The 144,179-nt window shown below is 42.4% G+C and overlaps 4 protein-coding genes across 8 annotated transcripts; 3 read left to right on the top strand and 1 right to left on the bottom strand.

Moving 5' to 3' along the window:
* Nucleotides 1–41,546: 41,546 nt before the first annotated feature.
* On the top strand, nt 41,547–64,059 carry golga4 (golgin A4). Of its 3 annotated transcripts, none has more exons than XM_076162798.1 (24): nt 41,547–41,766; nt 42,923–43,000; nt 46,945–47,016; nt 47,132–47,461; nt 47,636–47,683; nt 47,808–47,864; nt 48,037–48,135; nt 49,941–50,091; nt 50,228–50,415; nt 51,784–51,867; nt 52,164–52,311; nt 52,392–52,570; nt 53,250–53,348; nt 53,691–53,846; nt 54,048–57,793; nt 57,890–58,011; nt 58,406–58,536; nt 58,840–58,926; nt 59,990–60,010; nt 60,247–60,315; nt 60,689–60,764; nt 62,297–62,394; nt 63,128–63,214; nt 63,427–64,059. In XM_076162798.1, exons 1-24 carry the CDS (start codon nt 41,689–41,691, stop codon nt 63,439–63,441), a joined length of 6,219 nt encoding a protein of 2,072 aa, XP_076018913.1. In that variant the 5' UTR covers nt 41,547–41,688; the 3' UTR covers nt 63,442–64,059. The 3 variants fall into 3 exon arrangements, with proteins under 3 accessions (XP_076018913.1, XP_076018905.1, XP_076018921.1); XM_076162790.1 differs by having other exon boundaries at nt 50,225–50,415; XM_076162806.1 differs by lacking the exons at nt 41,547–41,766; nt 42,923–43,000 and adding an exon at nt 44,016–44,316 and having other exon boundaries at nt 50,225–50,415.
* Nucleotides 64,060–64,935: 876 nt separating this feature from the next.
* On the top strand, nt 64,936–113,605 carry itga9 (integrin, alpha 9). The gene is made up of 28 exons (XM_076162855.1): nt 64,936–65,357; nt 65,694–65,821; nt 68,679–68,785; nt 70,923–71,046; nt 71,952–72,019; nt 74,385–74,514; nt 75,072–75,157; nt 75,249–75,311; nt 75,791–75,928; nt 76,205–76,310; nt 77,541–77,635; nt 78,664–78,754; nt 79,075–79,120; nt 79,251–79,405; nt 81,255–81,415; nt 96,320–96,472; nt 98,467–98,543; nt 98,973–99,120; nt 102,535–102,621; nt 102,983–103,062; nt 103,256–103,339; nt 103,992–104,100; nt 104,225–104,332; nt 105,623–105,748; nt 105,898–106,017; nt 106,121–106,216; nt 109,676–109,795; nt 111,162–113,605. The coding sequence occupies exons 1-28, from the start codon at nt 65,167–65,169 to the stop codon at nt 111,258–111,260; spliced, it is 3,096 nt and encodes a 1,031-aa protein (XP_076018970.1). The 5' UTR covers nt 64,936–65,166; the 3' UTR covers nt 111,261–113,605.
* A 7,829-nt stretch (nt 113,606–121,434) lies between these two features.
* On the bottom strand, nt 121,435–130,675 carry zc3h6 (zinc finger CCCH-type containing 6). Of its 3 annotated transcripts, XM_076166217.1 has the most exons (13): nt 130,018–130,675; nt 127,653–127,887; nt 127,457–127,561; nt 127,128–127,365; nt 126,602–126,744; nt 126,358–126,483; nt 126,138–126,252; nt 125,753–125,862; nt 125,441–125,664; nt 124,953–125,353; nt 124,661–124,855; nt 122,995–124,577; nt 121,435–122,710 (listed from the first exon to the last, which is right to left on the bottom strand). In XM_076166217.1, the coding sequence occupies exons 1-12, from the start codon at nt 130,101–130,103 to the stop codon at nt 123,031–123,033; spliced, it is 3,525 nt and encodes a 1,174-aa protein (XP_076022332.1). In that variant the 5' UTR covers nt 130,104–130,675; the 3' UTR covers nt 121,435–122,710; nt 122,995–123,030. The 3 variants fall into 3 exon arrangements, with proteins under 3 accessions (XP_076022332.1, XP_076022325.1, XP_076022339.1); XM_076166210.1 differs by having other exon boundaries at nt 121,435–124,577; XM_076166224.1 differs by having other exon boundaries at nt 121,435–124,577; nt 130,217–130,675.
* Nucleotides 130,676–131,181: 506 nt separating this feature from the next.
* fbln7 (fibulin 7) lies at nt 131,182–140,825 on the top strand. Its single transcript, XM_076165134.1, has 8 exons — nt 131,182–131,700; nt 132,747–132,909; nt 134,874–135,050; nt 136,875–137,000; nt 137,139–137,276; nt 137,940–138,077; nt 138,574–138,712; nt 139,634–140,825. Exons 1-8 carry the CDS (start codon nt 131,617–131,619, stop codon nt 140,004–140,006), a joined length of 1,338 nt encoding a protein of 445 aa, XP_076021249.1. The 5' UTR covers nt 131,182–131,616; the 3' UTR covers nt 140,007–140,825.
* Nucleotides 140,826–144,179: the final 3,354 nt, after the last annotated feature.

Raw genomic sequence — 144,179 nt, 5'->3', positions numbered from 1 at the left:
AGATGAAAGTTCAATCAGGGACACCCATTATAATTACTGTTGGAAGATGAGAACTTGAGTGAGTGATAACACAGCCAGGGGGGATAAGAATAACTGGTGATCTAGGGACACTTTTTTTTATCTCATCCTCGTTTTCCTACAAAACCACTAGACACTAAAATAGCTTTGAGCCAAGCAGCCCCCGAAGTATTTGCTGAAAGCCTGAAGAGCCTCTCATCAGTGCCAAGGGTTTGAATGTCATCTGCTACCAAGGTCTTTGTGTTTTTGGAGGCTCTCTACCCACACACATTTGCCGGGCTGTTGTATAAAGGCTTGTTCCAAATATAAATAAGAAATGCAAAGTGCAGAAAACCAATACAATGTCTATTTTTGATAACAGGGGCTGGATACACACCAACCCTGCTAGGAATGCCAGTATTTGATTCAAGGACATTTCATCAGTGTCAATGCTTGGTCAGGCTAAACTCTGGCTTCATATCTGTGTACACTCACTCAATGCTTCCTTTACAGAATTTAGGATGAATCATTTTGTTTCTTAAAAAGCTTATCCTTCATTACAGCACTTAGAACGAATCATTACATGTTTGGAGTTTTTTTTAACCCAAAGTGGATGAGATTGATCCATCCAAACATTGGAAGGAAAGGAAATAGGGATGTATTAACTCGCCCAGAACTGCAAAGTCAATCTTTACCTATTGATCGACTGCCGAGAGCTCAGACGTAAGAGGTAGCCAAAGAAAGTCAATCAGGCTATATAGATTTATAGTAGTAATACTACAGAGAATAATTTGTAAAAGGAAACTTAGTATCATTATTTCTCTGATGAAATTAACATGAATGTGGTCGTGAAAGTGAATTCCAAACCAAACAGGAGCTGCAAGCTGAACATTGGAAAGCTTTTAAATATGAGACTCTCCCTTTAGTCTCCTGTAGGAACATACTGTATGTTGAGCCAATCAATTTGGGGCTTTAACATTATCTGTACACTTACCTACTCCTGTGAGGCTGTAGTGGTAATACACATGATTACAGTGTAGCATACTTTGGCACCACTAAAGTGTGCTGGTGGAAAAGGGAGAAGTCAGGGAGAAGTCATTGAAATTCAACGATTCCACCTCTACATACAGTTCCAACATTCAGGTATTTCGTACAGTAAACTGCACTGTGATCCTGCCTGACTTATTTTAAAAACCATGTTCTCGACAGGTGACACAAGTTAAGCTCCTGTCAGAATTAAGGAATTATGGAACAACCTGCTGCCTCACTCCTTTGCTGCTGATGAACAATGATATGAAAGCATACTGAAACCCCTGTAGTCTGGATTTGGATCCAAATATTCTAAATGTAATCTCTATTCTTATTTTTTATGTTTCTATTATTGGATTGTACCTTCGGAGGTGAGCATTAATCAAATTGTTAAATTTGTGAGAAATCTTTCATGTGTACTTTGGGTGCGCTTTGGGCGAAAGAATTTAAAATAGATAAGAGAAGAAAAGTTTTTCGTCCACAATTCACAGTTTAATCAGAATCGCAAAGATGACATACATTTCCACTCACAGTATCTTCTCTCCACTTGTAATTGTGCTCCTATACAACAAACAGATTGGTAGGATGAGACTCAGCATGAAAAACAAATCCCTGATGTATGAACATTGAGAGTCCCTGATGTGAGCTCCCAATAAGTGCGAACATTCCCACTTTCGAGGAATTGGACTCAGGCTGGTGAACTGAAAATCTAATGATTCACCCCCATGGATGCTGGAATCTAAGTAATTCTGTAGTGAGAAAATACTAACAGCTGTACTTGAAATGTCTAATTTTAGATGAATGTTTATATGCTCTTCATATAATTACCACATTTGATAAGCTTTAAATGTCATCGAAGAAATATTGATCTCTATAACAAACTGCATGGATCAGTGGCGAAATGTTGTGCTGGGTGAAAATATGATTTTCTTTAATATGCTGATAATGGGGCAGCAGTGGCGCAGTCCATAGGGAACTCGGGATTGTCTGGATTGGCAGCTGGCAGCCAAAGAGTTACCAGTTTGCCACCAGGCCACTGCCAAGGTGCCCTTGAGCAAGGCACCGAAACCCTAACCTGCTCCAATGGCGCCGGCTGCTGGCTGCCTGCGGGGCCCCCTCCGGTGCATGTGTGTGTAGGAGGGGGGCGTAAAACCTTCAGGTGTGTGTGATTGCATTTGCGTGAAAACATGTATGTGTCTGAGACAATAAAGGCGTTCCTTCTTCCTTTCTTTTCTTTAAACCAAAAAGAATCGTGTTTGGGGTTCATTCACACACCATGGATCTATGTCCACATATCATACAGAAACTTTGAATTGAGGCATGATCTTATTTATGTATTTTACTAGTTTATGTAACATGGACAGTGCACATTGCTAATATTTCTGTAAATGTGCCAGAGTTAAAAAAGAGACGTGCATACAAGCCTTTGAATTCAAATCAGAGAGATTAAAATATAGTATGCAGGCATAGACAGTGGTTGGACTATACGAACATAAAGATGACAAACACAAACACAAGGATGACAACACATGACAGCAATTATCATTTCACATAGATAGACAATCTCCATTTCATTATGCTTTATAATCACTATAAACAATCCAATCAAAAAGTATGACTGATCACGTTGCTGCTGAGATGACTGAAAGGAAATTTGTCTCGCAGGCTTAGCAAAAGCACTCATCTAGTAAATAATTTCACTATATGATTGTTTTTTATGCAGAGCAAAGTGAAGTATGTCTGGATTCACTTCATGCACGTCAACACATTGCCTGCATCCACAAAGAGAAAGATGAATTACACCCTATATAAATATGTGGCTAGATTTCATTACAGCTGAGAAAACTGCAAAATAAACTTCACTGCCTCACCTTGGTTTTAATCCAACAGGTATAACATCAAAAGCCAACATTCTCAGCAATAACAAAAGCGTTAGTGTGCTTGCAAGTGGAGATCTATGAGTGGCATAAAAGGACAACCAGAAGCAAAACATCTCCAAAGACATAAAGGGCATCTAGAAGGAAACGTGTCTTGTCTGCATAATTCTGTCAAGATTTGTATATGTTATTCACTGAAATTTAGAATGAAATAAATCAAAAAGTTTGCAGACTGAAGTGGAATAGCAGAAAGGTGAATCTATGTTTCACAGAACCCAGCATGCAGCACAGTACAGCTGCTATCATGATCAAAATTACCAGTATAATCATTTTGGCTTAAAGCAGTAAAAGGATGTTGCTTAAGAAACCATAGAAAGCGACACATGGACACGAGGATAGATAGATAGATAGATAGATAGATAGATAGATAGATAGATAGATAGATAGATAGATAGATAGATAGATAGATAGATAGATAGATAGATAGATATACTTTATTGATCCCAAACGCAGGGACACTTACATCATCATACATCAAGCCTCTATAAGGGAAACATAGTGCTCATCAAACACCCTTTTTTTGTTAAAGGCTTTCATGAGAATCAGTGAGTCAGTGCACATCAGATGTGATTAGAAATGCTTATTTTGAATGCATGGTAAATAATGATATTATACTCTGTGGTGGCATCAGCCATCTTTTATGGAACAGTCTGCTGGAGCAGGGGCATCTCAGCCACTGACAGGAAGAGACTGAACAAGCTGGTGAAGAAGGCCAGCTGTGTCCTGGGCTGCCCTCTGGACTCTATGGAGGTGGTGGGGGACAAGGGGATGTTGGCCAAGCTGTCATCTTTGAAGGACAACTTGTCCCATCCCTTACAGGAGTTTCTAACACCCCATGCGCAGCTTGTTCAGTGACAGGCGGCTTCACCTGAGGTGCCTTCCGGAGAGATACGTCAGGTCTTTCCTTCCTGCAACTGTCAGACTATTCAATCAGCACCTCTCCCAGTGAACCCGGTCTAAAGATCACAATGTGCAATATACCTGATGTGCAATATGTAATGTATTCAGTCATTCATTCACTCATTGAATTTGAAACTTTTTTTGTATTTAGTTGTGTTGTTGTACTTTTGATAGGCTCTTTACTTTGTTAAGCTCTTATTTTATCTTAATGCCGTATTGCTTTGCACTATCCACTTTGCTGCTGTAACATGGGAATTTCCCCGTGATGGGACGAATAAAGGATGGACACTGCCGAGGTGCAGTGAGCAAGGCACCGAACCCACAACTGCTCCATGGGTGCTGTAGAATGGCTGCCCTTCACCCCCTCTGTAATGCATGTGTTTGTGTGTGTGTGATATGAGGGGGTGCAAGTCAAATTTCAATTGCATGCGATGTGCTGAGAATTGCATGCAACATGATCATTAATAAAGTATCTTATCTTATCTTATCTTATATTATCACAGCCCTGGTGTAGTTTATTCTCATCTATTTCCTCTATTTATCATCACTGTGTAGCTTGATACTTGATGTAGATAGATGGCACGAATATAGCAATACACTCTCGGGGGGGCCACACATGATTGTTGTTAAGAATATGCCAATGAACATATTTATATCCAATTTGTAAAAATGTGTATTTTACAGGATAAACTGCACAATTTCAGCTTTCTTTGTTTTTGTACAAGCAGATAATTTGTTTCATTTTACAGCAAGGTGTGCACTTATTAGTGTTGTTCTTAAAATAGTCTGAAGAGCTTGAAGAGTCATGAATCCCTAAAGATCAATAACTGATCTATAAAATCAATAGAAAGCACTAGGAGGAGCAAATACCTCCCCCAAAGCCAAGCAGTCCTCCAATTATAACATACTAAATAGATCATGTGTGGCTTCAAAGTTATTGACAAAATGTAACTGTTGTTGTCAGAGCCCCATCATCAGATCAAATGATTTTTAGAAGTGAGTGCACATGTCCATCAAGTTATAGTTAACAAATTTATTCATGAGATTCAACACTTTTGGAAGAATGAGCCAAGCCCTGTCCACTTCAGCAGCCAATTATAGCAAAGTGGTAAGGAATGATTTGTGGCAATTGACCCTGAATTGTTGGAGGAGATGCAGCAAAACTGTTTGGGAAACAATCAAGAGCAGAACCATAACATTCTTTGTGGAGGTAATCAACTCTGATTTGATCTGTCTGAAAATGTATATAACGGCCAACATCATGTATATATGGAAGATAAATATTCATCATTCCACACAACATTGAAGTTTGTCCCTATTTATGCCTTTGTACAATGTGTCTACACATGACCTCAGACAAATGATAACATTAGACATTCAGTAAGCTGTCGTATACAAGGCTGATCATTTGCATGCCGTGCCGAAGCTAGATGGTTGATTTTTTGTCAGATTCCTGAACCTTTTGCTGGTGTCAAGGATGACAATACATAGCAAGGACTCTGACGTACTAGACTGCAGAATATAGTGAGGATGGATGAATAATAATGAGCAGACTGCATCACTGTTCTATCACAGTTTGACCTTAAATTGTGGTGGCCGTTTCATCATTCTCAGTGTGCTGTTCCAAAGATAGGAAACATTTCCATGTCCCTACAATTTACATGCCAAAAACATAGTATTTAGATTGGAACAGTTTTCCTTTTTTGATTTTCTTCCACACAACACAGTCTTCATCACCAATCATTGAGGTGTAGCATCAGATGGAGACCAGTGGAATTCAGCAGATCATTGCACCATTAAGAAGCACCTCTTCCATGTAATATTTCTTCAGTAATGTACCAGAATATTGTGTAGTATAAGCTATTGTATATTCTACTGCGGATGAGTCCTCCAACAATAAGATTATTCCATGAAATAAGTGGAAATAGGATTCACCTCTCTGGAGCTTATTTCCATTTTTCCTGCAAGATCAGCAGCAGATTTCTATTACGTCAAATTTCTTTCTATTCTGGGAACTCTTTTTATAGTATCCAGCTTGGCCAAAAAACAGTTGCATTTGTAGTGTATAAATGAAATCATATATTACGTAATTGCTTATCTAAAAAGTGACAGAAAAGGAGTGGAGATTGTTTTTTGTAATGTATAGAAGGAGAGGAGCTGACAAACCCATCACATTAGCAGTCCTCTATTGTCCTATACATCACCAAGATGGAGCTGCAGTCACCCAGAAGTTGGTAAAACACATTTGTCCTTGATGCCTCCAGGAAATGTTGGCCACTGAGTGTTTATTATTTGAAGTATTGTGTATATCTACAAATATATATATTCATCTGAAATAATGTGTTTTCTGCATGCAAAGAACTGAACTAATATGGGTAGATTAAAAGTAAACTTTAATAAAATTTCCAGCTTGCATATCTCATGTAAATTAGACAGGTTGGAGCTTAGAATGCGCATAATGTTGTGTTTTCTGTTTTCGTATATTTAATGGCATTGTTTGCCAAAGGGAACTCATGCTCTTATATAACCAGGTGAAATCGTTCAGCTACGGGGTCCGTTGTTTACCTGTCGCGAGAGTGTGGTGTTCGAGAGTTTGTGGCGTAAGACGGGTGACGCGGGAAGTGCGTGGAGGGGTAGCCATTGGAGAAATGTTGAGCGTGTGTTGACATCCCGACCTGCGTGGATTTCTGACTTTGGACGGACATTTGACGCTGTTGCTCCAGTTTATAACCGTGAGTTTGGTCAAACATTCAGAAATGGAGGCAATTCAGTATTACATACAGTTAGCCTTGTACTATTTATCTTCTTGCAATGCGAATTTTCCTGTGTGTGAATAGAGGGGAGATGAGCCGTTAATATGAGACTACTTCAGCGTGGTGTAGAGCATTCCACTAATTGTTTAAGTGAGTTTTGTTTCTGTAAACCTCTAAAATTGACATTGTAAAGTGTATATTTAATGTGGTGAACTTCTGTTTGTGAGTTTATATTTTTCATCGCATGATTTGTTACTCTTTATAGTCAAGACTAACGATTTGCCACTACCGTTGGTGTCATGTAAGAAAAAGCTAGAAAAACAAGTAAAATTTGTTTTAGTTTCACTCATACAGGTATACCTTACAGCTAACAGTTTTGGTAGCGGTGCCGAAAAAAGCCAAGAGACCCTACAACACCAGCTTGTCGCGAGAGTGCGGAGTTTGTGGCGTAGGACGGGTGACGCGGGAATCGCGTGAAGGTGTAGCAATTGGATAATTGGTTGTGAGCGCGTGTTGACGGACAGACTAGTGATGGGAAGTTCGGCTCTTTTCAGAGAGCCGGCTCTTTTGACTCGGCTCCCAAAGAAGAGCCGGCTCTTTCGACTCCCGATCGGCTCTTTATTTAGGATCTTTTGTAGCCTATAGCTTACCTTAACTTTGCAAAAAGATCAATGTTTATGTGTTGAAAAGCCTTTTGCTTTCAGTGTTTTTATGAGAGACCTTATAATTGGCTAATTCTGTGCATTTATTCTGTGACAAAATCACTCTTACATTCGTTTATTTCAATTAAACTTTTTTATTGCACAAATTAACAATAAACTTCAAACAAATCCACAGAACAGAACCAAACTCAAGCTAACATTAATAATGTCCTCAATTAAACTTTTGTATTGGACAAATGAACAAAAGATTTCTAACAAATCCACAGAACCAAAACCAGAACCAAACTCTAGCAAACAGCATTAGTCCTCAGGGCAGGTTGGCATTCAGGAAGATCAGATGCCTCAGCTTGGATGGACTGATACGATTTCGCCTCTCCGTGAGTATCTGCCCTGTTTTGGAAAAGATCCTCTCAGAAGGAACTGATGTGCCAACAATACATAGTCTCCCCTCCATCACCTTCACCAGGCGTGGAAAGACTAAGGCCTTGGCCTGCCACCAGCTCAGTGGGTCTTCTGCTCTCTGGATGAGGGGCTCCTCCAGGTAGCTCCTCACCTCCATTATAGCATCAGCTGTCGGATTTCTCCTTGAAGCATCTCCTGTAGCTCTGTCATCAAAAAGCCTCCAAACAGCAGAGGTTTGCTGCTCCTCCTCCACTTGGCCCTCTAATGGGGGAGCTGGCTGGCTGCTGGGGGTGCATTTTGCTGCTGCTGCTGCACTAATCCTCTGAAGAGCTTCATCAATAGCTCTACCATCACTGAAGGCAAGTTTTTTAAACCTTGGATCCAATAAGGTAGTTTCTGAAAGGACAGTGTTGTACTCCATCCGCAGAAATTTGCTGTCCATGGCTGAAGAAAGAGCTGCAACTAATTCCTTCACTTTCGGCACAGTTACTGTCCGTTGGTTCTCGGCTGTCACCCGCTGCAGACAGCAGGAGCATTTTCGAGGCTGTGACATAGCTGAAGGAGAGAAAACAGCAACTTTTAGAATTTAGTTTTTTAAAAGTATGTGGCATATTATACGTGATGCATTATACTGTATGTGTTGTGTTTGCAATGTATAATAGTAACTGAATAGTAGTAGAGAAAACAATGCTTCAATGGTTCTAGGTACCTGTCTGCACTTATCTCCACAGTCACCTCCTCGAGTGGTTGCAGGACGGCGCAGACCTCTTTCAGCAGCTCCCATTCCTCTTGGCTTAATGGCTCAATAGATGCGTTGATGAGGGCCAGGGTGGAGATGATGGCATCTTTTATTTCAAGCATCCGTTTCAACATATAAAATGTTGAGTTCCACCTGGTGGCACACTCTTGTTTGGGCCTCAGTTCAGGAATCCCCATTTGGCGCTGTGTGGACTTTAGCTTCTGTGCTGCTACTGTGCTTTTGTGGAAAAACTCCACAACAGCCTTCACCTTATCCACGGTTGTTTTGATCACCTTCAGAGCATCTCTAACCACCAGGTTTAGTGTATGCGCCAGACATGGGTGATGGGTCCACTTCAAAATTTTTATGGCTTTGGTGATGTTTGCAGCATTATCACTCACACAACACACCACTTTGTCCTCCACTTGCCACTCTTTTGCCACTCTTAGTAGCTCCTCTGCCAAGTTGTCGGCAGTGTGTCTGTCCGTGAACTCAAAGCAGTCCAGAAGGCAAGATGTCATCTTGTAATCCTCAATAAAGTGGCAAGTGACAGACATGAAGGAGCAGGTTGTTCTGGAGGTCCAGCAGTCGGTTGTCAGGCATACTGATGGAGCTTTTTTCACCCTTTCATGCCATAATGCTCGTTCTGTGTGATATAGATTTGGAATCATCGTTTGGGACAATGTTTTCCTACTGGGTAGACTGTATGTTGGATTCAGGGCTTTGACAAAGTTTTTCATTCCTTTGTCCTCCACGATGGAAAAAGGTTGAAAATCGGAGGCTACCATCTTAGCCAACTCAACATCAATATTGTGTTGTTTGGCTGGGGTCATCAGTTTAGGCATAAACTGATTGATTTTGATCTGAGTTGCAGTACGAGGGATACGAGGTAGATGACGTTGAAGCAGCTGTTGTTCTGGTATGAGATACACCTGGATCAGAAGTTGGTGAGCTGGCTTGTCCTCTCTCCTCCAACTGCACTGCAGGATGGACAGTCCTGGCATGTCTATGCAGGTTTGTGGTGGAACCTGCTCTTACACTGACCTTGGTTTTGCAGTGAAGGCACTCTGCTGTGTTGTTTCCAAGATCTTTAAACTGCAGCCAGATGCTGCTTCGCTTTCTAGTCTCACTCATATTAATAACAATGTAAAACTCACACACGCTCCTCAGCCTTCCTCACCGCTCTGTCTCTCTCTTCACCTGCAGTGGAGTCAAGTAGAGGTGGGCTGGGCGGATCGATCCTAATATGGATAATATATTCAAGCTTTTTTTTTTTCTCCCGCACGCACTGAATGCTGCGGGTTCATCAAAGTGTGTCTGTCTGTGAGAATAGTGCTGTGTCACAGCAGGGAGCGGAGCATCACACTTTGCGGAGCATCACGCCTTGCTCCCCCTTCCTCCTCATCTTTTGATGTTGCCCTGTCACTTGGCTCAAGCATGCAGGTACGCTCAGCCTGGCCCGCCCACTCAGCGCGCTCCCCTCGACACACACACACACACACACACTTTGCGGAGCATCACACTTTGCGGAGCATCACACCTTGCTCCCCCTTCCGCCTCATCTTTTGATGTTGCCCTGTCACTTGGCTCAAGCATGCAGGTACGCTCAGCCTGGCCCGCCCACTCAGCGCGCTCCCCTCGACACACACACACACACACTTTGCGGAGCATCACACTTTGCGGAGCATCACACCTTGCTCCCCCTTCCTCCTCATCTTTTGATGTTGCCCTGTCACTTGCAGGTACGCTCAGCCTGGCCCGCACACACACACACACACACACACACACACACACACACACACACACACACACACACACACACACACACACACACACACACACACACACACACACACACACACACACACACACACACACACACACACACACACACACACACACACACACACACACACACACACACACACACACACACACACACACACACACTTCACACTTCTACTTGCCCTGTAGTTACTTGGTATCGGATCGATACCAAAGTTATTATCATTATTATTATTATTATTTTTATCAATTCTCACGTGAATGCCGCATGCTGGTCGCCATGCTGGCCAATAATAACATGACCCACCACTAGGACAGACAGAAAGGAGTTGGTTTTGACTCTGGACAGGCATTTGACGGTGTTGCTTCAGTTTGTAAGGGTGAGTTTGGTCACACATTCAGAAATTGGAGGCAATTCAGTATTACATACAGTTATCCTTGTGTTATAACTATTTATCTTCTTACAATGTAAATATTCCTGTGTGTGAATAGAGGGCAGACGAGCCGTTTCTTTGAGACTACTTCAGCGTGGTGTGGAGCATTCCAGTAGTTGTTGAAGTGAGTTTTGTTTCTGTTAACCTCTAAAATAGACATTGTAAAGTGTGAGTTTAATGTGGTGAACTTCTGTGTGTATTAATGTGTGTTCCTTTTTTTAGTGAGACTAAAGATTTGCCACTACCGTTGTTGTTATATACAGAAAAGCTGGAAAAACATGTTCAATTTGCTTTATTTTCACTCATACAGATATCCCTTACAGCTAACAGTTATGTACGTGGTAGCAGAGCGGGTAAAAGCCAGGAGACCCTACAACACCAGCTTGTAGAGGCTGTGAGGCCAGCATTCCAGGACCAGAGGGGAACTGAATCTTGCCAAGGAGGATTGCTGTCAGTGAGGACCGTCGAGCAATATATGACTCTTCACGCGCTTTGTGAGCTCACCGGTCTCTCGATACGAAGTCCAGACCAAACTAAACACAAAATGTCACCCAACTGACTGACTTTTGTGAGAACAACGCGACAGGTTGTGAGTGTTGACCCTTAGGAGAAACTTTACGCAATGTCCGACTCAGAAGAGGAACCGGCTTCTGCTGCAGTTGCTGGGCCTAGCACCAGCAGGACTGGTGAAGATGCTGATGGAAAGGAAGGTAAACTCCTCTTACAGCTGCAGATCCTGGAATTTCTTTAATTATTTTTTTTTTTTTTGAGAAGTCAGCTGTAGAGCATTCAAGCCCCCGGCTAAGTTATACCCTCGTAATGTCCTCCCGTTTGAAATACACCCAAGGCCCTCTTGACTTATTGAAAGCATATAGTATAAAATTTCAATCAATTATGTGTTACACCTTTAGTCTGACTTCAGTCCAACCGATTACCACAAATGTTTCCCTTCATTTTAGAATTTAGGGCCAATAGACCTTGTTTACATAAAAATATACCCTGTTTTTGAGTGAAAACTGAAAACAATGAGTCATCTGATATTATTTTAACTATTTGTCTTACCACAGACTGGTATATGTCAAAGTTTAGTGAGGATGCTGTTTTTGAATTTTTGGAATGGCAGCACATAACTCCCAAGGCCACTTTTGTGGTTAAAATGACCCCACCTGGTTTGACACTTTATAAAGTATAAATTAGCACACACCCCTGTGTTTCAACTTTTTAGTCAACTTTACTTCAACTCATTACCTGACATATAAGCAGGTAGTGATGGCATGCTCTTTGCAGATGTGTGCATTGCATTTTTGGCACATTGTTGATGTTTTAAGATCACCCCCTTTGTTGTGATTGTAATCTTTGATGATTTTTGGCCTTTGTCATCCCTGTTGCTTACAGCAGCATCACTATTAGGGCTGCATCGATTATCCCATCGATTAATTGAGTAATCTAATTAAACATCATTTCGCATTATTAAACAACAATACCAAATAATGCATAACGGAAATGACAGGCCTGTTAAATAGACCAAGCAATTGGCTTTTATTCCTGAAAATTTTATAGGTATTTATTCCAACTCTTTGACACTTTTCATTTTCTCTATTATTTCTTGGTGCTTCTCCATCATATTTGTGAAATAAGTTCTTGATGGCATGCTGTACTTTGGGTTGAAAGTTGATATAATCTTTCTAAATTCCTTGTCCTCCACCATAGACAGTGGGCACGTATCAGTGACCAACATATTCAAAATGTTTCATGGTGTTGTCGTTGTTGTCGTTTTTAATATAAGTGATTTGGCCCCACTTAAAATGAAAAAGGAAATGCGCTTACGATTTCTAAGGAAATGCGCTTACGATTTCTTGTGACCTGAAGTTCTTTTATCTACCTTTGTTGAACACACTTATTGTAAGTCGCTTTGGATAAAAGCGTCTGTTAAATGACCGTAATGTAATGTAATGTAGAAGTCGATAACCCTTTTCAGCAGCCTGAACCTCTTTGACGACATCAGGTTGGCAACTTGAGGCACCCTGGTCTTTATGGGCGCCATCCGTAATAATCCCAGTCAATGTTCCCTCTAATTTTTCATGTGTCTCGGCATACATATAAGCTCCCTGAGCACACTGAGGACCACTGTGAGCAACATCATATGTGCACGCTGTGGCCACACACCAGTATCACACCTGTTCAAAACCTACGATCATAGCAAGTTACATGGCTTATTAAAAGAATCAAATTACAGAAGCAATTTCCATTAGTTTACTTTTCATATAAGTGATTTGGCCCCACTTAAAATGAAAAAGACAAAAGTCTTGTTCATGAGATGTGTAGTATGTTATATGTGAGAGTCCTGCTTTGGCCATGGGAAGAGTCCTGCTTTGGCCTGGGTGAGGTCCAGTTGTGGTCTGGGTGAGGGGTGAGACGCTGCATGTTTTGCAAAGCAGAGCAGACCTTTCTCACTCGAAAAAGAAAAAATCTCACCCAGTTTCACCGCTTGTTCTTCTGTTTGCACATACTCCGACAGCCATTCCATCTTAAAAGAACCACATTTCTTTTTTACTTTGGCTTGGTGAGTGGATGTGTCACTGCCCGTTCATTTCGCCATGATAAGGGTTTAGCATTTGCGTCTCTTAACTCCGCCGCACTGTTGTTACCTAGCTAAACTGCACGGCGCGTATGAGCAGGGCACATACGCAAGCACTGTCAATGCTATGATTGGCTGCGTAGCGTAAGTGAACCATATCGTATCATTAGCTGGACACCTGTCACTCACTGAGTTACATTGCAAAATGGTACAGAAAAAAATGTTATGGGTCTAATTAATTTACAGTTTATGTTGAATTTTATTTTATGCGCTGCATAGATTTTCTTGTGCGCTGAGAATGTGCAAGCAGTGCGCGATTGCGCAAGCGCGCAGCTTAGAGGGAACATTGATCCCAGTAACTTTATTCCAGGGCAGTTTCATGTCAGCTGCGGCGGAACAAACAGAAACAAATAAATCTGTTCCTCTTGTTTGGTCCTTAAGGCTCTGGAGGTCAAGTAGCTCTTCACTAATGTTCATTTCATTGTCCACTCCTCTCAAATTTTTTTGTAACTGAGCGGTGTCAGATGCATCCGTGCTTTCGTCGCAGGCTAACGAAAAAAAGTCAAACTCTACTCCTTTTGCCTCTTAACTGTCTCTTAATATCAGATGAAACGTCTTCAGTTCTCGGTACCACAGTGTTAAGAGCCAGGCAAACATCAGCAAACTCTTGCTTCTTCTCAGGACAGATTTTCTCCACGAGGATGTTATATGGCGTTGAGCAGTCTGACAGCCAGGGGGAAGAAACTGTTCCTTAGTCTGTTTGTTCTGCAGAAGATGCTGCGGAACCTTCTAGTAGACATTGTACATGACATTGTGCATACAGGCATCATGCAATCTTTACTAAATTCACCCTCAGTAAAAGGTTTGCAGTGCTTGGCAATCAGAGTTGCCACCATTCTCATTTGAACCACGGGCTCTTGTAAAAAAGCACTGCTGTACCGTTAAAACAGCTTTCAGTTGCTTAAATTTTTCGCCGCGTTCGTTCCCAGTTAGGTTGTTGTAACCATCAAGTTTCGTCTAGTAGTGCCTCTTGATGTTAAATTCCTTGAAAACAGCTACAGTCTCTTGGCATATTTCAGTGATAAACACTCTGTCGCGGGGTTCTACCTCTAACCTCCACAAAACACCAGGCGTAGTCGGAAGATAGCGTTGTGTTTCTTTTATTTCCGGCCTCCAAGGTGCAAAAGATACAAAAGAAAAATGCACAGGACTGCCAAACAAAAATTACCTTACAAAACAGGTTTCACACTCTAAGGAAAAGAAAAAAGGAGTTCCTCAATAACTCTAACAGGTTTCCAATGTTTCCCAAAACTAAACTTGACTCATTATAAAGCAGGTCACTGTTACCTTCGGTGTAACCCAACCACGACTGCCCGCTCCCAGGCAGTCTCCTTTTATTTCCATAGCCCCTCCCACTAGGCTTTAAACAATTTCTTAAATCAATTAACCCAATTTCTACTCACAAAAACAGCAGTCACAGTTACCTTCACCTCAAATATAAATTACACAAATTATCCCTACTATATCTCATTCTACAGAAATGAAAAGCAGGTCATTTGTAACTCAAAGAATGGATTCTGCAAACAAAAACAAATAATTCCCTTTCACGTCACCGTGCAAGGGCGTGAAACCATTCCATTTAAACCAAGCAAATGTGACGCCTCTGGTTGGCCAACCCACTCCGGCTGGGACATCGCGGAGCGAGCGCCGAGCGAGCGAGCGCGGAGCGAGCGCGCAGCGCATCTCAAGCCGCATGGTGCGTAAATGTAGGTTGCGATCACCAGTGTGCCGCTTTGGTTGCTGTGAAATTGTAACGGGGTTATTCAAACTGAGGGAGAACGGATAGGAGGGAGGGCGAAAGTGCGTGTGTGCATGTGTGCGTGTGCGCTGACCAGAGTCATTGTCGGGGCCGCGCTGGCACAGTGCCGCTCCGTCACACACTCCAATTTCCACTTGAAGTTCATGTCAGAAAACGCTGATTCACAGAGATAGGTTGAACCAAACAGGCTGGCAACCTTCATAGCTGCTGTGCATACCCCACTGTATCACTGTATCACACTGTGTCAACAAGGCACCAAAAGTTTGCTGCAGCCTGGTAGGCTTCGAGGTGGAGGTCATTTTGCAATGTTACAATTTCAATCTCCACCTGTCCAGCATCCAAGTTGAACGTTGCACTTGGTTGCTCAGCAATGCATGTTATGTCCACGTTCGGATTGGAAATGAATGACACACATGACTCAAGGTGATCAAGGTCACAAAACCTATTCTCAAACTCTTGCCCAAGTGTGTTTATGACTTGACAGTCCTTTTCTGCAACTTTGTCAAATGTCTCAGAGCACTTATCATGTCAACAACAGTCTTACCTTTGCCGTGTAGCTCGCAGTTCAAGTGGTTTAGTTTCCCAGTAATGTCTGTTAAAAATACAAGGTCAAGTGTCCACTCTGTTTCCTCGAGCAGCGAGACATCTTCACCTTTGGACTGCATGAAGTCTTTGATTTCACCCAAAAGTGACAAAAAACAAAGTAAAACTCGTCCTCTGCTGAGCCATCAGATTTGTGTGTGCAGCAGCAGGTGACCCTATTTAGCCGACATCTCCTCCAATAGCACCTTGAATATCCTGTGTTGTTTCGCTTTGGAGCCGATGCTGTTTATGATTTTCACAACGGGAGTCATCACGTGCCCAAAGCCGATCACTTCTGCACATAGCGCCTACTACAAATGCTTTGGCTCAACAAAACAAATGAACGCAACATTTTGCATCAATCCTTTTTGAGTTACTACAATTTGTAATGAAATCATGTTTAACCAACAAACTACATTGAGTTAGGGGAATTAGCATTTCCGCTACAATCAAAGGTATTTCTAATTTCAGCTTACTTAATAATTGGTAGCATTAGCATAAGTTTTTAGGTTGATTACTCAGAAAAATTAAGTTGCTCCAACTAGTTTTTCTGCATTATTTAAAACAATTTTTGTGTATTATGTACTTCATTCCCGTAATTATGAACACAAGTTTTTAAGTTGACAAACGTTGAAAAAATTAAGTTGCCCCAATTAGATTCCCTTTTATAGTTTTTTTAGCTTTTTCAATTAGCTTTTAAGAAATGAATTAATTCAACAACAAAATTGTTAGGCAATTAACTTTTTTAATTTTGAACTGCAGTTGTGTATTTTAACACACAATATTTAAATCTCGAGAAAAAAAAAACTGAATGCATCACAGCAAAGTTATGCTTGTGCGAATTTAAACCACAGTGCCGAACATGTAAAATGTTGTGAACTCGAGTTTTAAAATCACTTTGTAAAACATTTGTAAACATTTTGTAAAACTACAGAAACAAAGTTTCAAGCAAGTGCTTGTTAAATATTAACTTTAAATGGCCACCAATCTCCTCAAGGTCCTGCAGTTTTTTTTTACACAGTATAGTAAAGACCTTTTAAGATCAATCTTACAAAAAATGTAACAAACGTTTCGCAGCAGACAGTCAGTATTTTAAACAGTATGAAAAATGTTAACACAGAATACTTACACATTCATCAGTACACCTCTTTGAGGATTAAATGCTGTCACGGTATAAAAGACTGAGTTCCCTATTCTGTTACACTATCAGTTTTGTAGCCTCTTCAGTGGCCTTCAGAATACAAAACAACGCAATCTGAATAAAATCTGACAGTGCTGTGAAACAAGTGGAATCTTCAGAAAATCCCGTTCTTGAGACTCATTACTTTTGCACTGGCTTTCAGTCCATCAAGATCAAGGAACAGTTTCTGAAACACTCAAGTGTATCTAAGTTCCTTGCGATAGCTCAGATTCAGAGCATATATTATGCCCATCAGCAAAGCACAGCACCTTGGGATTTCCTTTCCCTCCACGATTTTTGTTCCCTCGACCACGATGGTTGCCGTCTTGTAGTCAGATCCTGGGGCGGACTGGTCACCGATGATGGCAATTTTCATCACTTGCCTATGATGCAGTGGAAATGCAGAAATTTGGGGAAGTCTGGGTCACCTTTACAGTGAGAGATGAAATCTGTATGTCGGCCGATCATAGCAGGAGCCTTGTAATTTCGAAAACAACTGTTTATTATATTTTGGTCTCGGAGTACAGTCACACAAGGTGAATTTGGGTTTGACAAAACATGTAGATCCCCTAATGAAATGGAGTTGGCGGTGGATGAGCTTTCATCATAATCGAGGCGTGAACCGTCATATGCACAACACTTGCTGAGATGCTTTCGTAATCCAGAAAAACTATGGTAAACATGTGAACAACCTCTTGAAGCACATTTTAACTTGAGACCTTTTCCTGTACAAAGGCCACAAACTTAACTTAAAGTGGTTTATAAGGGCATTGACATGCCACCTTTCACAAACTGTCACTGGCAGTATACTGTAACAGTAACTTTATTTTTTAAGCTAATGCTATACCAATTGAGTTATATGAAAGCGAGTTAACTATGTTCAGATAACCTGATTTCAAATGTAACTAACTTGATTTGTTCATGCTAATATCATATAAATGTATTATGTAACTTCAAAGCAATTGTATCATGTTGTTACAACCCAAGTTAGGACTCTGAATTTAACTTGATTTTTTTAATGCCAGCCAACGCATTGTAGACAATTGTGTGTGCAAATACAGAAGTCAAAACTGCACTAAGAAAAAGGCTGCTTAAAACTTTGCAGATCACAAACTTTACATGTACAAAGTGCAGTTGCCATACAGTAACTTCAGTATAAAATACAAAAACTGGACACTAACCATTGCATTAGCAGCAGAAAATTGAAAACACAAAATACAAACCATCAAAACTGTTTTCACGGTATTGCCAAAAAACAACAAGCATTGGCCATACATAACACTACTATTACTATTACTGGGGAAATCTGTGTTTTAGTTTACTGATTCTTTGCAATCATCTAACTTATTCCCTGACTTGACATCTCAAAATCACTCTGCTCTACTCTACACAAGATACATAAGGTACACTTTATAAACTGAAATATGACGTGGCCAAAATCATCCACCTGTGATTGTAACTGTCTAAGAATTTTTTAGTGGTTATTAGTTGCAAATATTTCGGGTCAGGGGATCCGTTACAGCACAGCCATCTACTGCAAAAGCGCAATTTTCAAGCTCTGAAGTTTTGGCCTCAGGTTACCTACACCTAGGTTGAGCATCACCCTCTGAATGAAGTCAAAGGTGTTCTTAAGACTTTTGGGATAATCTAGATGAAGAGCATAGATTAGTCCAAATATGACTAATCTATTAAGGCAAGGGTGCCTACAAATCAGTGCCTCAGCAACTATGGTGAAGTGTTCATCTTGTGGGTAAGCCAAGAACTTGTACATCTCCTCTGCTAGCTTCTGCAGAATTTCATGCTTCATGTCTCTTGAAACCAACATGCGTGTGCCATCTCTCATATAAATTAGGTTTCCCTGTCTCAGCCTATATTCAATATCCACAGAGAAATATGGCACCTCGAATGTAGAAGGCCATGGGTCACGTGAGGTCAGTGATGAGGTCTTCTCAGCGTGTGGCAGTATTTCAGTGTCAGACAAATTAGCTGTAGACAGTTCACCTGAAGTTAATGTACTGGCAGAAGATGACATTACATTATCGAGAGAGACAATCTTCAGTGTTGGTCTATCAGGCAAGTCACTCATATCCGTGAGGTTGCAAACAGCATAGTTGAACTCTGGGTCTTCATAGTGAAGCATGAAGTCATACTGCAGACTCAATCGTTTCTTAAATTCGCTTATGAGTTCTTCCAGATTATTAGGTCTGTCATGGGAAGTTACTTTTCGGATATAATTTTCGCCAACCACTACCCTCACTGGCCAGGACTGTACTATACTAACCCTATATATAGCATTACTATGGTAGTTAACAATAAGGTGCCCAAATATGCATTTGTAGTGTTGAGTGTGGGAGACACCACTGTCCTGTATTCGGAACGGGTGACTGGTAAGAGGTTAAAATTCAAAGCGCGTGTGTGCGTGTGCACGTCGCGCCTCCGCGTGGAAACCGTGTGTGCACTTTCTCTGCTTGCCACTCTTTTTAATTTTGTAGCAACATCAAATTAGCATTTCAAATTAAACAAAGTGAATGAATTTGGGCAGAGCTCGTGCATGTAGCTAACGTTACAGGCTCTCAGCATGGCCGTTTTAGCTAGCTAACCTGGCTAACGTTAGCTAACATCCGCATTAGCCCGCCAGGAGATTTAGGTATCACAATGTACAGAAAAATGCCCAGTGGAAGCTGTACCTCATACTCCTTCTCCAGGTAGGAAGAAAAAGCTGTTCTGTGAGGCAGTTCGGCATTGATGGTAGTTGGGGGATTTTATTGACTATGGCACAAAACGAGGGCGAGTCAACCGTTTTTAAGGGCAGCATTTCCTCCACAACATACTGCCCGACCAACTTCTTTAACTCTCCCCAACTAACTGCTTTTGGACCGAAGTCCAGCTTTTGTTGTTTGGGTGGTGGGGGGCCTTCATTAGTCGCAGCACTGGTAGTGGATGCAAATTCAGTATACTGGTCTGGTAAGGTTTTTGTCAAAATATCTGACCCAACTCTAACACATACCTTGTCCAGTGTTTTTTGAGCTTCAATCACTGCCATTTTCAGCAAGTTATTCTTTGATACATATACATATACAACTATAACAACAAAAATATAAACCAAAAATCAATAATGCATTACCTCTCTCGCAGAAAAAAGGGCTGGCCATCAGAAGTGTGCTACGAAGGGCATGTCCTTAACGACTTCCTGTCTTCTATAGGCAAAGGTTCTTTCCATTTTATTTTTTATCAGCTGAGGCTTCTACTTGTTCACTTCCAACAAGAGGGCTTTTCTTCCTCGATGCTTTCTTTAGTTTCGCCTGCTGGATAATCAGGGCAGTAGTTGACTTCAGCTTTCCGCGGCTTCTTCACCTGGTTTGGACATTGGCTGGTGTCACCACGCTTTCCTTTCATAGAATTTATGGTCAACTCTGGCCAGCCAATGTTCTTTAGTCTTGTGCGGTAGTTGGCCATTTTGTATTTCAAACTTTTTTTCCACCCGTAGTACCCAGTGACTGATCCTTGCTCCTTTAAACAAGGATACTTTGTTATCAGCGCCTGAGCAACATCATCAAACTCTGCACTTGAAGGATAGATTTGTATCTGACAATTTCTGATGCCGAACCCTTGAGAATATCTGACTTAAGTTTGGTACTTGGATTGAGAAGAGTGTCACTGTTGTTAAAAGCATCATTGGCCTTCTCTAGCTGGATCTGCACCTCATAGCTGAACTGGGGTATTTGGAAAGTTTTGGGCCATGGCTCTGATCTAAGGGATGATGATCCAGAGGATGTAGATTGAGGGAAGGAAAGTATGTCGGTATCTTAGACTTAGACTTCCTTTTATTGTCATTGCACAAAAAACACAACAGTGAGTCTTGACAACAAAATGTCGTTGCTTGGCTTCCGGCGTAACAGCTCTAAAACTTTACCTGTACAACAATAAATAAATATGTCTATATAATAAAATAAAATATTTCTGTTGAGGAAAATGAAGATGTATCATGTAGTCCATGACGTGTAGCAGTTTGAACAGGGCAGGTTCCTGAACCACTAGGCAGGTAAATTAAAGAAGAAGAATTCAAGAAGTCATCAAATTCTATGTCTTTGTACTGCAACTGAACTGAAAATAATACAAAACTTTACTTAGGACAACAATGGTGTCATATTAGGCAAGACTCCAAGGTATATTTCATATCAGCTGCCGCAAAGTATGCCCTAAATATAACACTGCATAACTGTAGCCTCAGTTTGTGCCAGTTAGTGCCAATCAAAAACTACTGCGTATGTGCAGAGAGGAACGGTAATCGCGTCTGGACACGCCATTAAGTTTGAATGCCTTGATTAAGTAGTTTCAACACAACAGACTTGTCTATTACTGACTTCTTACACTATTGTTTAAATGCAATGAAACCTTATTGTGTTGATGGTCAAAAATGCAATTGTTATGTAGTTTCACCATAAAACAATGATGTAATTAAACAACATCCAAGTTTTTCACCAGCCTGGAGAAATTGCACCACACAGGTGCTTTTGATTGTTCTGGCTGATTAGACCTCTGCTCAGGTGATGTTGATTGACTGTTCCAAGGATCTCCAGTATCGCCACTGCTGTCTTGCCTGTCTGTGACGCCTTCTGTCTGTACAAGTGGATCAGTTGTGAAGTCGGTCCAGCTCAGAGTAGAATGTGTTCCGTAGGTTCACATTGGTTATGCGGTGAAACTCTGCACACACCTGCAGACACACAAAAACATAGAAATGTTTACAGCATGAGTATCTACTTATATCCAGCATCTGTGATTGTTGTGCAGCTCCTGTTCTACACTGAAATCACACATTAAAACACACACATTCAAACATATAGGGTGTCAATGGGTGCTGGGATTTTGCAACAAAAGAATGAGGATGTTACCTGAGACTCCATCTTTAAGGCTGGCCAGCTATCCAGGAAGTCCCTAACCAGCAGATCTCCCTTGACAATATCTTGTCGACGCAGAGCAAAGGTTGTCTGCATGAGTTATTCTCCGTCTTTTCAACTTCTTGTTTGATCTGTTGAAGAGTAGACTGGTTCTGTCCTTTGGGAAAATTAGGAAGGAAGTTGACTTCAGAATGGCGGGCACGTTTTATGTTGGAATGCGAGTGCTCACTCTCGGGGTTGTTCTTGCTTCTTTTTCCAGCATTGACAGACACCTCTGCACACCCAGATCTGGACAGCTTCTGCCGATAATTACCCATTTTAAATTTTAAGCTCACCTTCCATCCATACCAACCGCTATCACTCCCAAGCTCTCTGAGACAAGGGTGTAGAGCAGCAGTTCCCAAACTTTTTTTGCGGCCCACCCCCTTCTACGTCCCTACCGGGTTGACGCACCCCCAAAAAAAACGCAACAAAGCTTTGTTTTATCGCCATATAAAGACACATGTTTAATCATACGCAAATAACCAGAACAGACGTGACGATAACAACAACAACAAAGTTTCAATATAAAAGAAAAAGAAAAATTGCAATCGGCAATTGTGTACGGCAGCCCCTTTCTCCCTACTCTGTAACTGAGCAGATATGAAGCCCGTAATGCGTCTTTCGTAGACCCAACGCATGAATGAAACTGCATTTGTTTTTGGCTTTTCTGCAACTCCTCCAACTTTGTTTTAAAAAATGTAAGGGGCTTTTGACTTGTATTGCCATGTTTCGTGTGCAGGTGACGACGGAGATAAGAAGGCTTCAGACAGCTGTTTGCTAGAACCTCACCGCACACTACGCACTGAGGCTTTGGGCAATCTGTATCGCCGATCCAAGTGAAACCCAGACCTAGATAATTTTCATCATATTTCCTTATTTTTTTCCCCGTCTGGTGTTCACCCTCATCACCCCTTTTTTGGCATCTCCTTCCCTCCTCTTCGGTTTCCTCCGGCGCATCATTTCCGTTCCGATCCGTTCCTATCCTCCCTGTCTCTGTTGCCTCCAAATCCTCACTCTCTCTTAGTGCCTCTCCTCCTTCATGACTAACAACTTTGTCATGAGACGTCCCACTTGACAGTTTCCCTGATTTAGCCAGTTTAGCATATTTGAAAAATTAATTAAACGAGTTGGCGCATATATCCTAACTAGCCTACAAACCTAGTAACCTTGAATACTCTTTTCTGATTGGCTAACTAGTTTAGCCAATCAGAAAAGAGTATTCCAGGTTACTTGGTGTTCCAGGTAACTAGGTTAGCCAATCAAAAAAGAGTATTCCAGGTTACTAGGTGTTCCAGGTAACTAGGTTAGCCAATCAGAAAAGAGTATTCCATCAAAGCGGGAGATGAAAACTAATAAATTATAGTTTTTTGATTTAAAATAAAAGGGATTACAAAGGAAATGTTTATTGTTCATGTTTTTATTGTAGCCTATGGAAAAATCCCACTTAAAAGACAACACTGTAATATTTTTACACCAGACCACCATTACATTTTTCATCTCGCGCACCACCTGGTGGCAGCTCACGCACCCCTGGGGGTGCGCGCACCACACTTTGGGAATCCCTGATCTAGTGGATGGGAGTCAACGGTAGAGGACAGTCCTGATTCATCTAGTGGATGCAAGTCAAGGCTAATCACAGGCTCTTTTCTTCTTATTTTCACAATGGCCTTGTCATGCAGGTCGGCAGTTGCGGTAAGACTGAAAAATTGGTTCCCAAAATCGATGTCTTCGTATAATAATCCAAATTCCCCGTGTACATCGAGTGTTCTAATGACTATTGAAACAAGTTCTTCCACTGTACTGGGAATTCCTGATGGAAGCATCAACTTTCGTATATCGTGTTCTCCTAAGATGACTCGTAACTGCACTGCCATTGTCAATTGGAGTACGTTGTCCTCAGCTGCAGAGGGAAAGAGAAGAAATTTAGAGTTTTTCAAAACTTTTTGAGTTTACTTGCATAGGTTAACTTGAATTTCACGTATTGGGAGAAGCCCACTGAGTCAATGAGGTTGATAAAAGCTTGGCAAAAGGAATGGTTTCCATTTTCGAAGTGGATATTGAAATCTCCCAGAACTATGATATTATCCACATGGGTTGCCATATCTGTAATAAAAGTGAAGAATTTATCCAGGAACTTAGTATAAGGGCCTGGAGGGCGGCCTGAAAGGTGCTGAAATGAGAGTTAGTAGCTCAAACGAGGAGAAAACAGAGTTAATGCATTTCCTGGAGACACGGAGAGAGAAAGACACAGGTTAAAAATACAGCCCACGCCACCACCCTTTTTGGAGGAGCGTCCAGCATGAGCATGGGTGAAACGGGGGAGACGCTTCATTCAAAGGCATGTGGTCATCATCCTTGAGCCATGTCTCGCAGAGGCTCAACATGTCCAAGCTATGCTCTTGGATCAGATCATTAACTAAGAGTGATTTGCTAGCTAGGGACCTGATGTTAATCAGGCCCATATTAATGCCAGACACATTCACAGGGGGGCACGGTGATTCCTGTGCACATATATTTATCAGGTTGTTAGTGTCAGAGTAGCGAGCACCTCTGTAACGAGTGTGGCGTACTGACATTACACAGTACATTTTTTGTGGTCTGTTAGTAGGAGACCTTATATGCAAAATATTAGAGCAAGGAAGCAGTTTCCATGGAGTGAAATAAACTATTGGGAGACTCTCCAGCCACAGCAGACGAGTGCCTAACAGGTTCTCTAAGAGCCTGGCAGTGCGACCTGGCAGGCTCTAAACTAGCGAGTCATTTTAGTGCATGGTTAATTCTTTATTTTTTTTTAAAGTAGATAGGCTCCGGGTGCATTAGGGTGGAGGCCGTCTCTCTTTAGCAAGCCAGGTTTGCCCCAGAAGGAGGCCCAGTTGTCAACATAGGCTGATTGTAGAACTTCTTTAACCTGATGCGGTAATAGGCAATCAGTGCATCAAGAGCATCAATGCCGCCCATGGGTTAGGGTTATTGTACAGGCTTATGATGCTTGGAAGCTTTGGACACTGATGATGCTTGCTGTAAAGGGAAACAATAAGCTGGTGTGTATTTTTATCTTAGAGCAACTTACCTCAAATAGGACGTTCCTCAACGTTTGCTGTGCGCATTCGGTCAGGATTGAACCACAAAGGTTCGCCTGCCTTCACCCGGATGTAGTTCCAATTTTGAACGGTCCCCCGAGAAACAAACGCTTGCAAAAGGTTCCCAACCGGAATTAGGGGAACATATAGGCTATCTTGGGTGCATTCTGAATGGAAGCGGTTAGCGACGAATTCGCGACAGTCGGGTTCAAGGGGTTAAATGTCTTACTTTAAAATGACAAAGTATAGTAATTTATTACTTGTTAATCTTGTTCAAAAGATGTCAACTCAAAATTGTCGGGGAGCCATATGCCGTCATCAAAAGAGCCATTGGTTCCCGCCCCCCTGGGGCAGGAAGTAAAGACACCAGAAACATGGACAAGACAGTTTCAAAATAAAACCGGAAGTACACAAGACAGACCGTGACAGAAATCACTGAGACAGAGGATGGGCATGATATCTAACGTGAGCGAAATTTCCAAAAGTAGTCAAGTGATTTTGTCATGACTTGTAACTCAATGTTCACTATAACCACACATTTATTTAGATTGCATTACTCTCTAGCTGAGCCACCCAGATAATTTTAAGGTCCACACAGTAATAACTCCAGGAACAACAACTTTTGCTGAGTCCTCCTCGTCTCTTCTGTCACTTTGACCATTGCTGTTGCGTGTTCTTTGTCGTCACTGTGCCGCCCTACCGATGCTGTTGTTTGTGCATCCGCCCCCTCCCGCTCCTCCTCATTAACCCTCAGCTGCCGCTCCCCGTCGACTCTCTCTCCTCTATTTAAATAAGATGAGATGTCTGTAGACTTTTTCTTTATGTCTGCAAATTGACGAAACACAGCACAATGACCAATCATAACTAATGAGCTATTAGCGAATATTAGCTATTCCGAGCTTGAACGTGTAAAATCACACTTATACATTGTATTTATAACATTGAGCACAATTGAACAATTTCAAATTACACCAAAAGTCTTAGTTAAGCTGTCAAATATACAGGAATATATACCTGTCGAAAGTTTTACAAGCGAGCCTGGGCTTAAAGTTGAGATGCTGCTTGCTGTCAGTGATTTTCATCTGAGAATGCGCCCTTCCCCCCCTCACCTGCTCACTGTATTGCGCTACTGCACACACTGTCCTGTGCAGCAGAACCACTGAGACTCTGGAGTTTGAGTGACAGAAGGACAAGTGGCGAGTAGAGGGGCTGGCAAATTTCGGCCCCGCCTGGTGGCGCCAGTAGATGTATTGTGTGAATGGACAGCGACCTTTGAAGGGGACCAGGCACTAATCCACAGTCACATCAGTGCCTGGATCATACATCAAATGCAGGAGAGACACCCACTTGTCCCATATGTCTTGAATGGGAGCAAGGTTGTCTCGTGCACGGCGATCTTCTCTAGTGTCTTCATCGGCAAATCGAATCACTCTTGAGATTTTACGGAACATTTTAAATGTCATCTTAGAAGAGAAAATTGCCCTTCCAGACTTGGTATGCCATAAACCGCCTGCAGCTTCCTTACTGGATCGGTACACGCCAGTGAGAATCAGCAAATTCACACATGCCTGCAGGTCAATTTCATCCATCTCCCTCTACTTTTTGCCATATACACGTCGCCCCTCCTTGTTTGTCATGTTCAATACCAGCTCTTTAATATGCTTAAGCATAAACTTTATGTCATCAATACGAGACCTTACATATTCTGTTGGACCGTGGTGGCTTCTCACTATCTCTTCTCGCTCTGCTGTCAACATGTGTTGTCTGTCACTGGAAGGGATGGAAGACCCGATCAATTTTTCATCCTTTGACTGGAAATATTCTTCAATCTGAGCTGGAACCTCTTCCTCTGATTCTTCACCATCAGTCGACTCTTCCTCTTATTCATAATATTGTAGCGACCTTGCTGTTATGTTTGTGTTGGATGCTAGACACTGTGTTCGGATGTTCTATGTTTACCTATGGTGTGCATGTACAGTGAATGCGTCATCATGCATGTGAGTGTAATGGGGATGTGTTTGTGTGGCTGAGTGAGGAAAGCGCGAGAGGTTGCAGAGATTGAGAGAGTTGGCTGGTGAACGTTAGAGTGATTAAAAAGTGAGTTTTTGGCGTGGTTATGGCTGACAATAACCTGTGTTTAGTTCAATAAACACGACATCTTACTGTTGACCCTCGTCCATCTTTTTCGTCGTCCTTCGGACGTTACAATATGTACAGTCCACTTCTGACACTTCCATTTTAAACCCTTCTTCCATTTCTGCACTGTGCAATGTGGGGGCTTCTTCAGAGGAAGACGTAGCAAGTGGTCTGAATGTTGGATACATCACTTAACCCTTTTACACCTAAGGCTCAAAATTTTCGCCTGGACTTTTTTGCTTATTTGGACTATAAAAAGGTCAGAAAATGTCCTGTGAGTAAGTGCTTTTGCCCATTTTCCAGAATACCTGTAAATTTTAATATCTGGCTGTTATTTACCATTTACTGCATGTTATAAGAGTGTTCAAAAAAGTGAACAAAAAACACTGCAATTGTACATGAATAACAGATACCAATTACTAATTTGAAATATGATAAGTATAAAACAATTTACAATAAAACTTGAGTCCTTCTCTCTAAATGTGCCAAAACAGGCCATAAAATGGAAACTATGTACAGACGTTTTTTACAACACAGGGTCCCTTCTCATGCCAAGGCCTTGGTGGTACTGCCAGTGACAGTTTCTGTTGAGCTGCAGACACAGGCCTACATCGCAGTCCTCACACATCCAGGCAGTGCTCCTTTTGCAAAGTTTGCCCCATGCTGGCTCTCTGATCTTTGGCCTGGCTGCTGCTTGTGGCGAAAGGGAGGTGGTGGTTACCTGGGGTCTTCTGAGGGCCATTATTCAGTTCAACTCCAAGGAGGTGTGCAGCGAGTGCCTCCTGGAATTGTTGCCTGGTCTTAGGCCTCTCCTGCAGGCTGGAACAGCGAGCCCTGTGGATGACGTAGGCGTTTGTCACAGCAATGTCAACCAGATGCTGGAACACAGTGGTGGGCCATCTCCTCGTTTTCCTACGGACTGAATTAGTTCCAATCATTTGGTCCGAGGTGTCCACTCCCCCAATGTACTTGTTGTACTCCGTAACTGTGGTGGGTCTGGGGACAGCGATTTTTTCTCGTGGCCCATCACGTGTCTTGTGCCAGCGCTGCACTGTGTCCCCACTGTACACTGTGTGAATGGTGGAGCACAGGGAGACCTCTCTGGTGTCCATCCACTTCACGTGTAGAAGTCTCCCGTCCCTGTGGGGATCTTTTGGTGAGAGCATTCTCTAGGGTTTTGGGGACACCAACTCTTCCCTGCCTGTATAAGAAGAAGATGATTACTTTATTGTCATTTCATAGTACTTGCATACACTGAAACAAAATGTATTCTCTGCATTTGACGCATCCTTTATATGATACACATCACTAGGAGCAGTGGGCAGCCATTGCACATTAGGTGTATGTCCCACAAGCTCCGAATCTCTGCTGGCTCAGGTGTTGGAAGAGGAGGGGACTGGCGTAAAAGTTGTCTGTGTAGATAATATACCCAGACCCCAGGTAGTCTTTGTTGACCAGTCCCGCTACAACATCAAAAGAGAGCCCCTTACCGAATGCTGTCTTTGACTTGCCAGTGTACAGCTTGAAGTCGATGGTGTAGCCGTTCTTGTCAGCAAGCACAAAAAACTTCAACCCCCACTTTGTTGGTTTGGCCCTCATGTACTGTTTGATGCTGAGCCTGGCCTTGGTCCCAACCATCCTCTCGTCGACTACGAGGTGCTGACTTGGGTGGTAGATGGCGTTGGAGGAGGTCATAATCCTCTGTGCCCTTTTTCAGATCATTTTCCGCACTTTTCTCTGGGTCACTAATATGGATATTAGATAAAAGGGCCATGAACCGGTCTCGGGACATGACTGTGGCAGGGAAAGACACATGGAAAATTGTTTGCCTACGCCAGAAGTCGCTCATCTTTGGGAGGTCCAAAACTGACATGTACAACAACATGCCTATGAACTTCTTCAGTTCTTATGGAGTTATTTCAGTCCAGATGAACTTTCTCCTCTTCTCCAGGTTTTTGGCTGCGTTCTTATTTGTGTTTTCACAGAAGAGTTCGAAAACTGCAGCATCAAAAAAGTGTGAAAAAATTTCACCTGGTGGTGGGTTTCCCATATTGAGAGGGGGTTGAACCTCAGTGGTTGAGGGACTCCATCATCGGGCTCTGCCATCTTTGATGATGTGGTGAGCGGCTTCGGTCTCTGAAAGATACAGATACAGATCCTGGACCAGATCCTCCAGCATCCCCACAGCCTCTCCTAGGACGCAGGCAACTTGAAGAAGAAAAACATTTCTTTGTCATGTAATTTTACCACATCACCAGACAAACTGAAAGTAGTGGAGAAAAATATTCAGCTGGTCACACACACTGTGTAGTACAAACAAGGCATGGTAGACTGCATAAAAGATATAAATATACAAACAAACAAGACTTGGTAACGTTACACTATTCTAAAAAAGTCACCAAACAATGCATGCGCCATATTTTGTAGTGACTGATGCGCACAACTACGTATAAAAAGTACAAATACACACATATTACAAACTTGGTAAACTGTTTTTAAAAAGTCATCATGCAATACAAGTGTTGATTTACATACCGTTTTGTTGACATTATTGTTCTCTTTGCTGTTGTTCGCTCTGTTTCTCCACTCTGCTTTCTGTCACTGTCCACCGCTGTGTTCGTATTTGCTGCAATCAAAGTTGCTGTTTCGCGGTCTTCCAGGAGAGGTGGGAGGGTTATGACCGTAATGACACCAAATTGGCTGTAAAGTGCAAGGTCTCAGCTTTCAGAAACCTTTGAAATTGTTCCGATAGCGCAAACATTGACGTAATTATGGTAATCCAAAGTCGATGACACGAAACGTGTCGGCGCCGACACACTCGGTTTAAAAGGGTTAAGGGCAGTACTCAAGTAAATGTACTCCGTTACTGCCCGCCTCTGGTCATTGGACACGGGGATAGCCTTCAATTTTGCGGCTGTTGTCTCACTAATCATTGTTGACACCATAGCAAGAGCAGCGGGGAGTATGAGATCCTCAGCTATCGTGTGTGGTTTCTTGCACTTTGCAATTCTGTATACGACAAGGTATGATGCCATTTGGGCTTTGCTGTTTACTGATGCAGCTTTTACCATACGATTTTCCTGGTTACGGCATTCCTCAAATGTTCTCTTGAAGAAGTCGAGTGGCTTCTTGACATGACTGGGGTGTGATTTCTCTATGTGTCTTCTTAATTTGTTGGGTTTCATTCAGCTGTCAGCTGCATGGGTTTTCAGACATAAAACACACAGGGGTCTCTCCTCACCTCCCGACACATTCGCTGTGAAGCCAAGAGCAAGATACGCTTCGTCATATTTTCTTGACTTGGTTTTGGGTTGTTACCATCACACTTGTTTGTCTCTGAAGCATCGCCAGTTTTTCTTTTCGTCCCTGTCAAATATTTCTCCATTCTGTAGGTTCCTTTACATTCCACTTTATTCTTTTTTTAACTTTGCCTTCCATCCTCATCATGTACATCACACACCTGTGTCCTACAGGACCCTCATAGGTTTCTAAGTGTAACTGCACGACACAACAGTTTAGTGTTCCTGCCGGTCATGCTGCCCCCCTCTTTGAGAAACACTGGTGTAAACCAACAATGTCCTTTGAGTGGGTCTAACGGCCTCGCTCCGCAAGTCAATGGACCAACTCCGCTCAACGCAACTCTCGGTTACAGACGTGTGAAAAAATCAACAGTCAAACACAAAAAAGGTTAAAGGCAAATAAATAGGGGGAAAAGACGAGACGACACCAAAAAAAGAATAAAGTGACAAGAATAAACACTAATGGGAGCTGCTGTGACAGGCTGCCCCCTAGCACGGCTCTATGCTACATCGGAAAAAAGATTAAGGATGTCATGGATTGGCCAATGCCAAAATCAGTAAAAGAGCTCAGGTCATTTTTAGGCTTTTGCATCTTCTGCAGAAGGTTCATTGAAGGTTTTTCCCAGGTAGCTGGACCACTACACAATCTGGAGGGAGGGAAGTGGGGAATTCCAGAGTTGTGGTGCCAGTATACATTCCACGTAAGAGTGAGAGAAGCCCGGCTGGGGTACACAGTAACCCAAACCACTTGCCTACGATAGTGTGTGATGTAGAGTCTCTAAATGCATAGCCTTGGCAGTGGTGTTTCAGGACTCTTTAGGGAAGTCCAGGAGGGAACATATGTAGAATGTATCACTTAGGACAGTTTCTCATCAGCATGGGAGAATGTAACCAGGTGATGGTTAAGCGCGTCTTGACGGACAGACCTGTGTTGATTTAGACTTTGGACAGACATTTGACGGTGTTGCTCCAGTTTATAGGCGTGAGTTTGGTCACAAATTCAGAAATGGAGGAAATTCAGTATTACATTCAGTTAGCCTTGTGTTAAAACTATTTATCTTCTTATAATGTAAATATTTCTGTGTGTGAATAGAGGGCAGACGAGCCGTTTCTTTGAGACTACTTCAGTGTGGTGTGGAGCATTCCACTAGTTGTTGAAGTGAGTTTCTGTTAACCTCTAAAATAGACAATGTTATGCACAGGTGTCAAACTCAAGGCCCGCAGGTCTTATATTTGCTCTCTGCAGCAGTGTCCTAATCGCTCTTTTATGTTCATCTCCAGCTTGGTGCTTCTCAGTAAATGCTGCGTGTTTGCTCTCGAAATGTCTTTGAACATTACATTGATTGTTTTTTGCTATTATTATTTCTCTTTAATTTCACTCCATATAGCAAGCACATTATTATTATCAATTATTATTTCTCTCCTGTATTGTTGGCAGTGAAAGCAAATGTATCTGTCCACGCAGAATTAAACTATGTTCCTCCAATCCTTGTTTTGGAGTTATTCATAACTAGTGAGTCAGTTCAGTTCACATTACTACACAGTATTGTGAACTGATATAGATCTTGACAAGTTATTTTACATATCGTGTATTGTTATTATTGTTTATTGGTGAAATTGCACTTCAGGTTCTCCATAATATGTTTTGTAAAAAGATTGTTTATAAAAGTTTGTTAAATGTAAACATTTTGAACATGTACTTGTACCTCTTTGCACTAAAACAAAGGGAAAACTTGGAGTTGTCCATTTACATCCAATTATAGATTATTATGCTATGATTGTATCTATTTAAATTGGGCTGAATGTGGCCACCCGCACTAAAATGAGTTTGACACCCCTGTTGTAATGTGAACATTTAATGTGGTGAACGTCTGTGTGTTTATATTTTTAGTGCATGATGTGTGTTCCTTTTTAAAGATGAAGATTTGTCACTACCGTTGTATACAGGTATCCCTTACAGCTAACAGCTTTAAAGCTGTTTAACTTTTGCATTAAATGGTCAGGGAATAAAGATCCCCAAACTGTAGTGTGTTACTGTCATTCTTTTCCGGTCTACACACTTTCATATACCGATTAATCTTGCAGAACTACACACATTAACACCAATACACATTTGGGACTCACACAGACGCACTTACTAACACAACTACTGCAAATATAGAGAGAACAAATGTAAAAAAGTTTTAATGAAACTTAAAATCGGCCATATTACTGCAAAGGATCTCGTCTTTCAAGGCCTGGGCCCGTTTATTTATGAGTCTAATATTTAATATTAGTATTAGGCTCTCCCAACACAATCCAGCCAATCAGCAGTGACAACAAAACAAAACAAAAGCAACACTGAACATCCGGGGGCGCATCTGTCTCAGCAGCAACCTCCGTGAAGCCGACAACCTGTCAATTCCACACAGACATGACCAGACTCCTGGACTAACAAGCTGGGAGACACGGTGGAAGAGCTAATTGGAGGACGTGGTAGAACTAATGGGAACAGCGGAGAGAGCTCCAGCAGAGTGAAGACAGATATACCACAAGGTGATATTCAGTGTGATGGGGCTTGGGGGACGTTATGTTGAAGAAGTGGAGTCTGTGGGAGGAGTAATACAGTGCTCACAGAATTTCTAGGCAGGAGAAAGAGAAACACATGTGTTTAATGTCTCTTTATGGTTACTTCATACTTATTACTGCTACTTACTGTGTCCAACAGTCATGAGTGGTTGTAATTTGTGTAGTTGTGTTGCATTTTGGCATTTTTTACTTCAAAGTCCTGATGTAAGGACACTTGTTATGCCAGTGATTGTAGCTTTCTTGCCCTTTGCTGTTAATAAATCGTGTTTGTCACTGGGTGATGTAGTGAAAGGTGAAGAGCTGAGACTTCCAATTTAAACAACTTCTCTGTACTCATTGTAGAAACTCCTCATGTGATGGTAGCAGGGAGGAACTGGCATTATTTGAAGGCTTTTTGTGATTGAAGACTAATTCTGTCAATGCAAAGTGTCTTTCAACTGCATTCTTTTATCCAATCTACCAGACCATTACTTTGAAATGTTTGTTTACGTTCTCAAAACAAACTGCCATGTCAGAGACATATTCCAACCCAGTTTTGATATCATTACCCTGAAGTATTTTCCATAAAAAGTGATTATTGCAAATATCACCTTCTTTCGCATCTAGCAGTTAAAAGTCTTTCAAGTTAAGTTTCAAGTCTTTGTTAATTTAATGAGACACCCTCAGATCCCTGTCTTTATATTTTAATCCACCACATTCAGATATTGATCTGCACCTGCTGATAGTCCATGATTGGATCTACATGCCTGATTTTTTCATGAAGTTTGGTGTCTTGTGATGGTGACAAATACCCCACAAACAATGTATCTGGATTCAGATATGGACCTGATCAGGCTGGAAGACAGACATATAAATTCCCTGTCAAAGGACTTTAATTATCAATGTATAAACAATTAACCTAAACAAGTAATGTATTAACAGTCTTAACCATTCAATCCAGTGTTGTGTATGGGGGATTTATTTTCTTTTTCTTATTATCAGTTGCCTTTTTTGCACAGGATCAAAGTTGCATGAATGCACCAATCCTTGGAGCATAATGTCAGAAAACAGTGTCTCTAAACAGAATATAATTGGACTATTTGAAAAATAACTGTGACCTCGACTTTCCCAGCATGCATTGCATTATAGTGGAGCAGGAGTCAAAAACAGATGAAGATGTTAAGCACGACTAAAATAAACAAAGTGCTATCTCAGGGGAACAAGCCTGCAGACTGTATTCCAGCATTAAGTCCTCCCAGCGATGATGAGTCATACCTGTGAGTCCGTGGGTCCCGTAGAACAGACGCAATGTCAAGAGGAGACAGAGACAGGAACTGAGGACACGGTGAGATATGGACACAGATTTGATTGTGTCTTTGAATGTTCTTCAACTATATAATGCAAGCTTGATCAAAGAATCACAGAGAGAGAGAGAGAATCATTCTGCACTATTATGCTGCAGAAGTAATTACATTTGGATTGACATAACACATTGAATCAGTTCCAGTTCCTTTTGATTAGATGATGTGCGCTCTCAGTACGAATCATTCCAGTCTGCTTGCTCAGTGGCTGGTTCAGTAAAATGCCATCTGGTGACACTGAGAGCAGGTCGAAATGGAAAATGATTGGTGCGAGTAAACAGAAATAGCTTTGCTTTTGCAGCCATCTTACAATACAATACATGGAAACGTGTCATAGGCAATTGCTTTTGACAGCCACAAAGTGCAAGTCCTGTTATCAATTAACCACAAAATCCAAGCCATTTCTATAAGTCTATAAATTAGACCAAAAGATCAAAAGTATTGAATGAGACAAAGACACATGAAATGCCAAGTGTATGAATATACAATTTATTCAAGCGACATTGTGACACTTCACAATAACATCAGGAGACAAATTAAGTATGCACAATGTGTTTGGGAAGCCTAACATATATTCAGGAGACAAATATACAACTTACTTGAAATGATTACTCTTTGTACTGTATGAGTTTGACAAATACTTCATGTTTAGTCAAAAGATACTTAATACTAACCCAGACACGAGCTCTCGTCAGCCGGCAAAGGAGGTATGTTGAACCTTGTAAGAAGCATATATTGAATGTAAACAATTGTAATGTAAGCGATTAATAGGTTATATAAGATTTTGATAATATTTGCAAGTTGTGCTGAGGATGCTGAGGAGGAGGATATTGTTTAGACTTGCAGGACTGCTGGGAGAAAGTGGTAATCCTTCCATTGCACAATGAACAGCTGGTTGAATGAACAAAAACGTCATTACCATTTTAGCAACATGCTCGTGCATTGTTTCATTGATTCATTCCTAGTTTCCTCCATGGCTCTCGCAAGATGCCTACTAAAAGTTTCCCTCCTGGGCTGAACCTTCTCTCTCTCTTTTCTCATCCATCACACTGTCAGAATTATACACAAAACAAACAGGGGAATTACTTGATTGCCCTTTCTCTCTCTAATCAGAAATCACTTATGTATACTCCGTCCCTATGAGCTTTCACGCTCTCGGCTACCAGTCAAGAACAATATAACCATTTAGTTCGAGGAAGGAAACTTACGTGAACTGATTATTCTGCAGCAGAGAAGTTTGATGAAGTGTACAAAGCTGAGAATACTGCAAGCCAGTATCAGTATCAGGATCAGTAACCATTAAAAGTGAGTAGTGATCATCAGTAAGTATGTCAGCTCTAAAAAGCACCAATCAATATGATTCTACTACTAAGATCAAGGTGCTGTGCAATAACTCACCTCTTTCCCTTTGAGTGACACCTCAACCAAATACACCCCCCCAAAGGATGCCTTATCATCAATATTTATATTTTTGGGAGCAATTTACATTTATTGGACATTTTGATAGTGGCAGGAAACATGGGGAGATAATATGCAACAAATGTCCCCCGACATTAAAATTCAAGGGTTTGCATTGTAACATCTGGTCCAGCAGCACAGCACCCATAATGTCAGGATTATGATAATCTGGTACAAGATCTAGTAATGATTGAAAAAGTGATTATCAACAAAAATTCTCCATATGCTACAATGAAAATTCCCTTTTGGCTTTATTTTTTTCAGTTTTATCACAGTTAAGATGCAGAGATGTCACAGAAGAATTTGTATTTCAATAATCACTGTTTTCATAATCCTGTGTCAGTACTTCTGGGAGTTGTCATTGGATAACCAATTATGATCAATAATTAATAATCACTTTAAGAATGTATGGTATCTGACTATGTAACAGTGATGCAGTTTTGTTAGATAGCAAAATACTGAAAGGCATGGCAAAACAAGAGTGGTTTAGTTCCCTTACAAAGTTTGTCCATGTAGTTTGGATTTATTTAAATGCTAGATCTAAAAGTTACATTTTGAATTTAAATGATGCAACTTCATGATACAATCCTAAATGTGCACTCAAAATCTCTTCCCTGCTAATTGCTCCATAGGTAAATCAATCACTACCTGAGAACAAATGATAGTTATTTGTGTTGTGTTCTGTGTCAACAGCTGACTTACAGTTAAATTTAAAACCTTGAGAGGTTCATAACCTAATCACAATTGTGGTTTATGGGGCCACAGCACAGAGGAGGAACAAGGCACTTGAGAGGCGCAGCACTATGTATCATATATCACAGAAACCAGTCAGATGCCTTGGCAAGACCTGCGACTACACCCTGAGGGACAGAGCTTCCATTTGAGCTGGTAAAGATTTCTTGTTCCATGTTCCGGGAAGCTGAGTCTTCATGATTAATCCTCAGATGCTGCGATGAAGAACGTTAATATTACCCCGACAACAAGGTGCTGAAGCTGCAACGGTTTAACAGGCTGTCTCATGCATTTACAGGAGAGAGGAGAAAGGCAGTTGCTACAGCCTATAAAACTACAATGATGTAATAAGATCCACCAAGTGTAAAGGACTGATAGATAAGAAATCCATTGTGCCACCATGATAGACATGTTAGAACATATTTGTCTTACAGCGTAATGCAGGTATCATGAAACTACTGTAAGTTGCTTTCTCGCAGTGATCCAAAGCAAAACTCTTTCCTCTCTTCTACATAACACAGGGTGAGGCAAAGTGCTGCAGGGTAAAGGGGCGCTCCATCATCATGCCGTTAACCTCCCATCGTTCATATCCATCCCCATTCCGGGGACCCATCATAAACACAAAATCCCCACTGACTCATGAGCCTTGGAGCCAGAATCATGAATAAAAGTAAATCTCCGTCTTCACTTTTCTTCTTCTTCTTTACGCTTGGAAGGTCTACACATTTGCATATACAATAAATGCCTTAGGAGCGCAAATTGACATTTCATGTGATCTTCCTCTGCCACACGGGAAAGTTTGACTCAAAAAGCTGTTTCAGATGTCGTCAACGTGATAGTAACAGTTCAAATGAACCTGACTTGTTTGGTCTAAACACTTTGCCAGTAGTCATCCAAGTAACTTTTTCAGTTCTTCATCAGTGTTGGGAAGTAAAAGCTGCTATAATCCTCTGATAGTGTTTGAGCCAGATATCTCCTTGGGTCACATGAGAGGCATGTGTGCGTTGTTAGAGTCAAAGTACATTCCCTCTCTTCAGACTTCTCTATAATTTCCTTTAAACCTTTCTCACTTCCTTTCTCAATTGACTGCCATCCAACTGTAATGACCCTCGCATTACTCCAATGTGACTCGAGGGCACTCACAGATCATAAAAGCCTTCAAACACTGACTCATAACTGAATGGATCAAAGGTAAAACATCTTTATAAACTGAACAGTAAGTCAATTCACCTTGTGCAAGGGATATAATGCTAGATATTCATTCAACTGGATGAGTGAGAAGTGTCCATACAGATTTCACACATGGTCAGTTTACAAATGGAGGACAATATATTCACCCATAAAAAATGTAGTAATCAGGTTCAGGGCCTGTAGTTCCACCCATTGACAGTATAATTCACAACATAGTGGCTTTTTTTTTAGTAGGGTCAGCACTTGAATACTAAGATGTAAATGCATGGCAGTAACTCCACCACAAAAGCACCAAAAGATATAAGAAAATACACTGAGCAGTTTAAATCGCAAACCTTTTGTGCTGTATGGACAATTTTTCCAACTGTGACTGCAACTTCTCGCCCCCGGGTGATCAATCATTATACAGGGCTCATATAAAATAATAAAATAAATGTTTCAAGTCCCTCAACGATGATATCTGTTGGCATCAGCACATGATGAATTTTTCATTCCCCCTCCAGCGAAAAATGAATGATAACTGAGACTAGATGAAATGTGTTTCGCTATGTTTCACACACACACAGTAGATACAGTGTATATAGTAGGTGCACTGTGACACTCAGGTTATTATGTTTTGCAGCATATTTTCCATTTTTACATAGACAATAATGTGAGTTATATGGCAAAATAACCAAAGCAAACTGTTTTCTACAAGCCTGCAACTATATCATTCTTGAGATTGCATTTAAGTGACTCCTGAGTCATCCCCGCCTTCTCCCCAGTCACCTGATTACATCACTTGTCTCCAGTTACCCTCAGTTCACCTGTGCTGTATATATACCATCCAGTTTCCCCCAGTGTTGAGCTATTTTTCCTGTTTGCTGTTTGTATTCCTGTTGTTCTGATTTATCTGTCCCAGCCATTTTCACATTTGTCTCCCTAAACCATCTGCCTTCCTGAGAGTAAACCTGCTATTTCACCATCGATAGCTCCATTGTTAAGTGGCTTGTTTTCCAGTTTTTACCCACCTCTTTCTACATTTGGGTCATTTCCCTTAGATTGCACCCCTGTGACAATTGAAATCTCTGAAGTGCTTGGTGCTCATGTTGAACCCAAACATTTATTTTAAATACGTTTTAGAACTGTGTATGCTTGTTCAGACTTAATAAGATTCATGTTGCGATCTTGAGTGTGCTGCTGTGTCTTTCAAATCAGATAAATAACTCTCTGTCCAACATTTTTCACAGTTGATGATCCAGTTTAGCATCAAATGTGAATAAATTTGAGTGATCACTAATATTTTATGAGCCATGGTCAATTTACATTACGATCATTTGGCAGACGCTTTTATCCAAAGCGACTTACATTACATTACCACCCTTCGCAGAGGGGGGAGCAATTGAGGGTACAGTGCCTTGCTCAGGGGCGCCTGGGCAGGGGCTCGGACCGGCAAACCTCCGGTTCCCAAGCGGAAGCTCTACCCACTGGGCTGTTGCCTGCCTATATAACTAAATGACTGTCAATATAACTGTTCGGCTGCAACAGAGTCTATAGAGACACACCCATATTTCTGCTGATATTTCCAATATTTTAGATTTTACAGTTTTAATTTGGGCTGAAGTTGGACATGTTGTTGTAACTCTTGAGGTCATTTTGTATAAAACATGCTTAAAGTAATGCAAAAGTTATACACTCACTCTTTTATTCAAACTCTGGCTCTGTATGAATTCTTTGGAGTGAAGTGTGTCTTGGTTTTAAAGTCCAGTCTACTGAAGAAGGAATGTTAGAATGATGAAATAACAGCTCTCCCACAGCATCCAAACAAAGTCCTGGATGATTGAATTTTGTCACAGTTTGGCAGTTGTTATTACTTTGTGCCGACCACTCTTACACTGGCATTCTGCCTCTGTTGTTCTCACTCTATGAGGTCATGGGTGCGAGAAAGAGAGGCCAATGTTTCTGTTGACAGGGGAAAGTAAGTTGAACACAGGTCAAGTATCTATGCTGTCTGCCTGTCATCACTGTCAGCCTGCATGAGACTGCGGGAAAGGAAAGTGTTGCTTTAATATGACAAGACTTGTAAAGCCTCATTATTGTTAAAGTTATGTCTTTTAATTTCCACTATTAACAAAGACAATACATATAAATAGGAAATAGTCTCTTCTGCAAATTACAGCAACTCCCCAAATCAGACAAATGCACACTGGACACTGAATGAAAACATTTTATTAATTGTAATATTCAGTACCCTTCAATATAACAATTTTGGCTACCTTATTTTTTTCCTTTTTCCTTTTAAATGCTCTTTCAATGCTGAGTCTGTATCTTGAATTATTTTATACCATTCCCGACAATCCAACTTTAGAGGTTTTCTTTTTATCTTTCTTATATTATGACATACATCACGTCAGGTGTTTACAAAACTGAACTTTTTGTGCCGATTCTTAAAGTCAGTCCATTAAATGTCTGACGAAGATTTTTTATCCTTTGGCGATAAAAACACTCAAACATAGCTGCTTTTTGCTTGCTACTGCACTTTGAGTATTGCTCTTATAAGTTTTTATCTTGCACTTTATTTGTTTATGTTGCACTGTAAGTCTTTTTAGTATGCCAGCTGGTTTTTTAAGTGCGAAATGTTATTTTATTGAATCAAAATCTCACCTTATCCATAAATTATGTGAATATAATCAAACAGTGTTTATCTGTTTTAAGGTGAGAGAGGACATGATTAGAGAAATATACTTTTTTCCCACTGTGTTGGTTAATATAATCTACATTCAAGTAGAACATTTGCACTGCTGCTGCTTTTCACCACAGCTACTACATCAGCTGAGGTCATCTGCAGTGCTTGTTGGTACAAAGTCCTCGTTCAACACTATCATGCTGCTATGACGTTCTGCTAATTGACACTGGGTGAGGTGAATCAGCACAGAGGCATAAATTACCTCACAGTCACTGGGGCAATTTCTGGGAGTTTTTCCAAAGCTATCACAGCATCTCTTCCCAGTAGTGAAATGGCTTTTAATGTGGGGACCCTGCTGTGGAATGGGAGACAAATTGTCCTTTAGCGAAGGACAATCCATTGTATGTGAGCTATAATGTCATTCAAAATCATTCTGCATATGCACAGAGCTTAGACACAAAAAAATGTTGCGTATAAAAACAGAACACAAACAAAACATAAATACATTTACCTATTATATTGAGTGGTTGGATCCCCAAACACACTAGAGAACAGAAGTTACTTGAAACATGCATCATGGCAAATTCTGGTTGGTATTTATCATGGTTTTGTCTTGAAATGGCATAGCAAAATGGCCAGGCAGTGTCCTCTTCTGTTCAGGCATTGCTATTGTCTGCATCTGCACACATAACACTGCACTGCAATCCCAAAATGTCTACATTCAGTAACTGGTGACAGCTGTGTGTACACCAGATGTGTAGAATTTGGAAGTTAATAAATAAATGAATAAAAACAGCGAACCATACAGACAAAATATGTTTTACTGAGTCAAGGAGGATTTATTCTGTTGTATTCATTAGACGATTTTATGAGAATTGGTTTTGAGACTATTCAAAGCAGAATTTGTTTTAATAACAAGTAATGGGGACAGTATAAAAGAAGTAAGACAATAAGGGTATCCTGTTTCAGAGAGTTTCACAGAGGTCATCTTACATCTATCAAATGAAACTGTTGGGGGGCTGAGACAGGATGTGTGAAGGAGCAAATGGTGCCCTCATCCATGTGCTGAGGCATTGGAATATCCTTTTACACATCCAGCATTAAAAATAAATAATAATATAATTTCAGACTTAATAATAATAATAATAATAATAATAATAATAATAATAATAATAATGGTTGTAAAAATAATAATGGTTGTAAAAATAATAATTTCGTATTGTTCCATCAATGTTGGGTTTAGTTGGTCAGTGAGTGATATGTTTATGTAGCTTCCATATAAACCGGAGCGGCCCTTTAACTCTGACGTTTCACTTTGCCTCCACGTTGGCCGCGCATGCGCACGGAGTTCATTCACCTGCTGGAGAGAAGCAACAAGGAAGTCTCCGCTCTGAGAACCGAATGCCAGGCTAGCGACCAAATCCACCTCCGCCGGATAGTAGTTATCTGCTCGTTAGCTAGGGGCTACGTCGGCGTGACAAAATGTTTAAGAAGCTGAAGCAGAAGATAAACGAGGAGCAGTCTCCGCAGAGGAATGCGCAGTCACCAAGCCAGGCCCAGGTTGGTTGTTGTGTGCCGCTGGGAGCTAACGAGCCACCCTCTGTTTACACTGCTAGTAGTGCGTAAAGAGGAGACTGCTAAGTTAGCGTCTGGAATAGGCAATAGGTCACGCTTCTCAAATACTTATTAAATTAGGAATATCTCATTGGCATATAATTAAACAAACTCCTAACTTCAGTGGATGTATGTAGCACGGGCTCACACTCTATTTCGTGCCTGCAAACGTTAGCGACAAGCTATGTCATTTAGCTGCCAAACTTAGCTGTCATCAACTGCTGTCAAGATGCGTTCAGGCACACTTGTAACGGGGAATTCTCGCAATTAAAGGTGGAAAAATAACAAGAAACTGCCAAACAGGATCTCCTTGGTGAACAGGATACTGGGAGAATTGTATTCCACGCTGAAACAAGAGAGGCGTTTCTGATTTATTCTGTTTGTATTACAGTACCAAGTTAATGTAATGAAAAACCACTGTAATATTCAGGGTTCGAGAAAATATAATGCAACACGTAATAATAACGCATGACTTGATGACTATTATTAATATAAACATTAATGTCTATAATTGGTAATTGCTGCCACAAAGAAGTGTCATTATGTTGGAGTTTTCATTCCAGTTTAAAGTATTAGTCTATATCCATCATAACCCTGATGGTTATGTTCAGTTTGTGTCCCTGTTTCAGGTTGTAAGTGTAGTTTGATGATTTGTTTTATGGTCTCATGTTGCCTTTAAACATGATGCTTGCATATTAAGTTGTTTGCCAAACCAGTTTTATAGCTTGCAAATGTTGGCAGGAGTTGACATTGCGAAAGGTGACTCACCTTTGTATTTGCCTTCCTTGTATTTGTCTTACTGTTTTAATTGTATTCTTTAGTTCCTTTTTCGTTTACTGTTTATGTTATTATACCGGCTACCTGTCAATGGCCTGGATTTCTTTAAATGTGTCGAACAAAACTGTCTCTTTTTGTTGTTATGAAGCAGCTTGTGTTTGCAGTTCATAAAACCCACTGTGCCATTTGCTGGACTAGGTTGTGGATCTGTTAAAGGTCAAAGATGAATGTGATCTGGACCAACTCTGTGATTTATTATGTTTGTTTTATTTGGAAGGGTGGTATTGTGTAACTAGTTTTCTTATGTTATGGTATGTCGTTACAGATGGGCTCTGGAGAGCGGCGGAGCAGCCATTCCTCCTCATCTCACCATGACGGCACTCCAACTCCAAGTGACAGAGAGGTGAGCAACGTCGCCCTTAGACAAAAGTGTAATATCTTTATGCTGAAACTAACTGAAGGCTGCCTGCAGCAATGTTGCATTATATTCCCCAATTTGTATTGCAGCTTCAAATGTAATATTCTTCGGAATCTGGGATTAAGTGAAAACACCTCTCTACGTGTTTAGGGCCTCGAATTAGGTCAAATGATCTCAATTCTCTTCCTCCTTAAAATGTCAATGCAATAAGACATTTCATATAAATTAAATATCAATACATGACAACACATTAACATAACATTTGGTACTCCCAGCACTACACAAAAAGGATGTTTTTTCTTCATTATACAAAACCAGATTCTCAGGTCAAGGCATTGGGAAGGGCATTTTTCTGTTGGGAGTATTTCACCACGCATATAAATTATTGATGTGTCTTCTACTCAGTGCTCTTTCTCCAGTGGGTTGTTGCAGAGTTTTCCCCACCAGTAATCTCTGCGTGTTTTTTGATTCATTAGACGGAGGTGGACTGATGGATGATGCAATGTATAGTTCACGTGTACTTTAATATAAAGATGTGAATGATGCACAGCCTCAGCGATATGATTTATAGATCTAATGTGGGATTAATGTGTTTATTTACCCGTTGCTCATTGCTCACAGATTTGCTACATCTCAACAGCAGAACCCAAACCGGAGTAGCGAAGGTTTACCTTTTGGTCAAGTTTATTTATTTTTTCCTCTCATGTCTTTTGGAAATCGGATACTTTCTCGTAACGGGTCCTCTTGCACTCGGTGTAAAGCTTTCTAATCATCACAGCATCTTTTTTTCACCTCACAATCTTGAACTCTTTGACATCTCTGAGAGTATCTGTTTGATTTTTAAACACTGCAGAGTGTGTGTTTTTTGACACACTAATTAGTACTGAAACTGTACAAGCAGAGATGTCAAATGGTTATTCATAACATTGATGTTGATTGTTTCACTTTCCCACTATTACTTATTTTTCTTCCAACATGTAGTCTCTCTCTCTCTCTGTCTCTCTACCTTTCTCCCTCTCTCTCCTTCTCCCTCTCTCTCTCTCTCTTTCTCTCTCTCTCTCTCTTTCTGTCTTTCTCTCCTTCGCTCTCGTCTCAGCCCCCTGAGCACAATTTCACACTCATGTTGTTTTTTTCTCATTGCTCTCTGTGTTCCTCTCCTTTCCCCACCTTTCGTCCCGTCACTGCACTGACGGGGTCAGGTGCTGGCCGGGATGATAGCAGAGCCCGCTTTTCTCTCTGAGTATACTATCTTTGCTCTGGACCATTCAAAACGACCCAAAACGGCCCAGGTAGACAGTGTGGTGAGTTTGTCCTCACTTCCTGCCTCTTCTTCTTCCTCCTCCTCCTCCTCCTCCGCCTCCTCCTTCTGCTCCTTCTCCTGCCCTGTTCCTTCCTCGCATCTCTGTGTCTCTGAGGAATTTATAGAGGACTGTGGCCCAAGTAGGGAGTGCTTGTTTCCTGCTCTCTGTCTCCTATTTCCTTTTGAATTAGTAACAAGAAGGCATCTCAAATGTAGGCTACACCTACATCTAACGGGAGTAATGGTTTCTGTTGTGGAATAGGAGCTTGTGTGCTTTCTGCTGTATGCTGGTTTATTCCCTTAAGTTTCAGTTATTCTGATGAGTCTCCAAATCGAATACTTCCTCCTCGTCTTTAGGTATCCTCTCCCCTCTAGTTACTTGCCTGATAGAACCCCCAAAGACCCTATTATGTTGATTTATGCATTCTTCCCTACAACCTTGTTTATTTCAGAGTCTTAATTTGCAAATTATAGGAGGGCATTTGAGCTGTTGAAAATGCTAAACTGAGTGTAATTCAAAAGCCAAATTCAAAGTGTTTATCTGTGAAATGAACAGTATAACACAGGGTCATTCTGAACAGTGAAATTCTTAGAACATGGCAAGCAACAACGACATAGTAGGCATAGTATAATGGCAAAACAATATACATAACAGTAAAACAATAGCAGCAGTTCCAGAGACTCTAAGGCTGGGGAATATGGACAATAAGAATATTAAGTAGTATGAATATACAGTGCCGATCAATATGTACATTTAATCGGGTGATGTACATTGGAAGTGAGTAGAGCATACTGAGGTGATCATGTGATCATGTGATCACTGTGATTAATGAGGTTCTTAATAAGAGTTGGTACTTTTGTGGACCTCATAAATGTGGACTGTGTGTTTTCATGTGTGCTAGCAGCCTGGAGGAAAATAGCAGTTGAAACGCCTGAACATATATCATTTGTTGTTGTTGTTGAGAATCCTGTAATTGTATGTAATGAAACAAATAATGCTACTTAGGTCAGGACAGATGAGGTTCATACATGACAGTAACGTGTGAAACAAACGGTGTGTTACATGCACAAATTCATTATTAATGTGCACTGTGTCTATTTTACTGTCGCATATATTTAGTGTTAAATGTAGCTTAGGATATTGCATTATGGTAGTTTTAAGTAGTACATCTAATTGACTAACTCCTCATGTCAGCAGAATTTGTGAGGTTATCTGCAATCCCTCTGGTCTGTAAAATTCTAATTTAAAATCCCACTATACTGATATTTCATATGAGCAAATATCGTCGATTAATCAATTTCGGACAATATTTGTAAACTGGTGAGATGAATAGTCCGAGGATTGATCAAGTTGGTCCCTGTACAGTTTGAATAGTTTTGCATGTCACATGTCAGCAGCCAGTGAACAGGTGTTGTCGTGACTGTCTTGTGATTAGCTGTAAATTTCTAAAATTAGTCCCAGGCTTTTATCATGATCCATCTTCATTGTGTCAAAATGCCATCACCATCTGCCTACAAAATGAAAATGTTTCCAATGCTGTGCAAGTTATCACATCACACGATCCAATCTGTTGTATTGTTTCTTACTTCAATAATGGATGTGAATACAGGTTTCTGTCATAATCTCCGGTTTTAACCTTTTAATCTGGAAGTACAAACTTGCTATGGCTGCTATGTTTATCACTTGAGCGATGATGATGATGATGATGATGAAGTCTGTCTGGTTAAAATATGTCTGTGCTGGTATTTGACCCACATGGGAGTTGTTGCCTATTTGGATCTGTGCCTTAGACACGCTCATTTCAAGTTTTGGTTGAGGTCACCCTCAAGTAATTTCCCATGAGTCAGACATGTAAATGAGCTAAATGACGGGGGGGGGAAATGTATGAATAGGATGGGGCGAATGTTCAACCCAGTCAACAAAACAACACAACTGAGAGATAATTAAACTTTTTGGCATTTGCGTTTTGATAAACAGTTGCTTCAGTCTTTGCCCATATCAAGGATTTGCCTTTTCACCACCATCACTTTTGGTTAATAACTACTTTTGAGATTACTGCACACCAGGGCCACACATCATGATTTAATGGACAAAGGCTGTTTCTTAAACAACACTTCAAGAAGAGCTTTGCTGGGGAATGTTGTTCTCTTTTGCTCAGTAATCCAGAGGAAGGACTAGTTTGGAGCTGGACAATGGAGGAGAAAATCTAATTACTCTGTCTTTGCTTCTAACAACTAAACCAACTAAACTGCTTAATCTTCACACACTTCAGTAATGACTCTGTGCTCTTGTACTACAGCTGCACACGGCACTGACAAGCATCTTTAATTCAAATACTGGCTCCTCTATTTGAATGTAATTGTCTGTTCTGACCTCGTGGCTGTTGAGTAGAGTGTTAACCCTGTTTTTGTTCAATGTACAGTAGAGATGCCTTCTTTTGTGTATTTAACCCCTGTGTTTTTTCCAAGTTGCATGAGGGTACCCATTGCCCCTGCATTGCTCCCAGCAATACTAATATTGCTCCCTCCAGAGTAATCAGGGAGTGGCACGCTGGGTGTGGATGACTAACTGGCAGACGACAAGTCTACTGGCAGTTTTCATTTCTCTCATAATGTCTTATTTGTGTAGACTTCCTCCAAAGCACCAGCAGCGAGGTCTCCCAGAGGTAGCATCAATGGAGATGGAAGTGCTTCTCCTCAGGTAAGTTCCTCTAATTGCCTCACTTATCTTTATGTTAATGTGCTCTAATGGTATTGTGCATTCGGTGAGGTGTGTAATTGTAGGTTTTCATGCAATTACTTGGACATCCCAACAGAGAGAAGAGTCACAGTCGTTTGCCCAGAAACTACAGCTGAGAGTTCCTTCAATGGAGTCACTAATTCGCGGCGGTGCCAGTCGTGCAGAAATCCTGTTCCGCTCCCCTTCTAAAGAGAACCTGGTCCGCAGCCCGTCCCGTGACTCCCTGGTGACGCCCTCGGGAGACGGTGAGCCCTCGGGCGCCCCCATGTATGATCCACCTTCCGATATTGAGAGCGAGGCGGAGGACTCGCCAGGAAATGCAGAGTCCCTTTCCAAAGAGCAGCTGTTGCATCGACTGCTCAGAGTAGAAAGGAGCCTGGGGAAGTACAGAGGGAAATACTCTGAGGTGAGACTCGTGTTGAGAAATGTCCCCAGGAGACAAAAACAGCTTGTCAATTAGATTAGTGTAATTAGTATTATTCCACACATGCAATCATTCAGAAGCAGTCATTTGTATTCTTTCTCTGTCTTTCTCTTGCATCTTCATCTTTAAACTTGCCTGGAATTCTTTCCCGTGTAGCTGGTAACTGCATACCGAACAGTACAACGAGATAAAGAGAAAACACAGGTAATCTCCATAAATTACTATTTTGAAAACACACACTCAGGATTTGTGGTTGTCATTTTTCCGAGCAAATAGTGTGGTATGCTCTACTAATGGACTTGCTGTGCAATGCTGTTCTTCCCTCCAGGTTATCCTCAGCCAGAGTCAAGATAAAGCTCTGCGCAGGATAGGGGAGCTGCGGGAGGTATGTCTGTATTGTTAATGTTTTCGTTGGCCAGTCACAAAAGAGAAGTCCTGCCAGGTTATTTTATGCCCCGTACAGTTCTCACATTATAGCATTCCTCCTTTGTTGTACAAGATAAGATAAATGTGCATTGTCAAATGAATGAACGTTGAATATGTTAAATAATCTCTAGGAGCTGCAAATGGACCAGCAAGCAAAGAAACACCTACAGGAAGAATTTGATGCTGCTCTGGAGGAAAAGGACCAAATGATCACAGTCCTCCAGACTCAGGTGAGTTTGTAGTTTTGGGACCCTTGTGTTTATTGAAGCCAAAGACCAAGACTAGAAGACATAGAAGAAATTCCTTCCATCTTAAATTGTTTGTAAAAATATTCCATTATGTAAATCAGAAACCGCATATATCAAAAACCATGGCCCTGGTGTTCCACAAGGCAGGGTGCTCTCACCCCTTCTATACACTGTACACCAATGACTGAACCTCCAAGGTCCCTACTGTTGAGCTCCTTAAGTTTGCAGACGACACAACACTGATCGGTCTCATTTCCAATGATGATGAGTCTGCTTACAGAAGGATCAAAACAACCTGGAGCTGAATGCTCTAAAGCAGGGTTGTTAAACTCAGGCCCGCGGGCCAAAGCTGGCCCGCCGGTATATAGCACAAAAATTCTACATACTCAGCGCTGAGTTTACTCGGCAATTTGCCGACTTTGAAGCCCAGAAATTTAGGTTTTTATACCGCAAGTCCAATTCTGCACTGCAATCATAGAATCCATCCTTTCTGGCATAGTCAGGTTTAGGTTGTCCACAGCACGGGACATAACCAGACTTCAACGCATCACCTGAAAGCAGCATACAGGATAGTTGGCTGCGACCTGCAATTCACTCAGGGTCCTGAGTTGTTGACACATTGTTGATCCATCACAGCTTAGCATCTTTGGGAAGCCACTAGACATAAAAACAGCTTCTTCCCTCGAGCTGTGACTCTCATTAACGACTGAACTGCCACATTCCTGCAGCACGATACTGATTACACACAATACTCTGGATTCATATGAACTATATTTGTTATATACAGTTGTTAAGATTTACTTGTTTATTATTGCACTACTCTGGATATACGTATGTGTACACACTGTTCAGGCAGCAACTTAAAAATTGCTGCGTTTAGGGATTAGAAATACAATTTGTGAGGCTAAAGCCTATACATAGTATGCAGACAAAGACGGTGCTTGCATTATACTACCATAAAGATGACACCGTTGCATATCAACACATAACAGGAGAGAAGCAACAGACAAGGAGGAATCACATAGACAGACAGTACTTGCACTATGTACTGTGGTTTAATTGCTCAACATATACACATCTCATATGAAAAGTATACACGTGTAGTAAATTTTAGAAATAAAATATGACACTGTATATACTATGTTATACCCATGCTACTTTCACTACTCCAAATACAAAGACATTGTTGACATTCTTTTCTGTTCTTGTCTTATTCCACCCATGTACATGTAGTACACATTCCTTCATGTACACTTCACTTCATGACACTTGTTCAACAGCTGCCATGGTTGCATTTTTGTTATAGTTATACTACTCCAGATTCATTGCACGTACCTGTATTGTGGATTTTGTGTCTTAAAAACCTTTTACGATTATTTTATTGCTATATTTATTACTTTTTGCATTAGATGTGTATATGGTAAGCAAGTAGACCATAGTGAATTCCTTGTATGTGCAGATATCCTTGACCAATAAAGTGGATTCTGATTCTAAATAATGCTGCTCATGTGGCAGTTAACAAAAACCCGACTAAGGAACTTCCAAGTGAGCTATAACACATTCCTATTTTACTGGAAGTGATTGTGCACAGAAAAACAAACAAACTTATTCTTATTATCACATCAAACCATGCAATTTGGATTTTTGTACTGACACAATAAAAACTTAATAATAATAATTTGTCACCTTAGGTAAAAAGATGATAAAGTAACAAATAGGAGATGTACAGTATAATACTAAAAATCCAATGTCTCTTTTCAATAGCTGTTTTCTTTGACTTATAACAGGTTGGTCTGTTAAAGAAGAGATGCAAGGGAGTTGCTGATGCTGCTCTTCCTCCCGAGAATGATGTCCCTCAGTCTGAAGATGCTGTGGACTCAGCCTCAGCTCCACAAACTACCTCTAAACAGCAGGAATCAGAGGGTGAAGTCACTGAGGGTAAGCTTTCACATTGTAATCTGAACAAAATTGCAAAGCAAAATAGATACTTGAATATAACTTGAAGATGTAATAAAGCATTTGTTAAGAAAAAAATAAAAACTTGAACTAATGCATTGTGTTCTTTGGGCAGCAGAGGGCAACAGTGACCCTATCAAAGTTATGGAAGGACTACAGAAGAGAGTGAAGAGGCAGGAAAACCTGCTGCAGAAGTGCAAAGACATCATACGCACACACAAGGAGCGGAGTGCTCAGCTGGGCAGTGAGAATGAGACTCTGCAGGAGCAGCTGCAGGAGAGACTGCAGGAGCTGGAAAAGATGAAGGTGCCTAGATTGTATTTATTAACAGTGAATGGCCTCCATTTTTACTACCAAATGGAAATCAATAGGACACTTCTCAGTGAAATCAGTTTACAAATAACTACTCATCGGAACCCATTGTATTGCCCATTAAATGTTTTGTAGAAATGTTACCCAGATCAATTTTCACATTAAGCATTTAACTAGACATTCATGTAGCTAATATGAGATTTGATTACAATGGATCTACTCCGAGGTGCTATACATGACAGAACACTTTGTAGGTGCATTAATATTATGCTGTAAAATGTCTGCTCGACTCTTCATAGTCGCTGATTAAGTGACTCCATTATCTCAGTCACACAGTGGAATGCTGTGGTTCCCAGAATCTGAACACCCACTCAGCACCAGGAGCAGGGTTCATGTCATGTCAGCTTGACATATCTGAACTATTGTTTTCTTTGATTTCAAAACATTTTGTTTCTGGGGTAGGGTAGGCTTGTTTTGTTTGCACATAGCTGCTCTGATGTGTTGCAGTGACTGATAGCCAGTGTTTATTTGTAGACAGACACTGTGATAATAGACAATCTGTCTATGTCCTTGTTGGACTGACTTGTTTTTATTTATTGCCATATGTTCGCGTATTGAACCTGCACACTGTTTGAGAACAGGGTCTTTCCTGTGTCAGGAAAAGCAGAGGTTAACAGGCGCACAGCCCTCTTAAGCAGCATGAAGGATTCCTGTAACTGCCGGGCCGGGCTCTGCTCATCCTCAGACAAATATCCCATAAAACAGGCCAGCTGTCTGTGAATCCAGACTACCTCGGGTTATTTTGAATCTACTTTCTCTTTGACTGAATAGTGTGTGGTACATGGGCATTTTAGTATATTCACAGTAAACTTTTTAATGATTTTAAAGAGTGTGCTGTTAATTAGTGGGCTGTGTAGACACTCGCTCACTGCTGCCACCCGCAGATCAATGTACTGAGAAATAGACTTCGCCCAGCATTTCCTCTTCAGTGAGCAGAGGTCAGATGACAGAGAGACAGAGACACTGCTACCAAAGGCCACTGTTGCTAAACTGGGCTGTAATTTTGGTTGGCATGTTGGTTTAGCTTGGCTTGTTTACACACACACTGGTTACTTGCCTCCAGGGTGAGGCCTTTTGGGTGGTGTAGCAAGTACCTTGTTTTGAAGATGCCTGTTTCATGAAGCTACAGGACAACAACTGGCAATGCATAATGGGCTCCATTGACTCAAACATTTAATACATGAGCCACAAATGCCCAATGGAAAAAGACTTCATGTTCATGTGAATGTGTTTGCAATTAGACAGATGCATCATTTGTTTTTTTAAACTTTATTTCTATGAAAAATATTTAAATGTTTACAGGAATTGCAAACTACTGAAAAGACAAAGTTGATCAATCAACTGCGAGATGCCAAGAACCACATTGAGCAGCTGGAGCAAGACAAGGTGAGGTGACAAGTCACTTGTCTGCATGTTTTTACTCTTCTACCGTGTGAAGAGGTCAGAAACCTTGAAAGTCACAGGTTGTTCCTCTTAAACTTTGGCCCCAACACTGCAAGATGGACAGTAACTTGTGAGATCTATCGAGAATTCCCAGAAAAGTACAGATCAATTGCAGACCTACAGCCTTTGAAGCGACTAAAATACGCGTCAATGATAATGATGAGTTTTTAATATAAAATAATTTATCTGGACCATACATGTAACAGCTTATTTTTTTGATTTGGGTTGGTGTCTTTTAGGGTATGGTTATTGCGGAGACAAAACGGCAGATGCATGAGACTCTGGAGATGAAAGAGGAGGAGATCGCACAGCTACGTTCCAGACATCAGCAGGCTATCATCCAGAAAGAAGAGCTTCAGGAGCAGAAAGAAAAGGCTGAGAAATCATGTGAGTGGACTCCACTTCCACCTCAGATGTTCAATGAAAACCTGTTGCAGGATATGCTGATTATTTGTTTGTCTTTGCAGCATTTGAAGAACTTGAACGGGCTCTAGGTGCTGCTCAGAGGGCAGAGGAGGCCAGAAAGCAACTACAGACTAAGCTGGAGGAGCGAGTTAAGGAGGTGGAAGAAGCCAGTGAGGAAGAGAGGAAAACTTTGCAGAAGAAACTCACAAGAGTCAAACAGGAAGTTGTTGCTATCATGAAGGTCAGGGAACAACTTCTGCACCAGAGTAAACTAAGATTAATTTAGATTTTGATGAAGACAGTAGTTCATTGACTTTTATTCTCGTTACGTGTTGGCTATTTTTCTTCTTTTTTGGCATTAAGTCAAGTCCCAAATGCTGTTACAATGTCAGTATGACATGGGTCTTATAATTGTGTCATGGGATTTCTTTTTTAATTTGAAAATGGTCTTCAGAATACTTTAAGGTTCCATCATGTCCCCTATTTGTCCAGCTTTCCCTTAGGATTAGCACATCTATTTTTGTTATATTTCTACTAAAGATTCATATTAGATGCAAAGTAAATACATGTCAAGTGCAAGTGAACAAAAATATAATGGTCATGCCTTCTTGGTGCGGTCTGGTGTGGTGTGCTCTCCAGACTGTCACTCTAACACCGGCCTGCCTAGGCTGATGCCTCACACCTATTTTAAACCCAAATCCACATTTAAAAGCTTTCACACAATTATCTGTACTTTTAGAGCTTCAACTGACATGTTATAGAACGGTATAGAAATGAAATGCCAAGAAAGACTTTTCAAATAAATCCACTAATATATATCAATAGTTCAAACGTTCAATAAAAATACACAGATTAGACTATTGCAATACTGCTGAGGAAGGATGATGTCATTGGTAATTTTACTGATGTTTACCCTTTAGAAGTCATCTGAGGAAACAGTGAGCAATATGGAAAAACTCCACCTTGAAGCTCTGGCTAGTAAAGAAGAGGAAATGAATGCCAGAATCAACAAAGCTGCGGTAGGTGCTGATAGCTGTTTATTGAAGTTTAGAAATTGGACTGGGTATTGATTAACAGGTTTTTTCTACCATTGCCAGTAAGATTCCCAAGTCTGTGTACCAAATCCTAAAGCAATTGTTTTTTTCAGAAAGCTTTGCTTGATATGAAATCATTTTGAAATGTAGTTTAAAATAAGCCAATAATGATATCGCTCAAGAACCACAACAAGCATTACAGTGTAGTAGTACTAATAGTTTTGACTGCTCACTGCAAGGGACAAAGTTCAAGATAATCACATTAAACAGAAAATACAACATCACTTTAAATTGTGAATTGACTTGTCGATTCTGGTTTGTATTTAGGAACAATGCAAAGAGGAGTTTGCCCAGTTAGCCAAGGAGCGGGAACAACAGGCTTCTCTTGCTCTGGAGGATGCAGAGTTACAGAAGACAGCTCTGAGGGCAGAGGCTGAGAACAAGGTTAAAGAAATACAGCTAGAGCTGGAAGCTGCTACAACTGTAAGTGGTTAAACTGTTGCACTTTTAAAGATTGCTTTTTTTCCTGATTAGCTATTAAGAAGGGCTGAGCTACATCTTGAAAGCCAAATAAAAGGCAGCCCTGCCATAAAAGGAAACTCCATAATGAATATGATATTGTGGTGAATCTTTGACTCAGCATTGTGTGAAATGATTGATAACATAAACTGTATGTGATTACAGAGAATACTAGAGCTTGAGAGCTCCATGGAGAAGAGCTCCCAAGACGGATCGGTTCTGTCTCATGAATTGTCCGGTCAGTTGGAAGAACTGAATGATAAACACAAGAAGCAAATATCTGCATTAGAGGAGAAGCACCAGCAGCAGCTGGAAAAGCACAAGGGCACCCTAACCCAGCAGCATACCATAGCCCTTGAGGAGCTTCAGGAAAAACATAGAGTAGAAATGGAGACGATTCAGAAAGATAAAGAGCTACAGTTCCAAGCACATGTTGAAGACATAAACCAGAAACTGGATGCAAAGCAGGCAGAGCTTGAGGCACTTTCTTCTGAACTCTCTGAGGTATTAAAGAATAAACAAAATCTGGAAGAGAAGTTGATGACAATTGAAGATGCCCGTAGTTTAGCTCAGAAGGCAGATGAACAGAGGTTTGAAGATCAGTTGGCAAAGCACAGTGCAGAGATTGAGAATATTAAGCAGGAGCATGAGCAGTCACTTGGAGGTATGGAGAAAACTCTCAAAGAGGAACTGAACACACTGAAGATTGTTCTGAGAGAAAAAGAAAAGGACCTGGAAGAACACATCCTTGGTAACAAAACTCTAAAAGAGGAATATAATTCTGCTCAACAAGAATTAAAGCTGAAGGTTCGGGAATTGGAGGAACTGCAACAGAGTTTATCACACTTCCAATCAGAAATTGAGAGTCTTAAGGAGTCTAATGAAAAGTTAAGCAAGATCACAGTGGAGCTTGGTCAGTGTAAGAGTGGTTTGACAGATTTGGAGCATCAGTTGGAGGTTGCAAAGAAGGATTGTAAAGAAAAAGAGCAGTCCCTTCAAACCATAGAGCAGCAATTACATCAGTCAAAATTGGAACTGTCAGAGCAAGCAAAGACGTATAGTGCAGAATTGAACACTAAGCAGGAAGAACAAACACGCCTCAAGAAGCAGCTGGATGATGAAAAATCTCAGGAGAAGAAGTTGAAAAACTCTCTAAAGGAGATGGAATCCAAGCTGAAGGGACAGGAAACAAAAATGGAGAAATTCAAGCAAAAAGCTAAAGAAATGCAGGAGAATTTCAAGAAAAAGCTTCATGAAAAGGAAGAAAACATGAAGAAGGAACTTGCAAAGAAGGACACAGAGCTGAAACAAAAAGAGCAACTTGTTCAGGAGAAAATTCTTGAGATGGCCCAAAAAAGTTCGGAAGGTCATAGCAGTGCTGTGTCTGATTTGCTGACCAACCATAAGGAAGAACTTGATAAACTAAATGACACTCATAAGCATGAGATTGATGCACAAGAGAGTCGCTGGAAGGAGAAATTGGGACAACAGGAAGAAGAAATAATGGAGAAACACTCTCAAATACTTCAGGAGAGGGCACAGGAACTGGAGGAAATGTCCCAGCAACTCAACAGAAGCAGAGAAGAGCATGAGCAAGTACTGTGTGAAATAAAGGATTTAAAGGAAGAGCTGGCAATTCGAGAGACCACTGTACAGAAGCTGCAAGCGGAGCTTAAAGAAGCAGCAGTTAAGATTGGAAGTTTGTCTCAGGGTGAAGCTTTGCTCAAAGAGCAATTGGAGTCAGTGGAGAGGAACCTTAACCAGGCTCTGAATGAGAGAAACTCCCTCCAAGATGTGCTTAGCACAATGGAGGAGGAGAACCGAGAGCGTTTGAAGACTTTATCTGAAAGGTTAAATGAAACAGAGATGAAGCTTCAAGCACTCGAAGCTTCCAAATGTAAGGACAGTGAGTACTTACAGAAGACATTTGAGGAGAATGCCATTCAGCTGCAAACCAAGGAAGCAGAGTTCCAGCAGCATTTGACCACCATCAACAACCAAATGGAGCATTACTGTAAGGAAGTTCAGTCTAAGGTAGAGTGTGGTACCAATGAACTCTGTCAAAGAGTTGAATGTAGGCTGAGAGAGCTGCAAGACAGACTTTTTAGTAATCAGAAAAAGGTAGGGCATCTTAAAAACACCATCCTTACTAAAGTAGATAGAATTTGCACTTTAGAGGAGAATCTGCGTCTGCAGAAAGAGGAGAATAAAAATCTATGCAGTTCAATGGAACAGACGACTGCTCAGGTAGACACTCATACAGAGCACATCAAAGCCTTAACACAGGAGAGGGAGAGTCTTTCTCAGTCTGTCACTGAGAAAGTTCAAAAAATTGAGGAGCTCATTGAAGAAAATGGAGCAAGTGTGAAAACAAAAACGTTGCAAATCAGAGACTTGGAAAGCATCATCAGTGACTTGAAAAATCAGTTAGCAGGGATCATAAAGGAGAAGGAGGAAGCCATCACTCAACTCAACCACCAGTATAAAGAAGAGCGACAACAGGATGTCACTCAAATGAAAGAGACCATTGAGAGACTAGAGCAGGAGAGAAAGTCTGCTGAGGAGCAAGCTAATGCTGTAAGGAACAGTCTGTCCGAGGCGGAGTCAAAGTTCACTGAGAACCGCAACACTATTACATCTCTACAGACCAGGTTTGAAGACATGGAGCGAGTGTTGTCTGAAAAGACTGAAGTCCTGCAAACGCTGACATCAAGTATTGACAATCAATCTATCAGTAAGTCTGAGATGGACCAAGTCTTGAGCGAGAAAGAGCAGAAGGTAAGCGGACTTACCTTGGAGCTCGAGAGCTGCAACAGACGACTGTTTGAGCTCCAGGAGCTGTTGGCCTTAAAGACAAAAGAGTGTGAACAACTCACAAGTGACCTCAATCACCAACACAATGTCAGGGAGAATGAAAAGAGGGAGTTAATTGAACAGCTGCAACAAACCCAGCAGCAGTGCAGTCAGAACGGTACTTTGGAGCAGGAGATGGAAGAAAAAGTGCTCTCCCTTGAGAAAGACAACCAGAAGTGTAAACTAGAGCTTCAAAGTCAAAAAGAAGAATTTGAAAGAATGAAGGATGAGATCATCAACAGCAAGGAGGAGAGTCTGAAAGCAGCCGAAGAGAAGTTATCCACAGAGAGCGCTCGGAAAGTATCGGAGCTCAAGAAGAAAGCCGAGCAGAAAATTGGTCAGATTAAAAAGCAGCTCACATCACAGCTCGAAGAAAAAGAACAAACAATTAAGACTCTTCAGACTACGTTGGAGGAAATCAAGAGCAGTGAAACGGCAAGCAAGCATTGCATAGAAACATTACAAGAGAAAGCAAAATCACTGGAGGAAGCTTTTGCCATGATTAAGGAAGAGCAGGGGAAGCAACTTGAAGAGATTCAAAGTCGCGAGAGGCTTGATAAGGAAAAGTCTTTAGAGGAATTGAAAAACATGTATGAAGAGAAAATGTCCTCACTTCAGAGCGATGCAGTGCACCAAGAGTCCAAAGCAAGTGAAAGTGAATCTGTACTACTGGAAATTGAGGCAAAGCTAAAAGAAGCAGAGGGTCAGAAGGGAAAACTTCTTGCAGAAATTAATTGTCTAAAAGAAGAAATCCTTCAAAAGGATGCCAAACTTCAAAATCTTGCAACTGCTCAGGAGATCCAGAATCAAGTTGAGCTTCAGGAAAGTGTGAAGGTGGAGCATGTAAAGCAAACCAAGAGCATGTTGGAAAACCACTCCGAGGAAATGGACGGCGACTCCCTCAAGCACAAACTCTCTGCGGTGAAGAACGAGAAAGAGCAAATCCAGAAAGACTTCAAAAGGCTACAGAAAGACCTCCATTCATTAAGGAAAGAGCATGAAGAGGAGTTGGAATACATGAAGAACGAGCTGACAGAGGAGTCTGAGCAAAAGATCAAGTAAGTTTATCGTGGCAATTTACACAAAGCACACCTACTCATGCTTTCAAGAAGCTGTAAAGATTCATTGCACGTGCATATTCTTTATTCCCACAGGTTCGAGTTGGAAAATATCGAAATGAAGCACAATTCCACCTTGAAACAGTTAATGAGGGAGTTCAACACACAAATGGCTTTGAAAGAGAGGGAGCTTGATACAGCAGTGAAGGAAACTATTGGTGAGCTGGAGATAAATGTCATTCACTGATTTCAACTGACAAGATTTACAAGTGTGTTTGTAAGATACTAGAGATGAAAGGGAATTTAACACGGCCTTGTTACAGGGCACACAAACAACTGCTTTAAAATGGAAACTCAAAGTAAACGCCATTGACTCACTGTAGATGTTCGACAGTTGGGTGGAATTAGTACATGAACGCCTTTTAATCTGAAAAATGGGTGGAACAAAATTAAGGGAGCATTGCTTTTGGAAAAAGTGTGACTGGTGCCACGTTTCCATGTTTTCCCTGTGGTTAAATACTGTTACTTTTCAAGTAGGAAGTGAGTGAGTGGTTTGGAATATGAACTGAAGTGCTAACTGTGCTGTCTATTTTTTTTCCCCCCTTGGCACAGCTAAGGCGCAAACTGTAGAAACAGAGCTCCTCAGCAGCCATCACGACGAAGCCAGTCAGCTGCGTCACCTGATTGCCCAGAAGGAAGATGATTTACACAGAACTGTTCAGAAATATGAGCAGGTTCTGCAGGTATTGAAGTAGAAAGGAAGTTATTCAAAAAGACCGAATGGGAGAATTTTGAAAACTTACTGAACAGGCATCTGAACCAAATTAAATATTGTATATGTTATGAACGTCTGCTTTACCTTTCAAACCCGACCAAATGAATGGTGGTCTGTCAGTGACTTCATCAGTGTATCATAAATTTGTCTGATTCCCAGTCATTGAGGGTGGGGGTCTGAAATGTGGCAGTGGGCAATTAGACCAACATACTTGAGTTGTGATGCTCGGATGAAACATAGGAAATGACTCAGCCATTGTTCTTTTCTTCAGAGTCGGGAGGAGGAGATGGGAGACCGAGTTTGGCAGGTTCAGAAGGAACTGGAGGAGTTGCAAGCAAGAAGCTGTGGCACGTCTGAGGTACAAATATGTGACCTGCTGTGCTCTTTCGCGAGACCGGTCATCAAACATCTTCCGTTAAAGGTCGCCCCAGGTCGAGTCTGTGGAGTACTAGATTTTACAGGCCTGGAGGTGTATATGAAATAGATATAGGGATTCGGCCATACCTCTTTTTTACCTTCACAATAACTTCCAGCTCTGACATCTCCCTAAAGGGGAAAAGGCTGACATCTGACAGAAGCATTACTAGTTTTGAATGACATCCTAATCCAGGTTCGTTTCTGTATAATCCCTTATTATGTGGGAGTTCATAGGCAGTTTAACAGACTTATCAGTTGGTCTGTATTCTTTGCTTTGCCCTGCTTGGTAATTGAAGGATTCCGTCTTAAGAGCTGTGAGACTTTGCTCGCGTTACATTGCTGTGATCAGACCTCGCTTCAGTCGTGTGGCTGATCTCCAAAGCGCGCCGGATGCCGTGAAGCTCGTTTGAATCACTGTGGAATTTTTCTCCCTGGAAAACCACGATTGTGAGGCAGCAGCCAGCCTCGATCCCTGTTCTCAATTATCATCAGAAGAGGTGATCATAGGCCTTAGATTTATACAACAGTAATACCCGCGTGTAAGATCTGCTTGCTGGCAAGGAGCCAGATAGGACACAAGTACACCATGGAGACATTGTGCCCAGGTGCTGAGGTGCCACGAGACTCCAGCTCAGATCATTCTACCTTTACACACACACATGTCCAGATGCACACAACCCCAAAGAATTACGCTGCTCTCTTTGCTGCATTTTTCCCTGGTGAGGTAATAACTTTATGGGGGGATTGTATGAGTTTCTGCTCAGGAAGGCCTCTCCTCACTACAGGCCCCACAAACCATTTTTCATGTAGGCAGTGGTCCAGTTTGTCTCTCCATACAGACAGCAAATGAACAAACTCTACACAGGCTGTTGTCCTGTTCACTTGCACAGTAAATGTCAAATATTAACCAGTGATAACGAAATACTGACATTTCAAGATAATAAGATTTCTTATTCTGTTTTGCTCTGATCTAACATCTGTACCTTTTTCCTTCTTATTTTTAGTTGGGCCCTGAAGAATTACAGGTATGTTGGGTGCTTCATTTCACTGTTTATGTTACGATTTGAGCCATTCAGGTAATTGATTACCACTGTAAAACCACCCCTGTTTATTTTTTAAAAAGCATTTCTAGGCCCTCTCTTTGTAACAGCACGCAGTTATTCCCACTCTTTATTGTCTCCAAGCCCTTCTTTTTCCATTCCGATCCTTGCCGTTCTCACAGTTCTTTTTTTTCTTCTCTGCTCGTCCCTCTCTACCCCAGGCTCAGCTGGCTGAGAAGACGTCTCTGCTGAGCGAGGCCAAGCTGAAGGAGCAGGAGTTTATTGAGAGAGTGAGTGTCGGCCCCCGATTTGTGCTCTGCTCCGGGACAAGTGAACGCAGCCTCACAGCCCGAACACCAAATTCCTTGTGCTGTATTCCCAGGATTCGGTAGCCCTCCAGCAAGAGAAGCTACTGCTCTCCTGCTGCATTAAGTTAATTACACAACACATCTGTTTACATTTGGTTTAACCTTATAAACAATCAAGAGGACCGCCCCCTGCCGACTTTCTCACACACAATGTCATTCTCACAGATATCCCCTGTGGATGTTTAACAAAATGCTGTGCTCATGTCCCACATAACAATTAGGCTAATTCCTATAGTAAAACCTCTGGAGGGGGAGTTTTATTAACCTGTGCATGCATTTTGTTTCTCCACGCTAGATTCGCTCGCTCGAGGACAAGATTAAATGTTTCCACCGAAAAACTGTTGTTACTCATCTTGGGAGCTCATTCAAAGGTAATGTTAACACCAGGAGTGACTTAGTTGCACATTTTGAACCAATTTCCTTTTCGGAGGAGGGCAACAACGATGCCGTGCGTCACGCTTCAACCCAGCGGAGCACGAAGGGGAAACTGCATTCATACAAAAACGCGATAGGCTTATTAGCTTAAAGGTGCAATGAGGCCACTGATTTCTTAAACATGTTTTCACATCAATTCAACCCCCTAGTTTCTGCACTGCACTTACACATATATATTCTCAACGTTTAGCTGCGCTGGGGGATCTGCTGCTTTGACTCACTACCATCAATCTGCCTAGTGTTCAGAGTTCTGGGTCAGGAGATGCAGGATGGGAGTTGTGTGTCTGCGTGCATGTGGTTGTGCCGTGTGGTTTAGCTATACTCGCGAGGACCTTTCAGATCATGTTAATGGTGATGTTGGGCTTGCTGGGGTTAAGATTCTGGCTGTGGGATGTGCTTGGGGTTTGGTTAAGTGTAGAGTAAGTGTTGGAGTTGGACCTATGGTGGTTAAGGTTGAGGTAAGCCTCCAGGGAATCACTGCGAGTCGATGCACTGTCCACAAGCACTGTATATAACAAGCCCCTAAGTGTGTCAGCGTGTGTTTTAAAAGAGAGAGAGGTGGGGGGATTGACTATATTTTACCCTCTTCGACCTTCCCCGCTGTCAGAGGGCGGGGGGGGGGGGGGGGGGGTGGAGAAAAAGTCATCCTTGCATTTAATGGCTTTTGCAGATTGCGGTCGTAACGTTTCCCACACAAACCCCTGCAGCACATGGACTTTCCAAATCCTCACCATTCCACCTCCAGTACATATAGGACCGTTATTCCCTCACTACTCTGCCCCTGTTCCTCCTTAGGACTACAGTACATGTACCTGTTTATCTTGTTGAGACAGCTAAATTGCAGTTCGAGGCACATGTGCTGATGAGCAGGCTGTCGATATCTGGTTTCAGGTCTGGAGCCCATACCTTGACAGGGCGGTAGTCTCATCTCGGGGGCAGCGCGAGGTCAGGAGGACAAAGGCTAGGGGATTTATTGGAAACCTATTTCTTCACGCCAGTGATCAAAGCATTGTTTGCACGCCTCTGTCACACTTTCCGGCAATCACTCCGTCTGTGCTGGCACGCGCGGGGACATTTGGTGTCGATCTAAATTGCTGTTCCAGAGAGGCGGGGAGCAAGTGTGTGTACACAGTAATCTGTTGCGTGGCTTTAATAGTAAAGAGCTGATGGGAACAATTCATTAGCAGTTAACAGTCCTGTTCATGTAGCAACATAGTTTACCATTCATAGTTTAGGGTGTAATGTAATAAACCTTCATTCCTGGACCTTTCCATTGTTAAAGGGCTCTTGCTGATTCTTTCCATTCTTTCCTATACTTGTAGTTGGTGTTCAATTTGAACCCATGCCAGTGTTTCTATATAAAGTTGCTAATAAAGATGCTATGTAGCTCAATTACAATGTGGAATGAATCACTAGTCAATATAAAACATGTGTAGTGGTGTGACTGACTACTATTTTTTTTCTACAGATCCTGGATACAACAGCACCGATGCTCTGTCAGAGGCTACTGAGATGGAGTACCTGAGGAAAGTGTTATTCGAGTACATGATGGGACGGGAAACAAAGGTATGATTTCCTTCTTATATACTTCTTCCTCGCCAAAAAACAGTGTTGAAACAGTCGTACGTTTCGAGCTTTAGCAGTCACTGACCTGCATCTCACAAGGTCATTTTGGAAGTCATATGAAATTGATATTCTGGTCACTCTTGTAAGTTTGGGTTAACAATGATGTCCTTTATTAAAAGAGCTGTTGACACGGTCCTAAAGTCAGCAGGACTTTTCTCAGCTTCTCTGTAAATATTTAGTTGTTACAGCAACACGGCAGACCTCCCTGTGTGGAAGGATGTCCCCCAGGCTGCCTGCTAGCACATACATCAAGCATGACGCAGACTCACTGTTTTAAGACGTGCTGGCCTTGTTTAGTGTTAGTTGTTCGGTGAGGTTTTCCTTAACGGCAGCCCTGTTTTTGATTATCCCCGTATTTATGGGGAAATGCATGCACCCTGGCAGATGGTCCTGGAATTGATTAAGCAGATAATGTTTTGTCTTGTTGGGGTTTAATTGTCTCAGAACGAGCTTGATTTGATTGGGTGATGGTGTCGGGGGTAGAGGTTAACAGGGCATCTGGAAAGGAGAATTGGAAACTAGTACAAGCAGCGTAGTTTAAAGCGTACACTAAAAAATAATAGAAACATTTTTCAAAGATGTCATACCAAAATCAAAAAATCTTTTGCATTCTAGGGGAAGTTTAGTGTTCAAATACCAAGTCATTAGTTTTATTTCTGTTTTGCTCCTACAGACAATGGCCAAAGTGATCACTTCCATGCTCAAGTTCCCTCCAGAACAAGCGCAGAAGGTTTTGGAAAAAGAAGACACGAAAACCATTGTAAGCATCTTTCCAGGGAAATGAGGGGAATTCTTTAGTGACATTAAATCAATAATGTCCAATAAAAGATATCATATTATATTCCTGAATAGATTAAAATGAATTAAAATTTCCCGTTAACATTCCAAATATATGAAAGAAAATGAATCTATATTTTCTGTGACAATCAGTCGGCGCTGCGTTTATTTGAATGAATGTCTCTTCCTCCATAGACTTGGTTACGATGAGTGGATGAGTTGGGGGCTTAGGGATAGAGATACGCTACTGCTGCTGCTGAAGAGGAAGACTGCCATGGATTTCATATCCTCTCTGTATTTCTTGGCATTGTGTGGATGCGTGTGTGTGTGCGCGCGCGTGTGTGTGAGGTAAGAAATGTGTCAGCAAAAGGTATGAGGGAATTGGACACTATGCCAGAAAACACAAATCTTCCATTAATCCAGCTTTGTTAATTTATACATCATGTTTTAGATTTGGATGATTTGTTTCCTTTTTATTTAGGTGTTTATACAGATTTGCCTGTGCAATAAATTATGTCATTATCACATACTGATAGTCAGTTGATTTATAGGTTTATGTGTGTGTGCTGTCTGCATTGCTTCCTCTGTAAAACTGTAAACGACCCTTTAACTGTGCTCTCACATCACATTAAGATACCAAACCACCAAGACCCTTGTTTATTTAAAACCTTTCTACTATACTTAAAATCATGTGGACACTGACATAGAGACCCCGAAACACAAAGCTGTAAATAATGTATTATGAAATCAAATCTGTACTATAGGGCACAATATGACTGTTGCTATACATTTTCAAGCAAATGAATTAAATCCTATTTACAGAACAGATGTTGTCTCTTATCTTTTGTTATCACGTCTGGTGTGCACAATTCAATTGTTTATCTTAACCATTGGCTGTCTATTGTTTGTCCTGGCCACCACAGGTTAGTGTTAACTGTGGTAACAATGTTGAAATAAATACATATGCAGGCGTCCCAAAGAAGGAGTGTTTAGGAAGGTTTTACGGTATATTATCAAAGTTGTCCTTTGGCCTTTTTGTGTAATGTACTGTACAAACTGACATTTTCAATACAAAGGACCCCCAAGTTGGAATGTATGAAACAAAGGAGCATTGTATAGATAAGATTTGTCCATAAACATCCAAGAGGCTTTGTATAAGTGCTTTTGATTCAGCAAAAGTTTGCATCTAAAACTTCCTGCTTTGAATCAAGAAGTGAACTTTCTCATGGGACTGTCTCATCGAGGATCTGCACTCTTGTAGATTTTTCTGTGCCGATCTGATAGAATGTGATCTGGAATGAAAGCACATGGATCTAAAGTAAAGACAAATTATTTTATTGTGAAAACGAGGAGGACGCTGCTCGTCATCACCGGGTAACGTTAGATGGCAGCAGTGCGCCCTGATCTCTCCGTTTAGTGGCTCGAACCCCCGAAGCCCGAGGATGAAACGTGATGCTTGCGCCTCAAAACCATTCGCGTTTTACCACGACCGCATCACCAGTGTCAACGCAAAAGAACAAATAGAAAGCTTCCCGTGTAACCCTCCAAAATAAAACGAGTATGGTCGTATTTGCCTTGAACCTCCTTCCCTACAAACCACGATGCTTTTATTTTATCAAACACATCCTGACGTTTCCGGTGTTGTCCTGCCTTCCACTGTTTCGCTTGACGCATCTGGCCGCATTTATCCCCACGACAGGGAGTCTGAGAGCAGCAACTTTCAGATTGACACAGAATGCAGAGAAGCTGACGCGCCGTCATTTCCCGCACCGTTAACTTTCCTTCTCAAGCCTTTACTCATGCCCTCACAGTCCGCATTGTGTGTTAGACCACAAAAAGTTGCTGGACGACCATTTTTGTAACTGTGAGAACTCCTGAGCTGACAATTCCTCTGCTTTCCCCCTTTTTTTGGACACTTTTACCGCGTTATTACGCATGATGCGCAAAGGGATGGCTCCTCTCCGGAGACAAACAACGGGATTACAAACTGTTTTTCATGTCTTTCTTTCCATTTCAGTGGCTTTTTCTTACAACATTGACTTAGAACATCCTTCGGTGTTCCGCGGACCAAATAACAGTTTCTTTGGTTATTCGGTGCTGGAACATTATCATGACAACACACGCTGGTGAGTCCCGTTCTGTTTTTATACAAGCTGTTAAGGATGCAGTTAAGTTATACTTTAAGTGTTTTAAACTGTTGGCTGCATAGGCTGCGCCCCATAGATGACCACTCTCCACTCACAGTATCTAATATATATTTTAATGTCTAATTTTGTACAAGAAAAGCTAAATATGTTTGTGCTGTTATCTTTTCCTGCCAGATTCTCCATATTTAAGCTTTCCTATTAAACTGGTATACAGCCTGTTGTACCCAGATTAAAGATGAGGGATGCCTGATGGATGATAGCACTGTTATGTCCCCTCCTCCTCCTCCTCCTCTTCCCCTTCCTCTTCATCTCCAGGGTCTTAGTAGGAGCCCCAAAAGCAAACTCTACCTACAGCAGCTCCGTGCACTCTCCTGGAGCTGTATACAAGTGTCGAGTTCACAGCAACCCGGAACGCCGCTGCACAGAGATGGACTTGGGCAGAGGTCAGTCACCAACCACCCCCTGAAACATCAATACTTGAGTCTATATAATGACACGCTGCAGCTTCAGGACTCCACATGCACCCACTTCTTTCAGGAATGAGCACTAATTTCACCAAAAAGTTCATTCCCAAGTGCTGTCGTCTCCACACCGACATCATACACAAACAGTCTCAAGCTGTGGAGTTCCTGCAGATTCTTCTTGTCCACGCTCAGCATAAACTCCCCAAACATCTGTTTTGTTTTATCAGAATAATACAGCATTATTCTAGTTAACAGTATGACAGTTGTTCTTATGTGACGGATCCTGCTTATACACCAGACAGTGAAAATACAAGATGGTTGTGTCCAGATCCAGAAATATTTAGATAAACATGATTTATGCTTCTGCTAATATTTTCCATGCACATGAGCCAGAACCTGAAGTTGTTCGGGCCCCCTCCTCCCCACCAGCTCCGTTTCTTGTGGTCAGGAAAGTCGGGGTCTCGGCATGGCTTTAGTATTAACCCCACGCTCAGTCAGTGTGTCACTAAGAAAACTTGCTTTATCAAAGGGAGCGTGTGCCGAAACATATGGAGCAGAGGAGCTGAGCTGCGATGGGCTTCACAGTGTGTGACACATTGTCAAAGAGCAGCACTTACAACTGCATGCCATTGTTCTGAATCAACTATCTTGAGGGAGAAGGAGAATTAAATCTGGTTGGGCAGAACTTCGGGAAGTCAGGTTCACTTATTTTCACATTTGAAACAAAGGTAGCACACAGATTCCTGCAGATCTCAAATTTCATCCGATGCCTTTTGCCTTTTTGTTTACTGTGTTATACAAACTATGTCTGTTTACTTTACTGCATTTACTTTATGATCTTTTGCCGATGTTGACACAAAAGACACACATCAGCAGATACGTTTCTCAGTTATTTGCTCTATATTGTTGCCTGTAAATCTGTCACTCATGGTGCCTTCAATGTGCCGTTTAAAGCTAAGTTGCTGTTCTTCATACATACTGGTGGCAACTTTACTGGGTTACTCTCTTTACAATCCAGTGCAATTTGATCCAACACTCTTTCAATAAATCCTCAAATCTTCTACCATTCAGTTTTGTGGACAGTGGAAGATTCAACTTAGTGAGGCTGTCATTAGTGGTGATGTTGTAGTGACTCTGTTATGTTGAAGAGGAGTTTCCTTTATTTTGCCAACTCCTGTTACAATGGAACCCAATCTCATCTAACAGCACCAGCACTGAAACGTCTCTTCTCAGAGTTACTCATGACATTATGGAGGCTGCAGACGCTGGTGATTATTCAGTGTGGGTCTCATTAGATCTTAGCTCAGCCTTTGATACGATGGACTACAGAATTCTCATTAATAGGTCGAAGAAGTTGGTGAAGAAGGCAGGAGGTTTGCAAATCTTGTCGTGTGGCATTCCACAGGGTTCCTTCTTGGGACCCACCTTGTATGCCTTATACCTGCTTCCACTGGGCCAGTTGATTGCTCATTTTTGATAATATTTCTTATCATTTCCATACTGATGGCATTTAATTGTGTTGTTCCTTTCGGACTTTGTGATTTCCATGAGCTTTCTGTTTTGAATGGATGCTTATCAGCCACTAACTCTTGGCTGGCTGCAAACGTTTTGCAGCTAAATGTAGAAAACACAGAGACTCAGTCAGTTGACCCGGTCTTCTTTTTTCCATTTGAGGAACATTGGCAAACTGAGAGCTGTTGTGTCTAAAATGATGAGATGGAAATGGTCATTCATGCTTTTATCTCTTCTCGTTCCGACTCCAATTCCCTTTTTAATCTGTTAGAACAAAACGTCTTTAAATCAGCTTCAGACTGTTCAAAATGCTGCTGTGAGGCTTTTAGCTAAAGCCAATAGGAGATCAGATATTACTCCCATTTTATCTGATGTTCACTGTCTCCCAATTGAGTTCAGAGTGCATTTTAAACTCTTAGTTTCAACTTTTAGACCCTTGTGTGGTCAGGCATCCCTCCACACTGTGGACCTCACACAGACATACTCCTCCTCTTGGTCACTCAGGTCTTTCAGGTCAGATGTTACTGGTCATCCCACATACTCTTTCAAAGACCCGTGGAGATCCTGCTTTCCAGGCTGTGGAGCCTGAACTCTGGAATGCTCGTCCCTCTACTTGACTCTGAGGTCGTGTTTAGAAGACAGATCAGACATTTTTGTTCAGACAGGCTTTTATTGGTTCTAAGTGGATGTCTGTTAACTATTTGATTCCCCTGTTTCTTGAGTTTATGTATTGTTTTGTATTGTATTGAGTTGCATCATCACTCTGACAACTACCATCAAATCAGAACATCGAAGGATCAGTCTCAAGTCTTGACACTCAAAAGTCCCATAGCGAGACAACGAGTTACATTTCAGGTCACAAGGGAAGTCAATGTCAGAAGTGAAGTCATTGGTTCTGTATGTCAAAATCAAGTCATTAGAGTACATTACGACTTATGTAGAACTTCAAACTGAAGGTTGTGGACTTGCAACTTGAGTACTATTGCAAAATAATACGTAACCCCCCCTCCTCCGCTTTGCGTAACTAAAACGTCGACTCTGTCAGGTTAGTTGTCTGTCTTCATTGAAGGGGGTTTACAGTGTTGAACATGTTACTCACAAATAAAGCCAAAGTTGTAAAATACTGGAGGTGAAAACATTTAAGTCAGAGTTTCTTTTTAAATGTTTGCTTTACAGTATGCCGAACTGTCAGTCATTGTTTATTCAGCAAAGATAAAGACTTAAACCTTCGAGCCAAAAGCTGACAATAGCCTCTGTAAGTTGCTCCGAGACATCCTCCCGCCTGGTGACTCTGCCTCTGAAAACTGCTCTCATTGTCTTACAGGAAACAAGCCGAGAGAGTCGTGTGGGAAGACATGTCAGGGAGACAGAGACGATGAGTGGATGGGGGTCAGCCTGGCCCGGCAGGACAGAGCCAACGGCAAAGTTCTGGTGAGTTCCGGGACGCGGCACTGTAGTCACTTCAGCGAACGATGTAACGCAAACCATTCACAGTACCCCTCATAAAAGCAGACTTGATTACACCGCCATCATTGTTACAAATGTCTTCCCGTGAACCGCACTGTGAAACCACAGCAGGTCCCAGCATCACAACCTAGCCCGGCCAAAGGCTTTTCCTCCCGTTATATGCTGACGCTGTGGAACTGAACGCCTTGACGCGAACAAGACGCGACTGAACTAAAAATAATGATTTGGATTTCTTTTTTTGCATTTTGCCAACCGGAATAAGTCCGATCTGGAAACAGCTGTCTGCTTACATAATACTGTGAAACATTTACCTCATGTTCGCCGCTGGAATAGCCAGTGGAACAGGGTTTGTCCAAAGTAGATTGTTGTTTATTGAAAATGAAAGAGGTATTTAGAGGAATCAGCGGACTGACTGCTGGTGCTAATCCCAGAGGTGCTCGACTGGGTGTTTGCTCAGAGATCATAGGGCAGCTGGCTGAGTTTGTTTAGGCTCCAGACCCTCTGCGGTGGTCCCATCCAAGAGCGGCCTTTCATTAAACGTTAACCCCCGTCTCCTGCTGTGGGCAGTGCAGTAATGAACCTGTCTCTGGTCTGAGACGGAGCGCTGGCAGCACCGCAACTCTTTAAAATCCCACTGGGTCACAGAGATGTACAGTAAACACTAAAGAGGGGTGTGAATGTGTTGACCTTCTCCTCTGGGTCTTAGAAAATCACAAAAAAATTTCTCTAAAAAAGTCCAGATAACAGTTTGGCTTGTCAAGACGATATTCCTTTCGATGTGTTTGTCTTTGGTCCATTTCGTCCTTGTGGAATGTATTGGCATGACTTTCAAACCATTACCCTTGGCTTTACCCGTCAGTCAGGCCCAATCTGAAAACTTGGACTTGGCGTTCTTGGCGTTACAGGAGTGCAGCGCCGTAAAACAACAAGCTTTTAGCTCAGAGCGTTTCAGGCAGGGCGGCATGAAACAAAGGTAGTGACCTTGTGAAGCCACGTGTTCCAAAGCACGTAAGCATTCTTTCCCCCCATCTCATGTGAATGGACTCACGTTTCCGTGCAACACGAGGGAAAACGGCTGCTTGGCAGATGTAGACGGTGGTGAATTTATCTGTGGTTTCTGTGTTTGTGACCAATGAGCTCTTGAACATGACAACGGTACAAAGTCCGCACGTAGCTGCCCTGTGCTGCCTCAGCCAACTTTCCCAGCTGTTGCATGAGAGCTCAGGTGTTCTTCTTGCTGTATTCCTGTCAGCTGATTGATTGTTTTCTCGATGGAAGCTGCTTCTGCGACTCGAGCACGCCGTTTTTATAAGCACACGTGTTTCTCAACTCAGCAGCAGACAGTCATCTGACGCCAAGCGTGTCCCCAAAATGTGTCTCTTATTCATTCAGATTATCTGTGTGTGGTGGATTGGGGGGGGTGGGAGAATTGCAGCACAGAGGTAAATAAGCTGAACTTTGTTTGTCGAAAAGCATCCACAACTGTCCCCACAGCCACAAGGGCCCCGACCGCCGTCCCCACGACCCCAAATTATTCCCACATTTACACATTTATGTGGGCTGGTCTGTGCAGAAATCGAAATCTCCTCTGCATTTTCCAGTTTACTTAGTTTGTTTGGGAAAACATCAGCAGAAGGTTCTGAGTATTGTTGACATGTACTCCCTATTTAAGCTGCAACATCATACAGTGGGAGTTTCCTTCATCTTTTGATCTACTTTATTTATTTACTGTTTATTTTCTTCACTTTGGTGCACAGTGTCTCCCAAATGGTTGTTTGTCCATGTTTGCTATGTGTGTGTGTGGGTCTCACTCTTTTAAGAGCTCAAACATTAATGTTAAGATGATTTAAGAACTTTTATAATTGCACATTTTAAACGCTGTTTGGTTTGGAAAACACACATATTAAATTGAAGCTGAGATATTCGCACCACAGACCATAGCTGCTGTGGTGAGAGCTGTTATGGGTTTTAATCTCCTTTCTCATTGACGATCATTTGACGGCCACAAAAGACACACTGACTCCAAACCGGCGACAAAGTCAGCGCAGTACAGCAACGCCGTGTGTCGGGATTTGACTTTGTCTCATGCTTCTCCTTGCAGGCTTGCGCTCACCGATGGAAAAATGTCTACTACGATTCCGAGCACATCCTTCCGCACGGATACTGCTCCATAATCCCGCCGACTCTCCAAGGCCGGACGCGACCGCTCATCCCATGTTATGAAGGTGCAGTACAGATGATGATCAAATATGAAGCACGACGTAATCTCCTTAAATCAAACCAACGTTCACACACATTCTTATCTTATCCAGCTCATCTCACCAATCAGCGCAATCCCATAATGCATCACTCAGCACCATGTGTTCTGGCTTCTGATTCAGCCAATGGAAGTGCAGACTTTGCAATCCCTCTGCGCCTCTGTGCAAAAGAAAATGATTTTAATAAAGACATGATTATGACTACGGCTCCGTTGACAAACAAGAGTTGAATTTTCCAAAATATAGATGGATTTGCATGCATGGCAGTAACATCTTCCTGTTGTACAATTTGCTTGTGGTAAATCATTGGTAAGTCATTTGTGCTGCCAGTTGTTTTGCGTCATGTCTCGTCTATAGTCACTGTATCCCAGTCCTCTTCAGTCTACAAATCTCCTATTTCCTTTGAAGTGTAAGGCACCGTACAAAATATAGCTGACTGGTGCAGATTTGTTCCTCACATGTGCGGATATGTAAGTCAGAGCTGTTTATCACACTCTGTTTTCAGTCTTAATTGCACTCTCAGGTCGGGGCTTCACTTCCTTCTGTTCCTCTTGTTGCACACAGTCAGACAGTTGTGCAGCAGCCAGGCAGCTTTGTACGGGATAATGTTTACAGTGCATTTTGCGCCGCTCCAAACTCAATATTTTTTGTAACATAAACGCACTGTGACCCCCGCCCCCCCCCTTCCCAAAGTGAGATCTCCCGTTGAATATGCTGCTGCACCTCTTTTCTCAGCCTCTTTTCTGCCCCCAGAATCCTCTTGGATGGGGCTGCGACTTTGACTAGCTCCATATGGAATGCAGGAAAAGCTCCAGTAAATGCTGGCTCAGGCACACAGCGAAATAATTTGTGGCTTGTTTTTTTTCTTACAGACTATAAGCAGAAGTATGGGGAAGAACACGGCTCGTGCCAAGCGGGGATCGCAGGAGTGTTTACGGAGGTCAGTAACAGTGCACGTTCATCTCCTTAATCCATGTGATACCCCCTGTTTCTGTTAAATGGAGTCATACTGTTCGTATCTCCTCTTCCTCACCCCCCACACACACATACACACCCTGTTTTGTTTCCTGCCTGCTCTCAGAGCTTCAGGTGTGGTCAAAACCAGATCTAAAGATTGATTTCTATCTCAACGCTTAAACAACAGAGAGAGAAGCTGCGTGTATAATTTGTTCCTTTCATCTTTCTTGTCTCTTTTATCTGGAGACTGTTTTTATTCATTTCCTCCAGATCCGGCAGACACTTTTTTTCTTTTTTGTATTGTTAGCTTTAAATCTCTGGACTCTGAAGATCGTTAACTAGACACTTTGTTCTTCCAGCTGATCAGACTAATATATCTTAACTACTTCTTTCAAAGCATCCAAAGCTCTGCTGACGGCTAAACTATTAAAAACCAGAAGTTGATGTTTCCATAGGTTGATAGGAAAGGCGGCAGTGCACTCACATGACCCCTGGTGTGAAGATAGAGCATCAGCGAATATAAGAGTTTCCTTCCTTCTACGGCGCATTGGGCCAACTATTTTGTCTTGACGCATTACATCATCTCTGTGTGCACAATGCAATTTACAGTCTCACTACATACTTTGGTCTCCAACACAGCAGCAGCAGTAGTGAGAGGGAGAAGGAAAGAAAGGAAAGAATATGGATATGGTAGGAAAAGAAGGAGTACAGTGAACTAGTTTAGGTATTTTGTGTTCTATACATTGGTAATGTAATACTTTCCTTATGTTGCCTGTGAGCTGCATGTTCAGCAAGGGGTCCCTCTCAAGTCTCAAATTACAGTTGCGCTTCTTTAAAGACATCCGGACACACATACAGTACAGAAGCTCCCCTGCACCATGACTTCATGTGAAATCAATGTGAAAGCCGTTTCATTACATGAGGACGCTTCGTATTATAGAAGATCGTCCACATTTAAACCTTCATTCTATTTCTGTTATCATGTTTGAACTGTAATGGTTTTAAAACAAACATACATGCATTATTGAGTATGTTCACATGCATTGTAAGCTGAATATCTAATCTGATTTAGGCAATAGAATAGCTTTTTAAACATCATGTTAATGGCAAAATCAGATTGAAATTGGAATAAATTAATCTTGGCGAAACAAAGCGACATGATGTGGTGTAAATGGATGTACTTGCTCCATCAGCTGATGAGGCACGTACTGTATGTTCTTGAATGACAAATGCAGGAAGATCTGTGCATGTACAGTAAACACACTGTCACACCAAACTATACACTTAGCTGATGGAAGAGGTTGTTCTTTCATTGATAGTCAGATGTGGTTATTTCACATGATCTGCCTGCGAAGTTGTTGGACATCTTACTGCACATTCAACACTGAACGCTCAGTGTAGTCTAAAGGCTTGGAGCAGTGTTTCAATGCGGTGTATTAATCTGTTATCTAGCTCATCTAAGTTTGTATCTGTCAGAACAAACCACAATTCTGACAGTAGATATGTTTAGTCGGGTTTAGTTTTAATGATTTATCACTTAGAACTTAATACATTTTTAAGCCAGGAAGCCCAACTGGAGCTTGTGAGTGGAAGTTACATTAGATGGTCTCCGACTCTTCATGTGGGCTCTGTGATGGAAAATATCAAGATTAGAGAGAATATTTTTGGCTTAAAGAAAGAACTGGCTAATATCTGAGACGAGTAAAGTCGGGTTCCCTAGTGAGTCTGTTCTATCAAATCTAATAGATATCTTGTTGATCTGCGAAAACATTTGCGTACCCTGTTCCTCAAAGAATGTCAGGAATTTCAAAGGGAAGATGGCTAACTAAAGCATATCCCTGTCTGAACCTCAGTCCCCAAGCCTGGTGGTGCACAGATGTTTTACACCAGAACACGTGGAAAGCGCAGCCATGTCTGTTATTTAGGTTTACATTGAGGAAGTGCGGCAGCAGCAGGGGCGGCGATAATCTGACGCTGAAATTCAAAATCTGTGTTCTCACCTCAGCGTTGTCATAGCCGCGCTCCCGGTCCTGTAATAAGCTACGGACGTTACAACAAAAATCTGTTAACAATGCATTTTACAGCTGTCAGCTTTGTTTGGTTTCTGGATTCCTCACAACATCAAAGGAAGCGGCTGCAGCTGGCAACGCCGTCTGGTACTGTGGTTAAGAGCCGATAGCACAAAACAGTCTGTGGCCATCGGTTAACCAGAAGTTAACCCAGCAGCCTGCTTTTCTGTTTTTGTTAGCGATCCTAGAGCCGTCACTTAGAGCACTGTGGGCCATAGATGCCGATGTAGTTGTTTCAGTTCTGTGTGTGATGGTTTGTTGGGGGGGTATGGTTTTCAGGAGCTGGTGGTGATGGGGGCGCCGGGGTCGTACTACTGGACCGGAACCATCAAGGTGTACAACCTGACGTCGGACACCTTCTACAGCCCGAACAAACATGAAGTCGACTCACACAGATACAGTTATCTCGGTGAGCCAGGCAGCCCATCATTTTCATTATTGCTAAATTGACCCAAAACTGACCTCTGACCTCTCTGTCTCAAAAAAATAATAATGTCATCAAATATTACAATAACATTATCAAATCTTTGTTCTAAAAAAATAAGAAAATCTACACATGGTTTAGGGAGGAAAATTGCACTAAAAATGTTTGATTTATTGCAGAAAATATGAAAAACAAAGGCAAAAAATAAGTCTCAAATTCTTTGTTCTCTTCCAGTAAATTCTTCCACACTCGCTTGTCATGTGATCCATTTCTTGTTGAGTTTTCACCCTCACTCTACTTATAACAAACTCATTTGTTATTTACAGACTTGGCAGAAATGAAGCCATTTTCACAGGCACAAATTTATCACACTGTTCAGTAAAAAATGCCTGTTGTTCAGCAAATCAAATCCAGTTTCCATGAAAATTTAAGGACAAAAAATGAACTTTCAGAACTCCACAGAGTTAATAAAGATGATGGTGTTGCTTTCCCCAACATCAAACAGGCGAGGGGCCCTTTAACTGATTCTGTCTGTGTTGCAGGTTATGCGGTGACTGCTGGACATTTCTCCTCTCCAAATGTAATAGACATTGCAGCAGGGGCGCCTCAGCACAGCGGTAGTGGAAAAGTGAGGACTCCCATCTTCTGTCTTATTTCTGGTTGACTGATGAAATCCGTCTGCGTCTCCTTGTTGACGATGTTGTTTTTCTCTTGCGCAGGTTTACATTTTCAAACTTGATGGTGCGTCTTTGGTGAAGAGCTTTCAAGCCTCAGGGAAAATGGTATGAGGCTGGACGTGGCTTAGCTTCTTCAGTTGAAATAGAACATGTAATTTTAATCATTTATAGTGTTATTTACTTGTATTTTTATATGCCTATGTGCATAACTACACATTTTAAATAGTTTCCATGATTGAAATTGAATATACAGATCAATAAATTTGGCGTAGAGCACAGACATTATTGACTTTTGAACTGCAAAAGTATTTATTTCTGTTTATGTTATTAAGTGTTCCGTCAGCAACAGGGTTTCAAAGCAAAGAAAGCAGAGCAGAGAGATAGCTAATACTCTCCATTCAGTGTAAATACAGGAACGTCGGTGTAGCTCCAAGACCAAAGTTGTGTAAATATTCCTTTAATATTGGTTTAGATATTGCAGAGGAAATGAATGCAGACAGACTGTGTGAGTCGTTAGAGCAGAAAAATGGACCTCTGTGGTGATGTGATCTGACCCAATGCTCTGTGGCTCGGCTTGGTTCCAGATGGGCTCTTACTTTGGCTCCTCATTGTGTGCAGTTGATCTGAACCAGGACGGCCTGTCAGACCTGCTGGTGGGGGCACCCATGCACAGCCAGCTACGGGATGAGGGCCAGGTGACTGTGTACCTCAGCAAGGGCAATGTGAGTGGGACCAGGGTGTCTGTGGGAACATGAAATCCTACCCCGACCTTTAACCTGTGCTAATGTTTGATTCATTTCAGACCCTCATTTATGAGAAAACACTGCGTTATTTGATTTAACTCTGGGTTTATTTAACATACCAACATTAAGGCTTCTTTGTGCATCTTATATCTATGTGTAGCTGTCAGCAGGAGCGATGAAAACAGATGAATTCATGAGTTTTATCAGCAATGTGAAGCAACAATAATTTCAGCACATGCCTGCGTCTGTTTTCAGGGGGTGATGGAGGAGGCGAGTGTTTTGAATGGAGACAATGCATACAATGCACACTTTGGAGAATGCATTGCCTCAATTGGAGACATTGATGATGACGGTTATCAAGGTCAGTACAAAATCTAGTCTTTATTATTTCATAAAGGGAAATGTGAACACTTATTTTTAACACACAAGATGTTTTGTTTTTCCCATTCATCATAAATTTCCTGTTATTTACAACACTGTTGACAATGGCCAGGTTTTTATATGGACTTAGCTTCCTGCTTTCATCAACTTCAAAGTTGTATGGATACTAAACAATGCAGAATAGTAGGATTAAAACTATTTTTGGGGAAAGTGGTCAAACTCATGTTTAGTGGTCTGTGCAGTGGCAATGTCTTTATTGTAGTATTGACTTTATTGTGGGGTGACATTGCTCTGTTGCCATTAAACAAAGCTGTTCTGTCATATCTTGTAATAAAGTCAGAAAATTTATGTTTTTCACTCTTTGGAACATCAGCCCAGAAATAAATATTGGCTGGTTTGCAATATAACACATTTTCAGTGACATTTTGTTTCAATCCTGTGGCGAAGAGATCGTATTGCCCTCTCTTACCCTCGTCTTCAAAGTGATCCATACACAAACCAAAACACACACACGCGCTCACAATCACACACACACTCACACACACTCACACACACGCGTGGAGAGACATGCATTAACGGCGTCTGCTATCCTGGCACTGGATTTGGCTCTGAGGCCTCTCTTTGGCGTCCGTTTCACACTCCAGGCTGAAAGCTGTGTGAGATATGCCTCAAAGCCTGCAGCCTGGCACTGCGCGTGTGTAGGGAGAAAAAAAACGGCAGCTGGGAATCATAAATCACCAGAAATCATCACGATCACAAGAGCGCCAAAAAAATCTTAAGATGAGAAATCAGAACACACATGGGATTCACTCAGAACGATGCAATCTGAGTCATTCTACCTGCAAACATTCAGTAAAATATGCAGTTTTTCAATCCTCTTACCAAGTCTGCTTTAGTATGGAAATGTTATGGTTAATAAAAGCAAAGAGCACGTGAATGGGTTAAGGAGGTGCTGTTTAGTGCTTTTTGCTAGATACTTTATAGTCTTGTTTCCACTCTCTCAGAGGTCTCACAGGTTTTTATGGCCACTGACAACACTTAATTGTCTATTAAGAATGTTACTGTAACAGCCTGTTTCCCAAGCGCTGGCCAGGTTAAGTAAACGGAAGCTTAATAAAACGATTTATTGCGTTCACAAACACATTTGTATACACACCCTCATATTTATACAGCCTTTCTCAAAGCAATCCTCTTGGTTTTGTGGCTGCAGATGTAGCCATCGGAGCACCAAAGGAGGATGAATATGGAGGTGCCGTCTATATCTACCATGGTGACGCTACAGGAATCATCAGCAAATACTCCATGGTAAGGACAAACAACATACCAAGGACCGATTTTTTGGGGGGGATAGCAACATGAAGACCCGATCACCGTTTCCCTCGTTTATCATTTCATCTGTTACTCAAAAGCTTCATCATTGTGTCGATGCAGCAGATGTTGAAGTAACCGGGTAACGTGTGGTTAAAAACGCAGATGGTCACGTAGCCCTGGGAATACATTTTCCACCCACGTAACACTGTATGAGGCACAAGCAGTTCCTCAGGAGCTTGTTTTTATTAGGGACTACAAAGCATTTCCAAGCTGAAAATTACCCCATTAACCGCCCCTCCCCCGTCACCACTGCAGAGATACTGTGTTCAAACTCTATTGTTTCCCTTTCTGAAGCAATATTTTCATTGTTTTGTCATACAAGTCCACACAGTCCAGAGAGAAGTGTGTTGGGGTTTTTTTTCTAGAAACATTCAGGCTACAGCTGAATGTTACTTTTGTGTGATCCCCGGTGGAGCGGTGACATCACTGTGGGCAATTAATCAAAGAGAGAGAGAGAGAGGGAGAAAGTCCATATTCTCGGTTAAAGAAGTGGTCTTGTGTGTTGCAGAGGACAGAATACCGCAGGACTTTACCAGGGTTACAGCTGCTATCCCACATAGTCCTCCATTGTTTACCATTAGGTGCCCACAGTGAAGGTTCTAAAGTGTTTTCAGTACCATGAAACTAAAAACAAGGCTTGAAAATGTACATCCAAACAAACAAACAAGGGACCAATGAGGTTCTGTTTGATTGGTTGAATTGTTTGTTTGTGTGGAAGGATTATTCAAAGAGTTAGGACTGAATTTGTAGCGTGTCGTGTCTTTTACAGTTTTGTTGTTTATCCTAGTCACATCTTCCAGTATTTTATTAGACTGAGACCAATTTGGCTTCTTTTGCTTTAGAGAAGGTCTGCACACTCTGTAGTTTGTTCCTTAAATCGGCGAAAGAAAAGGTTGATAAGAATGAAAAACTATCACACATGAAGCATATTTTCCTCTATCTTCTGGTGTTGTCTACTGCAGAGGCTGTCGGGCCGCAGCTTGAACTCTGGACTCCAGATGTTTGGCCAGTCGATCTCTGGCAATGTGGACATGGATGGCAATGGATACGCAGGTATGATCACCACACAGAAGTACAAATTTAAAAACTACATCTGGAAAACAAACGAACAAGTCGAATAGGGAAGCTTAGGTTTGAATCCTTGGTTTCTAACTTTACCCAACTCTCCTCAGTTCTCGTGATCGAGGCATCTTGTTTACTGCATTCCACAGTTGATAGTCAGACATAAACAGTATAACAAGAAACAAGTGGAGCTCATGTGCAAAGGGCTTTTGTGCATTGTTTCCACTTTGCAGGTGTAGCAGAGCAATGGCATTACACAAACATTGTAAGTTCTTTTTGCAGATCTCTGTTGTGTTGTGTGTCCATTGCAGATGTCACCATTGGAGCATTCATGGCAGATAGTGTTGTGCTGTTGAGGTGAGTAACTGTGGGTGAAGTATGGGGATATTGTGCCACACACAGCAGCATTTGCTGCGACTTCAGAGCAGTTTTAATGTCCAGTCTCTCCCCCCACACTGTGCTCCTGTGTTGGTTGATGTGGTTGTAGGTCCCGGCCTGTCATTACTGTGGATGTCTCCATCTTCCTGCCTGTCTCCATCAACATCTCTGTGCCTCAGTGCCACGAGGGCCAACACAACCTGAACTGCTTCAACGTCACCGTATGCATGCGTTTCCGTGGGAGACAAGTGCCCGGACAGATAGGTGAGGACCCAAGGCTTCGATTGAGCAATCTTTAACTCAAATCAACCTCTAACAGTGACCAATCACCACTGCTGGCTCATTGATTCAAGATGGCATTTAAGTGACTACGAAATCAGTCTGAGATCATTCTGAGATGAGTAGGAGGAGTAAAGACAAGGCAAGGAAAGTTTCATACTCCAGAAAATTCAAAGTATAAGAAAATGAATTAAAGAGGCAACTTTAATGAATCGAACAATAATGAATAATACACGTAAAAACAAAAATGTAGAGTATAGAAAACTAAGATTTAGGCAAACTAATGCTGCTTAGGCCAGAGATCAACAATACGAGTCTGTGGATGAGGAGGCATATCTCAGTGTTGAATAGTGGAATGACATAGCTGTTTTTGTGGATAAGGGCACAAAGTCTTTCCCAGTTGTAGTTCAGTGGAGGTTTCTGGAGACTGGAAGCAATTCAAAGTGCCAACAGGGAGGAAACTTTGTTCTACAAGAGAGGTCAAGCCAGACAAATGAGTTTTGGCAACCAGATATATCAGTAAGGATTTATCATTTGTTTGATCAGCAATCCCAGTCAAACCCCAACATTGCTTTCTTAGCATATTGTTCAAAACCTTACTTCTCACTCTATTAACGCTCATTCACATCTGGGAAATATCACCACACTGACCAAATTCATCATGTGTTCGTTAGCCTTTAGCCAGCGGATGACTGTCGGCCCATTTTGCCAATGCTAACCCCGTTGGGCCCGTGCTTTACTTTCATGTTGCCTGGGGTGCGGTCACGCGCTGAATGTTGAGGTGCTGTCCTGTTCCAGTGTTTGGGTGTGGTCAGGCACAGCACCCCCCGGGGGAGCAGGAGAACTAGACTGTCGTATATAATGAGAAAATCCTGGCCGGCAGGAATAAAGCCTCTCTGTTTGGCTGCCTGGAGGACAACATGGAAAAGTGCAGCACCTCCTTTATGGTGACTCCCATAATGAAACCTTACTTTGCCTCCTCTGGAGTGAGGTCATGGCATTCCCTGTGTTGGACGGAGCAAACAGTAGGCTTTGGTCCGGCCGGGGTGTATTTGCCGCCCCTCCCACTGTTTTACCAGTATGACACCCTCTTGAAGCAATTACTCCAGACTGAGGCTGATTCATTCAGGGGAGGGGATTGAAAATGCCCAGAGGCCCTTATATGGATTTCTCGGAAACATTGGTAATAGTTGACTTCATGCTTATGATTTCTTCATTCAAAATAGATTTAAAGAGACTCTGTTTCTTAACATCACTCTGCCCTGGGGTGGGACCACAGAGATTGTTGGTTTTTTTGTGAAGTTTTCTTTCACAGGAATATTTCCTTCTTTGCCCACCAGCTGGAAAAATAATTTCCTTTGTTTCTTAATTACGTCTGATCACATTAAGCTGTCGTAAAACTTAATGAGAAAACAATATTAACATATAAGTAACGCTTTTCTCCGTGACCGCATCAAAACAGTCAATCTTGTTATTGCTGAGTCATCCTTACTTCATTGTTGGAACTGAATTCTATCTAGTCTCATGAAACTGACATGGGGTATTGAGTCAGTTTGGCCTATGAGAGGTAACATATGGTTGAAATTAAGTTTTCATCATCATACAGCATAAAGCTGATAGAACTGTTTAGATAAGGTAATGATGGATGATTTGACCAAGAAATGTCCAGCGTGTTACCTTACTCCCTGTAAATCTTTGTTTGATGGTGATAGCAGATAATTTATTACCTCTGATGTTGCCATGGTAATTAGTGGAAAACTGAACTGATCTCTGCTCGAAGAACCATCACTGTCAGCTGATCGCATGTATCACTGTATTTCTTCTGTTTGTTTAGAGTTGCTATATAATCTGACAGCGGATGTGGATAAGAGGCAGAAGAGCCAGCCTTCCCGGATCTACTTCTCCCAGAACGGAGCGCAGATCACCCTGGTGAGCCAGACACTCGGCCTGGAAATCAACAGGGAGGAGTGCCAACGCTACACTGCCTACGTCAAGGTAAGGCTGGATTCAGGTTCTATTGACTTTTCCTCTTGTCACCCTGTGCGGCTGGTGGCCCCAGCTGATCTCACTCGCTTTCTCCTGACCTGGAGTGCACTTACTGCTGCCATTTGCTCTTGTTGTTACTTCCTGTGGTTATGTACACTTTTTTTGTATGTTTACTTGGAGTACCAAAGTGCAGCTTCTACACTGGTTCGTTACGGGTCAACAAGCTTCTTCTGGAAAGCCATTTGTGTAGGTTAAATGTAACAGTCCGACAATTGATGGTTCATGAAACCATGTGAGGAGTTTGCCTGGCCAGCCGCTCTGCAGGAACTGAGAGGAACAGGAAACAGAGTCTCCTTTGTCACCACATAGTCCCTCTATTGTGTTCCTCGGTGATTTAGCAGCAAAGTCACAGAGAGGGTCCACGTCCTGAGGGCACCATCCACGTTTCACCTCCTCTAATATGAGGCCCACTATGGGCCTGTAAATTTCACTGGCATTTGTAACTGTGCACTCCAGGCACTTTCACTGTGGGAGGCTGAGCTGTGGACTGAGGGGGGCTGTCATTACCACGCCTGCCTCTCTTCCTTCAACCTCACGGGCTGTAATAAGTATATATCACATGGAACAGTTGTGGCAATCCACTACTTTATTCGCCGTAATACATAAGTAAGCATAAGCATGTGCTCATCTTCTTGACGTCTTAAATCTAATCTTTCACTTTTAAACACGTAAACTAAACATCGTGAGGTTTGTGGGTGGGTTTTGTACTGTACTACCACTCACACACAGTGACTAGGTGCCATACATCTGTGGCATCTCTTGGTGTCGGATAAACACACTTTAAGTAAAGCTATGAGAGACATTCATCAAGCCTGAGCTACGTGTTGTTGTATTTTGCACTCTGGAAGGTTAGATTAGTCACTAATGTAACACTAATGGTGTTTGCTGTAATGCTGTCACTCACTGTGAAGCATCTTTTGGAGCGACTTTGAAGTCCTAAATGTGTGTCTTTATTCAGTGGATAGAGTTATAAGGTAGACTGTTTCCTGGGCGAGGTGAATGCCACTGTGGGTGTTTAGTCTAACCAGTTAGTCACAGTTCGTATGACTGTATTTAAATATGTTATGTTGGAATCTTTTACCAAAATATGTGGCCATGAAATCCTATCTATCTCCAAAAACAAACAACAACAGCAGAGGTTAGACCTCCTGGGTTACCAAAGAGAGAGAGTTTAACGACTTTCATATGACTCCCATGTCACCCTATGAATCAATGGCCCAAGGTGAGAACTACTCTGCAAGGGTAAATGCCAGTTTAATGCCCGCCACTGACTCAGACCTGAAGGAGCTTGTTGGATGAAGGGCGTCTTTAAAACTAAATGGCCACAACCTACTGTTGCTCAATACGCTTAAAAAAAAAAGCTGATTCTTGGACAACTGTGGATTTAAGGGAGCTGCATTTGACAAAAGTTGTAACTTTCCTAACAACCACTCCCATTTTGTGCAACTTCAACTGACTCACTTACAACCTTGTGTATGAACACCATAGAAGAGAGAAGTGAAAGCTTTTTCTGTTTCCCCGCGTTTATATGATTAAGCACTTTAAGATTACACAGATATTCAGATAACACAGCACTCTCTCCTCCGTGATGGCAGACTTTATGTCTCATCTTCAAGCGTGGACATCCTCAGGACAGTTATTTCATGAATACATTATTGCACACTGGAGCCTGAAGCCACCCATGAAGGTAAAGGTGTTGTCCCCAAATTACAGTTGGCTGTTTAGAAGCTGAATGACCTTCAATAGATATGATAGAGGCAAAGTAAAGGGGATGAAGATTATGGCCCAGCTTGATACTGGTCTGCCATTAACTTTTCTTTGGGGTTGTCATCATCCAGTTTGTGTTTGTCCTGAGCTGAAGGATCACCGTAATCACAGATGATCTGGCTCCGCTCTGGTACAGGGTCTCGCCTCTTTGACCAATCTCATCATTTATCATGCTCATGTGTCTGCCCACATGAGGTCGTCCTCCCTTTCCCCTGAAGAGGTATGCTAATGGAAACCAGCTGGTTGCCCGACTGCATCCTCTAGGGGGGGGTGCTGCTCCCCCGCACCCCCCCCCACCCTAAAACATACAGTGAAAACACTGGGCTGAGGCCAGCGTCACAGCAGGGTGCCGGACTGGTGTTGTGTCAACTGGAGCTCCACGCTGGCGCTGGTGATGGAAAACCCACGTGTCAGGGTTGATTGCTCAATCCATGATGCATGAGGGCCGGTGGACCTCGCTCCACAAGCTATTCTGAGCCCCTCTCACATTTGTAAGTCTTCCTACGCTGACCAGCTGTTGACCCACGGTTGTTGACTGTATAAATTAAACACATGTAGGGGGACCTGTGTTAACTGCAAAACTTAATCGCGCATAGTTAAAGTTTGAGTTCTTCAGGACTGAAACAGACATGCTCAATTTTCCCCGTCTGAAGAGTAAAGAGCTGTAATGGCCACACAGTAAGTCGTGTAGTTTTACAGAGCAGAAGGGCAACACAGCCAGCAGCGTATAGAAGTTGAAAGTTCAAACATTTTTCTACAGTAAATCCTCCTGAAATTATGCAAGTCTCTCTTGTTGATCATTTTAAACATGTTTTCATTGGCAGTGGCTAACAACATACCAGCCCTCCAGATGGTCTTTGTTTGGTTATTTTTAGTTAAATAAACGCCGCTCAGCTTTTTTACCTCAATTGTAGTACTTCACATTTTGGGAGGGAAAACAGTTTCTTGCAATGGTCACTGCCAAATCGTTACGGTTCAGATGACTGGAGGGGCTGTGCGTGAGATGGGAATGAGTCATTTAATAAAAGAATCCATACTCTAAGAGGAAATTCCTTAGCTGAATGTATTTTGTTAAGTAATTTCGTGCAATTGGCACATTATGGTTTTGTTTGAGGTGTCTCAGGTTATTGGGCAGGAGCAGTTGTAGTGAAATGGCTTACAGGTTCCCAGTGTTATTCATGAATGCCTCACCAATTAGATTACTGTAGGGCCCGCAAGGTCGGAAAACTCCTACCGCCCTAAGTGTCAGGTAGCTGAAAACTTAGTAGTTACCTCGGTGACTGTCTGTCTGTCTGTCTGTCGGCGGGATATCTCAAGAAGTAAGACACAGATTTTGATTAGATTAGATTTTGTAGATAGGCAGGACTTGGATCAGTGAAGCGTTGATTGAATTATTAGGCTGTTCCAGACATGGGTTAAAGATCCATTGATATGTTCAAGATAGGGAATTTGATGAGATATTGGTTCATTTGGCGGTATGTGTGCTCCTTCTCTGCAGCCATGTCAACGCTATGATTTTCAACGCGTGTAATGTTAATGTTAATATTCTATTGTCACATATAACTTACAGCTTTCTATCAAGCCTTCATCAGGCATTTTGTCAGGTGCTGTTTGGCTGTAGTGTCTTTTTTTACTGCACCCTGGTTTTGAATTATGACTCATCTTTGCAAACACGCTATTTGACGTATTCCCTTTGTTAGATGTTCTGCACTTCTTCCAAAGTATTCCTGTGATCACATCATGGCATGTTTACAACTTTGGCAATTTATTACCCTGGTGTATGTGTGTATTTATGGCAGCCATCCCATGATAGTATAGTGCACGTGAGCTTTGAAATCCTGCCAAGAGCCCGTACCATTTGTGGCCATGAGTGGTATTGTGTAGCTCTCCAGATGCATCAAGTCTCCAAGGAGGAGCTAAAATAGGCTGCTAAAGCCCTGCCCGTAACAGTTGTCTGTTTAATTTAGCTCGTAAAGTATTCTGCTCATGGTGCCACTCTTCTCTGGCCTATATTCCACTCAGTGTGTGTGTGCCCTATATCTCATGTCCCCATAACATTTGCTTGGCACCATGAGAGTATTTAAAGGTCCATCAAACCCTGTTCTGATGACTGCGGGATGAACATCTATCTGTCACTGGGGCATCTCCAGTTTCACATGAGTATGTGGGAAGAACGCCATGATGCAGACATGAGAGATTTCACTGACACAAAGTATGAGATTTGTTTTTATGAGGATTTTCAGCCTGGAGATGGAGAGGAAATCAGGTTACCTCTCTCCTTAGCTCTGTGAGTCAAGTTGTAAAGAGGTTATATCTTCACCAGTCAGCACAATATCTCATTCAAATCTCGTTTGGCTGAAATTTGATGGAAAGAACCACATTTTACAAGCTACTTGGTATGAAAATAAAGCCTGGAGAAGATAACAAGAAGTACAAATTGTCCGAGCACTTTACAGGTCAGACAGTGAGTGTCCTCTGGTGAATCCTATCAGGTTCTTTAATGTAGTTTCAGCTCATCTTATTCTATTTAAGCGATCAGATGCTGAAAACAGGCACGAGTATTATAAGTAATAACGTTGATTTCACCAGTTTGTCTCCGTCATGATACTGACTCTGATGGACAGTTTATATGATCCAATCAGGTGAGTTTCTGGGGAGCACTGACACAGATGAACAAAATTGACACTGACCACTATACTTCCAAGACTTCAAACATTTTTAAGGTCTATTTTCTGCTTTGTTGTAGCTTTTCTCGAACCAGATGGTGGAGCACAGCCCACAGGACTCCAAAACGTCTGGACAATCAGCGTAAAGCATTGAAGAGATAATATGCTTTACTGTGATTGACAAATTATTTGGCAGTATTTGAAATCCACGATGTGAAACCAAACCAATCTGGTAGTCGGCTTGAGTCAAAACAAAATGTCAGAAATGATACACACCGTGGTGTTTGACCCAGAGCTGCTCTCCACAGATCCACAGATAACCCTGGGAGACGTAAGCAGGGGAGTAAAAGCTGCATCCAGGCAACAGCCACAGCGAGACAGAGACCCAAAGCCTCAGCAGTGCCACATGGAAATTCACAGTCCTTCTCCTGCCACACTGCCTGCTTTGTTTTCCTCTTTACAGTCGGACAGAAATGTGCAATTCCCTTGATGCCGTACCCCTGGTTTCATTTACCCAAAGCCAAGCGAGCTGATACAATGAGAGTATATAGCGGGGCGGTAATCATATCCAGCTGTCTTCTGTTACACATGGCGGCAAGTCAAGCACTTATTTATCCAGAGTACGTTGAAAAAACAAGGAAAATATACTTCGAGTAGTACAGTGAAGTAATAAATCCAGTGGAAAAATGTCACAGATGCTGTCATATAAATAAAATCGGTTAGATTCAAGTATTAATGGGAAATTGCAGGACACTGTGGAAAATATATGCAGACTAATTTTAGCACAGAGTAATATTTTGGTCAGGATTTCCCTACATGGTGGTGCCAGAAAGAACATAAGTGGATTCTTCTGAAGGCTCGTGCAGCCAGCAGACATGTATTACCCTTCGAAAACTAGTCATGCATCACATGAATTCGCTCTCATGCATGTGCGCTAAACACGTAAGCAGGATATTATTTTTGGTGTGGATCCTCATTTGAATTCAGTCCATGCCGTCGCCATGGTAAAGCCGTCGTCGGTACGCATATCAAGACTGACTGAAGGTTGTGCTGATTCGATGATATGTTGATTTTTGCAACGAGGCACGCCGGGGCAAAATGTTTCCTCCGTCTGTTGGCCGGGTTACTAGCACATTATGCCACCGCAAGGCAACGTAATGGGTGGCCAAGACTGACCACAATGAGAGTTTCTCCTGTCATGTTTCCCTCTTCCGCATGTGTGTGTGTATGTGTGTGTGTGTGAGTGTGTGTGAGAAAGGATACAATTAAAGGAATTCTGAATGAGTAGGAAGTCACAGTGTTGCCTGTCTTGGGCTTGTGTGCCACCGGAGGAGGATAAAGGATGTGATGACGTAACTTGGCCAGATCCTGATGTTTCCTTTAAAGAGACGCTGGTGACCCCCACTCATCTTTTCCCAGTAGTTAACCTATTTATTACTAAAATTGAATATTTCTAGCACGCATGTGGCGTCGACGTGATGTGCTGCTTCCTGCATAAATGGGCAGGGCCGGCCACAAAGGAAGCCAAGCTAATGTATACAGAAGAGATTTGTTTATGTGCAGAGCAGACTGTATGATGCCTTCACAAGGTGGATTTGACAAATCAGTTTGGGAGCTGCAGGTTTATCTGGGTGTTGTCCAGAAACAATGGCTGAAACAATAACAGTGAGGTAAAAGTGACCCAGATTTTTTGTGCATAGTGACGAAATCAGCTCCAGGAAGCATCTGGAGGCCTCCTCTATCAGCGGGATGCGACAGGCTCTCTCTCTCACACACACACACTCACACTCACACTCACACACTCACACACACACACACACACACACACACACACACACACACACACACACACACACACACACACACACACACACACACTGATCCTGATCCCCTCCATTCTGAGCCCACCGACCCTGCTGCCATCTAATCTATCACACTGTTTGACTGCAGATCAATTGTGCAAACCGCAGATGTAGAAATCGCCATGAACATTGGAAACTCAGTAAAAATTAATTATATTAAGTCATTGGGAAACTGTCCTTCCAAAATTAAATGCGTGATTGCAGATAAAGAGCTTCCTGTTTATGTGCTTGGAAGAACGATGGTGATGTTAGAGGAAGTTCTTCTCTCAAAGAGAGGAAGGTTTCAGACACTTGTTGTTGTTTTCTAAACAGCAACGGTTGCTAATAGACTTCTGTCGCTTTTAATCAGATTTATCAGGGAAAGTCAGTAAAACAGCATTTTGATTAGCCAACACTGCATAAACTGTTACTGTTTTCTCAGATATGTTTATTTCAGTGTTTTAACTTCTTGGTACTCTTGTTCTTTTCCTTCCTTTTCCTGTTTTTTCTTTGGCTACTTCTTGTAGTTGATGTTGTTGTTCTTCTTCTCCTCTTTTCTTTCTGTTGATTTTGATTATATATTGTCATATTCCCCTTCCTTTTCTTGTTGATGTTCTTCTTTCTCCTCTTGTTGTTATTGATGATGTTCTTTATCTTTGTTCATCATCTATTTTTGCTCTTCTTCATCTCATTAAATGGACCACGTAGTTTAAAATGCCTTTACAATGATCTTGCATTTACACATTCATTCATTTTTTGTCTTCTTCGTCTTCGTCTTTGTCTTTGTCTTTGTCTTTGTCTTCGTCTTCATCTTCATCTTCTTCTCCTCCTTCTCCTCCTTCTCCTCCCCCCACCCTCCTCTGGCATGATGAAATAGTCGACCCCAGTGACAGAAATCTACTCCGTTCTAATCTCTGTTTGATCTCCAAAACACAAAGCTTCTTCCATAAAAGGACGTAAAGTGGATTGTCCCCTTTTTTTCAGCTTTAGAATTGTTTTGAGAGTCGTGCAAGTGTTCTTTTGTTGACTCCCCACTCATCAGATCCAGTTACAGAAGAGCAAAGTCAGGGAGTGAAGGTAGAAAGACACAATCATGGCAATGGCCCTGGGTCAAGAATTCTGGGAATGACGGCAAAGCAACACAGAACTTTGCGCACTCAGTTCTTCTCTCTGGCTCTGCTGATATTCCACAGGTCAACTCTGCTGCTGCTGCTCATGTAGGACTGTATGGTCATTTCCATGGGCTGAAGTAGTGATCTTCCCAGATTAGATGAAGTCATGATTCCAAAAATAGCTCAGAAACAGGGAACGTGTTGAGAAATCCACAATGCAGGGAGTGGAGAGTTCCAACAATGGGATACGAGGGAATACAGCTGTGTATTTTCAGACGGATGACTGGATTTTGGATACTAATGGTGTAAAATGTGGTTGTTGTTGACAGGATTTTCTAATAATCATACTCTGATAATTTTGGAATGTGTGTTTGGTAAACGTATTCCATCTGCCAGTACCCACCAGGGGAGATACCTTTAAAGAGGTACCCTTCAGTCCAGCTTTATAAATCCCAGCTGTGGTTTTAACTGTCCAAGGGTCAAATGTTGAATGCCTTCTTCATGATGCATGCGAGGCAATAAAAGGTTCCTGTAATTTGTGTTTACCTTTACGCTGTTTTTAAAACTAATAAATACACGTTTTTACCGGCCAGTAATGTTGCCGCTTGGCCGAAGTAAAGAGGATCGTGTTTGTGTGCGTATCAGTTTAGGATTGAGACGAGCAGCAGCAGGGTTTTGTGATACGCACTCGTCCAGCTCTGAGCGTGGATCAGGCTTTTTGCTGGTGTTTGTTTATGAATGTGCATGACAGTACAGATGGTATACGTTTCCTGTCAGTTACATCCTTTCTCTGTTTTGGCAGGAGGAAGTATGTGGCACACGTTTGCTCATGGGAGACGTTACATAACACTATCGCCCTATCTTGCACAATCAGGCTCACGAAAGGTTAGGATGTTGTTGATTAACAGTGTAAAGGGAACATCAGCTCTAAATCGTACTCAGGATCCTGATGGTTCACAATGTTCTCACTTTGCACTGAAATTTGTTGATGTTTTCAGTTGTATTCTGATATTCCTTGTCATTTTTGGGCTGATAGCAATGTAGAACTGGCACGACGTACAAGTTTTTCACATTTCAGACTTCACAGGGCCGCAAGTATCACTGATGAAAAGCTTAGACATTGATGAGTTATAATGGAAAGCAGCACGCATGTGAGCATCATAAATACTTGTTGTTGTTCTTGTTTGTAAGCCAAATCCTAATTCATAATTCTGGCTGTATATTAAGGACAGTTAAGTACTTGGAATTCAGTTGAGTATTTCCTTTTTGCGACGTTCTGATTCTCAATCTAGTAGAAAAGTGGGGACTGTTGTTGCTCGTTATTTTGCAACATGAGATAAGATTCTCAAATATTTATAGTAAAAACAACAATAGTAGTTTTCTAAAATTACTAAGGACTTTTGCACAAGGAGAAAGTCAGACTATGTGAACATAAGCACATTAAAAATACAGTAACAGTGTAACAGGGCCTGATTTTCACCAAGGTTCCCTTTAATTTGGATGCTTTTTAACTTTGAATACATTTCCCTAGTCTCATGTCATGTATGGTTATGTATAATTCCGAATGGAGTATTTTCCAAACGTGGTATTTGAATCCGAACCGCTTGGGAAAACACCTGCACCTGTCTGTCTTTGGTGAGTTGTGACTGCATCACACTTGCCTTGTACCAACAGTTCTGACGCGTTGTGAAAACACACGGCTGTCACCATTCATCCTCCCTGTCCAAAGGCCTCCGTGCTTTACAGAAAGGTTACACATAGGAATCAGAAGGGTGCATCCTCTGGGATTCATCTGTGCAAAGGTGCAGTATAGGAGAAAGTGAAGGTGCAGCATAAGAAGGAAGAATAGAATCATACAAAAAGTACTGGAAACCACACAGTCATAAACTTTATAAAAAAACATATGAAGTTTTTCAGAAACACTATGCTTGGTTTTGTTCTGTAGCAGTAACATAATGGATTCTACCAGCCATGTCTTTGTTTTTGAGAATACTTTGTTAGTAGGATTTGCTTCTGGAAAGAGAAATTTTTTGATGCACAACAGGTTGTTTTTATAGAGTTTTGATTTATATGATTGGGTGCCTGAAGCTGGACAGACATCTAAAAATGTCTACCTCTGTTGCAAACCTCAGACAGGCTGGAGTGTTTTGCAGCAGTTGGAGTAAACACAGGAGTTTTTTCAAAGGCATCCTGCATACACTTTGTGTGATCGCTCGTCTGGCATTATCACATTACAAAGAATGATGTGGTTTTGAACAGACTAAAAGTATCCAAAGCCAAGTTCATTGTTGTGTTGTAGTCTTTTCCTCACCAGGACATTAAGGACATGTTCTAGTTTCAGTGATGAACTGATGGTCTAAAGACCTTTGGCAGCAGACGAGACATTTCACTTAAGCTAGAAGAACATTTAAGAAACATGTCAACAAGACACATAGCAACAGATACTTTGAATTAAAATTACACTAGACAAAACCCTTTTAATTTGAAGAGGCAATCCATCAGACCATGAAAGAGATGAGTTTCCCTCATTTGTATCGTGTAATGTGGTAGAGAGTTGCAAAACTTGCATCCAGTAAAACAAACTTACATGATCCTGACCTGACCTGGAAGTTCAGGTTCAATTCTGACTAATTCTGTAACATCTTTATATCAACATGTAACAAACCTGGTTAGATGCACCCACAGAGTACAAAGCCTAGAGAGTAAGTGTGTAGCCAGCATGTGTGTTTTACTTTCTACAGATCTGACTCAGCTGTCCAGACAACAGGTTGGACTTTATAGGAAAGGATATCGATTTGTGTTGTAGATTAATAGGTCACAGGGAGCACCATTCAACATACAACAACATCTGTAGAAACCCTTTGTGGTAACAGGAACCTGTGCAAAGTCAGCCAGTCAGTTGCAAATGATAAGTGTTCATAAGGGTCACTTCCTTTTGGTGCTGATGACTTCAAACGAAAGCACTAAAAAACAACACTCCTGCAAGTAAGCAAATGTTACCACCCACTTTCTGTAGTGGCTTTTACCGCAAAAGCATTCATGCATGTTTGTCCTCATGTGTCCCCCTTTAAAGAGACGATACCCAAAACGGCCTGTTACCACACAGTGGTGCTGCAAGCAAAGTTTGTTCACATATAATAGAATTGGGAGGTTTCATAACTTACCCCAATATACAAATAAGGATGTGCAGATCTGTTTAATATGCCTCCTTTCAGGCCTCAACAGAGGAATGAACACACACAGATTCAGGAAATGACCAAGTTAAAGAGACAAACGCGTGAGCAAAAGGTCATAAATGTCTATAATATCATGAGATGGTTTAAAAGCTCATTCCCACGAGACCAAACTGCGCTTGAAGATGTTATTAAGATAAAATCCTGTCACTTGGAACAACAAATTGAGGCCTGTGGGGACTGTAACAGGACATGACAGGAGGATGGGAGGTTGTTATTTAAGAGTGAAGTTCATAACAGATAAGTCAAGTACAACTGGATGTAATCTTGAACGGTTTAAGAATAGACAGCAGCCGAGTCCTTCATAAACCGGATGGCTCCCTTCCAGATTGTTGTGATGCTCATTGGTTTTCAGGGCACAGCATGAGAATGAAAGATTAGCTTCTCTGAGGGAATCAAGCTGCTCGTACTCAGATTTCTCTCTCTCTCTCTCTCTCTCTCTCTCTCTCTCTCTCTCTCTCTCTCTCTCTCTTCAGCCGTCTCTGGCTCCCACATATTGTGTCAATCAAGCCTTCTTGACATCTGCTATCCTATTCCGAAAGATCCCAGTTGCTTTAGTCCGGGGGAAAGTAGCCACTATAGTTTCCCCCGGCATGTTGTCTATCTGGCAGTATAGAATACAGATCAGTTATTGTCTCACTTCTAGATCTTATTGGGCTTCAAGGAGAAGCTGAGATAAGCTCCCTAAGTGCATGTCTGCCATATGCTTGACACATTAATGTAAATACGTTCAGTTTCAAGACGTCTCTGTACGTCTCAGTGTACACACGTAACCTGAAACTTTGACAGGTTAAATCCATCCATCAATTAACGAGAAAGCCTTTTTCCATTTTTCTAAGATTCCCTGGCGTTTATCCTTTGAATGGAATGGTCACAAGCTGTATGTCATCCAAACACCCATTGTCCTAAAAAGGAGGAGTGCGTGTGCCTTTCCTTCACACAGTTCATAAAGACTTCCCGTGACGTGACCGGGCATACAGTCGACAATACGCATCTGAGGGATCGGTTTGGCTGAGAGGACAGACGGAAGAGCTTTACTGAGCTGCTATGTGCGTTTCAGCCAAGCATGAAACTGAGGATCAGAGCGTTTGGAGGTGACATCATCATCCCCCCGCACCCACGGTGGTGCAACTGCTTTGTGATCACGAAGGGGTAGCTTGGTGCTTTGCCATCTCAGTGATCAGATACACATCAGAGCTTGTGCTGCAGTTCAACTCGAGAGCGGAAAGAGGAGGTGCAGGAGCTCAGCGACATCATAAGTGAGCAAGTGGAGGGAAGTGAAATGAAGAGGGAAGAATGGTTGGTATGGTGGGAGTTTGGCTCTACCCAAACTAAATAAATGGTTCCTGAGTCGGGATATGAACACTGAGATAGTGTTTTGGCAGAAATCTTGTTTCAGAAAAAGTGGGGGAGCTGTAGGTGAAAGCTCCATTTCCCAGTTATTTTCTTTCACAACGGGAAGAATGACAAGCTGCCCTGCACCCTATAAGCCAAGTGTATGTATATGTATATAGGGAGGAAGAGTTAATGTCAAGTGTGTCGTTAAGATGAGGAATTTTTCTCCAATAGTTGGCAATTTACATTTTCCAAAGTACAATGGGAATTACTGGAACACTGTTGCTTCCTGGTGGGTTATTTGGCATGTCTACAGCGTTACTGGAAGCATTAATAATCCCGTGCACTGGATGATGACAGAGGCTCAGTGTACTTCCAGAATTACAAGACGTCCTCCAACTGCTCATGTTTGACGGAAATTGACCTTTTATGTATTGGCAAAATTCTCATCTGTACAGATTCGGATTGTTTTCTAATGTGTTTTCAATCGAAGAAAATTCCACGCGCGGAAACGAGCCTGTCTGATGTGAGCTCAGAGACTCAGCCTGAGGCTTTTGTGTTTCGAATGAGGATTAACACAATGGGAGCCTTTGAGCATAGACCTGTGACCAGTGACCTGTCACAAGCTCTCTGTGGTGGAATTGACCTAAGTGTATGAACAGTTGTCCGTGAAATTATAGGTAACAGGGCTATTAACGCCGCCCGCCGTGTTCCATAAATACAGGAATTAATGATTGACTCCGGGGGGAGTAAATGACCGGGGCAGGCACGGGGGGAGGAGGGGTGGGGCAATTGGCAGCATTAATAAAAGGCTATAAAAAGCTTAAACGATGCCTTGCCCAATGACCCCCTGGCACTTTTGATGTGTGCAGCCTGTGTGTGTCTCAGGCTCTCGTAGTTAGTTATCCTGCGTTTCTGTATCTCCACAATAATGGATCCAGTGTTAATCTATGGAAATCCCTCTACAGCATGTGAGTTCTTTATGGAAATTGTGCTTTTAAAAAAAGGTAAGATTGTGCAAAAAGGCACCCATGTACCTCCTGCCCTCAGTTCACATGTGGCTGGTGAAAACGTGAGATAAACACTTGGGAGTTGAGGGCTCAGGCTGGATGTGGAGACCTCTGCGCCGGGCTCCCGGGGGTCAGTTCACTCAGAGGCCAGCGGACAGGGCCCATTTGAAGCATTGGGCTTTAATGGCTACTGAGTCTGAGGATTTTGCCCGTCCTCTCACATAGTATACTACCACTTGTCACTCGCTGACTACAACATTGTTCATATTACCTCCCAGCTGAACAGCCGTATTACTAGAACAACACAGCCTCTATAAGTGCAATGAGGCATGAACCGCAGTCCGGTGATGGATGGGAGGTTGACCTCTTGTGTCTCTGCTACTGAGCCTTATCATTGACCGCTTTTACTGTGGGAACTGGTGATTCAACTCGGGTCATTTTCGATTGTTAGTTTATATTACAGACAAGAGTAATAATAGTGACCGAAAATCGCAGAAAACTCTCCACAACATTCAGCCAGGCCGTGTTGTTATTCTGTTTCTGTCTATTCATGTCCTAACTTTTCCCCTTTCCTGCTATAACTCACATGCCGAGCGCTCCGCTGTGATGCCCGTTATGTTCAAAGGCCAGACTGGCTGTACGCCTGCATGACACCGGGGGACGGGTGGGTGGACATCGGAAAACTGTCTGATAATGAGCAAAAAGGGAAAGCGCAAAAGGACTGTTGGCCTAAGTGACCACCGGAAAGCCCAGGGAAGCCCTTGTGTTTACATTGTGGGTTTGGCTCCAGGTTGGCAGACATCAGTTGGGCAAAGGGACAGATTGCCTATGGACACTGTGTGTGTGTGTGTGTGTGTGTGTGTGTGTGTGTGTGTGTGTGTGTGTGTGTGTGTGTGTGTGTGTGTGTGTGTGTGTGTGTGTGTGTGTGTGTGTGTGTGTGTGTGTGTAAGCCAGACCCACCAAGCTGCTTTCAAAGAGCTGAGGGGCCGTTGTGATTGACAGGAGAGCTAAAAAAGTATATCTGCTTCTCCCATGTATGCCTTTCAGTCCTGCCATTCCACTCAGATATGGGATGTGAACAGAGTTAATTCTCTGTTTTCATTCTGCCTCCGTTGTTTCCAAATGGGCTGCCAGGTTAAACACAAAGGTTTCGCGGTTTCAGATTGAGTAGCTAGAGACAAACTGATATCTGTTTGAGGGGACGCCAACAGAAGACGTGACTTTTTGGAGAGCCATGTGTCCGTTTGCCTGAGAACTTGGCCCCCGGCTTTCTTTTGTAGAAATAAAACGACGGGAATAAACTGACCATATATTACGAGGTTTAGAGGGTTCTCACATGATGACCACACTTTGTATACACAGCTCAGCATTCTCAGCATTATACAGTACTTCATCATCAAACAGCATTCTATTCATGCACATTAAAACTTCAATTGTAAAGTCATTTTATGCTAATGTCACGTAAACACAGATTGAAATGATTGATTGCAAGTCCATTAACTCAAGGTTTGAAAGGTTTGTCAGGAATTCCGTGTGTCAATATGCATGTAAATTCTCGGAATAATAGACTTTTATCTACGTATACATTTTCTTTCACATTTTTCTATGTTATACTGTGAGTTTAGTGTGCAGGTGAATGTACTGAGTGAAAACACAAGGCTCTTTTCCATGGCTTTAAAACAAGATTGTATCAAGATTGTTGTTTCAATAGTTAGCCTGCAGTGTAAACAATCTTTGCAGAGGACCTCGGCGGCAGAAAGATGTTAAATTATGATAATCAGCTCGGGCAGTTCTGTGACAGCTTTTCTTTGAGGTCAAAAGGATTTTTCGGAGTTTTGGATAGTTTTGCGTCCGTGCTAAAGCAGACCGTTTGTTTGTGTTCTCTACAGAAGGACGTGAAGGACGTGTTCACGGCCATCACGTTTGAGGTGGCTTACAGCCTCGGGAAACACGTGCTGAGTGGACACCAGGAGCGAGACCTGCCTGCACTCTCCCCAGTGCTGCGGTGGAGGAAAGGAAACAAGATTGCAGCGAAGAATGAGGTAAGGAGTATTCATGAATGTGATGGGATGAAGGTATGTGCTGAAGAGAACATCCTATAAAGGGGACGTGTGTTTTTTGATTCCCCTAAATGCTTTATAGTGGAACTAAGTGGGGAGTGTTGATCCTAGTCCGAGGTAAGAAACCTCTACAATAATACATCCATTAAGACAAACCCATGGGTCAGATATTTTAACTTACCAAGTTACACACCTGGGTCCCACTACAAGAGGGTCTGGGGTCTGCATGTTCTCTGGTTTCTGGCACCATCAAAAGATTTGTGTGAGGTTAATGTTCCTGCCATTGCCCTTGACTGAGGCACTTTGCCTTTGTAGGCCGGGACTACCATGGTTGCAAGTAGTAGTGATTCAAATGACATGAAGACACATTTTCCTATGCAGATCAATAACGTTTAAACTTTTAAGTGTGACGCAAGAGAGTGTTTACTCAGCACCCATGTTTCGCAATTTGTGGGTGTCAGCAGGTCAGTCCTGGCTTGACTGGCCAATCAGAAGAGACCAGGCTTTTGTCGGACGGGATAAAATGCAACCTTTAATGGCCTTAACACTCAATGTGCACAGTGGCGCCGCAGGAAGCGAGAGCAGAAGAGGCAAGAGCATGTAAACAGGATGAGAGCGATTACTCAAATTTTGATCTGAAAATACTCTATTTCCAATGGCCAGTTCATATATCCAGACTCTTTTGTCAGTAAGTCACATACATCTTTCAGGATGTCAATACTGTAGCAATCAATCTTATATGACAAAAATTTCCCACTGACTTACTTACAGCTCCCTTATGGACCTATTGAATACATTGAAAAGCCATTCAAAAATACTGCACTTGAAGTTATGGGTTTAGTTAGATACAAATATGTTCACTGTTGCTTTTACGTGTTTTCCTTTGACATTTTATCCTGAACATCTGTATTTGTATTCTGAAGTAGCTGTGAGACTCGTATATACTTTGCATGCTGGGTGTAGGAAAAATAGTACCTAAAGATAATTGGTTTTGTAAGGCGTTATAGCATAAAGCTGTTTTATTTGGAAATCCACTAGATATGTTCAGCTTTTATTGTAGTACGCCAGACATCTATCTTTGCCCTGTTTCAGTTATAGCACAGGGTTCCATAGGAGTTCATTCAGATTACAAACAACACCAATGTGATTGACATTCTCAGTTTAATGCTGTAATTCATTTGAGTTTACGAGTTACTGAAAAATAATCATTGCCTGTCTGAACGATTCTCATGTCATCATGCACTTAAGAGTAGGAAATAATCAGGCTGAGCTTATGTTCTTTTGTACCCTCCATTCATTCATTCATTCTCTTCCCAGGGTCTATAATTACACACAACTCCACCGTAACAACTGGTCCTTTTAAACAAATTCAGATTCGAATGTACTTCACTTCCTGAATTCATTGGAGTAATAATTACATTCACCACAGACCTGATATAAGGAAACAAAAGTCCCGTCTTTCCTTGCCCACAGAAAGAATGAAGGAAATGTTTCAAATTGAGGTTATGATGATTTGGTGTTAGTTTACCAGCTTGGTGCTTGCTGGCTGTGTTATCTTTTTCTTGAGTGGAGTCCAACAGCTTGATTCATTTATTTTCTTTGCAACCACCTCTAACCTGCCACACATGTGTCTGCACTTCTAAAAACTGGAGGATTAGCATCTTTCAGCACTTAGAGAATCCATTTATCTGAAATTCGTCTGTGTTATGTGGGACTTCACCGCTTGACTTCACTTTCTTTTTACGATCCAGCCGTAAAAACCAAAGACGGTCCTTGCACTGACAGAAACAGGGATCAGAAAGAGATCAGATAGAGGAAAGAACCTGGCCTTCAAAGATACAAATCTACTGGCTGGAGTCCGTCATTCTAGCAACAACACAACACTGCCCCCTAGTCTGAGTGTTTAGATAATGTGTGCATGTGTGCAGGACAGTATGAGGTCATTTGCTGAGTTCTGAACTTTTTTCCTCACCCAGACTTGGTTTGAGAAGAACTGCCTGTCGGACGACTGCGCCGCAGACCTTCGGCTTCACGGGAAACTGCTACTTTCTGGGTAAAACCTTCTTCTTCTTCTTCATCGCTCATTTTAGATTGTGATGACTTCTCTTTGTCGGCACTCGTCTCCAACCAAAGCAAGCTGACGTCATAGAAGTTAGGCTATATGGGTGTGGGCGGTAGAACCATGACGCCATGCTTGGCCCCGAAAATGTTGGAGGATGTCCATATGTTTTTTTCCGTCGTCAGGGAGTTCCCGCTCTTCTTGTTGTTTGAAACCACACAGCTTATGTTGGTCCTGATAAGCAGCGTCCATTATCTACTCCCTGAAAAAGCAAATACTCTTTTTACGACCCACTTCTCTTTAGGTTTCATATCAGAATAAATCAAAAACATCATCTTTGTAAACCCTTACGTCATCTCTGTCCGTATTATAAGCTACTTGTTTATGCTCTAGAATTCATTGTCTGCTGTATGTTTCCATCAGAATGCATGTCAAGCCCCACTTGGCCCTCGGTGGAGTGCGGAACGTCTCACTGAACATGACCATCTCCAACGCTGGAGATGACGCCTATGACACTAACATCTACTTCAACTTCTCCAGAGAAGTGTTCTACATCAACTTCTGGCAGAAGGTCTGTTGCTCTTGTGGCTGCACAACTATCTGCTGTTTATTTCTTTTGGTCACTGTATTTGTTTTTATGATCAGCCGGTTGTTTTGCTGCAGTGAATACAGTTTGTGGGTAGAGTGCAAGCAAACTACAGAAATTATAGCAAAGCAACCTGCAGCCGCTGTGTGAGGATCCAGATGTAACACGTAGCACCTGGATATTAGTAATGGTCTGTTGCGACGTATAGTTTTCTACGATAAAGTTTATTTTAAAAAGACTGATGAAATTGCTTATAAAATGTCAAGGGAGCAGTCTAAACAACGAAGCGTGCAGAAAGACAGACCTGAGAACAGAGCCGTCTGCGTGAGCTCTGCAGGCAGCCCAGAGCATGAAAGGATGAAGGCGAGGAAGAGGAGGAGGAGGAGGAGAAGGAGAGCAGCAGCGGTGGCGGCAGCAGCTGTCCTGTCTCTGAGGACGACTCCTCTGGCAGGCCGTTCGTACGCTTGCCAGACCCAACATGTCAACAAAATCCACAACACATATGTCAGAATAGAAGCTGTGAAATGTGCGTTCATGAAAACAAATGGAAAGATTCCCATAACACTCGACTTATCCACCATTCAAATCACGTTATGCATGAAGGAAACCCCATAGGGATGCTGTTAAAATGCTGGATACAGGTGTGTGAGGGGAGGATTATGACTGACCTCCTCTCACATAACTCCTCATAGTGTTTGACCTCTATTGGAAAACGGTTTAAGACCTGCTCTTACTGTTAAAGTCATTCCTACCCACTGTCAACCCACATCAAACCTCAGGAGATGCATGTACATGGATAGATTTCACAGAGGAAGCGAGCCAGCGTCCAGCTCAGCCTCTGCTCGCGTCTGCTCGCTCGCTCACTCACACAAGCCAGCAGGTCCGATCCGTATCTGAGACAGATGCCACGTCAGTCGAGAGCCTGCGTGAGTTCAGCGTATTTTCAGTCGCCTGCAAAGAAGACATCCATCTAGAGAGGGTTTCACCCCTCATAATGGATTTGATGTTTGTTTTTCCCCCTGCAGGTTTCTCAATGTGAAGCGCACAAACTCAGGGGCAATATTGAACTTAAGTTGAAGAAACTAGTGTTTCATAGCTAATTTTAAGATCGGATTACCTTAAGTAAACCAGTAAATCAGGGTGGCCTTCTCCACCAAGGAAAGAGGAAGCAAACAGTATAGAGATGATGTGACAAAGGGGGCCGCCAACAGGCTTTACTACTGGCTGCACTGCGAGCCATTTCTAATTATTAGTGTAGAAGTCCAAGGTGTTGATATGACCCCTTTTTGCAAAGTGAAGGGCAGCTCCTAATCCTCCCCTGAAGCTGTTTCTCCACTGAGTGAAGGCTGAACTTGTGCTCCCCCCCCCTATGTAAGCGTGGGGGTCTGCTATCTCTCTGTTGTTCTTGCAACACAAGCTGTCTGAAAGCTGTGGAGGTGAATTGGTTTCAGGAGCTCTCCCGTCCCTCCCATGGGAGTCAGACTGCTGCATCTGCTCCTGTTTTTTTTTCTCTTTTTATCTCTTGCAGTTTTGAGTTTATTACATTTGTTATTTTGGAAGGGTCAGAGTAATAGAGGACATATTTAGTCCCATCATGTTTGTGGTGAATCCGGAGTGAGAAGAGAGGAGGTTAAGGGAGAAAAGTACTAAAATAGTGTAATCCACTCCCTGTTGTGTTCCAGGATCGGTGCATTACATAAGTTTAAAAGAAACTGCTTAACTATATTAACATTCACATTACAAGCCTTGATGAGTAAGTCCAAATCATGAAAACGCATAAGAAATAGATTTACCCTTTCATGCACAATTTCTTCAAAAACTGCTTGGTTGTGATGTTCTGCCTCCTGAGACGTTTGTTGAAGTTTGTTGCATCTCAGTCAGTATCCAGATTGGAATCCAACTATTAAGTACGAGGGATCAATGAATGACTTTCATGCCCTTTCATACAAAGAGCGGCTTTGTATCTGATATTGCTGTCAGAGCACATTGTACTTTGTTTATGGTCTTTATACAGACGGTGCAAAGCAGATGACGACTTTGTTTTGAACAAGTCAGACTAAGATGAAGCCAAATGTATAAATACTGAAGTGACTAGAGACGTGAAGTGACACACACTACATAGAAAATGGGCCTCCTGTGTATTGTCATCCTCACTGAAGCACTGCGTCACTAGAGGCTTCAGCTGACACTAAAACAGTATAAACACAGTCACTGATATTTTATGGGGCTGCCATTTGTGAAATCCCAGCGTGTTTGTTCCTGACAGAGAAAGTAAGCAAGAATGAGAAAGTGAAGCAGTGCTGAACAAACAGACTTTGGTCACTTATCACCGTACGGAGGGACAACACGCGATATGTCTGAGCGCTCTGTTCACTCTCAAGGGTCGCCAGGTGGGTGATGGGTAAACAGGCTGACTTCCCCAATCCTGCCCAGCCCCATGGGACAGCCAGTGTTTGCACAGCAGCACTCAGGAATACAGGAAATAGAGGAAATTCCATCATTGCCAGTTGTGCTGGGGTCCCCATCCTCCCCCCCTGCAGAACTCACCATCTCCATGCAAAGGGCAGCGCTGCTTATTTTAGCTGACTTAATGAAGATGGAGGGCAGAGCCCCGCCCTGCGCTGACATGGAGAAACTGCTGAATAAGGCGATTTGGAGTGTGGATGATGCTGTGGATGGATCTCTACCTCTTGAATATGTCAACACAGTCAGCGCAGGAAACACGGACGGGTATTAAACATGAGCTAAAACCGGGCAGCACGCCATGCATGCAAACATTTCGTATGACTTAACTTAAGCCCCCGCTGGAGAAGCATGAGTGTGTGTCTTTATAAACGATGAAGTCGCGGTGAAGTATCTGCGCTCACGTGCTGAGCAGACAGCCTCTCAGTGAACTCCCTCCAAAAGAATTCTTACTCCACGTAGGGTCAAGGCCCGAATGTTTACACAGTGCAGCCGGTGAAGCTCCATATTGTTTAGACAAGCTTCCAAACACACAGCCTGGAGGTTGTCCAATTACCCACCCTCTAAGAAGTGTGTGTGTCTGTGTGTGTGTGTGCCATCAATGCTTTTTACATTCTTCTTTTAACCCAATTTAGACTTTCAACAGCACATGAGACTCCCTTCTTTTATACTGTATATAGAAACCTGTTGTTATATATACATTCATCACTCTGCAAATGTGTGCACGTGTGTGTGTGTCGGTGTCAGTGTGTGTGCCCGCTCCTCTCTGCTACACATGTGCGTTTTCCTTCTTTTCACCATTTCCTTATTAACGTCTCAAATCTGCCTCGTCTAGTCCGTCTCCCTCTGTCTTCTGTCTTCCTGTGTGTCTCCCACTCTGTCTCCAGTGTGTCTGTCTTTATCAGCCCCTCACTCTCTTGTCTTTCTTTTTGACAGGAAGAAAAGGGCATTTCCTGTGTCCTTGTTGATTTGGACTTCCTTAAATGCAGCGTGGGATTTCCCTTCATGAGAGCTCAGACAAAGGTATCGCTCACTAATGTGCAACTAAACACACAATGTCACCGCAGACGTAAACTGTCTGTCACACTCTGATATGCCTGTTAAAACCATAGTTGTAGTTCTTTGTAGTTGTGTGTTCTTTCCTGCTGACTGCATTTTTAAATGAACTGACTTATGAATCACCTTAACCTCTTACAGCAGACAAATAGCATCGCCAGCTATTTAATTTTAATAATACTGTAAATCAGACACAACTGTAACCTGACTCTCTCTCTCTTTCTCTCTGTGTCTCTCTCTGTGTCTCTGTCTCTGTCTCTGTCTCTCTCTCTCTCTTTCTCTCTCTCTCTCTCTCTCCCCCTCCCCCTCTCCCTCTCCCTCCCTCCAGTATCATTTTGCAGTGATTTTTGACACAAGCCAGCTCTCTGGGATAAATGACACATTGCAGTTCTTAATTAAAGCAAAAAGGCAAGTATATGAAGTTCAACATTTCAGACTAAAACCTGATAACAGCCATCTGTTTACTATAAAAGGACTGGAGAAAAAATGCTAAAAATAGAGTTCTTCCCCCATAAATGTGCCCAGCACCATGACCCATATTGAAAGATGTCATCCTGTTTGCTTCAACTGACCTCATGCCTTTGTGTGTCTTTTATTTTAGTGGCAATCCCGAGCACAAACTCACTGACAACTTTTTGGATCTGTCCATCCCTCTCATTCATGAGACTGACACAACCATCACTGGGTAAGAACAAGAACAAACACAAACAACTAACAGAAAGGTTTGACTCTAGTTCATACTCAGTAGACTCCCGTAGACTCTTGGACTGGTTCACCAGCTGTTTGCTCTGTGTGGGAGAGGAAGGACTATTGTCAGTATGGGGCACATCAAGTTGAGAAGCCTTATCTGTGAGTACTTTATCACAGCGCCGCTTCAGAGGGAAGGGAGAGAGATGTAAAACAGCCCAAATCTGCCAGAACTCTGACATCTGATAAGGCTGCTATGCCTGGTGTCTTTAAAGTGAAGGGAGGCTGCAGAGCAAAGCTGCACACATCTGACTCATATCACCACTACCAACCATAACTCTGCTGACTGGCCAACGGAAAGACTAAAGCCAGAGCATTACCCCTCGCTGCTTTCAAGGTTGATTCTTTGGACAATCAAATACATTACGATCATTTGGCAGACGCTTTTATCCAAAGGGACTTACATTACATTACCACCCTTCGCAGAGGGGGGAGCAATTGAGGGTTCGGTGCCTTGCTCAGGGGCACCTCGGCAGGGGCTCGAACCGGCGACCCTCCGGTTCCCAAGCGGAAGCACTACCCACTGAGCCACTGCCTCCTCCAAATAAATAGACTTCACTCCTCTGAACACTGTGGCTTTTTGTTCACAGTGTGGTGACACCTTCCTCCTTTGTGTATGGAAACTCCATTGATGCTTCACGTTTCGTCCAACTAGAAGACATGGAATGCGACTTTCAGCCTCTCAATCTCACTTTCCAGGTACAACCGGCACAAACTATATAGGCGTTTCATTGTTTATACACACGTCGCCCCATACAGTATATTCACCTCTTTGTTTTTCTCTGACTCCATCTTTCTTTGTCTCTTTGTGATATGGTTCCAGGCTATAAACAACGGGCCCAGCAGGCTTCCTGGCTCCTCTGTGGACATCAGGATACCCAACCGGCTGGCTGGCAACGGAGCCGATATGTTCCACATCATTGACACACAGGTGGATGCCAGTAACCGTCTCTCTCCACATACCTGCCACCCTAAGCATTATTTATTCATGTATTCACCTGCAGGCAGTCACATTCATCACTCCAAGTTCTGGCATCTATCCAACTGAAGTCGTGTTGTCTTCCTGGCACATCTGCCCACTGTATACCGACTAAAAAGACACACAAAACACTGCTATAATGGAGGACTGTGTGTCACACAGCTTGAATGTTCTGCACAGTGTGAGGTACCAGTTGGCCAGCAAAAGTCTACGCAAAAGTGTTGATGTAGCTACTGAAGCAGGCCAAACATTTAGTTTCACAACATTTCGCATTTAGATAAAGAAACACAATACTCCCGCCGGGGCATCGTGTTTTCTTAACCCTTGCGTTGCTCCTTTCATATAGGTAGATCATGGGGGAGCTCAAGCCGTTAATTGTATTTACTGTGAATGGGCAGCCTGGGCTGACTGTATCCCACCCTCCTTGAGCCCATCTGGAATCACTTTCATGGGATCAGACAGCTTGCACGAAATGGGAATGGGACACCTGCAGCGCTGGCTACTGCCCTGTCCCATCCCCAGCCTGGGACCACACTCCATAAACGCTGTTAACACTGTGTCTAGCCTATGGCACACTATGACAGTTTCACACATATATTTTATAGACTGATTTTATAAAGGTCTCTGTTTGCTCGGACGTGATATAAAAGTTTCTGTTGCACAAAATACCTCAATCCAAGATTTGGTTCTTGTGGGGGATTTCACCAGGTTCAAGTTAGTGCAGCTAATGAATCTTCACAGCAGCAACAGCAGCAAAAAAACACAGGACGTGAGAAAGCACCGCAATAAAAGCGGCGTGCAGGCAGACATGCTGGGTGGCAGCAGCACAGACAATGAGGAAGGTTTTAGGATATTTCCTTCTCCAGAGCTCCAGGTCCAGGCTGCAGAGAGGGTAAAGGGGAAGTGTTCCCCGGGGGGAGGGCAGTAAACCCGCCACCTCTAAATCACTCCATATGGGAAATCTGTTTGGGAGGGGCACCAGCATCTTGCTGAGGGAGAACTTCCTGTCAGGGACACAACAATAGTGAGGCCCGGGACAGTTTAGGTGAGGAAAAAATGGACTCAAACAGAACATCAAACAGAGATTTCCATTTTAAATAAGCATGACAGACAACAATTGAGTCCAACAAACTCAATCCTGCGGTATGTCATGTCTGCTATGTGCAAAACAGATTTTAAACTAAAACCTTACGAGGGGAACTGAGGAGACAGGACTAATTTGGCTCCTCTGTGGTATTTCAGGTGGCTGACGGCAGAGGGAACTGCACCCCTCACAGGAACCCGACACCCTGCACTATCCCCCAAGACAGAGAGAGCATCTTCCACTCCATATTTGCCTTCTTCACCAAATCGGGCCGCAAAGTCTTGGTAAATATATGGCTCTCGTTTCGCACTTTGACATGTCAGAGGTCACAGACGCTCAACTCCCCGCCAGGACTCCTTTCTTTTTTAGCCCGTGTTTATCACACATCTCTCTGGCTCACTCTATTTTTCTTTCTGTTTCCTGCTCTTGACAGGACTGCGACCGACCAGGCAGAGCGTGCCTGACCATCTCCTGTAGTCTGGGCCCCCTGTTAAAAGAAGAAGCTTTGAGTATAGATGTCAAAGTTCTGCTCAACACTGAAATTCTAAAGAGGGTAAGAGACAAATCGCAACCTAGATCACTGGAGTCATTCACAGGTTATTGCGATGCCTCCCGGGTAACAATATTCCACCTTCTTCTTCTTCTTCTTCCCACAGGATAGCTCCTCTGTTATCCAGTTTGTGACAAGAGGCAATGTGCAAGTGGATAACAGGGCCTTGGAGGTGCCAAACGGCCTGCCAGAGGATATTTCTGTGAGTATGACGTGTAATCAATCGACGCACCTACATTATCTCCCAGCACTTTTGCGTAGTGTGTACAAGTTCATGTTCCACCTCAAGACGACCTGAAGATCACAAGTAGTAACTAACTATAAGACTGAACTAATCTGGTCTAAATCCTTATTTTCAGCCATCAGCTTAATACACTTTCATACTTATTTCCCCTTAATTTATACATAGATGAAGTTTGTGGTCTAGTATGTTTTCTGCATTACCCATCAATCGGTTTGAGAGTGATAGCAGAGTCTAATCCACTGTTGATTTATGTCGGTTCGGGGCCCCGTTGTTTACATTCGGTTCACTGATCCTATCTTTAGTCTTTGCTTTCACCCATTCTGGATCAGCAGCCTTGACACACTTTCACTTGCCAACTCCAACAGAAAAAAAGGTCACAGGTCAGGTACAGAGCAGGTAGCTGGTTGAACTTCAATGCCTTGCTCCATGACACATTGGCAAAGACAGATAATGCTATAAATTATCAGTAAGGACGCACAGCATATGTTTCTATTTATGTGCACGGTTGAACAAAGCACATTATCACGCTATGGTTAGACATTCTGTAACTCCATTGATGTGCTCCATTGTGGAGCTTTGAAGGGGATGTGAGCCTGTAGAGAGCAGCTGTGGACTTTGAGTACACGGTGGCTTTGGACTGTTTTTGGGGTCCTCAGCTGTGCCCAAGGACTGGATCTCCTTTGAGACACAAGAGTCTCCCTTCTGCCATTGACTGCTGAGTGATTGAATGGACCGCCACATTAGTTGTGATGATTATATTGAGCACCCAGCGTCCCTGCAGTGGGATCTCTCAAGTGATTAGTCTGCCGAGCGGCCTGCAGCCCTCCGCTCGGCCCTGAGCTCCAGAGGGGTTAGGAAAATTCAGAGCAGCCCATGAATGTCCGTCCCGTGCCGTCCGTTCAGCACTCAGTGAATGCACTCATTCCAGGGGCCAATCCCCCCTCGTGGGTTTTACCAGACGACGTAACCTCTTCCCTGGCTGTCTGGAGTACACATTCCAGTGTATAATTGTTGTGTCACTCACTGCGAGTTTACTGGCTTTCATCTAAGTGACAAGCTCCGTTTTTATCACCGCTGACATGTAAACAAATCCAGTTGCCTACGTAGTTCAGCTGCCGACTTCTAAGTTGAATGAACCCTTAAATTCCGTTACCAACAATTCACCAATTGCACAAAATATGAGAGCAAGAGTCCGAGACGAATGACCGGCAGAGCTTTCATCTTCACTGTATACGCCAGCGCCTCGGCATGCATAACGACAGTTAAATTCCAGGGGTTGGAGTTGGGGGAGGTGTTAATGTGGGAAAGTATTCAAGGGAAAGATTAATGTTCAGTTGCTCGCTTGGTTTTGTCTTGGCTGGCAGTTGGCGTCTCATGCTACATTTCGTTTAAAGCCTCTGTGACTTCTAAGGGCGTAGCAGAGAGAAACTGTTAAACGCCTCTTTAGATCCTGAAATAATTAGTGCGGATCACTTGTGTTATGCAGCGTCGGGTGTGTTGAAGTGTGTGATATCCTATCATTTCTATTGCAAATGTAACGTCTATCTCATGAGCCTAATTAATTTATTCTCCATTTAAAGCCTGAATGACATTGAAACTTTCAGCGTTGTTGCAGAGTAATGGAAAAATTACTAAAACCACCGTGAATTTAGAGCAATTCAGTTAAATTGACTTGAAAATGATGCGTGTAGAAAAACTCAAAGGACTTCAAAGCAAGTTTGGCGGTGGCCCATTCATCATTGTCAGCTCAGGAATGACCATAATGCTGATGAGTTTATACGTAATGTGAGAAGCCCAAACCAGAATGTAATGTTCACAGTAAAAAAAAAGTAATGGAAAATATGAAAAAGTTCAAAGTTCTGATGGCGGAAAATACTTTGTTGTTTGTAAATTACAATAAATACAGTGTTTGTGAAAGCTTTGTGGTGGACAACATGTACTGCCTAGACTCAGCTGGGTTTGCTGTCATGGACAGATTATCCAGCAGGTCACTGTTCACCCATGTCATGGGAAACGGTTTGAACTGCGCTTATTTATTGTGGAATCAGGCCATTTTTTTTCGAGTAGCCAACCCTCCCAGACCGGATGGGATCTTCTCAGAATCTGCCTCATTGCTCTGCTGCAAGGAATCACTTCAAGTCATGTAGCTGCCAGTTTAAAGAGGGAGTGGATGATGCACTGTTCTCAGCTGCATGGACCTAATGGATGAATGTGTTTAAATCTGCATGGCTCTTTGAATCTAAACATTTAAAGATGGAGAATAGTGATTTTCTAGTGTGCTACGTTTGCTTGTTGACCTCTAACTTGCTTGTCTTGATGACGGACTTGGGCTTAGACAGGAGGATTGCTTGTAACTTCTAAAACCCACTTGGTTCCCACCTCTGGATTTGCAGTATCCCACCTGTTGATTGCAGTAATGTAAACACAATATGTCTCAAACAGATGAACCAAGACGTAGAGGAATTTAGATTTTAACACAAACACGTTGTTTTAATTTGGTGGTATGATGAGATGTGCTGGCTGTGCCTCACTGCTGCATATGGAGCAAAGGTCAACCAGCCACCCTGTCCTTTCCTGGATGTGCTCAAATTTCGAGCTGATAAGAATACGGACATGTTCGTGGAATTGAATGTAAAAACGTATCTCTAGTGAATGTTACGTGAAACATAATATGTTACTATTTTGGTTTTGATTGCATGTGTGCTGGACAATTCCTAATTTGATTCTAAAATGAAATTCCCATAAGCTTGTTTACAGAAATAAATATAGAAGAAAATAATTGGAGACACATGACCTCTCAGAATGACCATCAGTTTATTCGTGGTGACTCTGCCCTAAGTGGAAAGTATGCTTAATAAGGCCTGTGTCTAATAGAGCCACCAGGCCCCCGCCCTGTAGGGGTCAAGCATCCAGGCCTGTTCTGTCTGCACACACTTACACACATGTGGAGAATATGATGATGGATGACTCGTCTGTCCGTATCACTTTTCTCCACATCTCTGTAGAGCAAGGCCCCATTTTTGCTCTTAGTTGTGTGGCTCTGTTACACTGTGCGGGGACATTTTGCTGACCTTGTCCTGTCCCTTGTTGAGTTTGTCCCCTTGATACAAAGTTTTTCCGAGTAGTTTATCTCAATCAAATTTTGAAAGGTTTCTATTCAAACGGGAAGGGTCACTTCCTGGCCTCTTCCAGGATGAGAATGCCCCCATCTGTGCTTGCACAAGGGATCACTTAATGGTTGATGAGTTAGAGTTAGTCACTAGAATGCGAACCCCTTATGGATCCCTTTTGGAAGATTTTGGACTGACATTATAGACTTCCAAGGTGCATCAAAGCTGTTTTGGCAGTATCTGATGAAGACACAATGTTGGTTTTTCACTTAAATTCATCACGTCTGTACATTTTATCATGTTTCAGATACTCTTCGAGGCGCTCCACAGCCAGGAGCCCAGAGGTTATATCGTAGGCTGGATCATCGCCATCAGCCTGCTGGTGGGAATCCTCATCTTCCTGCTGTTAGCTGTGCTACTCTGGAAGGTAAAACTACACACGTGTGCATGTGCAGAGACACGCTACGTACTGCAGTCTGTTACGAATGTCATGGTCATGTCTGCGTTATGTACACTGTCAGCAATCTCCTCTCCAGTCTGCAGAACGCAGCTTCAACAAGGCTGCCGTAGCACGAAGGGGTTCTGCTGGCTAGAAACGAGCCGTTTTTCATGCCGAAGTTACATTTGTAAACAAGCACCATCGGGCAGTTGTCTCGGGTTTGTGTATCACCAACCAGAATCTAGGCTCCTTCCAGACCTCAACACATTATCCAGTTGTACAAAGACAGCTGGAGGTGGGGGGGGAGAGGTGGGGCTTTGCTTTGGTTCTGTCTTTAACAGCCATACCAAAGGACAAATCGCAGGCTAGACAATAATTCACACCATACCACGCACATGAAAGCACAATTTAAAAAGGAAATGACAATTATGCTGATGTCCAGAGGCTCCATTTGCACAAAACTTCTCTTCTTTTTCACTCTTTTATTTTCCACTGGGAATACCACAACTAAACCTTGGAATGTTGGTGCTGGGATACATTTCCCCCTTTCCCCAGGTCCTTGGATCTTGCCAAAATAAACCCCACTTACATGAGCAGCACATGTCCTGTATTGCTCCTTTCAGGAAATGCCTGAGGAGAGCGCAGGTCTGAATCAATAAACCAAAGTGTTCAGATGCAGATAGATGAATGGAGTTCTGGTAAACTTGACACAGGAGTGTGCGTTTTGTTTAGATACACACCAAGACTCGTGTCTTCATATTATGACATAATAAGGATTCCTTCTACAGTAAATGCGTCTTATAGGTCAGTGAAATGTAAACGTGAACATAATAGTACAGTACATTCCAAAACAATTAACAAACGTATACAGGGAAATGAATGATTTCCTTCCATTCCCTAAACAGGATCATACCTGTGGTCTCACACTACATCCCTGCATACTTTGCATTGTTGCTGACTCTTTTTCCAAAACATATCATGAGACTTTACATTGATTTCCAGCCTCACAGGCAGATGTTGGTTTCTATTCATTTAACTAGGAGAGGAACTTGGAAATGCAAAAATGTACGACAATTGACTGACGTGATCTGTGTGACAGTTCAAGAGGAGACAGAAAGAAGAATGAGAGAATATAGATTTCTGTCCTAGAGAGTGCCTCTACATCAGTAACATGACTTTGTGACTTTGACAATTTAAAATAAACAGAATACACATATTATTGATAGCGAAACTTTCCCTAAAGAACGTTTGAAAATGGTCATGATCATCCAAACAAGGAGTTGCGTCCCCACATTCTGACTACAGCTACACCTTCATAAAGCGCTGATCTCGTGTTCCTCCTTCTCTCCCACAGTTGGGCTTCTTCCGCCGGCGCTACAGAGAGATCATCGAGGCCGAAAAGAACAGGAAAGACAGTGATGAAAGCTGGGATTGGATGGAAAAGAACCACTGAGAGTTCCAGTGGGGTCCCGAAGGAGCCAATGAGATTAATGATTGGATCGGGAAGGATCCAATAGCATGGGGTCTCGCAAAACCCCAGCCGCCCCCAGTGGGACCAGACCCTTCAGTCTTCCATATGTGGAAGAGAAGAATATTCTCCATATTTTCTGGAGACTTGATATTTTTTGCGAGTGGGGGTCCAGGAAACAGGCTTCTGAGGTGACAGCTTGGCTTGCCAGAAGACACTTGGTGTGGAATTCAATTAATCTCAAAGGAGGGAACTCCCAGCTGTTGGAGCGGAGCTGTTGATGGAGACTCACATCCGTACGTGGATGTGGAAATGGCATGAACAGAAGTGGACAACAAAACCCTCAGGGCTGTGTTACATAGCACATTTATTTTTATACATACAGTTTTTAAGCCATAGTGTATGAAGTTGGGCTTCAGGGGAGTAGGGTTTTGAAGGCCATTATAAACACACTGTATCTACAGTCTGTTTTCCTAAAAGCACTGATGTTTGATAAGAATGACTGCCTTGGCTCCATAGCTTTACTTCTGTGCCAAAGATATGTCCTGTACAGTATATAATTGGAGTCGTCTGTATATTCAGTTCTTCCTGGGAGTGAAAGATTGTATCTTTTCTGTACTATTTCCGGCTTATGAATATCTCTTTAACACATCTCCCCCCTCCCCCTCCCCTTCTTTGATAATTAGACAGTGCAAAGGCTTTGTTTTACACCCACACTGAGTAATCCTCATGACATCCACTCGTATTGTCAGAATTGCCCCAGAGGTCCTTAAGTGTTCTCTGAAGTCACTATGACTAAGTTCAGGATGTGGTAATCGACAGCGCTGTAGAGTCCTTTATTAACACTTTGCTTGCCATGTTTCCTTAATTATCCATTTGTGAAATCCAGATGCTCAGTTTAAATTTATGCTGTAAGAAACCATTTAGGTTTGAATCGATTTCCTAAATGATGCGATTTCCTAAACTATCATTCCTTTTGTTTGGTTTTTGCTTTCTACATACTTTTATTTTGATAGGTAACATGAATGGGTACAACATCAGGTTGTGTTGGCAGTTTCCAGATTGATCTTTAAACTTTACAATACTTCGAATTAAGAATGCTTTTAAAAGTGCAATGTGCAGTAGAACGAATTATCACCAGCTGCTTCTGCAAGGAACTTTTGCTCAGGTATGCGGCTGACTGAAGTGACAGAGCTGTTGATTTGTAGATGGGAATGCAAAAATTCTCCAAGTTCACAGAAAGATTACTGGTGTAAAATCTCTCTGACATCAGAAATGATTCATTATCTGTAGGTAATGGTGCACGATCTAATCATGATTTATTCCCAAACTGTTCCAGACTTTAGCGAAACAGACCATATTAATTTTTTAAACCATTATTATGTTATTGGGCATTGAGTTTTAGAATGAAATATGAGATACTTTACTCTCCACGGCCAGATGAAAGCCTGTGATGGGAGTCTACCTACAGTCATTTATAGGGGCCCATGGCATGAGTAATGCCCTAAAAATAGGTGGGAAATGTGCAGCACTCAATCACTACACATAAACCAGCTCTTTGGGGCTCATGAGAAAAGCTCATTTTAAGTCAACATGTTGGAATGTCAGCGCCATGAAAATCTGCCATCATTGAAACACACAACTCTTGAGGATTTAACCTTCTTTTTTTTGTTTTTACCCCATATCTTATGAGTCTTTAAAGTCCTGTTAAATTAGTTATAAATACTTGTGTGACTTTGGGGGCATTTTATAATGATGAAATGCCCCCAAAGTAGAATAGATATGAACTTTTATTAAAATTTGAGATGAGTTGTGACAAATTTTTGATATGAGAAAGTAAACAAGGGTCAGATTAAAAATGTGCAATGCCAAAGATCCAGAATTATATTTTAAGCGTTAATATGTTTCACAGTTTCATTATTAAGACTTCAGTGCTAAGACACTTTATGGCCCACTATGATTGCTTTTGCTCTCTCTTGTGCTGTATGAATCTTTTTATTGCTCAGATACACTTTATTTTACCAATTAATTCCACTGGCATGGTTTATACTGTACACACATTCACGTCTTCCCTCTGCATCTGTAAAAGTGATTCTTTATGTGTGTATGCAGAGAAACCGACACTTGACTTTTTTGGTAATTTTTAACTGTGATGGTTGTAATTTTTGTTTTGTATGTTTGTTGTCACCATTATCACATCGTTATTTGGGAATTTGATTTGAATATACTACTGTCACTGATCATTTCCATTATAGTGTGCTGTATGTTTGATGTTTAAAATCATGATCAAGCTGTATATTTATCTGTTCATAAATTTTAGAGTGAAATTTCATGGTGCACTTTGCTGTTTTTGTCAAGAGAATTCCAGCGGTGTCGTCGTTGTGTTTTTCGTGAGGTCTCTGGCGCCCTCTGGTGGCTGCTTTGCCCTGACTCAAAAGCCATTGAAGGATACACTCATAACTATAAACGAAACAAGTTGCCATAATTCTAACACTTTTGTTGTTGTAGCCATTTACAATTTGTTTTATATACATTCAAAGATCTTGTTTTTCTCAAATGTGGCCCACAAATTACTTTATATAACTATTATTCATTCATTCATTCATTCATTCATTCATAATTTCTCCTTTGTCAACATAATCTATCTCCTGCACAGGTGTGACATATCAAGATGCTGATTAGAAGCCACAATCACTACACAGGTGTTCCTAATGATGAGGTCATTAGGAACAGGAAAGGGCATTGCACATTCAGCTGTTGCCAGAGAAACGTGTGTTCATTTCTCCACCATAAGCCGCTTTTGGAAGTTCATCCAACTGGCCTCACAACTGCAGATCAATAGATAAGCACTTAATTAATCCAGTTTAGTTGACTGAGTAAAGTTTATTTCTTTGGAACTCTGGAAGTGTTTTTGTTCAGTATATAATGATCCTTTAGTGTTTACTTAGTCCCAGTCCAACACTTTCTCTAAATTAGATTTGTACACCTGTTCATTTGTTCTCCTAACTGCAAGTTCTTCAGCTCTTTCCAACGGTGCTCAGTGGTATTTAGACCAGCAGGCCACTTACAAACAATCTGACTTTTTCCGTGGATCCATTCTTGGTGCTTTTTGAGGTGTTTCAGGTCATTACAGTGCTGGAGGACGGGTGACAGAGGACCAATAACAGAGCCAAAGCTTTCACACATCTTGCATTGAATTTTACTTCAATGTATCTTGTAGTTTACTGATTTCATAGCACAGTAAACAGGGGAACAGGGTCATCCTGGGTCTTCACTGGAGCCCATTTTCACTCAGACAGAATTGTGAGATGTGAGATATGAAACTTGCACCTTGAGCTTGAAGGTCAAACTGGGTCTGGTTCACAAACAGCCTCTTCAATCATGCTACAGTCCAATCAGCTACAGTCCAATGATCCTTTAACATCTTAATCATCTCGATACATAACAGTAGATTGGACCATCAAGCCGCCCTCTTTTTAGACATAATGCTTCTTACATAATGTAGCATTTATTTGGTGATTGAAGATGCCTGAGATACTAACAAAAACAGAAAAGTTTGCATGAAGTAACCTTTTCAAGTTATAAAGGTTATCAAAAATATTGTCCTGGGCATTGTCCTTTTACAATGCATTATAAAGCCCTTTTCTGGGTTTTTGTTTTGTTCCACTGCAAATCAAAGTCACACATGAAGATCCACACTTTTCAGGATTGTGATGCATAATTTGATGAGGATGAGCCAAGTCGCTAACAAAGGCTACAAAAAGATCTATCTCCCCTGCATCTGGTGAGGTCATGTGTTTTTGGTCAGCCGACACCAGTTGCTATGAAACACTGACATTAAGCGGACAAGGCTAAAATGAATTATTTATAAATGTAAACACAGCTGCCACAATGACTCCAGCACCGGCGCTACAGTAAACGCAGCTCCTCTCGTTTTATTGACAGCAGAGAGTTACTGCCAACGATGTCGTCATTACTGGATCAAGGCTTGATAAGGACTGTGGCTGTGGAGAAAGTCGTAGCACCGATTGCTTGTCACTTGTGCCATTTGGTGCTGCTGTGTGATAATGGAGAAGAACCTGAACAGTTTGGTCAGCTGGAGGGAGCAGCTCAGGCTGTGGCTAAAGCTACTGAGAACATGGCTGCTGTGGCCTCCAGGTATGTACAGTGGGGATTATTGAGCTAAAACCATTATAATGCTGTATATCTTTCTATGTTATGTAAAAGTATAGAATAAATAACGTTATACATACTCCTTACTTCCAGGTACATTAGTGGGACGGATGATGACATTCTGCACATGGAGATGTCCTCCCTTTTAGAGTCAGTAACTGTGTCTGGACAACATGTGCTCCTAGCAGCACAGAAACTCAGCATCCAGCCCTTTGTGACTGAGCACCGAGAGGAACTCATCGGAGCCACACAAAACGTTTTGCTGGGCGTAGTAAAAGTAAAGTATTATGGTGGCTATAGATGTCATACCAACAATAACATACAAAGAGAGTGCACTGGAATGGTGCTTACTGTCCAAAATCAGACTGATTAAAAGCTCATCCTTCATAGATGTAGCTGATATTTCCTTAAATGGGAATTCCATTTAACACTTAATAGGCCACAGTGACATGTTTGTAATGTGATCAGATATTAGTTACCAGCTTAAAAATGAATAACAAATAAATGTCACTGTAAAAAAACAAACACACAATCTTTTATCTATTTAGCTGGTGTAAAGCACAACAAAAGTGTTCACTATCTGCCAAAACTATCAGGAAGCACAGGAGTATCATATTTGGATAGAGTCATTATGTGTAATCCTTTTAAATTTCACCTCATGTCACAGGAAATAGCTCTTCCATTCAGAGCAGACTGAGGCATGAACGCTTTTCCATCAGGGTCCAGATTTTGGAAAGAGAATATGAATGTCTGTGACCTCTGTGTTAACCCTTACATTCTCTAAGTGTAAGCCTCTGTGTAGATAAAGTATGATGTATTACATTAATCCAGCAAATAAATAATAATAATCCTAGAATCCAATTTTTATGACTGTAACAATTGAGAAAGAGTCAAAATGTTAAATGTGAAACAGTAGCGATACCAAAGTGACCTTTCCATATTTGTCTCTGTGTCCTCAGGTCCTATTAGTGGACGATGATGCTGCTGTAAGGAAAGTATTAGCTGCTGCTGATGAGGTTTTGGAGACTCTCTCTGTTCTGGGCTCCTCCTTGGACATCGAGTCCCTGCTTAAATCCTTCCAGCTGTTTTCTGAAGCTCTGCTCCTCCTCAACTATCTCACAGTGAAGAGAGCAAATTCCTTGCAGGATCCCAAACAGACAAAACTTCTTCTGGATTCCCTGGAGACTCTCAGGAAGTGCATCTCCATGCTGCACACGGCCATGAGCACCACCATCCAGCACCCCAGCAGCGAGCAGGCCCAAGCAGCCAAGAGATACATTCTGGACAAGGTGCAGAGCACAGTGAATAACATCATCGCTACTCTGAAGAGTGAATGCCACAGAGAACCACTGGGTCCTTGTGGGTTTTACACTGAGAGGAGGAACAGTCTGTTGCAGCTACTCGCTCATTCCTCCATCGCCTCCATCTCAGGCAGCAGCTTTGACAGCATGGTTAGAGATCTCATGTTCCACTGTATGGCCGTGGCAAACTCTTCTCGTCAAGAGTTTCAGCAAACAATGGTGGGTCATTGTCGACACATCCTACAGTCCTGGTCAGATGTAAAATTGATTTTAAAGTTCTCTGAGGATGCGGATCATTCTGAGCAACATCTGGAAAACACCTGCACTTTGTTGGGGGAACAACTTGAAATGCTTAACAACCCTTTGATGGTTGTTGTTCTTTATCAAGTCTTAGACACGTTTACAGAATCAACATTTGAAGAACTTGCGAGTGTGACAAAACAGGTTTTAGAGGCGGAATCCTCCACAAAGATCGATCTGGACTTTGTTCAACCACTGCTTGAAGATTTCATATCTTACACTGATAGAATCATACAAGTTGCCAGTTTTATCTCGGCTGTAGCTACCGATGCAAAGAGCCTGGAGAATGTGGAAAACTCCCGCGCGAGCCTCAGCAGACTCAGAGCTCGAATAGAACCTCTTTCACTGGAGCTGGGAGACAATTCAGTACAAACCGTACAAAAGATTCATGAGGCATGTCAGCGATGGGAGGAGGAGACCGGTCAACTCCAGGATGCTCTCAGTGACGTGATGGATGTTAGGGAGTTCAGCAGCATTGCTATTAATGAAATGACCAATGACCGCTATGGATGTGATGCAGCGTACAGAGAGCAGAGCTATAATCTATTTAAAGAACATGCAAAAAAGCTTATTTGTCACATGAAACTGGTGATTCACTCAGTTAGGAGACACCTGGACAGGAGTGATAACCCCATCTACAGGAACGGCCTCCTGGTCCTTTTAAAGCAGGTTCACTCATCCCACACCAGCGTGGTGGGCTCAGTCAGAGACATGCTTTTTGGCTCCGTTCTAAACGTGGAAGCATATTCCACCTTTAGTGAGAACGTTTCCATGGCGATTCAACATTGTAAAGTGCTGCGAGAGGGACTTGATGGTCAGCAACATCCACATCTCCTCAGCCCACTGCGAGAGGACGCACGTCTGCCTGCGAGCTCTCGTTCACCTTTACCGCTCCAGGACCATGATGAATTGGACCTGGAGGATTTTGTGAGAGATATTGGTTTGCCTGTTCTGGAGTACACACAGAGGGAGACCGGAGCAGAACATGAGGAGGAGCACTCACACAGGAAAAGCATAGAAACGGAACTGGCTCATAAATATGCCAGCGATGATTTAAAGATTCCATCTGTTTCAAAAGAGCCCAAACTGATCCACAAGCCTCGTGACTTTGACCTTTTACCTCTCTTATATGAAGTTGTAACTGTGACTAAAGGGAAAGACGTGACAGTCCTCAACCCAGCCTGCACTGGAGTTCTTGAGCTGTCAAACTGTTACGCTCAAGCTACAAAGGAAGCCTTGGCTATTGTCGATGCTGTGGATTGTCACACACTTGAAAGCTTCAGGGCAGAACTGGTGTCACTCACTCCTCTGCTGGTCCAGACGGCTCAGGAAACGGCAATGAGTTCGGGAATGAGCACGGAGAGCATCTACAAGCACAGCGCTCTCTTCTCTGACCTCATTAACAACATCCGGAAAGTTCTACTGCCAGTGGCGGGGACCTGGTATCATGCCATTTCCACCATGATGCAAGGAGATCCAACAACAATGGCAGCCACTGTTACACAGCAACTCAACAAAGTCATGACTTTATGTGGAGACGTGGTCCAGCTCTTGACATCATTGGACTTTGCCTGGCAAAGCGACAGTCAAGAAAGATTCAGTGTTCTGCAAAACAAGTTAACCAAAGCCCAGAACAACACGAGGAATCTGGCAGAGTTCTTGAACTCACTGAGCGGACAAACAGATCAGCTAGACGGGCTGTGTATTCTGTGGGGTCTCTCTGTTCAGATTTTGTTTGATTCTTTGGATAAGATTTTGGGTAAATCAACTGCCATGACCCAGGTGAACCTTCAGAAACAGCTATCAGTGCTGTCTGAGAACTCCTTACGAGTCCAAGAGGCAGCTAGACTGACTAGTTTAAATTGTAAAAGTGCTTACAAAGCCAAACAATTGACAGAATACCAGGATGATCTGAAGACCCTCACTGAGATCTACCTTCAGGCTGCTGAGGACGTTGGAATAATGCCAGGTATATTACAACTTGCAAAGTCAGAAGTCCTTCAAAGAGATCTTTTGATTAAAATTAGAGCGTTATCCAGTCATTTAAACAAAGCAAACAAGGATTATGTCACTGCATTCCAGAATTTGATCAACATGGCCTATTTTGCAGTGGAGCACATCAGGGAGGAATCAGGAGAAGATGCAGAGCAACAATTTGAAAATGCAGCAGAAATACTTTTTGAAGACGTCAAAGCTGCAACCAAAAGTGTTGAACACTGTTTAAACTACATCCGGGACCCACGAGCCCGTTCCAGTCTGAGGTCTATAAGCGATCATCTGTCTTTTCAGATCTCTGATGTCATCAGCAGAGCGAGGCTGATGGTAGAGACTCAGTGCATTTGTGACACACTCAGTCTGGATGTGCAGGTGCAGTGTTGGTCTGCAAAAGCTCGCTATGTGGTGGAAGAAATCGCCAAGCAAGACGGGATTCACCTAGAGGCTAAAGAGAAAATCAAGGCGGGTCTGCAGGGCAAGACAGCTGATATCAAAGAAGTGCAAACCAAAGCCATAGCTATTATCAAAGAAGTGGAATTCCCCCTTGATACAATATCGACACCCTGGCAGAAGAGCACACACACAGAAAATACAGATAATGTGAACATTTCTGTTAAGACCAAATATGGACTCGATCTGGAAAAAGAGGTATGTTTACAACGGCACAATCTCACTCTTCAATGATTTTGTAATTGGCTATAAATGGTTTCTGCATGTGTCTCTGCAGGATGTGTGTGGTGTGTTCAGAGAAGCTTCCTCCCTCACTTACACTTCACTGTTTCTGAGGCAAGAAACTGACAGCTGGGATCCCAAGGACAACAGAATAGTCCAGGTGACCAGACAGATGGCTGACAAGATATACTACATGACCCAGTACTTAAGGAAAAAAGGACCAATACCGGTAACGACCGCTAGATGTCACTGTTGCATAAACTAGTGTGTTACCAAAGGTTGAATGATATTTTAAGCGGTTCTCTCTATTTTTTTGTAGAATAAAGAGGCATTTGTCCACACTGCTAAAGATGTGATTTCAAACTGTCAGTCAGTAACACAGTTTATCAGAGTCATTGCCAACCACTGCCTGGATAAACAGTGTACGGCTGAACTCTCCCTCATACTGGAGCAGATTCTCACCATCACCAACCAACTCAACATCATCTCCAGGTACACTGTGCTACAATGCCATGCTAAGAACACTAATACGCTCTAAGTTGTTGGTTAAAGTTGGAAAAAAGACAATCAGACATTATTTGCTCTCATGTATGTAGTGTGAATGCTGTAACGCCTGGATCTAAATCATCTGATGAGATACTGGTGAAGAATGCACAGAATCTACTCAAGACAGTTCTGTGTGGAGTCCATGCTGCAGAAACCGCCTGCATTAAGGTAACAGTAACACCACTAACCTAACAAAGCCGTAATGGGAAGAGATCTAATCGAAGTACGGCAGCTCGATTGATCCGATTGTTTGATGTCCTGAACTATTACTAACTTATTCAAACTCAACATCTTCCTCTGCCAGGGTTTGAGGCAGCCGGAGCCAAATTCAGATGGTGCAGAAGCTACAGCGTTATGTTTCCAGTGGAAGAGGAACCTCCAGATCCATCGAGCCCAGCAGAGCTCTAACCTAGAAACTGATGAGCTTGGTTTAAGGAAAACCTCAACCCACCCTGCAGCACCCAGTCTTGCTTCTCCAGTCCACATGAAAGAGGGCTACAAGTGAGCCCTTTCCCCTCAGACCCAAACAGTATGTGTGTCAGGGAATTGTCTTGTTTATGTTAGAATTGGACTCTTAGCATTATTAGCTGTTGCTGCAGCTCATCCCCTGTAATCTTCTACCTAAGGAGCGCACACTGAATAAACAACACACCAGACACAACTGAAAGTTAGCTTACATGGCTATCCGGGAGCATGCCTATGTTCCCTCAGCCCTATGTTCCCACAGCCCTATGTTCCCTCAGCCCTATGTTCCCTCAGCCCTATGTTCCCTCATTTCTAAGTTTTTTTTAAATAAGGCCCTATGTTCCCTCATTTCTAAGATTTTTTTTAAATTAGGCCCTATGTTCCCTCGTTTCTAAGACTTTTTCAAAATTAGGCCCTATGTTCCCTCAGCCCTATGTTCCCTCATTTCTAAGATTAGATAACCCTAACCCTAACCCTTATTAGAAATGAGGGAACATAGGGCTGAGGGAACATAGGGCCTAAATTTGAAAAAAATCTTAGAAATGAGGGAACATAGGGCTGAGGGAACATAGGGCCTAAATTTGAAAAAAATCTTAGAAATGAGGGAACATAGGGCTGTGGGACCATTGGGCTGAGGGAACATAGGGCTGACCCCGTGTATCCAATGCAACGTCTGCACATAAAGAGAGGAAGATCATTTAGGTTGAACCAGTTGATGTTTCAGCTCTTTATTTAAACTCTTTATAATAAAGTCTGTCTGTAAATGTGATGGGCAGATATTGTTATATAATCACACGTTTACATGGCAACCAGCATAGTGAAAAAAACAAAGCAATAGTTCATTACAATGCTCAACAACTCACTACATGTATGATACAAAAAAGAAGCATTTAAAATGGGAAATATGAACCCAATGTAAACTGTAAAGGTTAAATGCTTTACTGGCTATTGCAATGTGACCAAAACAATATTATGTACTTACACTGAAAACCTTGATTTTTCATAATTTCCCCATGATTTAATCAGGTAAGCAACCTTTACAACTACTATATATACATATACATATACATTATATATATATATATATAAAGTATACAGTTTATATTTAAAATGGGTTAAATGCAGAAACAAATCTCGTCTTCCTCACCGTCTACGACTTTTTCAAAGCTACGGTGAGATTTCATAATTTTCCCAAAACATTTCCAGGCCGTTAAAACACATTTATTTGATTTCACTTTGAGTTTGCTGACTGTAGAAAACATGTACTGCTCATAAATCTGTTCTATTTATAAATCGCTGAGACTTTGAACTAATTTTGTGATCACCTGGTTTTGAAAAATACATCGGCTGTTTAAGACAAAATCTCAGAAAAAGTGTGTTATGTGAAAAGGCAATGAGAAATCAATCTAGTCAGTCTAATAATTCGTCACACCGTTATCTGTCATTACTGCTGGTTAGAAGGTTAGAGGTCTAATAAAATCATAAGCCCTCAGAGTATTAAACCCCAAAAACATCAAAAAGTACATGACCCTAAACTTAAAACATAAAACGTCGAAATGACATCTCTTCCTCTTCTTTAAGCGAGACGAGACACAGCTCATAGTGAGAATACACTTCAAAAGAAAGCTAAGAAAGAAAGAGTCGTTTTTAACTTTTTTTTTTAAAAGGCAACACAATAGAAAAGGAAAGCAAACAGGCAAAGCAACACGAAGCATCTCAGGCAAAGAGTCTGGACTTCACCTCCGTCCATGCAAAGAGTTCAATAACACACGTGACTGTTCTGACTTGATCTCATCTCAGAGTGGTAAGAACATGATTTGACCTATTACAGATAAATTCCTTATCACAAAAGGAAGCATAAATAGGATAAATAAATAATACAAAATAGAAAAATGTGTAAGGGAACATCGTGATGAATCTTTTATCGATCTCCAGCGTCGTCTCTCTGAGAGTCAAATCGATCCGTTTGATAAGGTTTAAAACCTGGAATCAATCAAGTGTTTCATAAATAAAAACTCTACAAACTCCTTGGTAACTGGTCTTCAAATAGAAGGAAATGAAAAATAGACGAAAGACCGTAACACACATATAAAACGTTATGATGAGAGAGGAGCTACACACTGCCAAACCAAACCTATACATATGATGGTACGCTGTGTTTCTAATCATGATAACTCCATACACAGTTTTATATACAGAAATAAATAGAATCATGTCAAGATAAGAAGCAATCCATACAGTGGTACACGTCTAATCCATATACAAACCTTATGTAATGTTTCTGTGTTTCGGCGCTGAAGTGTTTACTGACAGAAAGGGGAGGCGGTGGGGTCAAACGTCTTGAACACGTCCTTCAGTGTCCTGTCGTCTGCCTCTTCCTCAGGGTTCACCTCTTTCGGTTCCTCCTCCATGACCTCTACCTTCTCCTTCTCCTTCTCCTTCTCCTTCTCCTTCTCCTGCTCCTTCGTGTCCTCCGCCTCTTCTTGTGGCCCCGTGGAGCTCTGTCCCGCTGGTTTGGCTTGCCTGGGGTCGGTGTACTGGGGTCGGATTAGCCCTGCCAGTGCCTGGACGGGGAGGTTATGCACGGCGGGGGGCTTGGCCGGGGAAGCGGGTGGCGCCGTGGCCGTAGTGGGGAGGAGAGGAGGCTGGTAAGGAGAGACGTCTGCGGCGTCTGTGCTTCTGGCCTCTTCCAGTGAGGCTCTTCGTTGAGTCAGTGAAAGTGAGGGTGGGGTGCTGTCTTTCTTACCAGGGTGCTTGAGGATCCCTGTCTTTTTGGGAGGCTCCGTCTGCTCCCTCTGAGCCTGCTCAGTTTGATTTCGGGGATCGTATAAAGTGATGCCTCCGAGGATTGTGGTGGGACTCTCCAGCCCTCCGCCAGACGAGGCGAGGCGAGGGGCGTACGGGGGCAACTTCTCAGGTTCCAGCTTCACCCGAGCTGTCTGAGGGGAAGAGCTCACGCTGCCCTTCTGTAGCCTGGGGTCAACAGCTCCTCCCCCTGACGACCCTCCTCCTCCTGCCTCTTTCTGGCCGAGCAGCTTGGAATCCAGACTTCCTGTACGTTTGAGTCTGGGGTCCAGATTCTTTTGCTGGCGCGGGTCTGCGGGCCTCTCCAGGGAAGCTCGTGACTCCTGAGACCTGGGGGGCATTCGCCCCACGTGGTCCTTGAGACGTGCTGCTGCCAGTCTGGGGTCGATTGTTGGAGGGGCGGAGACGGGAGGGTGGTCGGGCAGACTTGTGCGATTCATTTGAGCGTCGGCGATCAGTGGCGGGAGGGGCAAGTTGATGGAATGCTCCTGTTTTGGTACAAGAGAAGGGATGAGGTCCTCGGGGGCCCACACCACTGCCTGTGCAAAGGCCGGGCGTTGCAGTATAATGTCCACCTTGATGTGGCTGAACTGCTTTAGTTGGCAACGAGGGTCCCGCAGCACCACACCTGGACCGGCATCTAGAGGGATGAGAGCAGGTCTGTCCCGTAGCTCTCTCTCTCCTTCCTCATCCTCCTCTCCAGCGGAGGGTTTGTGAGACCCCGGGTGGTTCCCCCGACGGTAGGAGCTGGATTCTACCGGTCTTACCTTCCTGGGGTCCCTGGAGAGCCGTGGATCCGCAGCTCCGTCTGAATCTTTCTTCGTTTCGGGGGGTCGCTGGCGTGGGTCCGTCTTCACGCGCGGGTCGCTGGGCGGGGCTCTCTCCTTCAGGAGCCGAGGGTCGCCGAGAACCGGAGCCGCGGAGGAAGGCGGGGGGGCCATGGACTGAGACTGCTGCATCTCACTGTGCTTCTTCAGGGATTTCAGGATGGATGAAACACAGCTCCCACCCTCCTCGTCGCTGGAGTACCAGTTTGTAGTGTCATCTGGACAAACGAGACCAATCATATCTCAATGTGTTCTGTAGTTCTGTAGTAACGAATCATCTCTGCCTCATGAGAACACTCACCTCTGCTGGCATTATCATCCTGGCCCTCTGCTCTCTGTGGCTCGTTGCCCTGTGGATGTGGCTCTTGCTGCTGTTGCTGCTGCTGGGTCAGGTGTAAAAAGAGGGCTTTCTGTACTGCTGGTGGTAAAGACTGCACCTGGGACTCTGCACCCAACTGCTGCTGGAGGTTCTGCATGAAGGCCAGCGCAGGATCCACTACATTAAGAAAGACATAAGGTAAGAAACGACCCGATAAAGCACTTTTGAAAACTTCCAATGGAATCCTTAATGGATCACTTATGTGTTTACTAACCTCCTTGACCCGTAGTCTGGTTTCTGAGGAGATTGCTGAAGAAATCCACTGGGTTCTGACCCACTGATGGGAAAGGAAAGAGGCTTTGTAGCATCTGCAGGTCTGGTACAGGAGGGAATGGTGGCTTCTGCATATTCATCTGTGGGTTCATGTTTCCGTGGAAAGGTGGCGGTGGACCGGAGGAGATTGGGGGCGGCATTGGAAATCCATGTGGTAGGTGCTGACCCGGGGGACTCTGTGGCACGGGCGGTCCTGTAGAGAGACCCATAGCTCCTGGTGACCCGGGTGGAGGAATAGGAGGAGCTGTGGGGCCTGAAGGCACCATACCTCCACCCTGCGGGTCGTCTGAGCCTCCGCTGAACTGGTCAGAGTCCGGACCTCCGGAGGGGAATTCAGATCCACTGAGATAAAGATTGAAATACACAGATTAAGTCAAAGCTCCAAGCATTGGTTTGAATTAGTTTGATTCAAACTTATTGAAGTTTTACCTCTGAGCAATTTTTTGGGCCAAGTCTACCGTAGGCTGCACCTTGATTTCAAAGAGGGAAGGGATCTTCTTTCCTGCTTGTCCGTCTGATGGACTGCTCTGCCCAGGCGTGGGCAGCAACCCTACCCCAGGAGGAGGCTTTGGGAGCGGGGCGATACCCTGTTTCCTCAGGTCCTCCAGCTCCAACTCGTCCTCGCGGGCGTTCTCCTCCTCCGTGTTAATTATCTGATCGGAGAGAAACAGCACAGGATCAGTTCACCTTTATAGCTCATTATCTCTGTGGGAAGAGGCGACATTTGACATTTTGTCTTACCTTATCCAGCAACTCTTTGGTCACATCCGTCAAAGCCTCATGGGAGAATTTGCAGTTGTCCCCTTGATAACATTTGGCTCCAGTATGGAAAAACTTGCATGGATATTCATGTGCAATAATAGGTTAAGGAACAGAATGAAGTGCTGAGCATAATGATATCAAAGTGGAACTAAGCCATTATGATTCATGTGAATGATGTAATGCTTGGTTGTCTCACAGCCTAAGGGTCCTGTGACTAAGTTTGTCTTTGTGTATGGTTTAACACTGTAACAGATCTGTCCACCCGGTCCCCTGTGTGCTTGGTTGGGCCTCCAGTGACCCTGAACAGTGTAAGTGGAATAGAAACGGAGAAATGGAAGTGATGGTTGTCATTTATAAAGGATATTGTGCATGTATATACAGTTGTCGCCTTTACTGCAGTATCCTTGGAGGTAGAATTTACAGAGTTCCTTTTTCTTGTCTGGTATAACATGATCGTGTTCAAACTTGCACTGTTCACCCTGGATAAAGACACAAGAGATTCATTTAAAATGTGTTTCTGTTATTCTACAATAAAGATACATAGTCTACAATCTGTTTTGATTTAATTTGCTGTGCTACTATACCTTGATGCAGCGGCCTTCCAGGAAGTACTTGCAGATGTATCGGCCGTTGTGTTCAACTGTGTGCTGACTGATGAACTCCTTGCTCATGATTAGTCGCTTCTTCTGGAAACCACAGTGTTTTCCTTCCTGTGTCACAAGAGAAAACAACAGGTTTTGTTCTTTTTTTTTTCTGTAACTAGATGGTTCATCAATAGTTCAATGAAAAGTCAAAGAAAGGATTACAAAAGGTATACTATGTTCTTACCATTACAATGTCGTCCATGTTCTGGTCTCCTCCTCTACCTCGCCCCCGTCCTCCCCAGGGTTTGCCCTTAAGCTTCTTGTTCCTGTTGAGCATCCCGCGTCCTCGACCAGGTCCGCTCCCTCTGCCTCGTCCCCTCTGCCCAACTGGGAAAAGACATTTTGGATGAAGTGATCAAGCTCAGGTCTGGCATTAGTCTTTGTAACACAGAGTCTCGCTTACTAAACATGCCAGCTCTTTGGCTCCGGCCCTTCCTGTTACATAAAACACAAATGCTTCATCAAAAAGTAATCGTTTGGGGTTTATTATTTTTTAATGATGTGTTAGTAATTTATGTAATAGGAAAGGCCGGAGCCAAAGAGCTGACACATTTAGTTTTAGTTTGTTTGTCTTCTTCTGCCCTGTTCCTAACGTTTCTTTACACCATGTTTGATTGTTTACCAATGCAAACATGCAATATAAATATGCTTTCTTAATAATAATAATGATAATAATGATAGTAATAGAATGTTAGAATGCATTTCCATACAGGGTTGTCTCTGCATTCCTCTCATATTGCCCCTCTTCATCTGCTCCTTCACATGGCGTCCCCTTCCTTGACTTGAATCTTTCGACTGTGAATACTCGGACATCTCCTCCGTGTAGTCATCCTCCTCTTCTTCGTAGTCGTACTTGTCCTCACTGTAGTCGCTGTATTTGTCAAAGTCGCTCGTCTTGGGGGACTTTTGCAAATTGCTGTGACCTCCTCCCTTTGACTCGCGTCCGTGCTGAGGAGCCGCACCAAAGAGAGAATGATGTCACACAAGAATAACTCGCTGACGAGCTAAGAACCTATAGATCCAGTGAGGAAGAACTCACCTGGCCGTCAGACTCGCGGCTCTTTCTGTTTTTGGGCCTTTCCGGTGGTTGTTCATAGTCGGAGTCATAGCTATCAGAGCTGGAGGAGCTGGAGGGGGAGTGGTGCTGAGGACGGCAGAGAACAAAGAACGAGTGTAAAAACGCTCCATCCATGTAATTAGTATTTGTAATAACAGATTGTATTACACAGGCTTACTCTGGATCTATCACGTCTCCTCCTCTTGGACCTCCTCTTCTCTTTTGTCTTTTTGTATCTTTTTCTGTAGTGCCTGTGACTCTTCTCCTCTTTTTCTTTACTTTTATCCTTGTTGTCTTTCTCCTTTTCTTTCTCTTTCTCTTTGTCTTCGTTCACGTCGTTGGCTTCTTTGTTTTCCTCTTCGATCCCGATCCCTTCGTCGTCTATTTCTCCATCTTCCAATTCCCCATCCTCTCTAAAAAAGAGGGAAACATTGAGTGTTATCATATTATAAGTCATTGCACTGTATGTTATGTTAGGTGCAATTACAAATACAAACAAATATAGACTTAGATAGTTATAAGTGTCTTTCTCTGCCTTTGTAACCAAATCTCAAAGATCACGTCAGCCAGTTTCCAAAATGCTGAAGGCTTCCCTGCACTACCAACATGCAGGGAAGCCTGAGTCTTTATTTCCCAGGAATCAATACGTGTTCGCTTTATCAAAAATACCCTCGGGTGGAGCATGTTCAAGAATCAAGTCCAAAAATAATAACTTGAAAAACAAAAAGAGCTGAGGTATGATTTAGACAAATAAATGGACCAAGTCAAACATTTAGGAGCTCTACGGTATGACAAAGTATGAATGTTACTATTAAAAATGTGCGTGTGAGTGTGCTCATCTTCAACTTTAGTGTATATCTTTGAACATTGGCCTCAAACGCCTCAGCACTAGAATACCTGCAGGTGTGCCAAATAAATAATTACAGAAAAGTGCAGTGTTTGGTTTGTTGAGCAGGAAATGTGTATTGGACTGTGGAGTGCTGCTGGAGGTTGGAGAGCAGTGACATTGCTGTTAATAGGCACAAACAGCTACTATGGAGATGATTATAGGATTGTTACTTTCTGAGACACTGTGATCGCATAGCTCACTGGAGTCGCCATGACGCTTGTTGGAATGTCGCAATATCTGCTGAGGAGATGTTACTGGAGTAAACTGAGGCGGTGGCTGCAGTTTACACACTTTTTGCACACTTTTGGAAGTGTGTGTTTCCAATATTGGTGTAAAGGTTGGAATGGTGGTCACTATAATGACAGAGAGTTTAAAATTAGTCAAATTATACCTATGCATATAAAGGGTGTATGAATATGTAAACTGAAATGAATGTCAATAGATAATTGCAATAGATTGCAAATTTAGAGGCAAAAGGACTTCATGTAAAAGTCTGTGCCTTAAATTTTGTTTAGATACAACAGTATGTGACACTGCAATATATTACTATTTTAATGCTGCTACTCGTTTTATAATACCTACAGCAATGCCAGCTGCATTAGAACAATGACTGACTGACTCCAGGCTCCAACCTGAGACTCTCCACAGTCCCAGCAAAGCTAATAACTAAACTGGCAAAAGACCAGGATTTTCAAAATGCAGTTTTAGCAAAATGTACCAACCTAAAATACATAAAATAATACATATAATAATATTCCTATGGGAAATACATATATACTGTTCTTATATATTTTCACATTTACACCTTAATCACGTGAATCGAGTGTAAACTTCATGACGAAGGCAAATGCCTTGTAAGGATCAGACACAAATATCCAACAAATATTATGATACTAATTATGAGAAAACCACATTTTTTCACAATAGACCTGCTTGTCAGTAATAAATATTTAAAGCAGAGGTCTAGCCCTGTAAGAGGTCAAACTTTAGGACGGCATGGAAGGCAAGCGTGTGCCGCTGTCAACTAAGTAGCAGCTTTCATTCCATACACCAGATAGTTTCACCCATGACTCCCTTTTTGATTAGAGTTGCTTGAAATCAGCTTCTATAATCTTAAGTGAGAAACTTCCAACACTTGGCACCTCTATTGCATTTGATAAGCTTGCAAGCAGGTCCTTAGACTGACCACAAGGGCAGACAGACACATGGCCTCCCATCCAGCAGGAGCACACCACCATCACATCCCCCTGCATAAGTGTGCAGTACCACAGGATAACCAGCAGGGGGGGGCAAAGTGCAGGGATGGGTGTGGCATATATTTGCATAGCCTCTTGCAGATGGCAACAACGAAGCCATGAGTTCATCCCAGTGCCACAACACAAAACGATGAGGACTAAAATGCATGGAAATGACCATGAATGAGCCTTATCGACACGGTTGATGGGAAATCTGTTCTACTTGGACAGCGTTAATCCATTGCACTTAGTTGCAGCAAGAGGCATGCAGAGATTTGGTGAAAGGGGGGAAATAGTGGAAATGTCTCTGCCCTGCAATTCATGATTAAGAAAGAAAACAAGAAACACAAGCACGTAGACCCACAGCACGGAAACGCACAGATGAGCGTATTAAGAATTGCATAAGATTGTTACTCGACCTTTCATCCCCTGCAAGCTCAGAGTCTGTCATGTTTTTGTCAAGAACAGGGGCTGGGGGACTGGAAACAAGGCTCACAGAAGCCATTGGAAAACGGATCTGCCTCCCTTCTCCGGTACAGGAGTGAATTACTCAGTCACTCATGGAGACGTTGGGTTGTGAGAGATGCTGGAAAATGTTCAGACTGGAAAAAAACTCACGGTGTTACATGTCTCGACAGAGACAGTAAACAGACACTCTCCTCTTTCATTTCAATGACGTTTTAACTCTGTGAGCACGGCTTGATACCCCGCTTTGCTAATGTCCCCGTCGGTTGACAGCTGCCATGGTGAAATAGAGGAGGCGGAGGGAGAAACAGACGGGAGTGTAACCATGTTCGTTGATTTCAGCATCTTCCTAGGCTTTCTCAACAGGGACATCGTCTCAAAATGGCTTCTGAGGTCTGCGGAACATTCCTCTCTTCGTTGCTTATCCGAGCGCGTATTTATAGCTTCGCCTGGATCTACCAAACTGGATACAATACAACCTCCGCTGCCATTGGTTATCCCGCGTTATGGGTCTCGCCGAGCGGAGGGATATGCGGCGGCCATTGGTTCAAAACATTGTCAGTTATTTTCAACATCTGCAGCAAGGCGAAAGTGTTTACGACGCTCGCTTTGTCCTCTGTGGACGTTTCTAACTTGTGAACGCGGCTAGTACGAGTATCGGTTTACACTCACGGCACGGATGTAAACACACGCGCGCTCCCGTGCGGCTCTAAACCTGCCCCAGAGTGTGTTTACGCTCACGGGCTCGCGCATTCCTCACAACGGGCTCGCGCGGGGCAGTCCTGACTTTGACCACCAGGTAGCGCACCGAGTAAAAAAACAAAAACAAAACACCCCCCAAACATTTTTCAGAGCTTTTCCAGCAGTGTTTTGCTTTCAGATAACGACAGTAACTCAGTCATTACTGTGTCATTTAAGGAAAGTGTTTATTAAAAGCATAAACACACCAACACTTTTCCAGAAACGTGAAGGTATTTTAATATTATTTCATTGTTATTGTGTTTATTTTGCCAGTAGTGTGTTAATTAGCACAGGTGTGAGTTGAGGATCTCAAACTTTCTTTTAAAAACAAACAAATAGCGTGTATTGCATAAATACAACCGTTAAATGAACGACCTAAATACTAAAGCCACTCCGTCATTTAAGACAACAAAAACAGCACACAATTCTTTTTTTTTTTCACCTTTAGCTGATGGGTCACGTGTCGAGAGCATTTTGCAGCGGAGTCGAGTCTTTTTGTTGTTGTGGGCAACTTTTCCCGTCGGCAAAGGAAGAAAAGCAAAGGGAACATTTTGCGGTATAAAAGTTAGGGAGTTCGGTTGTGTCGGTGGGAGGGATTATTACTTCAGGGAGTTTAGGTGGCGTGCAGACATCGAGGTAAAACTTCGTAAAGAGGCAGAGTGAGAGAGCAGGAGCGCATCCCTGTGTGACAGGCACCTGATGAGCAGCATCCAGTCAAGCCAGAGGTTGGAATCGTCGCTGTTGTGTCGGATCACACCGGGGCACCTGAAAGAGCAACTTGGAGAATAGGGATCTTGCATCAACTTTCACAGATGGCTCTGTCTCCTCGACGCAGGTGTCTGCTTTTGCTGTGTATGACAGCCATCCATTACACTGACTGCCATGCTGCAGTTCAGGTAAGCAATCAGCAATGACGGTCTGCATGGGGTTAAATGTTCTCATCTGTGTCTCACTGTAAAGCATTTAACATGATTTACATTTATGCATATATCAGCTGGAAAGACTATTTCCCCACTCCCCTTGGGGATTTAACAATGTTGTTTATGCATTGGCATGTTATCGAGCCTCCATCAACTGGTGTGATGTGCCTGTTTATGCGTTGTCATCAATGTGATCACTCCAGCCTTCTGAAAGGTTCTCTATCACATCTGGATCTGACTATCTTGGCTCTGTCAGCTGGTGGCATTTCCCATTTGCCCTGGGCATTTAAACGGGGGAGAGAGCACTGTTCTTGGATCTTGAAGCTATTTGTTATTTTAAATCCACCCCAAATTCCAGTGCAGGAATTTAAGGTATGCTGCTCCTGAGTGAGTTTTCCAATGAGCATGTGATTAATAAAGTCTTCCAAGAAGGATAGAGGACTTTCACTGAAGAACTAATGGCCTGGCAAGTCATCAAACGCAAGTAATGACTTGTGGCACCCAAGCTATTTTGAGCCTCTCCATTCAGGATTATCCAATGAGTATGTCCCGTTTTACTCCAAATATACACAAGAACATCACTTTGGACTCGTGTCCCACAGTGACATCTGCCTGACAGCTTTGGTCCAGCTGTGTCTGCCACTAGAGCTGTGGCTGAAGGAGGTGTGAGTCAGAGTGGGGGTGAGAGAAAAGGAGAAGTGCAAGGTCTAGTCAAAACTGGTGGAAAGCAATAATTGCAAATCATCCGTATCTTGCATATACAGAAAAATCAATTAACACATATTATCTTTGGTAATACAACATGTTTCAATGGCAGGAATGAATGACATATTTATAGCTATGTCCATGTGCCCAGCAGTGCAAGGTGTTAGCTGTGATTATGTCATACTCCACAGCTGCAGATTAATACTTTATATGCCATGATTCTTGTTTTATGACTGTTGAGCTGTTTCTAAGGTAACGTTTAGTCCTGTTTTCATTCTGAAGTCACTGCATTTACAGTGTTCATATATTCTTAACAGACATGTATGGATAAGCACCAAGTGGTCGGCGTGCTCCGTCAAATGGAGAAATTCCTGAAAGGTCAGGAGATGCGATTTACGGAGGGACTGCGGATCATGAAGTCAAAGCTGGCGACGCTTCAGAACTCTGTCTCAAAGATGCCTCAAGCAGACCAATCAGCTCGTGAGTGTCTCAACTTTATACAGCTTCAAACCGCTTTCTTCTTTATCCAAGATTGTTTTATACTCTCACACATTTAGAACAGCACATTTATAGAAGTTGTGCAAAGCTTTTATTTGTACTCTTTGGAATCTCTGTATTTTACACATATGGTATATTTAATTGTTATAAGTACAATATAGCATAATGAGCACACACTTTGCAATTAGAGTTGATGAGTATTCAAATATCATGTTCCTTTTTTAATAATCTATCTATAAATACATTTTAGCATCCCAAATTGCAATTTGATTCTTTTTGATAAGTCTTTTGATAAGTTTTACATTAGCTTAGGGTCACAAGGTCATTTTTATACCATGAATGCAAAACACTGTGTTTTAAATCTATGCTGCATATCCATATAAAAGTGATACCTTTTAATTATGGTCATAATTGTAATAGATATCCTTGAGACCATTCTGCTGCATCTATAGTGTTATTAGCCCATTTTGTTGGCCAAATAAGCCAATTCATTGAAATATAATGTATATATTAGGGAGAAGTGCACTATTTCTTTTCTTTCAGGGATTAATTATACATTCATTTTCACATTAAGAGCTGCCAAAGGATTATACATACAATTTGTAATCCCTAAATTCCACATTGTAGTGAAAGCATACAGATTAAGTTTTGTTCATATGAGATGTTGAATTCATTCCAAAGTTTGAGCTAATAGAAGATTCCACAAATATCAAATTTGCTAGTTTATTGAAGTTTGGTCTTGTCTGTAACCAGCAACAACAGTGTTAAGATTTGTAAAGCCAGAGATGGCTTCTTCTCTTGTGGGATCACGTCTTCATCCAGCTGCAAGAGGTCGGCTCAGTTTCAGAGTTGACAGGCAATTTTAGGGGAAAAGGAAATGTGTCGTTTGGCTCTGAGGCTAATCCACATTTGTTAGTGATGGATCAGATAGACTGTAGCTTTAGAAAGCTCCTGGTAAGAGGAGAATCTGATATTCCACATCCACAGCAACACGACTCAACAAGTGGAAATATTCCACCAATGTATTTAAATTGAAATATGATATAGAGGAAACATGATTATACTTCAGGTAGCATGTTAGTCTACATGTTTATGTTTTACAAAGATGAACTGAGCTCTTACTTATCTTGTCAAAGTCCAACAAAGGCATTTTAGAAAAAAATATAGTGAATGCTTAAGATATCTTTTCCTGTCATTTAAAATAGTAATACTATTATTGGGAGAATTGTTTTGTAACTTTACAGGAAACTAACCAATCAAATGTCTTAAGCTCAGGATTTCCATGTCTTGTAAACCAGATTTTTGACAGGATCTTTCTCCAGAACTCCATATTTCTATGATGGAGGTCTGGCTGCACTAGATCATACTGCAAATAATGACAAGCTGGCAAATTGACTTCTTATCCCCAGATTTCCACCTCCTCCTCTTGAAAAAGGCTTTGACTGCAAGCCTCAGATGATGACATCATATCAGCTGTGAACAATTTTTACGGACAGCCAATAAAGGAACTGATATTAAACTGTGACACATCTCAGTTTTATATTTCTGTGCTGGATACAGAACTTATCAATCGACCCTTGAAAGCTATGTCAAGGTTGAGCTATTCTATTTGATCGACAGAACAGGTGTTCTTAATAAAGTAGCACTCGTTATTTACTCATATACAAGCATTAAATGTGTTGAATTCCAGAGCATGTGATAAAATGTCTATATTTAATGTAGCATAACATTTTGGCTGTTCTGGGCCTCATAAAAATTGCTTGGTGCTCTGCTGGATTACTGTTAATGAGCCATTCCAACCATCATTTCCCACGAAGGCTCTCCACTGCTCAGTGACACGTGTATGTCCACAGGCACAGAAAGCCAGAGGATGTTGGGAGGCGTATTCCACATGTGACCAACTATCTCTCTCTCTCTCTCTCTTTCCCCCTCTCTCTCTATCTCAGCTCCCAGCACCTGCCCCTCCCTTGAAGTCCCTACACATGGAACAAAGTTTGGCTCTAAATATTTAGCTGGACATGAGGTTCACTTCACTTGCTCCCCGGGTTACCAGCTGGTGGGTTCTGCAACACGCATTTGCCAGGAGAATGGAACCTGGACTGGCACCAATGCCATCTGTAAAGGTAAACTGGGATCACTTGCTGTGTTTCTCCCTACTGACCTGTTTTGACATTTCACAGCAGTGAAACCTGCCACATGACAATTACATGGCATTAATACATGAAGGCTGTATAAAGGGCTGTTTATACGCATTTTAGTTTCACCAAAGGGGGTCAAATCAAGGAAAGGAGTAGTTATCAGTGAAATAATGGAAATCTATCATTGTATGGGTTTTGAAGAAAATCACTATGATGAAGAACAAACCTCATTGCACATCTCAAGGTGTTCAGTGCTTGGAAAGACAACAGCCGAACCTACCGTCTCTCACTCTCTCTCTCTCTCTCTCTCTCTCTCTCTCTCTCTCTCTCTCTCTGTCTCTTTCTCTCTCTCTCTCTCTCTCTCTCTCTCTCTCTCTCTCTCTCTCTCTCACTCACACGTGTTGGGCTGGCTGGCTGATCTGTGTCTCCACATTATTCACCATGTTGAGGAGAAAAAAAAAATCCCCAGACTCATTTAGGGTGACCTTGGCTCGGCCGTCTCTGAACGCCAGGCCCAAAAGCCCAAAGGGGCTCCTCGCACAAACAGATAACAGGCAAAGAAAAGAGCCATTCTTTAGGGTGGCTGGAGCTCCGAGGCATACTGAATGAAGCCCTCGTTAAAATGGCATTAAATGTCTCGGAACACAGAAAAACACCTGTACCGCATTCCACTGTGGGGAGCCTTCCCCTCCATGTTTCTACTCTGCAGGAACAGAAGTGGCTGGACTACTGTAAGATAACCTACCCCCCAACCCTGCTCATGTTTCCCTTCGTCTCTGACTGGGTCCCACTGGATGGGGTTAGGTCCACATTATACCCAGAGCATGGTCTGATAGCACAGAAGTATTCCAAGAGTGTTATTGATAGCCCATTCAGCCTGCACTGGATCGCAGTCTTCCAGAAATTCCATGTGGCAAAAATGTGCTGGTGTTTATTGATCTTCATGGTTAAAACAACTTGAAAAGGCTCAACTGTGCACAGTATTATCTGTCTCCGTGTTTTCCAACCCTGCGCAAGATGGCTAAATTTAGCCCTGCCTAAAAAACCACTATTGATAGACTGTGAAAAACCTTAAAGTTAAAAAGAGTTTAAAAATATCTCAGAGAGTGAAGTGGGCCTTTTCATGTCATGACCGTGTGGTGGCCTTAGGGGAAGCCGAATAAACATGATGTGGTGGATTGGTGGTCATTCAGCAAACATTGGCCTCAGCACCGGAGCTCAAAGAGCGAGAGACTTTCTTCAAGTCTTGCACATCTGTATCATAGAAACCAAAGTAATCAACAATTCCATACTTTGTTGGATGAGTATGAGGTTTTAAGTGAGCATAACAAGTTAGTATGCATTATTTAAAGATAAATATTGCCAAGTGAATGCATGGATCAATCATTTACACATATAAAGATACCGTATCTCCAGTAAGTATTGGATTTTTGCACCAGCTATTTGCACTCACACCATTAATTTGAATATTCCCAGTCTGGAGGCCATACTAGTTCTTGTTAATAATAATATGAGAACTCCATCAAAATGTGTTTGGAATTACAATAAACCAGATAAATTCTTAAAAGGAAGTTCCTGTTAAAACAAGGACAGCAGTCTGGGACAAGCCTTAAAGAGTTTATGCCAATGGAAGGAGTTTGTGCCTTTTCTTTGGAAGATATGTGTGAAAACAGCATTGACATCTTTATAACGTAACATAGCTGAAACCCTCTACCTCATTTAGCTTTTGAGGGATATGGATTTGGTCCATTTTCATACAGGATGTTTCTATCTAGTTCATTTTCTCTGTTTTCCCTCTTCCCTACACAGATGTGAGCGAGTGTGAAAGTAACCCCTGTCAAAACGGAGGTACATGTGTGGAGGGTGTTAACCAGTACAAATGCACCTGTCCCCAGAACTGGAGTGGCTCTCATTGCCAGCATCAAACCCAGACCGGTCAGTATCTCATCTTGCTTTCATTTGTTGTCATTTGTTTACTCCACAATGATCTTGATCTGCTATTCTTTATGTTGACAATAGTTTAATTCTGTCACACATTTGCTTACAGTGTATTACATTTCGTCTTTACTGTAGCCCCACCTGAATGGAGTGTAATGAACGATCCAGCATTCAGCCGCAGACCTCGCTGTGCCCAAGTGAACAGAGCCCAACACTGTAGCTGTGACGCAGGCTTTCACATGAGTGGCACCTCGGACAACAGTATCTGCCAGGGTGAGCCGAAATGATGTGTTACCTAACTGATCCCTGTGGGGGGACGCTTTTGCCGCTCCCTCTACTGGAAGGTCAGGGTCAGCTCCGGGGCAGTTACCCACCAGCCCGGCAGGATTCCGGCGTCTTGCTCAGTGACATCCCTGCAGGGGCAGATACCAGCAGCTGTGGGGAAAGTGACCAGTGTGCCTTTATGACCAGTGTGTTGCCTACCACCTGCTGACAAAGTTGGGGCCCTGAATACCTGAATCATTCAGTTGTCGGAATTATTTGTTCTGAGATCTCAAATGAGTGTAATCTGTGGAGCCAGGCTGCGACAAACAAATTAATCCTCCGGAGAGGTCACAAGCTGATTACCATCCATTTAGGCCACAGTTCAGCAGCTCAGGTGGAAATGGTTGGATATTTTTTTTCAATTTGACATTTCAGGGTGTTGCTCCTAATATGTTCATGTCCACAACACTCTTAGGCAGTGTAGAATATTCAAACGACAGAAAATGTATGTATTTGTGCTGCAGACTGCACTTTTTAAACTATGTATTGCTGTTTGGTTTTCTATTCCAACCTCTGTTCCATTTCACATATGTTCAGTACTTACCATGGGCCTGTTTACATGATAAGTGTGTCAGACAGTGTACATCAATTTCATTCTCTCTTTCCTAACAGATGTAAATGAGTGTGAAGTTTTCCGCTTGGACCAAGGAGGGAAGTTGTGTGTCCACGAGTGTGTGAATGTTCCAGGTTCCTACCACTGCTCTTGCCCCAGTGGCTACAAGTTACTCCCAGATGGGCGGAGCTGCGAGGGTGAGTGACAGGAGGACAAAAGCTCATTCACAGGGCCCTGGCTGCCGATGGAGCTGAGCGTAAGCCTCCAGAGGGGAATACCTGTGATTTACTCTGCACGATCCATTAGGTCACTACTTTGAGAAGGATGTGGAGAAATGCTTTAGCAGCAGAGGCCGACCTCTGCAGAGGTGTCTGTCAGTCCCAGAACTCAGTCCAACTTTCATTTGCACCCCTGAAGTTTATAATCCCTGCCAGTGGAATGAATGACCTCAGCCTTTCCCAGCAGAAGGGATCTTTAGGCCATGAGGTGTTTGAGGGAGACTAAACTAAAGAACCAAATAAACAATCACAGCACCCCCTGCTCAGACTGTTGTAACCAGGAAGCAGGGAGTCAGTCTGGCAAGTCTCTCCTTCTGTCCTTTCCTCCCTCTCTCTCTCTCTCTCTCTCTCTCTCTCTCTCTCTCTTTCCTTTTCTCTCTCTCTCTTTACATGCCTTTGCTGTTTTGTCTTCCAGATGTGGATGAATGTTTAAGCCAGCAGCACAACTGCAGCCGAGGGACAACGTGTATCAACACAGGAGGAGGCTTCCAGTGTGTCAACCCAGAGTGTCCCCGTTCACATGGCAACATCAGCTATGTCAAGACATCTCCCTTGTAAGTGGACAAACCCCAGTTTGATAATCCCTGTTTATTTGTAATTATTTTCATTGCCAGTCGCCTTGGCTGCATTTAACTGGATTCATCTGTGTGTTAAAAAAAATAGGATCATATCTCTTGTCATCAGCTTTGAATGTTTTCTTGCGCTCCAAATTGTAGACCCATCTGTCATACAGTGGGAAGCTGTACAGACTCAAGCAAGGCATCAGAGCTTAAGGTTCTTCTGTTGAGTTGTTTAGATGGCCAGAAGAAGACCAGTGGACCGACTGTGCTGTGGTGAAGCAAAGTATGCAAATGATGATTCCTCTGAAACCATGTAGAGCTTCTGAGTCGGTATTTGGTATTTGCTCGTCATCAGTAAGCTGCATCATTTCAGGTCATGAAATGCAGCTTTGTCTGCTCCTACTGAACCGTCACTGTGGTCAAATGCTCCACCAATGCACGCAGAGTGGAGGAATAAATATTACGATGAACACTTGGAAGATGGATAAATACAGTGATTCATGTAAGACAGCCTATGTTAGAGTGTAAACAAAGTAGTGACCTGCAGAGACATGAAAGATATTGAAATGCAAGTCACCTGAACTCTCAAACATAAGACACTCCAACATACCACTGGGATCCAGCACGGCTGCAAGACAGTCAAGGCTGCATAACGCAAAGCGTGTGTGTGTGTGTGTGTGTGTGTGTGTGTGTGTGTGTGTGTGTGTGTGTGTGTGTGTGTGTGTGTGTGTGTGTGCGCGCATGCGTGTGTCATAAGTCACAAGGAAAGCATTATGAACCTTTTCCCAGGAGGATAGATTAATTATGTAACTCAATATACCAGAGATTTCTCTGAGACAGAATGGCCACATTATGTGACTGTACTTTGTCCTGTCTCGCAGTCTGTCTCATATTTGCTGCATTTCTGTCCTGCAGTCAGTGTGAGAGAAACCCCTGCCCCATGGATAGCCGTTCCTGCCACCTGGCTCCAAAGACTGTGTCCTTCCACTACTTGTCTCTGTCCTCCAACCTGAAGACCCCTGCCACCCTTTTCCGCATGGCCACCGCTGCTGCCCCCGGACGCACCGGACCGGATAGTCTGCGCTTTGGCATCGTGGGGGGAAACTCCCGGGCCATGTTTGTCATGCAGCGCTCTGACAGGCAGACTGGCGAGTTGATATTGGTTAAGCAGCTGCGTGGGCCGCAGGACATTAGTGTTGAAGTGGACATGTCCGAATACACTGATCGCACATTTCAGGCCAAACACGTGGCTAGGGTTCATGTTTTGGTTTCACCTTACAACTTTTGAGAATACTCTTTCAGTCGAGGAGGACTTGAGAAAGGAGACGAAGACTGAGGAAGAGTGTTAACAGGTTCTGAGTTTGATACTGTCACATCGATCTTATCAGAAACCCATTCCACTGAGCAGCTGGCCGGTATTGTTTCAGTGCTTTAAGGTCTAAGAAGGATTTAGCAAGTGAATGATACCAACAATACTTAGCAGTCATATCATGAATATAACAGAATATGACAATTAAACAAGAGCAAGTAGAGATGTTTTGCAACAGTATGGCCTATCACTGAGTGAGTTTGAATACATGGATTTTTTTTAAGTCATACAAAAGTATGATGAACGTTATGGAGGGATAGATATGTTTTTGTAATTGCTGATGCTAGTATGTGTTGTTTTTAGATGATCGGTGTAGCTCAGGGTTGGGCCCTGGGCTGATGCACTACCTTTGCTACCTTACTACATTCACCATTGCTTCATTGATGACATTAGTGCTCCCGTAGCTCTAATTTATTGAAAAATCATTGCTGGTTTTTGCATTGTAATAAATGCACATCTTCCTTTATATACTGTATATTTGTTTTTTACTTGCATGCTTTTTAAGGCATCATTCATAACACCAAAGGAGATTTCTATACAGTAGATGCGGCCCTTTACCTGGGCATCTTTCTTTTATTACTAATATGCTGTATGTTACCAAATACTGGTCTTATTATATTCTAATCAAAGATTATTTGGTGAGCATGCCAACAGACTACACAATTTATCTGGAATCTTAATTGTCTCGACATAACTGCATTTTCTTAATTGAAATAAAGTCAGTCCAACGTTTCCGCATTTGTTCGAATAACCTCACTTGATGTTGAAGAGCATGCTATTCAATGTCAGCCGTTGTTTTCATTCACATACATCCATTACAAATTTATTTTGAAGGATTTGCAAACCAATGCATAGTCCCCATCTAAAATGATAGATGGCTGGTTGTAAAAATTACTCTGAATGAAAGGATGGAAGAAGGAGTGAAAGGGAAAACATTAGTACCTGAGAAAAGAAAGACATTTCAAAGTGTTTCACTTTTATAAGAGGAACAATGACCATCAGAATTTAAAAATATCTGTGTGTGTCAGAGAAAGAAAAGACTTATGTTCCCCACATGTGTCGTCTTAACATTCTTAACTCTGTCTTCCTCTCACATCTGCATGTAGAGCTTAAATTTTTTTAAATAAAAGGGGCCAGAAGAGCCACATGCTTCCAGGGAGCATAGGATGGTAAAAGAAGCAAAACACATGCGCTGACGGCACACACTAGGCAGACAACGTGCACTAATGGCAGCCAAAATGAGGGTTACCCTGCCACAAGGGCTCACATTGAGCCTTTGTCTAACCTTGGTGTTCAGGCCGTTTGATGTTCAAATGTTTCATCCACTCGGAGGCAGAGGGATATTGCTGGAGCGCACTAAGCTACATAACACAAGCCATTTGCTTCAGCATAATGATAAAAATATTTTCCTCACAGTACAGGCCTTCAGGCAAACTGAGTACAGTTGGGGTTTTTTTCCTTTCTCGCGTTGTGTGGTATGCATTCATTTGACATCAGTCTCTAATACATAGTGACTTTCTGTGAAACATCGACAAACAGGGTGCCCAAAGTAATAGAAAAGCCCTAGATTCAGAACAGCCCTGTACATCAGTGAGCAGTAGTGAGGATATGACTGAGCTAGTTATGAGGTCACCGGGGTCTGTACATTGAGAGCGAGGTTTTTCTCATGACCCCACCGTCTCAGTCTCTTGTCCTTGTTATCGTCTCTTCGTTGCTGTCAATCAGGCCCAATCATTGTAATCCGCAAACTTGATGATGACGTCGGAGGTGAGCATGGGCATGCAGTTGTGGGTGTATAGGGAGCAGAGGAGTGCGTTCAGTACGCAGCCCTGAGGATCTACAGTGTTGAGGGTCAGTGGCTCAGAGGTAATGCTGCCCTAGCCTCACCACCTGGTGTCAGTTCAACAGGAAGTCCAGAATCCAGCTGCAAACGGTTGGGTGCAAGCCGAGGTTCCTGAGCAAGGTATTGATCTTAGCAGGAATTAGGGTATTGAATGCTGAGCAGCACCCTCACAGCATCCTCACATAGCAGTTCTTCCCCTCAGGGCAGTGTAAAATGCCACAACATGCTTGTGTTATCTATCGATTTATTTTGGTGGTATAAGCTAATTGCTGTTGTGTTGTTCGGACCTGTCACCTGGGGACCTAGGGACATCTAAAAGCTGGCAGGAATGACGGAGACAGGGAGAGGCTGAAGATGTCAGATAACACACTTACAAGCTGGTCTGCACATGCTCTGAGGACACGGCCTAGGATGCCGTCTGGGCCTGCAGCCTTATGGATGTTGACTCACACTTCTTACAGCATTGTTGTTGAATAGATATTTCACTCTTTCCTTATTCAGTACTTCCACTAGGGTACTCTTATAGCTTCAGAAGGTCATAGCTGGTTTTCTTGTTTTCTGCCATACTCCCAGATTTAAAAGTGCTGTGCCTATAAACCAGGAGTTGTTGATCATGAAGCATACATGTTGTATGCAGTTGTCCCTGGTTTTACAGTGGAATGAGATCCCTGCCCAGACTTAGTACGACTTGTTGTCCATTGCTGGGATGGCAGCTGGGATGAATAGAGAGTCTAGTACATCTCCATAATGAGAGTCTGCAATGAAGACAGGAAAAGGTGAGCAATTTCCATTCTGGTGTCCAGCAGTGTGTCTCAACTGTACACAAAGGTGCTTTTGTCGTCTTTTGAGCCCTGGAGGGTCACTTCTTCTTTGAATTCTTCTTCAGGCGCACACTCAAAACGTAAGGTGGCACACCACGCCACTTGGGTAGTTATGATCTTAGGCTCTCTTGAGTCTTGAGTGCCTCTGCAGTTGATGAAGTCATCTCATACAGGGTTAAAGATCAGATTAGGATAAAATGCCGGTACATCCAAACCTTGAATTTGATGGGAAGCTGTCTCTTAATAATGCTGCAAAGGTTGTCCTTGAGTTGGGCATGCAGGTGATTGGTGTTGTCATGGTCCTTCAAGGTTTGTCCACTTGCACAAGTATTTGATGGGATTTTTGGTGATTGATGGGATTTCCTCTTTCTGGATTGCCAGGGAGCCTCTGTAACTGTATCAAGTTCAAGCACATCACAAACAAGATCACAGAGAGGGTTCTTACTGTGGCCATCCCTACTCTCCGGTACTTGTAGTTGTTGTTGATGATGTTATTGACTGAGAAACAGCTGCTTAATTTCCTTTGAGTGTGATGACAGATGTGGTAAAACTTGGGTAAAATCAAAAATCTTTCCCTCCACACTGAGGAGTGATATTGTGCCGAACTGATATGTTATTACTGTTATTTTCCGTTGGGACAAAGATTCCTTCTGCTTTTCTGGAATTTCTCATTTCTTCCACACTGTCCTGAACAGTTTCCTGTAGTTGGTGCAGGAGCTTTGGGTATTGGGCATTTTGTAGATCTGATAAGGTAGACTACTTGGGCCAGGTGCTGACCCTGCTCTGGCCGTTTTCACCACTTCTGTGACTTCCTTCTATGTTAGGGCCCTTGTGTTAAGTTAGAATTCTAGGGTAGTCATTAGAGTAAGCCTAGGACATTGGCTACATTGTCCCTTCGGCTCTTTGTCTAAGTGTGTTAGACAACCAGATCACCAGATTTCCCCCCTCCAGTGTGGCAGAGACAAACCAAAACCTGTACTTGGAGGTTTCCTGTCTTCTCTCTTGCTCTCTCTGCATTCTGAAGTGCCATTAGCCTCAAAATGAAGACTGTTGTGGAGAGAGTTTAGCAGTGTGGTGGCATAAGCGTTCCTGAACTGCTTCCTGTCTTGAGTTCCTTTCAAATCCTCAAGACCTCCACCTCCTACGATTAGCTTCTTTGTTGTGTGTTCCTCTCTTGAACTCATCATATCCAAATCTTTCACCACAGACTGCTAAGACTAGCTTGGATAAGGATGAAAATGTTATTTTCAGTGCTGTTTCTATGCTGTTGGGTAGATCACTGCCCAGCTGTTGCCATCATGTTGTTCATCTGAGGCCACTTTTCCGTGCTTTCCATCCTCCATTGGATGGCCTGGGTATCTGGAGCAAGTATATATTAAAACATGTCATCTGCAGAGGTCACTAGTGATGTGGTGCATTTCCTGGCTG

The sequence above is a fragment of the Genypterus blacodes genome, unplaced genomic scaffold (genome assembly GCF_046128005.1).
Source record: "Genypterus blacodes isolate CSIRO-AG114 ecotype Tasmania unplaced genomic scaffold, CSIRO-AGI_Gbla_v1 ptg000012l_1, whole genome shotgun sequence".
Lineage (NCBI taxonomy): Eukaryota > Metazoa > Chordata > Actinopteri > Ophidiiformes > Ophidiidae > Genypterus > Genypterus blacodes.
This window is presented reverse-complemented; position numbering and strand designations above follow the sequence as displayed.

What these genes read in the sequence shown, in the direction of transcription:
- golga4 (XM_076162790.1), top strand. Translation starts at nt 41,689, where the DNA reads ATGTTTAAGAAGCTGAAGCAGAAGATAAACGAGGAGCAGTCTCCGCAG. An exon ending in AGTCACCAAGCCAGGCCCAG is followed by an intron (nt 41,767 to 42,922) that starts GTTGGTTGTTGT and finishes ATGTCGTTACAG; the next exon opens with ATGGGCTCTGGAGAGCGGCG. An exon ending in TGATGGGACGGGAAACAAAG is followed by an intron (nt 62,395 to 63,127) that starts GTATGATTTCCT and finishes TTGCTCCTACAG; the next exon opens with ACAATGGCCAAAGTGATCAC.
- itga9 (XM_076162855.1), top strand. Translation starts at nt 65,167, where the DNA reads ATGATGCGCAAAGGGATGGCTCCTCTCCGGAGACAAACAACGGGATTA. An exon ending in TCGCAGGAGTGTTTACGGAG is followed by an intron (nt 72,020 to 74,384) that starts GTCAGTAACAGT and finishes TATGGTTTTCAG; the next exon opens with GAGCTGGTGGTGATGGGGGC. An exon ending in CTCTCAATCTCACTTTCCAG is followed by an intron (nt 104,101 to 104,224) that starts GTACAACCGGCA and finishes ATATGGTTCCAG; the next exon opens with GCTATAAACAACGGGCCCAG.
- fbln7 (XM_076165134.1), top strand. Translation starts at nt 131,617, where the DNA reads ATGGCTCTGTCTCCTCGACGCAGGTGTCTGCTTTTGCTGTGTATGACA. An exon ending in ACTGCCATGCTGCAGTTCAG is followed by an intron (nt 131,701 to 132,746) that starts GTAAGCAATCAG and finishes TATTCTTAACAG; the next exon opens with ACATGTATGGATAAGCACCA. An exon ending in GGACAACAGTATCTGCCAGG is followed by an intron (nt 137,277 to 137,939) that starts GTGAGCCGAAAT and finishes CTTTCCTAACAG; the next exon opens with ATGTAAATGAGTGTGAAGTT.
- zc3h6 (XM_076166210.1), bottom strand. Translation starts at nt 130,103, where the DNA reads ATGGCTTCTGTGAGCCTTGTTTCCAGTCCCCCAGCCCCTGTTCTTGAC. An exon ending in GCCGCGAGTCTGACGGCCAG is followed by an intron (nt 127,366 to 127,456) that starts GTGAGTTCTTCC and finishes GCGGCTCCTCAG; the next exon opens with CACGGACGCGAGTCAAAGGG. An exon ending in ACATGGACGACATTGTAATG is followed by an intron (nt 126,484 to 126,601) that starts GTAAGAACATAG and finishes CTTGTGACACAG; the next exon opens with GAAGGAAAACACTGTGGTTT.